The 102,509-nt window shown below is 41.7% G+C and overlaps 3 protein-coding genes and 1 long non-coding RNA gene across 5 annotated transcripts; 1 reads left to right on the forward strand and 3 right to left on the reverse strand.

Annotated features, from left to right (window-relative positions):
• Positions 1 to 2,271: 2,271 nt before the first annotated feature.
• Positions 2,272 to 15,483, reverse strand: LOC307012874. Its single transcript, XR_013800749.1, has 4 exons — positions 13,719 to 15,483; positions 12,858 to 12,980; positions 12,365 to 12,427; positions 2,272 to 2,462 (listed from the first exon to the last, which is right to left on the reverse strand). It is a non-coding gene; the product is annotated as an uncharacterized lncRNA (long non-coding RNA).
• A 4,715-nt stretch (positions 15,484 to 20,198) lies between these two features.
• Positions 20,199 to 48,034, reverse strand: LOC307012820 (uncharacterized protein). Of its 2 annotated transcripts, XM_079640009.1 has the most exons (8): positions 47,891 to 48,034; positions 47,276 to 47,431; positions 46,757 to 46,861; positions 25,939 to 26,043; positions 25,422 to 25,526; positions 24,905 to 25,009; positions 22,545 to 22,649; positions 20,199 to 21,417 (listed from the first exon to the last, which is right to left on the reverse strand). In XM_079640009.1, the coding sequence occupies exons 2-8, from the start codon at positions 47,398 to 47,400 to the stop codon at positions 21,096 to 21,098; spliced, it is 972 nt and encodes a 323-aa protein (XP_079496135.1). In that variant the 5' UTR covers positions 47,401 to 47,431; positions 47,891 to 48,034; the 3' UTR covers positions 20,199 to 21,095. The 2 variants fall into 2 exon arrangements, with proteins under 2 accessions (XP_079496135.1, XP_079496136.1); XM_079640010.1 differs by lacking the exons at positions 46,757 to 46,861; positions 47,276 to 47,431; positions 47,891 to 48,034 and adding exons at positions 26,441 to 26,566; positions 28,433 to 28,952.
• Positions 48,035 to 49,869: 1,835 nt separating this feature from the next.
• On the forward strand, positions 49,870 to 67,859 carry LOC307012811 (cathepsin S-like). Its single transcript, XM_079639997.1, has 8 exons — positions 49,870 to 50,026; positions 52,784 to 52,908; positions 53,014 to 53,136; positions 56,163 to 56,315; positions 58,461 to 58,685; positions 64,669 to 64,834; positions 65,782 to 65,884; positions 67,518 to 67,859. The coding sequence occupies exons 1-8, from the start codon at positions 50,008 to 50,010 to the stop codon at positions 67,615 to 67,617; spliced, it is 1,014 nt and encodes a 337-aa protein (XP_079496123.1). The 5' UTR covers positions 49,870 to 50,007; the 3' UTR covers positions 67,618 to 67,859.
• A 2,936-nt stretch (positions 67,860 to 70,795) lies between these two features.
• Positions 70,796 to 83,019, reverse strand: onecutl (one cut domain, family member, like). Its single transcript, XM_079639975.1, has 3 exons — positions 82,661 to 83,019; positions 80,862 to 82,245; positions 70,796 to 74,082 (listed from the first exon to the last, which is right to left on the reverse strand). Exons 2-3 carry the CDS (start codon positions 81,907 to 81,909, stop codon positions 73,772 to 73,774), a joined length of 1,359 nt encoding a protein of 452 aa, XP_079496101.1. The 5' UTR covers positions 81,910 to 82,245; positions 82,661 to 83,019; the 3' UTR covers positions 70,796 to 73,771.
• Positions 83,020 to 102,509: the final 19,490 nt, after the last annotated feature.

Consider the following 102,509-nt stretch of genomic DNA (forward strand, 5'->3'; position numbering starts at 1 on the left):
GAACACACTATGAGTAATTTGAACTGTTGTGCCATTACATCCCCAAGATAGTATTTCACTTGTACATAGGTTTGGCCCTTCCTGCTGATTGTGTAATAAGAGGTCAAATCGACCAGCTTTTCGCCATCAACTAACTCAGTGGCCTGTGCAAGGTGTGGGACCTCAACCTGATAAGCCATAACATTTCTATCAAAGCATATGGACTGAAAAGGCTGATATTCCAAACAATAAAGCTTAGAATCAACAAGAAATATGCTTTTAACAAGTCCAAATTCTGGTGTATTACCATTTAGTACATTGGCAAGGATCAAGGACTTCTCAGTAATGTATTTATTACCATTTATCACAAGCAATTTCACTGATACAGCATGATTTCACTGAAACCTAGGAAGTCCCTCAATGTTCCATGTAAATATTGTAGATCTCTAACCTCAGATACAGGACCCATCTCCTTTTCATTTAAAAAAATTGGGTACTTGGAAGGGTCAACATTTTGGGAGCTTTCATATATTTGGTACTGATTAATCAAAGACTTGCATAGATTTTTTAAATGGAGCTTGGAGGCCCATTGCTTAAAGAAACAATGCTTAGACTCGAACCCTATACACATGATGTTTTTTTGTAGCCTTTATTTGACCAGGTGAAAGTCCCTTGAGATCAAAAGATCTCTTTTTCAAGGGTGAACTGCAGATATGTCTGACCATGGGACCCAATTATTCTATCTGTGATGGCAAATGTATCATGTAATGCTGCTTAGGTGTAACATTGTGGTCTGGAAAAAGCTCCTTTCAATGCTTCGAGGGCGGTGGTGGCGAAGTCCATAGGGACTTGGCTTGGCAACTGGAAGGTCACCAGTTCAAGTCCCGGAAAGACCAAGTGCTACCGAGGTGTCTCTGAGCAAGGCACCGTTCCCTACACTGCTCCCCGGGGCCGTACATAATGGCAGCCCACTGCTCCTAACACTAGGATGGATCAAATGCAGAGAAACAGTTTTGTTACATAGTACCTGTACTACGTAATAACAATAAGTTGAATCTTCTTCTTCTTCAAATGACTTTCAATCAGTAACTTTAAACTTGACACAGTTGCAATGGTAAGAACAGGTGCAAACACTATTTGAACAATCTCTATTAATTCCATTATCAACTGCACATATGCATCGACTTTCAAATGTTCCAAAACAAATGGCAATATCCTCAACAGGACAAGCATTTGCCCTGATGACTGCCTTAGTTTACCATCAGTTGACGTAAGTGTACTCAGAGAAATTGGGGAAGGTCGATCTCTAACATCTAGAGGCGAATAAGGGAAACCAAGAATAGCTGAATTCAGAGTACAGATTGAACTCTCCTGACTGAACAAGATGATTCAAAACACATTTAATTTCCAAAGAAGCTATACCCTCTAAAATGACATGCATAATGTCATGCAGCGTTTGCCGTCCCCGTTAGTCAACTAACTTGCTCCTTCGATTGATCCCATATCTTGTTCTAAGGCTGTTGCGAAGCAAGTCTGTGCTAGCCTTTTCTATTTCATCACACTGTCTGACATGATTCTCCAATGTTCTTTTAATATATGCATCCTCGTTGAATTGTGACTGCATGTCCTCAAAAGAACACTCACAGTGTATGCACTTACTGTAAGCAAAGCCCACTCCCTCTTTGAACCTTGCGAGTTCATGCTGAGCCAGGGTGTCGCCACAGAGAGAAACCATAGCACCATGTATAGTTTTCTCCCCGTTAATAGTTTGCATTTTAACACCACTGTACAATGCATCTATGTCTTCCTTTATTCTATTCAATATTACATCTACACCAGATAGTCGGATGTTTGCTGATTTAGCCATCGCAAGTAGCCCAATAGCAGCCAGCTTAGACCCGTACTCTGGACTTATATTTCAGAGGGTGTAGTACACCATTAACAACTTGCTCTTTGATGCAAAGGATCCTAGTGGATTACAGATCTCTATTTCGTCTGTATACAGAATAATCTACAGTGCATTTGGTTTCTCTGAAAATAAGGGATGAGATTTTAAAAGAGAACCATCAACAAGGTCATGAAAACCTTCACTGCACCTCTGGGGTCCCTCTTCAAATCATAGTCAAAATCCTCGGATGTAATAGGAACTGCTCTACACTTTTGACAAATGGTACATAATAAAATAATTTGTCTTTGATGAAAAAATCTGTTGATCCTCTACGTTTCTTCCTGCATATGGTTTGAGCAATTGGAATTTCCTCTGCATCCACACAACAAAACTGCTTCCTGTTCGGGCGAAATGTTGTTGAAACGTTAGCAAAGGGGTCAATGAAACTGTCAAATATATGCATTGCATCTTTTTCAAGTTGATTCGTTGTACGTCCTGAATTCTTCTTTAGAACTTCCTTCATCTGCGTCTTGAAGTTGTCCAACAGTGATGATTGATACTGCTGCACCCCAGCAACATTGTCATTCATGCCTTTCTGAAAATGAGAGATAGAAAGTGATGTGATCAATCTTTGATGTTGGAAAACATTACCATGATCACTGTAGCTTCATGTGATCTACAGTTTTGCTTATAACATAGACACAACAGTAAAGTGGATAACATAGCACTAAGACTGAACTCGACCATCAGTGAACCACTAATAAATGCTAACTGTGTACAGTAAGAAGCCAAATAATGTGCTTTGTTCTCAAAGAAAAACTAGGTCTAACTTAAAGTGGACCTATCATGCTATATTTGAATAATATAGTGTAGGACCATACCTATATAAGGCATATTTATACTTTTTCTTTTTCAAAATACCAAACGGATCATGCATTTTAGCCATTCCTCATTTCGCTCAATTGAACACTGTCTTTGCATCATGGGCTGATTCTGTGAGAACAGCACCATCTACAGGCCTGGCATATGAACTACAGCGTCTCCAGCACTTTCCAACGGCAATGTCCGTGGCTGTCTCCTCCTGATTGGTGGAGTTGGCCCAATAGCCGTAGCGCCACTTCTGTGACGTCACAGAAGTGTTCAAATCTGGATCAGTCTGTATCAGATCCGTTGCAGCCCCTTTTTTAGAGATTTGGGTATGGAGGAAAATAGAGAGGGTTGTGTTTTCGGACACTTGGTGAGTTCCCTGGAACACCGGGGACACATATTCATGTAGAAAAGACGTACAAAAGTGCATTTTGCATGATAGGTCACCTTTAATATATGGCTACACTGTGTCTGGTTATAACCCCATACGAAGCGTGGTCTTCCTCAGTGTCTCCTTCACTATCTATCTTTCTATTTACACTTCTTGCATGCTAGATGATGAAGATGCACCTCCCTGTCTCTTTTTAAGCCTCCAATTTGCTTTCTCCAAAACGTGTTGCCAAAACTGTGAAGTCATTGCATTTCCTGAGGCCAAGTTGAAGGATCAAATACTAAGAAATGATTATCTGTTCATCTTGAATCATATTAATGTACTGTATTTAAGTACAATTTTGAGATATTTGTACTTTACTTGACTTTGATGCTACTTTGTACTTCTACTCCACTACAATTCAGAGGTAAATTGTTTACTCTTACTCAACTACATGTATTTAATACCTTTAGTTAAGCTACTTCACAGATCTGGATGAATTATGTGAAATATAATCAAGTGTTAAATCAGACTTTAGTTCCACCTGGAGTAAATCCACAAGCTACCCTGCAGTATACAAAGTCATTCAAACTAGCTGCACCTTCACCAGCTTTGAGAACACTTTCATGATCAATCATTATAAAACATATCATATATATTATTCTGAAATGGACCAATCTGCACAATGACTACTTTTACTTTTGGTAATTATATTTTGATAATACTTTTCTAATTTTACTTGAGTAATATTTTGAATGCAGGACTTTTACTGTAACAGAGTATTATTCCTACACAAGATCTGAGTACTTCTTCCATCTCTGTCTGATTTCAAACTCTTCCATTAACACCCTGAGTCAGTTTGCAACTGTGTGTTTTACTCAATTTTGTTGTAATTATAACTGCAGCAGCTTGACCACAGAGCATGAACGTTGTGATCAGCTGATTCTGCGCAGTTCTCCAGTGAGTGTTCAGGGCACAGAATGTGCACAGAGGAGTCTCCCACTGCAGCCAGTTGGCAGAGTTTTGGCACAATTCTGTTGTTCATACCGACGTGAACCCTGTCTGTACACATGGTGAACAATTCTGTCTTCCAGTGATCTAAGCCTCTGCCTCCTGTAAAGCTTCACAGGTCCGTCGGTTATGTCCTGCGCGGCATGCCCAGCTCCAGTTCAATCAGTCATAGAAAGTCCGCTAGATTTTTTTGCAGGGAGCGAAACGGCAACGTCCATCCATCCATCTTCTCCCGCTTATCCGTGGTCGGGTCGCGGAGGTATCAGTTCCAGCAGAGAGCCCCAAACTTTCTTTTCCCTGGCCACATCAACCAGCTCTGACTGGGGGATCCCAAGGCGCTCCCAGGCCAGCGAAGAGATATAATCCCTCCATCTGGTTCTAGGTCTACCCCTTGGTCTCTTCCCAGCTGGACGTGCCTGGAACACCTCCCTAGGGAGGCGCCCAGGTGGCATCCTAACTAGGTGCCCGAACCACCTCAACTGGCTCCTTTCGACGCGAAGGAGGAGCGGTTCAACTCCGAGTCCCTCTCGGATGACCGAACTTCTCACCTTATCCCTAAGGGAGACGCCAGCCACCCTGCGGAGAAAACCCATCTCGGCCGCTTGTACCCGCGATCTCGTTCTTTCGGTCATGACCCATCCTTGATGACCATAGGTGAGGGTAGGAACGAAAATGGCGCGGTAGACAGAGAGCTTTGCCTTCTGGCTCAGCTCTCTTTAACGGTGCGGTAAAGCGACTGCAGTACCGCTCCCGCTGCTCCGATTCTCCGACCCATCTCACGCTCCATTGTTCCCTCACTCAAGAACAAGACCCCGAGATACTTGAACTCCTTCACTTGGGGTAAGGACTCATTCCCTACTTGGAGTGGACAGTCCATCGGTTTCCTGCTGAGAACCATGGCTTAAGATTTGGAGGTGCTGATCCTCATCCCAGCCGCTTCACACTCGGTTGCGAACCGATGCAGTGAGTGCTGAAGGTCGCAGACCGATGAAGCCATCAGAACCACATCATCTGCAAAAAGCAGTGGTGCAATCCTTAGTCCACCGAACTGCAGACCCCCTCCCCAACGACTACGCCTCGAAATCTGATCCATGTATATTACAAACAGGATTGGTGACAAAGACCTTGGCGGAGGCCAACCCTCACCTGAAATGGGTCCGACTTACTGCCGAGGACCCGGACACAGCTCTCGCTTTGGGAGTACAGAGATTGGATGGCCCTGAGTAGAGACTCCCTCACCCCATACTCCCGCAGCACCTCCCACAGTGACTCCCTGGGAACCCGGTCATACGCCTTCTCCAAGTCTACAAAACACATGTAGACTGGATAAGCGTACTCCCAGCCCCCCCCCCCCCCAGGATCCTTGCGAGAGTAAAAAGCTGATCCGTCGTTCCACGACCAGGACGGAATCCGCATTGTTCCTCCTCAATCTGAGGTTCGACAATCGGCCTTACCCTCCTTTCGAGTACCTTTGAGTAAACTTTCCCGGGGAGGCTGAGTAGTGTGATGCCTCTGTAATTGACACACACCCTCTGATCCCCCTTTTTGAAAAGGGGAACCACCACCCCGGTCTGCCACTCCTTCGGTACTGTTTCCGACTTCCACGAAACGTTGATGAGACGTGTCAACCATGACAGTCCCTCAACACCCAGAGCCTTCAGCATTTCTGGGCGGATCTCATCCACCCCCGGGGCTTTGCCACTGTGAAGTTGTTTGACGACCTCAGTGACCCCCCCCCCCGGGAGATTGGTGTCGATCCCCCGTCATACTCCAGCTCTGCCTCTAACATAGAGGGCGGAGTTGTCGGGTTCAGGAGTTCCTCAAAGTGCTCCTTCCAACGCCCTAACACTCCATCAGTTGTGGTCAACAACGTCCCATCCTTACTGTACACAGCTTGGATGGTTCCCTGCTTCCCCCTCCTGAGGTGTCGGACAGTTTTCCAGAACAACTTTGGTGCCGCCCAAAAGTCTTTTTCTATGTCTTCTCCGAACTTCTCCCACACCCGCTGCTTTGCCTCGGCCACGGCTGAGGCTGCTGCCCTTCGGGCCTGTCGGTACCTTGCAACTGCCTCGGGAGTCCCCCGGGATAACAAATCCCTGAAGGCCTCCTTCTTCCGTCGGACGGCTTCCCTGACCACCGGTGTCCACCAGGAGGTTCGAGGGTTACCGCCCCTTGAGGCACCTAGGACCTTGAGACCACAGCTCCCCGCCGCGGCTTCGGCAATAGAGGCTTTGAACACCGACCACTCTGGTTCAATGTCCCCAACCTCCACACGAATGCCCGAAAAGCTCCGCCGGCGGTGTGAGTCGAAGGCCTCCTGAACTTGGGCCTCCTCCAGACGTTCCCAGTTCACCCGAACTACACGTTTGGGCTTACCAGGTCTATCCAGAGGCATCCCCCGCCACTCGACCCAACTCACCACCAGACGGTGATCAGTTGACAACTCCGTCCCTCTCTTTACCCGAGTGTCCAAAACATACGGCCCTCAGGTCCGATGATACGATAACGAAATCGATCATGGACCTTCTGCCTAGGGTGCTCTGGTACTACGTACACTTATGAGCATCCTTATGTTCGAACATGGTGTTTGTTATGGCCAATCCATGACTAGCACAGAAGTCCAGTAACAAACCACCACTCCGATTCAGATCAGGGGGGCCGTTCCTCCCAATCACTCCCCTCCAAGTGTCTCCATCATTGCCCACATGTGCGTTGAAGTCTCCCAGCAAGATTAAAGAGTCCCCTTCAGGAGCCCCATACAGGACTCTTTCCATGGTCTCCAAGAAGGCTGTATACTCTGAATTGCTGTTGGGTGCATAAGCACACACAACAGTCATAGTTTTCCCCCCCATAACCCGCAGGCGTAGGGAGGCAACCCTCTCGTCCACTGGGATAAACTCCAACAACAAAGCACCCAACCGGGGACTTGAGTATCCCCACACCCGCCCGGCGCCTCACACGTTGAGCAACTCCGGAGAAAAATAGAGTCCAACCCCTATCCAGAAGTAAGGTTCCAGAGCCAACGCTGTGTGAAGAGGTGAGCCCAACCAGATCCAACTGGTAACGCTCCACCTCCCGCACAAGCTCCGACTCCTTCCCCCCCAGAGAGGTGACGTTCCACGTCCCCAAAGCCAGCTTCTGTCGCCCGGGTCTGGTCCGTCGAGACCCTCTGCCTTCACTGCCACCCTTCTGGCAGCGCACCCGACCCCATCGGTGTTTCCCGTAGGTGGTGGGCCCGCGGGACGGAGAAGCGGAGGTGTTGCCCACGTTGCCTTTTCGGGCTGTGCCCGGCCGGGCTCTGTGGCAAGCCCGACCACCAGACGCTCGCCGACGAGTCGTCCTTCTGGGCCTGGCTCCAGAAGGGGACCCCGGGCTTCCTCCGGGCCGGGTATCCTCACTTCGTGTGTGGTCTTTCATGAGGTCTTGTGAACCAATCTTAGTCTGGCCCCTTGCCTGAGACCAATTTGCCATGGGAGACCCTACCAGGAACACAAGGTTCCAGACAACACAGCCCCCAGGTTCATCAGGGCACACAAACCTCTCTACCACGGTAAGGTGCTGGTTCTTCAGAAAGAAGATCTAGAAAGATCTCATGAACTTCCCCACTCAATCTATCAAGACCCGAGCAGTTCTATTATAAGTCCAAGGTAAAGGCACAGGCCGGCGCATACCGCCAATGGAATTCCCCCACCATATGAACTCTTACCCCTGGAGTGTAAAAGTGAAGAGGCACAACGTGACTACGTAAATGCACTCTCCTGAAAAAGTTGGAAACAAGGCGAAAAGTAAAACGTGAGAGACAGGAATATGCACTCCAAAGTGCTTTCCCTGTAGACTCGGGTGACCATTAAGACCAAGCGTAAAGAACATCGGTCAGCAGGCCCCACGTTTGAGGAATTTATTTATTTAATTTTAATCCTAATCTTAATTTTTCATTACATTTTAAATATTTATTTCATAGATCTTGATTCATTTTTTTGACACATCATCAGTTGTGGACTTCGGGATCGTCGAGTGTTTCGGCCATTATCACAAGACACTCTCCCCCCAGGAGGGCCCTGTCGGGGTGATCAAATCCCGCAGTGTGTATCTTTGACAATTGGAGTTGACCATGTTTGTCAAAATTAGGAATTAAGCAACGTAGCTGCTTAATGTCTTTTTATTTTTTTTACATGTGTAGACGAAATATGTGTTTTATTTTGATGTTTTGAGGTACGCAAAGGCGCGTAGTGACACAAGGGATGTTACGCGATTTAGATTTATGCCACGCATGCGTACCAGTTATGTGCACCCCTGGGTATAATGCTTTTAGTCCAAAAAGGTTACATTGCAGCCATGTCATAGTGAGAGTAAAAATACGTTATATCTCTCACAGGCTCCACCCTCTACTGGACTCTATGGGTACTCCCCTTGATCATATCATGCAAGCATTCATTCAATGAGACTTTATAGAAGAAAGACCGGGACGATCTCCTTGGGACCCTGTTGCCACGGAAGGGCTCTTCGGATCGATATCACCCAGCGCTTCAGTCGCCTGTAGGGAAAGAGGGCGTAGCTCAGCCGCATGCTGCCGCTGGCTCGCCCTCAGGCCTCTCCGCAAGGGAGAGAGCGCCCGGCGGTGGTAAGGCGGAGAGAGAGGCGCCGGTAGAGAGCCCCCATGGGTTCCCGAAGAACCGGCCCAGTACCGGCACTCACGGGGACAGGCTGACCGAACCCGGCGGGCTCCCGCTCCCGCTCCGCCTCAGCGAAGGGGTGCTTCGTCATCCAGGAGTTGACTGGTGACGGGAGGAAACGTCCCGGCGAAGAGAGGTGATTTCTCCGGCCAGGACGCAAGGGCGAATCCCACCTCCTCCCTATTTGATCCCACAGTGACAAGATCATCTTTTGTGAACAATAAAAGAGATTGCTTGTATTCCAGTCTGAGTGTCTTTTCTTTCCACACACCCACACAGCCACGTAATGTTGACCGTACAGATTCCCCACTCGCTGCACAGGTTGTAACTCCAGTAAGGGAGGCAGCTAGTGCGCATGCACGGGTGAGAGTAATAAACCACACTATGCGGGTACAGGGACATTATGGCCGGTGTAGCAGGGTTAGGAAACACATAACGCCGAGTGTGTAGGAGCCAATTAACACTGTGGGTATAAAGGTAGTAACCTATGTTTGTGGTTAGAGGTTCTGCCGGAAGGCCATACAGTTACGGAGCACACACGGAGCAGAGGTTCAGGCCCTGGTAGAAAAACAGGCAGTGTCTGCTGTGCGCACTCAAGACAGAGAGGGGGGGCATTATTCCATGTACTTCCTGGTTCCCAAAAAGACAGGCGAATTCAGGCCCATTCTGGATCTTCGCAGCCTGAATCTCCACATTGCACGCAGAAAATTCCAGATGTTAACAGTTACTGGGATTGGTGAAGCCAGGCGATTGGTTCACAACCATCGACCTGAAGGACGCTTACTTTCATGTCGAGATTGCTCCGAAACACAGAAAGTATTTGCGTTTTGCCTTCCAGGTACTGGCTACTCCCTGTCCCCACGCACGTTCAGCAAATGTGTGGCCACAGCGCTCCAACCGATGCTCGCCCGCGGCTTGAGAGTTTTCTTTTATCTGGACGACCTCATAGTCATGGCCAGGTCCAGGTCCAGGGAAGGGGCAATGTGTTACAAAGCCCAATTGATCCTACACCTAACCAAGTTGGGTTTTGCAATCAATTGGAAGAAGAGCACACCCATACCTCACCAACAGGCGTTGTATCTGGAAGTGGTGCTCAATGCAGGCAGTCTACGCGCCACCCTGTCAGACAGGCATCCTTGCTTAGGGCAGTTTGCAGACTGCGACAGGGGGCAACAGTGACAGCTTTGACTATCATGCAGACTCTGGGTCTCATGGCGGCTGCTCACGTTGTGGTCCCACTCGGGTTACTGCATATGCGCCGCCTGCAGAGGTGGTTCTCCAGCCTGCGTTTAGATCCCAAGAGGCACAAACGGCGTCTGGTGACCATCCCCCCCTCAGTGGAGGGCATCACAGTGTTTACGGACGCATCCGGAACAGGATGGGGAGGGACCTGCCTGGGGAGAGCTATAGCTTCCAGCATTTCAAACCCTTAATTCGGGAGAGACATGCAATGGTCAGGAGCAGCCACAGGGGCATATATCAACAGGCAGGGCGGAGTCCGCTCCGCCGCTTTGTTGACCACACCGGAGAAACTGTGGTTATGGGCTTCAGAGGTGGTGTTATCTCTGAGAGCCCTCCACATTCCGGGTCTGGAGAACAGAGGGGCCTTCCCCAGTTCTGGGGGGCGATGTCTCAAGTGGCAGATGCAATCGGGGTATTACCCACTCTGGGCCAACCTCTCCAGGCTTGGCTCCTGAGAGGGACAGGCTAAGGCAGGGTGGATTGTCTGATAGTGTTATTCAGTCTATCCAGGCAGCTAGAGCGGGATCCACCGCAGCCTGTTACAGGCCGAAGTGGCTTGGATTCCAGCGATGGTTTGAGGAGCGGAAAATAGACCCCCTATCTTGTGATCTATTTTGTCGTACTTACAGTTATTGGTGGACAGAGGGTTTGCTCATTCCACAGTGAAAGTGTAGGCAGCAGCCATCTCGTCCTGCCATGAGGGATTTGTCGGCAGGTCAGCCTTTTCTCAGCCACTGATGTTGCGGTTTTTACGGGGGGTCAGGAGGCTGCGCCCAGTAGTGCACGCCTCCGCCCCGCAATGGGACCTGCCGCTGGTGCTCGAGGCTCTGGTCTCAGAACCATTTGAGCCTCTGGAGTTCTCCTCCCTGAAAGCACTGTCGTGGAAGACAGCATTGCTACTTGCCTTAACGTCAGCCAAGAGAGTGTCCGAGTTAACCGCTCTATCAGTGTACCCGAGTTGTTTGGTGATCCGGGGTGACCAGAGCGGGGCGACAATCAGACTGAACCCCTCCTTCGTGCCCAAGAGCCTAAAGAGTGCGTTCAGGTCGAGGGTTATTCAGTTGGGGGGCTTTAATCTTCCACCCCATAGTGGGACGACGGAGGCTAAATTGCACCTCCTCTGCCCGGTGCGTGCACTAGCATGTTATGTGGAGCGCACGGCTGCCCTTAGACACAATGAACAGCTGTTTGTGTGCTTCGGGGGCGGGGTGACCGGGAAAGCCCTGTCCAAGAAACACCTGGCAGGCTGGCTCTTCGAGTGCACTGCACATGCCTGCGGACAGGCGGGGAGAGCCTTCCCCACGGGGGTCCTTGCACACTCTACACGAGCTATGGCTGTGTCAACAGCCTTATTTAACGGCGTGAGTGTGGAGGACATTATGCACGGCTGCGTCTTGGTCAACGCCAGGCCCCTTCATAAAGTTTTATCTCTTGGACATGTCTGGCTCCTTTTCATCGTCTGTGCTTGTTGGGGCAACGCAGGACTGGTGAGGAGGGAGGGGGGATGTGGGTCAGTGGGCATCTGACCCCCTCCCCGGGCGTAATGCGCTTGATTTGACGCGCACTGGGCCCATAGGGGCTGGAGGACTCTTTTCCCCCTGTCCTCCACGTCATAGCACAACTCCGCAGGGTAAGCGCGTCAGGGTGTGCTCTGTCAGCCGCAGCCCCGATTTTCTCCACGGTTACGAGGGAGAGGTGAGTGAGGCGCAGCGGCTGCTAACCAGAAAGCCGGTCAGAGACAGTGAGATGGAACAGTGTTGTTGTGGGACGATAGCGCGTGTATACATGTCTGTGAGAGATATAACGAGGGGTTACGTATGGTACCCTTGTTATATAAACACAGGCGGAGCCCTCTACTCAGGGGCCCCGTCTGCCCTATGCTGCTTGCTGAAGAGAAGTGTAGGATGACAGTCAGGAGGCGAGGCTTCCTTTTATGCGGTGAGATGCGCATTCAGGTAGGCCTGCCCCGGGGCCGGCTACATCTATAAAGTCTCAGTGGATGAATGCTTGCATGATATGATCAAGGGGAGTACCCATAGAGTCCAGTTAATTTATGCTTTTCTCCATTTTCTTTGAATAGTCCTATTTATAGAGCATATTCATACTAAACATCATCAACATCAATTCACAATTCATGTGAATGTGCATTTTCGGTGTTCCTGGACAAGCAGTACGCTTTTTCTTTTTAATTTGAAAGGACCGTATACTTCTCATGATCTGCAGTGAGGGGATAGAAAGGTCACATACTAACCCAAATAGCCATCTGAGCCAAACCTGAAAGCTGGTTGCTCGCTTACTCACTCATACAAACGCATGTGTAAGGAAGCATCTTACCTGCGACAGACGATGCTTGGATCGGGCATTGGTAACAAAGGCAGTGGCATGTGTTGTCAGATCCTACAATACAAAATGTAGTAACTTGACATTTGCAGGTATAACATTACTCACTGTGACAGAAATATATAACCATTAAATGTATGCACATCTGATGATAAAAAAACTGCTGAGATGTGGTGAGCAAAGATAGATAATTTAATATTTTGTAACTCTGACCAAATCATATCAAACATTAGTATTCTAACAAGACAATACGCCGTTCTAACCTCTTTATGTGTTCATTTAGTTTTGCTAGTACAGCACATAGAAATACATCTTCACATATACCTCTAAGTTTTATTAATCATATGGTGAATTTAATGAAATATTTATACATAAAATTGATATTTAAATGATATGCTAGGCCAATATTTGCCACTACTATATCGGCTTGACCTTTATTTAGCAGCCCTTAATTTTCAGTAGATAGTCAACAACAAAGAAAACATACTTGGTGCACTGTGACAGCTCCATCTTGGTCGATGCCCATTTGCTCTTCAACTGAGACAGGTGTGTGAAGGTTCTGATCCTTGCCGCTGGAGTCTGCTGGAAGCTGATCGGGTTGAATGTTGTCCTGTGTACAACATATCAAAGAAACAAGATTGTTTGAAATTGTATTTAGCTTCACTAAAAAAGAGCAATTTAAATATTGAATTCCTATCTGTCTAAGATTATTTTTCACATTAAACAAACTTTGGGGGTAAGAGTTATTTCAGCAACAATTACTAACTGTAAGTATTAGCACTTAGTCCATTGTCTGGGTAACACTCTTTATTAAAAAAATTCAGTCCAGAAAACAAAACCATGAAACTTTTTTTCTAATCAAATCTGAAAATGTATTTATTTTTGTTTTAAGTTTAATAGTGGGTAAATAATTTGGGATTTATTTCTGATTTGCTAAAACTGTGAATTCAACAAATCATGTGCAGATCCTGACAGTGATGCATGCATCTTGCAGGATCTTGCAGAGTGAAAAAGTGGAAAACCATAATTTTAGTGATATACTGTTTTAGTACCTGTGGCCAAACATTACCAACGTAATCCATATTTGTTTCCGTTTTTTTCATCCCCACAAAAACACTACATAGCTAACTGCTGAATAAAAAATATATGGTTGACAGATGCCGCCTACTTGTAGCCTAGCAGATTGATTAGTTAATGCCAATGGGTTTATAATAACTAAATGTGGCTGATCGGCTAACGCTATCTGTAACATCACAACACGTACGAAACTAACCCTGTATCCGAGTTTTAACACGTGGCCCAACCACTGTAGCTAACAATCTTAGCTGACTTAGCAGCCGTTACTTACTTTTTGCTGCTGTGCTTGGGTTTCATCCTGTCGGTTTTCATCTGCACGTGTGGTGTCGCTTGGTCTGGTGTCTTCCAGAAGATGTTGAAAGTGTCTTCTCTTTACATGATGGTAGAATGAGTTGTACACTCTATATTCTTCAGTGCATCCATCAATGCAACCTGAAGTCAGGGCTGCGACTGTGCAGTCGATTAATATGGCTCAATAATAATTTCAGTGAAAAATGTATAAAAACGCAGCAGATAATGCACCGCCAAAGCATCTTGAAATCTTCAAAAAGTAAACGTTATTAAAATGTTTCTGCAGCAGGCAATGTAAATATTGGAGAAAAGAACAAATGAAGTGGGTTTATCACATTCTCTAGCTGTATGGGGTAGGCCGGTGAGTCATGTTCATATATATATATATATATATATACATACACACACACACGTCATAATAATGCCTGGGAATAACTTGTGGAATGATGTGCATCTAGAAACAGATGTTTGAAATGTTACCTATGACCGCATCAGTTATTAATATTCCTAATATTTGCAACATATATAATATCTCTGTCACCCCTCTTTAAGAAATGGTACTTTCCAATGGGAACCGCGAAGACGGTCCGTTAAGGGCGTGTGTTAGGTCAGGTGCAGCTTCAGGACGTTGCTGGCTAGCTTTCCTTCTGGCAGAAGACTGAGCCTCCACAAGTGATTTAACATTTAACTACGCCATGGATGAAAATGGAAGAGATATCACATATCCGGGCATGAATGCTATAGCAACTGCAGCATTAAAAAGTTAATGTAATTGTGTATTTTATACTACACCTCTCCGTAGCAAGCTTTACATTATTTGAATCGGTTGGACAACAAGTTAGCATGCAAAGTAAGCTAGCTAGCTGGCTACATATCTAGTGTTAACTTAGCTAACATCTCAACCCAGTCTCATGGCATTTTGTGTTATAGTCACGAAAACGTTCAGTAGAGACGTCCATAGATCATTTTGTTAAACACAATAGCCAGCATGTGTAGTTCTGGGGGGGCGTTCGATTCCAGTTTTGGATAGTCTGGCGTGGTTTCGTTCCATTTCAAAGAGCTGTTTGACGCTCGGCGTAACCTTGGCGCACTGCCACTCCAACATCCAATCCCAGAGTTTGAAGATTAATCACGGGGACTGTAGTCGTAAACGATAGCTGGGGATTATGGGTAGTGTAGTGTCTTCGGCCATCCTAAACTCCTAGGCCTACATCTGTTTCCGGTTATTTTTATTTCGAAATTCAGTTCCTGACGGACGCCAAAAAAGCCTGAGATTATGGAATTAAACCAATAAATAAAAGCAAGGATAATTGTGTGTTATTGGTGAGTAAATAACAGTGTTATTTAGAAAAGAATAACAAATTAGAAGGAAAAACAGATTTTAAAAATACAGATTTCAGTGTTCTGAGACTCTGAGCCCCATTTATTTCCCTCACAGACGGCAACAAAAGTCCGAAATTATACGATTTAAAATAAAAGCAATAATTGTGGCTTGATATTGAGTAAGAACATGTTTTTATGAACCACACAGCTTCCTGTCTTCCACGACCCGACCGGAGAAAAAGACGTGCTGCAGGCACGAAAACACATTACCAGTATACAGTATAAAATACATTGCTTTTAAAATCGTTCTGTGTGACACGAAAAAAAGGGGATAATCGTGTTGGTGAAAACGAATCAATAAATTAAATTTCGTGACTATAACACGAAATGCCATGAGACTGGGTTGAACATATACATATATATACATATATATACATATATACACATACATACATACATATGGAACACTCTGCCCCTCCATGTGAGGTCGGCCCAGACCCTAGGGGTTTTTAAATCAACACTTAAAACTCACTTCTTCTCTCTGGCCTTCTAGCCTTTTCTTATCAAGCTCCACTTTTGTGGAATCAGCTTCAAGTTTATGTTTAGGCGGCAGACAGCGTATCCGTTTTGGGAGTGCACTTGGGGCCTTCCTTTTTAATAGAGCTTATGGTTGAGAGTGGTCTGGTGGGAGTGCATTGGCGTGGACACGCTTTGCCTCTTCACCTACATTTTGGTTCTTGCTCTTTCACTTAAATCCTAAAAGCTTGGATCTTATATTTAAAACTAAGGTTATTACTACTTCTCATTTTTCTAAATCTATTCTCTCTCTACTTCTCATACTCCTGTAATCTATTCATTCTATTTTCTCTTTATCCAAAACCGTTCCCCTCTCTGACCTCTCGAGGTTCTATCAGAGCAGTGGTTCCCAACCTGGGGGGCGCCAAAGATCGCAGGGGGGGGCGCATATTTGAGGCCAAATATCATATTTAGAATTTTTTTTTTTACATATAATTGTAACGCAATACACGATTGTCGCTGGTTGTGCCTCTCCACCTCCGTTCCTTACTTGCTAAACTCTAAAAATGAATTCAGGTGACCTTTCACGTCCACATAATTAAATGCATGGTTGCAAGATAAAAATGTTCGTTAATTGATTTAGATAAACATTTTAAGTTGCACACATTAATTTATAAGTTGTGTTAGCGTAATAATGTTGGTAATTACATTAACTTAATATTGTGTGTAATTTGAACTCTGATTTCTGCGTTAATTGACTTCAAACAAAATTCAAGTTGTAGTAAGTAATGCAATCGGCTTGATAACTTAATTGTTCTACACCGTGAGTTAAGGATTTCCAGTCCACTCCCACTTAACATGCCTGGACAAGTTCAGACAGCTAAGACAAATAGATATATACAAAGGACATTTTAAGGTGAGTGTCATCTTTAGTCATTCAAATACAGTAGATAGCCTTGAAGTTGCACTATATAGGCAAATTACTGTTTGACCTAAATTAGCAGCCTTTGAACTGTGAATAGTGCTGTGAGAGGATACAAAGTAGTAGAGGCTACTGTGAGAGTAAAAATACTTTGGTTACTATTGTGATATCGCTTTTTATTAAAAATGAATCTCGTGAAACAGATCAAGGACATGCTTCTTAGGTAGGATCGTTATTTAGAGTTGTCCTTGAAATGCAAGTTGTTGGCAGTCACCCATTCAGAATATATTCATTTAGGTAATTTCTCTTTTTTTCCTTTTTCAAAAATAGCACAATGCAATTGAAGTATGCAGAAAACTATAGCCATCCGCTGCCTTGTCGTGTGCCTTGGAGAAAAGGAAGAGGACCTTTTCAAGGAGTTTAGCGACGTAATTAAAAATCTTGAAATAAAATAAAATCCATGGGCAGTGTAAAAACACAGGACAAAAGCACTGCTCTCTGTCAGTTACATTTTGAAGCATATTGCACTTTTGGCCACACCCCAATCAATAATGTCTTCGCAACGTTCAGCATGGATAGGTGTTGACAGCAATGGCACGGGAAATGATTGTGTACAATTTGAAAAGTGGCTTCTGCTGTTCTTAACCAGTTCAAATATTGTATGGAGCTTGCAAAAAAGATGAGAAGGTACACTAAAACTGACCTATTATTCAATGTGCTTCAAAAGGACATGAATATCGCCTTCATCAGTGACCAGTCCACCCCAGGATCTGACCATACGATGGCAACCATCGTGGTCGAGGGAAACAAATGAATGAGCAAGCATTCTGCGTTAAATGTGTTCATACTGTTTGAAATAATGACTGTCGGCAGTGTAAACATCTTTGTTACATCTTTTGTCAAATTGATGTGTGTGATCTGCAGATTGGTGGCCATTGAGAGTTTGTTTCTGTAGTTGTGTGTGTGTGTGTGTGTGTGTGTGTGTGTGTGTGTGTGTGTGTGTGTGTTTCACATGTGTGTGTGTGTGTGAGAGTGCATTTCACGTGTGTGTGTGTGTGTGTGTGTGTGTGTGTGTGTGTGTGTGTGTGTGTGTGTGTGTGTGTGTGTGTGTGTGTGTGTGTGTTTCGTGTGTGTGTGAGAGCATTTCAGGTGTATATGAGTGTGTTTCACATGTGAACGGTATTTCTGAATAATGTCCCTAGCGGCCCCTCATATTTTCAGTCCTATTGAAAATTGTTTGCCGAGTCAAAAGTGTCATGAGAATTTCACTTGCGTTGCATTTTACTGTGAAATAATTATAAGTTTATATCTTGATAGGATTAAAGATTTTTGAAGATTTTGTCCCCAAGGTTTTTTCCACAGGACCTGAAAACTGCAGTCATTAAACCACTCTTAAAGAAGAAGAATCTAGATGCTTCAGTAATGAACAATTACAGGCCCATATCAAACCTGCCATTTCTAGGTAAAATCATTGAAAAAGTTGTTTTTCAACAGTTGCATTTAAATAACTGTTTCGATGTGTTCCACTCAGGCTTTCGTCCAAACCACAGCACTGAGACTGCTCTTGTAAAGGTATTCAATGACATCCACTTAAACACCGACAGTGGCAGAAATTCAGTGTTAGTATTATTAGATCTCAGTGCTGCATTTGACACTGACCACAACATATTACTCGACCGACTAGAAAACTGGGTGGGACTTTCGGAAACAGTTCTAAATTGGTTTGAATCCTACTTAAACGACAGGAACAACTTTGTTTCTATAGGTAAATACAAATCTGAGTTGACAAATATGACATGTGGTGTTCCTCAAGGCTCCATATTGGGGCCTCTTCTCTTTAACGTCTACATGCTACCACTGGCTCAGAAAATGAAAAACAACAAAATAAGTTACCATAGCTATGCGGATGACACAAATTTACGAAACAATTTCACCAGGAGACTATGCTCCAATTCAAACACTGAGTAAGTGCATTGAACAAATCAATGACTGGATGTGTCCGAACTTTCTCCAATTAAACAAAGACAAAACTGAGGTAATGGTTTTTGGAGCAAAGGCAGAACGTATAAAAGTTAGCGCTGAGCTTCAGTCTGCAATGTTCAAAGCAACAGATAAAGCCAGAAATCTAGGTGTAGTCATGGACTCTGACCTGAGTTTCAACAGTCACATTAAAACAGTTACTAAATCAGCTTACTATCACCTAAAGAACATATCTAGGATTAAAAGACTAATGTCACAGCAGGATTTGGAAAAACTTGTCCATGCTTTTATCTTCAGTAGACTGGACTACTGTAATGGTGTCTTCAAAGGTCTCACTAAAACATCTATCAGAAAGCTGCAACTGATTCAGAACGCTGCTGCTCAAGTCCTCACTAACACAAAGAAAGTGGATCACATCACTCCTGTTCTGAAGTCTTTACACTGGCTTCCTGTGTGTCAAAGAATAGATTTCAAAATACTGCTGCTGGTTTATAAAGCTTTGAATGGTTTAGGCCCAAAATACATTTCTGACCTCCTGCTAAATTATGAACCATCCAGATCTTTCAGGTCTTCAGGGACTGGTCAGCTTTCTGTCCCCAGAGTCAGAACTAAACATGGAGAAGCAGCGTTTAGTTATTATGCTCCAAATCAAGAACTCCCAGAAACCTGCAGGTCCGCTGCAACTCTGACTAATTTTAAATCCAGACTAAGGAATTTTCTTTTTGTCGCTGCTTTTAATTGAACTATTCACATCTTAAACTGTACTGTAACTTTTATCCATGTATTTTTTCTTTTATTATCTTTTCTTTTTAATGACTGATTTTAAATACCATTTTCTTAATTTCTTTCATTTTTTGTAAAGCACTTTGAATTGCCTTGTGTTTAAAGGTGCTATATAAATAAACTTGCCTTGCCTTACGTGTCTTGGTATTTAGCCTTATTTTAAGAATACTTTAATAGCACCGAATGCTGAATTTAAGTAGATTTTTCTACATATTAAGAAAAACATAATTCTTAAATCTTATCTTTGTATCTAGACAAATGTACCTTTTTAAAGTGAAGCTGCACTGGATTTAACGGAGCCCTGAGCCTGTTGTCCAGGTTTCACGCTCGAAAATGACATTCCCAGAACAAATGACCATAACTTCACTTCTAAAAAGGGTTAAATTAATAATATTTTTTCTCAAAGCAATGATAAACCTGTGAGTTGGCTGTAGAAGAGTCAGAATCAATATAGATTTTTTTTATTTTAAAGTAAATTCAGATTGAACATAGTAAAAAGAAATGTAAATTATTGTGTCCGTCCAAAGAAAAAACATTACTTATAGTGAAAACCACCCTTGAATGATGGGATAGTAGACTAAAAGCTTTAGGAAATCCAAACTATAACATATAATAAGTACCCTGTATCAAGATTTTAGAGAGATTTAGCATAAAAAAAAACACTTCTGGGGTCTCTGGCCCCCCTTGGTCGATTTTGATGATTGACAGCTCTTTTTAACCGCTAGAGCCAATGGAATCAAGGGGAAGTTCCACATACACACACAGGTTACCAAATAAGGAGTGAGAGTGACGCGTAGCCAAAACCGGAAGCTGCGATACACTCTGGTGACTATCATTAGCAGCTAATATTAATTCTCTGATTTTTACATAAAAATTGAATTATGGAATATCAATAATTTTTTAAAGTGACAGACACATTGGATTAACCTATGGATTAACCTTCAGCCGCCTTTTTCTTGTTTTAATGCCATTGAAAACAACTTTTGATCAGAATAACAGCTAAGGTGAGCATATCTCCGTGTTTTGCTACCTAAAGCTACGTCGTGTGTTGTCTGTATTTGCTTCCCCTGTCGCTAGTTCTGATCGCTCAGTGATGATACTTATTTCTATAATCTGTGGAATCTCAGCATGTTAGCTAAGCTTGTTTGTGCAGATCCGATAAGTATATCGATCGATTTATACCTAGAGTTTTGTGCTAAGTGCGTTAGCATGTTTTCGATCAGGGCCCATTTAGACCTTTCTTGTGAAACTTGTGTTTTGTTTCGGTAAAAATGGTTCGTATCATCAGTTAGCTGAGTTTCTTCCCGTTAGGAGGGTATGACACATTCATAGTTTTTTAAATATTAAGAAGCCCTGAGACACAGTGTCATGAAAAAAAAAAAAAGCCCCGCCGGCGGGGTCTTTGGGGCTTAACAGGACCTTCTTAAAACAAAGAAATATATATAGCCTAAAAAGATTTACAGATATCTTAAAATGAGTGTTTTTAACCCAAAAATAAGTACATTTGAATTGATGCAACGACATTTAAGAATTATAATCTTATAAGGAAAATGTGCATGAATTCAGCATATTCTACTGCTATTGTCCCAAAATTATATTTTATGTTAGACAACATAATGAATTTTTCTTTTTCTGTTGGCAGATCATTTTTCTTATTTTAAGTAATATATTACTAATTTTATTACTTATTTTACTTGTTTTTTTAGGCTTAGTTTTTGCAGTGTAGTTAAATTACTGTTTCCATCCTCAGTGTTTTGCTTTGTGGGTTCAATCCAGTTGCTCCACGTGCACATAACATTTACTAAGGAAAACACTGCTGTCTTAATACACAATTCAAAAACATTGACTGCAGAAGATGTAGTGCTGCAATGAAAGTTGATACAAGAGAAGAGAACCACCGCTAATGGCGCTGCATCTGTTCGCCCTCTTACTTCGTACAGTGCTGATCTGACTTTGACCTCTGGTTCTGGATCTTTCTCCACACTGGGGACACGAGGAGTCTCCTGATGGAGGTCGCTGCTCCCAGTATGAGGTGATGCACTGTCTGCAGAACCTGTGTCCACAGCTGGTAGAGACTGGATCCTTCAGGACGTCCTGACACAGAGCACAGCCTGACAGCTGCTCCTCCACAGGAACAGGACCTTTTCTCTTCTCTCTGTGGAGATGAACACATCCTTTATAGCACACGGCAATACTGGTGGATCATGGACAATATAGTGTTCACCAATGGTACAATCCAAGGTGGCAAATGATGTCGATATCTCTGTATAATCAGGTAGATATTTCACACTTCTCATTATTATAAAACAGCATCCTGTCTGGATTCATGACATCACCCGGAGGAGCACACAGCATGTTCCCTGTATCTACTAAGACAGGGGTTCACAAAGTGGAATGATTTCAGAATCCTCTTTTTGTGAACCCTGAGGTGTTTCTTTTTTTTTAAATTATTATTATTTATTTATAATTATTAATAATAACGTCTGCATAGATTTTTTTTATTATGTAAGTCTGTTTAATAGGTAAGGGGGACAAATAAAGGAATTTGGATTCTGACAGATTTACAACAGTATAATTTGCAGATGAACTGGGATCGGAGCATCAGGGCCTTCTATTGCACACAGAAGTCAGATGGCTTTCGCAGGGAAACGTTTTCAGCCGTCTGTATGAACTAAGGGACGAGCTGTGCTTATTTCTGATGGAGCATGGGTCCCAGCTCGCTGACCACCTGACTGACCCTGACTGGTTAACAAGGCTGGCATATTTGTCTTGCATATTTGACAGACTGAACGGACATTGTCATTGCAAGGTGAAAACACAAGCATCATGTCCCTGAATGATAAAATCTGCGCACTCAAGAGGAAAGTGACCACAAGTCATCTGTCATCCGACATGGAGGACGCACTGGCAACTGTCAAGTGACCGCACATTAAAGACAGCTTTTTAATTCGAAGACGCTTGCTGAGTTCTGGATTTCAGTCGAGAGGGAATACCCACAGTTTTCCAAGGCCGCAATGGATGTCCTGACGCCGTTTGGCTCCACATACCTGTGCGAAAAGACATTCTCTGCACTGACATATACACAAAGAAAATACAGATCTCGTCTAAACGTGGAGGATGATCTCCGAGTGGCTGTCTCCAAAATAAAGCCCAGGATGGACTTGCTGTGCTCCATGAATATTGCCCACCCGTCTCATTAGGTGACATTAACGCTGAAACATAGCACTCAATGTTCACTCCTAAATTACATGGAGATTACTTTGACAGTAAACAGACTCTTACTTTGTGTCTGAGGGTCCAGGTTCATTACTGAAGTATATAGGTTCCCCTTTAGACATGTCACTCTTCATAGACAGACAGCTGGGGAATGGAGACTCTGCTTTCCATCTGTAGAAACAACAAATTGTTTTACACAAATCATTAGTTAATTCACAGAGCAGCTTTTGACTTCTGTCTGTTCACCGATTAAACATTTTTAGACTTGGCGGATCTTTCGGTTGTTGAGTCTTGCTTGATGGTGCTTGGGCTCAATTCATTTGAGAGTGAAATGCTTTACATGTGTAACTCATATGAAATATAGGGCCACTAGACCACTTTATGTCATTTAGGAATACATGTTGATCTGCACAGAGCGCTCTAGAGAATGTGAACGCAGGGTGATGAGTGGCGCATATAACTCAGCCTTTGTGTCTCTCTTTTTCCCTGTGAACACCCTGAAGACGCAGAGACAACAGTCGAGCAGTAATATAGTGTACATAATAGCATTTTAAAAAAGTGGTTATTTGTACTCAAACTATGTTGATTAACAAACTATAAGTTGACCAGAACCCCTGTGTGAATCCGAACTAGCAGTCGACAGCCAGTGTTGATATATAAGTGTGGAAACTCCGGTGAGTTGAGGCTTTAGCTCCTTGTTTGCACCTTTAAGGGCTAGCCTGCAAATATGACAATGACAGTTCCCAGGGCTGCCAAACTTTGAGTTCAGCTTGGAGTGAGATATTTTTTGTGTGGGTGGGGGGGGGGGCGGGGGGTATCCAGTTTTACAAATATATTGAACATGTACAAACTATTACATTCAAAATTGACAAACATAACTTGACAGGGATTAACTCTAATAAATGAGAGGTCGCTTCCATAAACCAGTGGCGGCACCAGATATTTTCTTTTGGGGGTGCTGTGGGGTAGCTTGACGTTTCAGAGGGTGCTCTCTGTTGTTTTTATGTTACATGTGTAACTAATGTCCTGCAGGTCACCGTTGAAAAAGAGAACTTTTGATCTCAAGGGGCTTTCACCTGGTTAAATAAAGGCTACAAACAAACAAAAACATTTAGGGTTTCCCATTAATGTACCGGGCGCAACAGTGGAATACGCACATACACAGTGTACCCGCGACTCTTACAATGAAGGCTTGATAATCAGCTCATAGGTGTAAGCATGGGTAAAGTGCTATTTTTTATAAGTGGGGGATGGACCTAACCTCCTCTGGGATTTTTTTTTTAAATATTGAAGTAAATGCATCAATCTGGTGCACTTAAAGAGCAAAATAAAGAGATCTATGGATACATCTCTCAACACCCGAATAAAACAGATCTACTTTTTCTTTATAGATATTTTACAAATCACTCCCCTTTCACACTGTATTCTTGTTTTACTCTTCATAATTCTTTCATTTATTCTCTTATTGTTTGATAACTATAATGATCATATGAAGGAGTGCCTCGGAAATAATTGTTTACATAAATGGTGACCAAACCGTTTGAGACCCACTGAGATAACAACAACGTCAGGTAGCGCTGCGCTCTCTCTCTCGGAGCGGTGTTCCGGTGCTCTCCGCCAGCAGCACTACATCCCTGAGTGCAGGCATATTGTCATTCAAGAGAGAATAGGATGCGTATTTCTTTTGAAAACATGTTTTTCTATTAGCCGATTTAACTCGTTGACGTAAATAACTTTCATGGGAGCTCAGGCCCCACATGGCTCCCACATAACTCCCACACCTGTCACCTGTAAAACATGAACAACAGTCTCTCACTTGCATCTTTTCCTTGCGTCTTAGTCCCTTCCACCAGGGAAGCATTAAGAGACGCAAGGAAACCACGAGAAGGGAGAAGAAGCAGGGAAATGAGTTAAGAGCAATGGGATGTCCTTTCCTCCGGAGCATCACGTGAAGCGACGTCCGTTTATGATTTGAAGGAATACAGCTGAAATCATCAGTAGGGATCTTAATTATATTATTCAGAGGGAAAGGACTCTTTTATTTGAATGTTAAAGAGCTCTATTTTTTTCTTCTTCATATTGTTGGCATAATCTAATGTAAATTGTGTTGAATGTTGCCGGCAATAAAATTGTAAAATGTTCAACTATAATCTAACTCTACCACGAGTTATTCATGGCATACCACTATTCGGACCTAGGTAGATGTAAGTGCGTCTGATCTTGGTGGGAGATAGGACTAGAGGTACAGGTTTATATTTTATTTGGTGAACCCAACACAAAGTCCAACACGTGGTGCACAAGTGTTAAATAAAACGTTGTTACTGTACTAATAAGTTTCTTAACTGCGCTCATTTAAGGTTTAGATTTCAGATTACATAAAAACGGAATTCTCTTCAAATCAGATTACAGTAGAAACAGACTCTTACTTCTTGTCTGAGGGTCCAGGTTCATTACTGAAGCCTGGAGGTTTATGCATAGACCAGTCACTCTTCAGAGAAAGACAGCTGGGGACTGGAGAATTTGCTCTCCGTCTGTGGAAACAACCAATGTTTTACAAATATCATTAGTTAATTCAAAGAGAAGCTTTTGACTTCTGTCTGTTCGCCTGATTAAACATTTGTAGACTGGTTCTCAACTTTCTGTTTTTGAGTCATGCTTGTCAGTTTCTGCTACTACAAATCATTTGAGAGTGAGATGTTTTACATGTTTGTATTTTAGTTGGTAAACCCAAACACAAAGTCCACCATGTCGAGTGTGAGAATGATTTCACTGTAGTACATTATTCATTGTCGCTGATGATGCCAAGGTGCAAAAGTGTTAAATAAAACGTTGTTACTGTACTCTACGAAGTTTCTAAACTGTGATCATTTAAGGTTTAGATTTTCAGATTACATAAAAACGGAATTCTCTTCAGGTCAGTTTACAGTAGAAACAGACTCTTACTTCCTGTCTGAGGGTCCAGGTTCATTACTGAAGCCTGGAGGTTTATGCATAGACCAGTCACTCTTCAGAGACAGACAGCTGGGGACTGGAGAATTTGCTCTCCGTCTGTGGAAACAACCAATGTTTTACACATATCATTAGTTCCTTCAAAGAGCAGTTTTGGACTTCTGTCTGTTCGCCTGATTAAACATTTGTAGACTGGTTCTCAACTTTCTGTTTTTGAGTCATGCTTGTCAGTTTCTGCTACTACAAATCATTTGAGAGTGAGATGTTTTACATGTTTGTATTTTAGTTGGTAAACCCAAACACAAAGTCCACCATGTCGAGTGTGAGAATGATTTCACTGTAGTACATTATTCATTGTCGCTGATGATGCCAAGGTGCAAAAGTGTTAAATAAAACGTTGTTACTGTACTCTACGAAGTTTCTTAACTGTGATCATTTAAGGTTTAGATTTTCAGATTACATAAAAACGGAATTCTCTTCAGGTCAGTTTACAGTAGAAACAGACTCTTACTTCCTGTCTGAGGGTCCAGGTTCATTACTGAAGCCTGGAGGTTTATCCATAGACCAGTCACTCTTCAGAGACAGACAGCTGGGGACTGGAGAATTTGCTCTCCGTCTGTGGAAACAACCAATGTTTTACAAATATCATTAGTTCCTTCAAAGAGCAGCTTTTGACTTCTGTATGTTCACCTGATTAAAACAAAACATTATTAGACTTGATCTAAATATTCTGTTTTTTAGTCATGCTTGTGGGTTTCTGCTACTACAATTCATTTGAGTGAAATGTTTTCATTTGGTGAACAAACTCCTGGATGTCCAGTATGAGAATGATTTCACTGTAGTAGATTATTTACTATTGCTGATGATGCCAAGGAGCACAGGAAGAGTTCAATTAAACGTTGTCACTGTACTCTATTACATTTCTTAAATGCGATCATTTAAGGTTTAGATGATCAGATAACATAAAAACGGAATCCTCTTCAGGTCAGATTACAGTAGAAACAGAATCTTACTTTGTGTCTGAGGGTCCAGGTTCATTACTGAAGTCTGGAGGTTCCTCTTTAGACTGGTCACTCTTCAGAGACAGACAGCTGGAGACTGACGATTTGTCCTCTTCCAAATCACTCATCTTCTCCAGTCTGAACACACACACACACACACACACAGTTGTATTACACACAATGCACTGTTTTTTGAGAACAAAAATTCGTAGCTAATGCACCATAATACATTCTGACGAAAAATAAAAATGATTATGAATACAAATAAAATAAAAGAAGCCTCCCGTGAGTTACTACAAGCTATAAAGTACATTTAAAAAAGGTTTTATAGAATAAAAGCTCACTGCGGGACGTTGTAGAAATGCGTGTGTGCACCACGACAAAGGAGCCTCATTCACTTTACATTAGGCGCTTTCACACCGCAGTACTTCATCAGAACTCTTTAGTTCATGAGAACTCTTTAGTTCTGATGAACTAAGTACAGATCGCGTTCACACCGGAATAAATCCCTGGGGGTGGATTAGGCAAATGAAGCCGCTGACGTCACTTCTTCTTCTTCTGCTTTGGGTTTACTGGCAGGCCGCAAACAACTTCACGGAGTATACTGCCACCTGAAATCCCCGGCCGGAAGTCCCCGGAGTTAGGGACTGGCTTCAGTAGAAGCTGCTGGGACTCCCAGCAGCTTCTACTGAAGCCTTCCGAGTAAATCGCCAGAACGCCGACACCTCCTCATCTCCACCGCTCCCATGTTTTTTTTTGTGTTGCCATAAATTAGTATCTCTGCGTTTCTGCGCTGGGCTAATGCTAATAATGTTAATGCGAGGATAATAAAATGGTGGCTTCACAACACTTTTTTTGAGTTTTACGGGGCGTGGTTTGCAATCAGAAATATAGCTATTTTCTCACAAGAGAGCCGCATGAGAGTCCCTGCTCTCTAGCAGGGACGGAAAAGGGGGTAAAAAGGTTCTCATTAACAAATTTTAGTTCCTGCTCTTTTTGGTGTGAACGCGACATTTCGGAACTATATCGGAACTAAAATGGGAAAAGCACTCTGGTGTGAACGCGGCTATTGGCGTTGTTTGCGTAGTGCATGCACGTGCACGGTGTCGCATGACCACCGAAACAGAAAGATATGGACACAAGATGTGTGCAAATGTATTTCGTTTCATGTGGACATGATTTAAGTGGAGGGGGGACCTACCCTCCTCTAGGGGGGTCCGGCACATGCTCCCCCGGGAAGATTTTTTTTATTTTTTATGTTGAAGTTAAAAGCATCAATCTGGTGCACTTTGAGAGCAACATTAAGAGCTCTATGGATACATCTCTCAACACCCAGATGAAACAGAACTGTAAGCAGATTTATTTTTCTTTATGGATATTTTACAAATCACTCCTCTTTCAAACTGTATTCTTGTTTATTAATAAGAACCTTTTTTTACTGTCATATAGTATTTTATACCCATTTACTTTATTCTCTTATTTTTTTATAACTATAATGATCATATAAAGATGTGCCTTTACCTCACTGGTTGTAGAAAAACCTTCGTATATTCGTTAGCATTATTATTATTATTTTGTTGTTTTGTTTCCCATCGTAAAGCATCCTTGGGTCTCTTGAAAGGCGCTATAAAAATTAAAATGATTATTATTAGCATAGCTAGCTAACCAGATGCTAATAACAACAAAGTTATTGACTGTATGATCAGTATTACAGAAGAGCAGATCGCTACTGGGCTTACAACTAAAGTAACAGCCACGCAGAAACTGCGGCATGTGTACGGCTCCTTATGGGTACTGCAATTTCTGAAGTGCCGGAGCAACGGTGCTCTCCGTCAGAACTACACCCCTGTCAGACGAGACATATACCACGTGATGACACGTTAGGCTTGTGTTGTGTTCAAGCACCCTGACCTTGGCCAGGAAAAACAGGCACACCCTTGTTTAATTTTGTTGCGGTCTAGATTTCTTTAATTTTTTTATTTTTTGCGTGTGTTTATAAATTACCTCGAGGGCCGTACCAAATGGTCTCGCGGGCCGTATACGGGGCCCGGAGGTTCCACAGCCCTGCATTACTGGATCAGCGAGCTGCATGAGAGGATACTGACGGGCTGTCAGGAGAGAGGGGGAGAGAGAGAGAGAGAGAAAGAGAGAGAGAAAGAGAGAGATTCCGCTCATTTCTCCCGTTATTATCCAAAGTTAATGTAGGCCTACATTTGAATAATGTACTTCCTTTGAATGTAATAATGATGTTGTTTGTTGTTCCAGGCCGGGCTCCAGGATGAAATGACTGAGGGGGCTGTTAAAAAATCCGAGGGGGCGATTTTTTTTTTCACAACAACGAAAAATACTGGCAATGTAATGAATTTACACACCAAGCTTTTTTCCTTCTCGCTGCTCTACAATCTCTTTGCTTCTTTATTTGTTATTCTGGATTTACCTCTGTCGTTCTGTTCTTTTCCTCTGATCTTTAATATTAGATAGTACATTATTAGATGGCTGAACTTTGTTTAACAGACTAACATTGATTTCCTCAATTTATAAATGGACAGGCTCTGTAATTATACCATAACCTTTTCTCCTCTATCCCTTAACTCGTCTTCCTATACAGATTTACTTACCTCTAGTCAAATCAGGATTAAAGAAACATTAATCAGGTTGATTTTTTATTTTCAGGATTGAATGTTCAAATCAAGGCCTAAAACCTGGCATTTCATAAGAAAGTGACTAATATATAAACCAAATGTAATGTTGGATCAAATACTACACCAAATGGACAGACAGATTAAAAATAAAAATAAAGTCCCCTGGTTTGTCTCTAGAGTCTAACTGCCATGAGAAAAATCAAATCAATGTTCCAAAATCCGTCACGAGATTTCGCTCATTGTACCAATATGGTTGATATAATACATAACATATTATTATTCTAGTAAAAGGGCTAGCTTTGGCAAAAACCTGATCCATACAGCCCTAAATAATAACAAGTAACCATCACGTGTGGTGCTATCTGTAGTTGTTTGTCTTATTTTTTGTTGATGTCAAACAACATGGATTTCAAGTCAATATACGAAAGTAAATCAAGAAATTAAGCAAACAAGCTGATCTTCAAGTTCCTCAAAAACACTGGTATGAGGACAAGGATTTAATATGAACATTTAATAAATCAACAGTAGGTGGCGATATATGCTCCAAGTGGAAGCGATTCGCCAATAAAGACAGAAGAAGAAGAAGTAGTAGTAGAAGAAGAAATACGCTAACGCTACAAACAGCTAAATACACACGCTAACATTAAGACTAGCTGTTAGAAATTAAAATCAATGTTTTGATGCTATAATGTAGCTTAAACATACCGTCAGTTTAAACGCTCTTTTATACTGAAAAACCAGAAATTCTTGTGCACAAAGCAGTTAAGCTTTTATTCTGAAAGTCCTTCATCTACGGTTAGCATTTAGCATGTGGCTAATATACGATTTCCTAAAGAGGTGAATTGAGAAGCGAAATGACTTGGAGTGGTGAAAACCGAAGCCTACTGATTTAACACTACAACGATAGATGTCGAGATACTACCATGTCGAATATTAAATGAAAGTACAGTTTATTTGAATACATTATTGTTTACAGACGAGAGTAGCATGTGACAACATCCGGAATGACCGGAAACCAAACGAGCCGAGAAGTATTGTTTAGAGTATTGATTACAGCGTTTAGAATGTGTTAAATGAAAAGTGATGAAAGAGAATATGAGGAGAAACGGCGTGTTAAGCATATATTGAATGTGAAAAGAACCTATCCTCTGTTTAAATGCAATAACGGACATTGGAGACGAGGTGAGCCGGCTGGCGGGGAGGAGCCAGCAGAGGATATATATAGCAGCGCCGGAGGAGAGATCCGCTGTCTTCTTCTTGCTCAGGAGAACCAGATCACAGCTGTTTTCTGCCGGAACAATATTCTGTCTGTAACACTACCGCGCCTTTTTTAATTAAAGTATCCCATTTGAATCTTTTCAGAGACTCCATTTAGTCTCATTTTAAAGCTTCTCTCCTGGACGCGAGAATAAAGAACATATTTAACAATTGGCGAGCTAGCCAGGATCTCGCAAAACCGGGAGAGACTACAGCAGGCTGCTTGCTGGACCCGCTGGCATCCGTTCAGCACACAGAGAGCTCAAATCAACTAGGTATGGAGAAACCTGTTATATCGAATTCTTCAATAGTTAATGTAGGACAATGTTAGTTCTGTGTGTTTGACGGCGGCCAGCGGATCCTGAAAATAGCTGTGCAATTTAAGTTAAAACAAGCCTAAATTGATAAATATTGGTAGCATACCACGTGGCGTTGCTTTGTTGCAGGCAGGGTGAGTTCAATTTCTTTTTTTCTATTTAACCCTGCATGCTATTCGTTTGTCTGTTAGTACATGTCGGCTAGAGGCCAATCACTATATGTGTCTTTTGTGGCGTTTTACGTTTTACGTGAATGGTTTTAGGCCATTAAGCAGTCGGGACTGCTTGAGGCAAAGACACAGCCAAAGTTTGAAGCTAAGGTTATTGGAGTGAGTGTTTTGTGTAACAACAGCGTGAGGCTGTTTTAAAAAAGTCCTATTTCAAGGAAAAGGCCTGAGTAGTTTGAAGCTCTCAGTGGTTACACCATTCTGTTTTTCAAGACATTGCGTTGTGGATTACGGCAGGAAGTGCGACATTCGTGCGTTAGATAGACGATATTCTTCTAATTGTGTTTGCTTAGCGTCCTATTTGTCCCATAAATAGCGTGTTTAAACAGAAGAGATGACCATACTGGCTCTTAAAGTCAAAACATTTACGTACATGGGTAGAGGGCTATGACGTAAGGGTATGAGGCCCATTTATCATTGTAAACTAAATGGAAATGTTATTTTAAACTACAGTGTTGTGTGTAGAATTTACTAGACAAAATATCACATCACCAATTTCAACTCCAGGTGTTTTCTCAAATCCCTTTGTTCTTCAGGTCAAAGGTTGGAAAACCAGTTGCCATTTTGTCTTGACCTCATGTTCACGGTGAGCCACACGGCAGTCACCATTTCATGAAATGCTAATTGAAGTACTCTGTTTGCTTTAACACACTGAGGCTAGGCATTCCATCTTCTAAAGAACATCATACTTCTTGTTAGAGTTAGAACTATTGGAAGTACTTCTGCTGGTAAATGTGTATTGGCGGTTTTGTGAATATTCTTCTTTGCAAATGTGTTTTGGCGGTTATGTGTTGTGTTGTTTAACCATAGTGTAAATTCCTATTTTAAAGATATTTTTGAGGAAACTAAGTTTCTCCTTTGTTAAAAACGAGTCAGTTTTGAAACAGCTATTCCCTAGTGGATTAAGCTGGAATTTAAAATAGCGCACTCTGGTGGTAGTACAGAATTATTACCCAAATAGCGGAAACACCATAACATTGTGAATTTGAACCAAATTCATATTTCAAAGTCAAAACCATACACGGTACAACTTTATTTTAACATTTCATATTTTAATTTTGCATATTTTTTATATATTAATTAACTTTATTAATATTTTACCTTAAACTTAAAAAAAAAAAAAAAAAAAAAAAATCGATAAAAATAATAAAACTTTGAGCAAAAAAAAAAAAGAAAAAAAAAAAATTAAAGTTCGGACGAACAGCAACGAAGGTGCTAGTCAGAAGATTAGTGCTTCATCTTTGATAAGTTCATAAATAATTAGAGAACATGGCACCAAAACAAACTAAGTTGAGACTAGACGCAGGGCCAGGCTCAACTGCAGATATCAAGGAAAGGGTAAAAATCAGATCCGATGCTTTAACAGTTTCAAGTAAAAGACAGAGGACATGGAACCAAATGGAGAAACTGTTAGAACAGTGGCAAACGAGAGGATTGATTCCAGCAGATGATCAACCTGGACCAACGGAAAAAGCTGTAGTTGAACATGAGAATGCTGAATATCTACAACAGGAAAACGCATGGATCAAAGCCGGACAACCCTCTTGGTATGGACCTGTAAACATTGCTATGAACAGAGCTGAAAAAAGAAAAGCTATGGTTGCAAGTCTGGTATTCCATCTGGAAGATGCCAGCCAAGGATTGACAAACAGCTTACATGTGGAAGAACTCGGCAGAATAATGAAAAAGGAACTCAACAGAGGAATGGAAGAGAGACGAAAGGCAGTTGAAGCCCATAATGACATTGTTGCAGATAGACAACAGAGAGAACAAGAAGAACGAAGAACCGGTGCATATACCTCCATGCCATTGATAGCGGCTGGAAGAGGAGGATTTCGATACAAATCATGGACTCACAGGGACATGGAAGCATTAGTGTCAAAGCTACCTCCACTCACGAAAGGAGGTCAGAAGTGGGTGAATGATCTGAAGAGATACACAGCCCAGGACCACCTGTGCTTGGGAGACATGAGGGCCCTGCTCGGACGGATTGAAAGACGACTTGAAGTGAGAGCAATAGATTCCGAGGCCAATTGCACAAATGACCCAGATGACACTCCATTCAACTACATCAGGTCGAATTATTGGGCTGCTATTCGTCACATCTACCCAACAACACGGAGTTTACATGCCCTCAACAGCCTGAGAAAAGAACCGGGGGAAGACATGTATGCCTTCCTGAAGAGATGTGAAGGAGTGTGGGAGGACTCCACTGGAGAACGAGTATAATCCAGCTACATAGAGCCACATATGTCACCACAGGAGGGAGAGGTTGAATGTTATTTAAAAGATAGTGAGTAGAATATTGCATTTACACAGAGCATCCACAGATTAGAAGTAGCAGAGTAGAACATTTAGTAGACTATTTTTGTAATTATGAGAAGGAAAATACATTACGAGTGATGTTGTTCCCCCACACAGAAAACTATTGTGTCCACACAACTAGTGAGGCCAAGAAGACGGGCTTCCACCCAAAATATGCAAGGGGCGGCGATACACCTGACGTGAAGCTGTCCAGACCTGAAAACAGAAACTCGATTCTGCTGTGGTGAAGTCTGGCTACAAAGGGAGGTGTCCGATAGGGTCGCTTGTCTCAAACCAGTGAAGAAGTCAACAAGAACCCAGCTGAACTAGAGAGTGACTGTTAACGGGAGAACAGTGACGGAGCGACGGAGACTGGCCCAACATTTTCCAGCCAGTACATAGATGGACCCCGTCAGAAGACCGGGGCTGTGTTTAAAGGGGAACTTCATTTATTGTTAGCCAGAAGTGCAGTTTTTAATCAAACAATTATTTGATTTATGGAGTCAGATTACATTTTTCTCATAAACACAATTTTATAATCGGTCTGAAGTATCTGTTTTAAGGCATGAGCCGCAGATTAAATAACATAACACTGATTGAGAGCTTGGATGAAGAAGTTGTAGGGTTTTTACAACAGTTTCAAGAATCAGTCTTTATTTATTTATTCTTGAGTAACTTTACTGATTTGTGGTGTTGTGCGTAAGGCAATATCTCATTTGAGTGAGGGGCACCGGCCCTTCATGCAGGTCACTCTGAGAGAATAGTTCATATTTTCCCTCCAGTTTGGAGAAATATTATTTTATCATATGTTAGTTCAGCAGTGTCAACCAATCCTCTAATCCTAGAGTTATCGAGACGCATTAGCGACACCAGAGGTATTGTTTTTCGCAGCAACGATGACGCATAATACCATTACAAAAGCCATTATTGAAACAAGTAAACTATTAGAAGTGCTAATTGCTGATTTTTTTTTTATAGTGAATATGCATTTATACCATCAGAAAACCATAAATCATACGATATTTTTGTACCCCTTGTGGGTACACGGAGAAGTTATATTTATTTAGTGCAACGTTATGAGTTTTACATGTCCTGTACAGAATAGGGTAATCATTGCAATATTAATTGAGCATTTTATGCTCAAAGGAGGGAGTGTCATGATTATACAGATATGTTGATTTCAGTGACGTTGTAGTTAATAAATAATAACATGTAGTCAACAAGAGGTATGCCGAAGCTCGGGCCTTCTCCAAGGAGGGAGTGGTCCAGTTTTAGATATTAGACAAATAGAAGTGGATGAATATGTCAGAACTCTGAGTAATATTATGCAAGTTTTGTCTACACAGCAGGCTAGGAAAACTACAGAGATACCAGACGAGACACCAGAAGAGACTCCTGTTCGGCCAGGTGATTGGGTGAGGGTGAAGGTTCACAAAAGACAGTGGGCTCATCCCCGGTGGACGGAAGCGTGAAAGGTTGTAACAAACTTCACACGCGCTCCGGTTTAAAGGTAAAGAAAAAGGAGCAAATTGACACCACCTCACACATTGTCACCCTTCACTGGCAACTTCCAGAACATTATTGGGAGTTAGGACTGATTTTGGCAGAGCTGGAACAAAACAATAAATAGAAATAAGATAAAGATAGAAACAGCTCAAAAGACAAATTGTCTATAGATTTTTATAGATTGTACATTAATGTGAATACCTATTTTTTGTTTTACATCTGTAAAAAGAGTCCAATTTGTTATGTTATTTTTGTACTCATTATTTAAATTCTGTAACGGACACAACCAGGTTTAAAATAGAGATGATGAGAACAAAGCCAAACCAATTGTGGGGTCCCCTAGGGATAAGAGTCAGAATAGCATTGTTGATTGTGCTCATTACACTTGGCACCTTTCTGGTTGGAAGGGGAGTACAATATTATGTAAGACATGGATCCATTAGTTCACTCATAGAATGCCCACATCACTAACAAGACTCCAGCTGGGTTTCAGAGACTTTCACTTATCCCCAGAGCCAAAAGATCAGCTGAGCAACAAGAGGAGGAGTTAGAAATACTCGGTCCCAAACAAGAGGCGGTTATAATCAAGATGATTCACCCCCCCTTATATGCAGTTCTTGTATCAAATGATGAGATGGGTTTAAGTGATTGGGATATGTAAGTGATGGGGATTTACAGATTAGGGGAATCTCTAAATACACTGGATCCATGTTTTAGTCTGTACCAGAAACACCCCCTGTTAAGCTATGAACAACCGATCGGTGACCTGAGCACAATTATTGAAAATGATTGTTAGACACAGGCTACTAACCCACAAGTACAGCTTTGTACGTACAAACTCTATGAACAAGATTCCCCAGCAGACAGTGGCGACATTGCAGATATGTCCAGTCACCAAAGTTACTACGGTTCTAAATAACAGTGAGATTTAAAGTGATGGAGAAAATATGGAGACGTTCTTTTATAGTGTGTGAAATATGTGGTGCTTGAAACATCTAGGTATTTAAATGTATAGAAGAAAATGGTTTCCTGAAAGAGTTAATTGGAATAAACATGTTACAGTGGGTGAAGGCAATGTTTAGGGATATGGTAAAATTATTAGTAGACATGAATTGTGTTTAGATGACATTTAACAACTAAGATGGATAGTAAGATTAGGAAAATAGAGTGGAAAAGGTTGGATTTATTTTACCTCAGTGTGTTAGAATTAACTATACGTAATGCCTCCCGAGATCTCTCTCTCTCTCTCTCCGCCTGTCAGAACGCTACGACCCCATCGTCCAAGCAGACAAAAGACCTCACCACGGAAGACTCCTCCTCCTCCATAGAACAGACAGAGAACCAGAGCTGAACCAACAACTCCAACGCTGCATCCAGAACTATATCCACCTGAGGCATCCAGAACCAAAACCAGGTGACATAAAAAGGCACACTCTCATCGGTCCCCCACAGGACATGAAGTTCCAAGCTGAGCCACAAGATTTGGGCACAAGAGCAGAGTGTGGGACATGAGAGCGGAATACGCCCTCCATGCAACAAAGTAGAGACTGTAAAGGAGGAGATGAAAAGCAAAGCAGATGGGACACTGAGAAGAGTTACAGCGGAAGGATCCAAGAGCGGATGGACTGAGGAGAAGGTGGACGGAGGAGAGGAAAGAACGGAGGAGTTGGCATGGTCCGGCAGAATGTGAGGGGGTCGTGGCTTGACAACCAGAGGGGGAGAGAAGGAAAACGGGAGTGAGTGAGTTTACACATAAACACACTTATTCACCAACGAGAAATACGTAAAGAAAAAGATTTATTAGCCATGAATTAATAAATTGGTGAATTTATAAAGAAAAAAGAGGAAACTATTAAATAACCCTAAAAACACACTGAGGGTAGAACATATTATTCAATCTTTTCATCATATGAACAAATTATTCTTTAAGAGATTTTTATTCATGTGTGAATTTGGGGAAGATTTAATTTGTTACAGTATAGACCTACAGTTTAAAGGGATGGTTTTAGTAACCACTCTATAAAAGCAGACAAATCTTTATTTGTATGGAAAATGTTAAAGGTAGAGCTAGTACCAAGCCAAAGATAGTATTCCAATCTAGAGTATTGATTTCTCCATTGTAGCATGGTTATTACCTCAGGAGGGAAGATTAAGGTGGAAATAACATTTGTTTTTTGTCCAAGATGTAGAGTTTTAAAATGACACTGGGCAAAGAGCGAAAGCAAAGTTTAATTTTAAAAAAAAACTAATGTAGTTGGGAGCAATACATGCGGGGCCTTGGATCACTCATTGTGATGGTACATATTTGTTACAACAAACATCGTTTAGGGAGAAGGGGTCGCTCAACCCACCCTGCAGATGTTTTAAATCTTACTTGCAGCTTCAGAAGGAGCGCACGGCACCAGAGTATGAGTTTTAAAAGACAAGCGCCACCAGCTCCTAAAGGTCATCCATTCAATCAGTGATGACCTGACTTTTAGAGATGTTATTTAAAGGAGAAACATATCTGCCATAGGTGTAAATTCCTGAATTAAACTACAAACCATTAATGAAATGACTTCTGTTTTTAAAATCCTTGTTAAAGGAGGGAGTAATTATCACATGCTCGGGCACCCAAGGTTCCACACACTGTAAAAGGGGTTAGCTTAGTTATTTAAGTAGACCATAATTGAAAATAAATTAGTATAATGAGTTATTGATATTCCACTGGTTCTCACACCATTTCAGGGACTCTATCACTGCATTAGAACAGACCACCCAAAGGTACTGAGTAGGAACTTTTAAGTGATGAAACTCTACAACTGTTGTAACTGACCAAAATCTTCTCCCAGAAATGACTGTCTAGAAAGCCGTACCCCAGAGTAGAACGTACCGATTGATCACGACGGCCCCTTCTAGAGAACATATTACTTTCATACCTTAAATGGTAAGGAGGGAGGGTAAATTTCTCAGGAGGAGACGGTTACAAATGCTAGCAGAACAAGACGACCCACCCCGTATACAGATGTGGATGACAATGATGAGTTAGTTTAAATGATACGGATGTTCGGAGATGAGATTGATCAATGAATGTCCAGCCGATGTGATTCTTTAAATGATGAAATCATGTGAAGAAGTGAGCAAAATTAAAATGGAGTGAATCCATTTCAATTTACTTCATACTATTCCAAGATAGTATATTTTTAATATTTTTATTATTCCAATTAATTTTACACTATTCTAAGATAGTCCATTTTATTTGACTTTATTATTTTATACTATTCTAATATGGTAGATTTCATGTTGTATAAATCATTGCTATTCTAAAATGGTTTGTTTCTTTTCACTTTGTAAAAACAAGTGCCTTAACACTGAGTGTGGTATGAGAACGGTTTCTGTGAAAGGAGGGAGGAAGAAATGTTCTGATACCAAGCCATTGCTGCTATTTTGAAGAATGATATTGAATGCAAACACTAGAAGTTATACACAAGGGACAACTTTTAGGTTTGAACCAGGCAAATAATTTATTTTGTATTTTTGTAAAGTTAAGCCTATTGAACCATTCCATTTAGATTGTATGTTTGTAATATGAGATATGTACTATGCGAAGTTCAGATGAAGAACTCATTGATTTCAGTATTATACACACCTTTTAGGTGTGTAAGGAGGGACTGTTAGAAATTAAAATCAATGTTTTGATGGTATAATGTAGCTTAAACATACCGTCAGTTTAAACGCTCTTTTATACTGAAAAACCAGAAATTCTTGTGCACAAGCAGTTAAGCTTTTATTCTGAAAATCCTTCATCTACGGTTAGCATGTAGCATGTGGCTAATATACGATTTCCTAAAGAGGTGAATTGAGAAGCGAAATGACTTGGTGTGGTGAAAACCGAAACCTACTGATTTAACACTACAACGATAGATGTCGAGATACTACCATGTTGAATATTAAATGAAAGTACAGTTTATTTGAATACATTATTGTTTACAGACGAGAGTAGCATGTGGCAACATCCGGAATGACCGGAAACCAAACGAGCCGAGAAGTATTGTTTAGAGTATAGATTACAGCGTTTAGAATGTGTTAAATGAAAAGTGATGAAAGAGAATATGAGGAGAAACGGCGTGTTAAGCATATATTGAATGTGAAAAGAACCTATCCTCTGTTTAAATGCAATAACGGACATTGGAGACGAGGTGAGCCGGCTGGCGGGGAGGAGCCAGCAGAGGATATATATAGCAGCGCCGGAGGAGAGATCCGCTGTCTTCTTCTTGCTCAGGAGAACCAGATCACAGCTGTTTTTTCTGCCGGAACAATATTCTGTCTGTAACACTACCGCGCCTTTTTTAATTAAAGTATCCCATTTGAATATTTTCAGAGACTCCATTTAGTCTCATTTTAAAGCTTCTCTCCTGGACGCGAGAATAAAGAACATATTTAACAAAACTAACGCACACAACTACCTTTTGCGGTAACTAATAACGTTACTAGTTAACTATTCCCATTCAGTAACGCCGTTATAGTTACTGTGATTTAAATGGGTGCGTTACTGCGTTACATTATGTGATCCAACTGAACCGAATCTCCCTGCGGATGTAATTTACAGGCGAATACAGCGATATCCTCTCACAGTACCATGGAAAAGTGAAAGTGACCAGAGAGGAGTGATGATTGGTTAACGAGGAGTAACATTTCAGGGTAAGCCAATCAGAGACAGAGTTGGGCGGGTCTTGCCTTATGGGGAAAATACACAGACACAGACACACTTGCTAATGCTAACACACACACATACACGGCAACGCCCACCAGCAGCACACACACACTATGGCAGATGCAAGTATCAGCGAGAGCAGCAGCGCATTTACAACTTGGAGATATAACCACTATTTTCAATATGTGGGGATAAAGGACGCACAAAATATCACGGTCAAATGTAAACTGTGTGCAGGACAGAAAGCATTGTCCACATCGAATAACAGCAATGCCGATCTCCTGAAGTCGCCAAAGACCCCACCGTCTCAACCACCGGCAGTGACCCAGATGGAGCAACACCATTTAAACAGCCAAAAAACGATTTTTTTGAAATCGCCACATGTCACCCAGAGTCAGGGGCGGACCTAGACAAATATTCATGGGGTGGCAAGAGGGTGGCAGGAGAATTTCAGGGGTGGCATCCCCTGGCAGAAGTATATGCTGATTTAATTGCAGTCATATCAATCAATGTTAACTTGGAAAGCCACAATATTGATATTTTAACTTAATAACATTAGGTGACATTATTGTGGCACATCAGTAAAGCCTTAAATATAAATATATAAGGTGGCACACGTAATTTAATGAATTTTAACTGAATGAGTTGGTTTAACTCTTAGACCAGCAGGGGGTACCAAATATGCAGACTGTTGCAATAAATACATTAATTAACTGTCTCATCGATGTGTGTCTGTATGAATATGATAATATTAACAATCATATTATTCCTATCAGCTGTCAATCACTGTTATGATTCACATATTCAGTGTTATTATAAAATAAACTATATTTTTTGGAGGAGTTAATGATGAATGTTCCTCAAGATGTTTGCTCACCCTCCTTCAAATTAGAAAGACCAGTAATTATTATCATAATTCAAAAGAATCAAAGGAACAGTTCAGCGCCCCACGACTTCATTGCAAACAGTTAAAACCTGGACTTTACATCAGAAAGAACAAACATTAAAGAAATGACTAACTGCATCAGTTAGGGTTAAAAAAAACGTGTATTCAGCTAAAACATATACATCGCTGAAGTTATTATCCAGTGGAAAGCCCTTACCTACTGGCCTAGTTAAATCAAAGTGCTTACTTTTTTTTGGCTGGGCAGTGAAGTTTTACACACCGTCTTATTTGACTTTCTCAGGACTTGAAACGTTTTTTTGGGGGCGGACCCCCACAAAGAAAAAACATATATTTACACATGTAAGGTCATCTTCTTAAACAGTTTATTATTCTCATCGACTCATCCGTGAGCAGAGCATCAAGTTGGCATGTCTATAACAGCTGAATGTGGCGATTACCATCTTGATCAGCAAAACGCCACACAAACTTATTAAGATTTAAAGCTATGGTGCGTTTTGATTCAATGCTGAGTACAGCCAAACTTGACAGGCTCTTCTTTGTCATAGTAGACCGCAAACAGTTGCGGCGCCAGAATATTTGTGTTTGGTAATCTATGGTAGGGCTAACCCATACAGTGGTGGGGCTCAAGTCAGTATTTGCAATGTAATTACATACACGCTCCCCTTGATAGTGAAACGCCACGCGTGAGGTTTAGATTACTTCCCTGTCTCAATCCAAATGTAACTGTATGAAATAAAAAGGCACATTTGTCTTGTAGTAATTAAAAAGGGCGACCTGGAGCCAATCCTGTAATTTCCACACAGGTGAAATAGTTGAAAACCCAACCCCTGCAGGGGGGTCTGGGGGGATTCTCCCCCAGGAGATTTTTTGAAATACTAACATCAAATACACATTCTGGTGCTCTCTTGAGAAGAAAAATAAATAAATATATATTACTACACGACGTATTTAAAAAAATGAATGCCATTTTAGTTTTTTGTTACTTTGTTCTGAAAGCTGAACCTGCTGCTCCTCACAGAGAGAAGAGGGAAGAGGCTGTGTGAATTACTTTACATTGTGGATAAGGGTGGATAGCCCCCATTGTTCTGTGTGTCAAAATGAAAGACAGCCCACACACCTATCAATCATCAAACCGTGGGGTCTTATAGTTGTACCGATGTATATAGAGATGTACTACAGCAAAAGTATTCTCCGTCGGGACTTCCTGCAACAACACCACGCCGTTATCGTGATTCTGATTGGCCAGAAGACATTATCAAAGATGTTCTATTGAGAAGACGATCACTACGTGACAAAAGTGTTAAAAAACGTTTCTAGTCTTCGGTATTTCCAGACAAGTGGCTACTGAAATCAATCTTTCTAACTGCTGTCTGTGCAATTTACTCCGCGAGTTGGCAGACTTTATTTTGCTTACTTTAACATCATTGTTCATGGTGGGGGTAAGCCATTTATTGGTATGGCTGTAGCCTACCCCAGCCATACCCTGACCGCAAATACCTCATTCCTTCTGTCTCTACTTGTATCCGAAATGCTTCTCGTTTTGCGCTGTCCTCCCGTTCAAATGAAATCGCCGCCAATCAGATTTCCAAGCTCGCGCCAAGGGGGGGGGGGAGGGGTTACAAGGCTCGCGTCTTGTGCTGCATTCACTTGCACTCGGACATTAGAGATTTTCTCTCCTAAATGTCCGATGAGCCACAACTTTTCTTTCAAAACAAAGCTGCCAAATGGGGTGGCAGCTGGGGTGGCAAGGCATTTTTCTGAGGTGGCAGCTGCCACCCCGTGCCACCCCGTAGAACCGCCACTGCCCAGAGTCAACTAAACAGATTGATTGCTGAAAATAGTTTGTTTGTCTTCAGTGTCAGTCTGACCGTTTATTATTTATCTAATTGTTACTGCCAAAAGAGTGTAGTTCTTGTTTAATTGTTACACTGCCAAAATAGTGTAGTTGTTGTTAATGTGTGCACTGTGGTGATTGACATTATTCACCCACGGATCTATGGGTTGGGGTATTGTTCTGCACGGACATTTTTAGTGAACCGGACTTCCTGTTTCCGCCGGTCTTCGCTTCCCGGACATGAAGTTGTTTACAATGGTTTTCAGATGCTAAATAAAAGTCTAGCTTGTACCTTTGATACCCCGCCTCCGACTCCCATCTCTCGGCACCATAACACTGCCAAAAGAGCGTAGTTGTTTTTATTTCATATTGCACTACTTAGAACTTGATTGTTGAGGCCACAATAAAGATGCCTGCTTTATTGTTATTGCACAGATTACAGGTACTGAGACAACGAAATGCAGTTTAGCTTCTAACGGTCTAACAAGCAGTAAAATGAAAAGTAATGTACACAATCTACAGAATAAAATATAGAATTAATTGAATGATGAATAAACAGTGAGGGGTATGAATACACTAGATATACACAGCAGCCTGTGAGCAGTATTAACAGTGTGTATGAATATGCTAAGATATATAAAGTATGAAAACGGTAAGCAGTGCAAGTATAGCATACATGCCAAACTTTCCAAATCCAAAAGAGGTAGGTTTGCACGTGGCAAATGTGCACGCCCACATTAGGTAATCAGAAGAAATGGAACCCCAGTAATCACATGTATAAACCATGTATTTAAAATATATTGCATAATTTTATGCATTTTTCAGAAAAAGTGGTAGTCTTTGTGTTGCGCCATAAATCAGAAAATACTGCATTAAAAAAGTAATTTCCTGCATTTGTATACTGATAAAGTGTGATATAAATAATGTACAGGCTTTCAGATTGCTGTAGTTCACTAAACACATTAAGGACATGTTTGGTGTTTAAGATGTCAGAAAAAGTGAAAGAATGGGAGATAAATATCCCCAAATCTCAAAATTGCATTATATTTTGTGTGTGTGTGTGGTCCTCTTTCAGTTGAGACACTGTAGGATGCTTGCGGAAAAGACCAAACACTGGATGTCTTTCAGTCGCCAACATGTGTTTTCGAGACACTGATATTAACGGGGAAATCCTGCAGGACTCAAATGCCTCGTCGGGGGTAACGCTGCCTTTCCCGCAGCGTTACTCCCGGTCTGCACGTTGTTTCTCTTTTAGAAAAACAGAGGACTACTGTTTGTATGATGCGATCACGCTGCAAACGATGTCCACCAAAAGTTGAGTCCAGTGTCTATGGAGTGTCATTTTTATTTGTTCTAGTTTGGGAAGATTGAAAATCGGTAGAGAAGCCAGCTAAGTCGGTAGGGTTGGCATGTAGTATAGTATAAAATATATGGATATTAATTTCATGATAAACATTGTGGAACAATGATGAAAAATGTGAATGGAAGTGGTGACGTAAAACTGACACAAAACAACAACAAACTTTTGCCGAGCCAATGGAGGGTTTCATCAGCAGCGGGTACAAACCACCAATGAGCGCTCAGCTCGAGATACCAGCGAGTCGAGAGAGTGAATTATATCTGCATTTTCTCTTTTGAGAAGCCCCCACCCCCCATGTTGCAAACTCTTTGTTTAAAGCTAATTGGCCATTGGAATGTGTGGAGTAAGTCTCCCAAGGGGGATGCTCACATTCCACAGCTCCCCCCCTCCTCTCCTGTGATCTCCCAACCCCCAGTCTGTAGGTTTGTGTTCGCTGCAGCATGTCTGTTAGGCCCCACCCCCCGCACACAGAGAGACACAGGGAGATCGCTCTTCTGGAGTGAAGAGAGCGGAAATAATGATATTGCAAGTTAGAAACGTAAGATGCATTTTGACAGACAAGATGGCCAGTCCGCCACTACACCCAGCCCAGCCCACGTAAACTGTCAACGGGGGGAGCCTCGCTGCTGGGGGAACGGTGGACCTAGTGTCCCGACCGGAGTGGGAATAATAATAATAATAATAATAATAATAATAATAATAATCTATGCATTTTATCCATTAATTTCCCCAACATTGTGGTAAAAAAAACACACGTTTAATCCATGTTGGTGTACTTCAAATACAAAAAGCATCGGTTTGTTTTCTGATCAGAAAATGCAGACCGGCTCAAACAAACGATGTTCGCCGAATTGACATGAAAGCACTAATAAATGTAGTTTCATCCACTTGAGTTTACAACTACAAAAATAATCGATTTGTTTTTATATCACATCCTACGGGAGGAAATTCACCAGCTCTCACTATCGATCCTAATTTAATCATCATCTTCACCACGATCATTTATGTTTATGTTCCCCGAATTGACATGAAAGCACTGACAAATATGAATATACTGTAGTCAACTTCATTAAAACGTTATTAACGTGCCTAAACTCAGTAATTCACCATTTCTACGCATGACAACAAACTTTGTCCGTGTTTGGTTCTCTCGCCGCACAGTGAAGCGTTCCCGCATTGACGTCACTTCCGGCTTCCCCCAAAACTTCAAAATGAGTCGAAGGAATTTCCCCGCAATGTTCGAAATTATTGATATTTATCGGAACGGTATCGCACCTTCTTTTTTAAACTGACGGTTCGAGATGACTAGTAGCCCAATATTTCATTGCACAACAGTTGTTGGGATGCTGTCACAGGCTCTTTAAACTGTCGCACTTTCTGTTGTTTCTATCGCGCATTGCCGGTATGAAAGGGTCTGTGCCGGAAATATCAAACATTTAATAAAAGTGAAAAACAATGAACAAGACTTAACGTATTAATAATAATTAATTATATTTATTCCGTTTGGATGTAGGATTTTTGAGTTTATTTAGAGCAGCAGTGATCTTCAGCAGAGAGCTAAGCGCTGTCAGACCGGACCTAACCCTGAAAAGTATTATCATCTAAAATGAATCATTATGTTATTCATATTAAATAGATATTGTATTTTTACAACTTGTATTTAGAAATACTCTGTTGTAATTATTGATGCATAAATGTGTTCATCCATTCAATGTGGCATCTGCTATAATGGGGTTAATGTATGATATTACTTAATAATAAAATACATTATAATATATGATATGATAATTATATTTTAGTTTTATTCATTTCTTATTTCATAGTTTCTCATTATTATAATTTTTATCGCTCATCTTATTTTTGATTTTATTAATCTGTGTGAATCTGTGCTATCCTGTGTTTCACTCTTACCCTGTTGCTGTTTGAACTACTGAATTTTTTTGGGGATTAATAAAGGTCCATCTTATCTTATCTTAATGTATACATTGATTTACTTCAATCTACTGTACTTTGTAAAAACACCCCAACAATATTACAAAAAATATACTGCATAAAGCAAACTATATACTTTATTTGATCTAAAATATTGATGTTTTTTCATTATAGTAGCCTGTGAAAACCATAACAAATAAGTGATTAAATGCTACAGTATTCAGCAAACACAACTGCAGAGCTGCACACATTGCAAACAGACTAAGTTCTACAACACCCAGTTGTCTTTGTGTATTTGTGAATGAAGCGCCATCTTATGGTTAAATCCTGTAATTGAACAAATGGGGAAATTTGGCAACGCCCTCTAGCAATTTGGCAACACCCCCAGCCACTGGGATCCGCTGGGCTTTTGACTGGGACACACCCATGTGAGTCATATCTGGAGTGCTACATCTGTTAGCGCAGTTAGCTAATCAGATGCTAACAACAACAATCCCCGGTACCTGTGCGTTCTCTCTCGCTCGCTCGCTCACACAAAATGCGCTTGACACACACACACACACACACACACACACACACACACACACACACACACACACACACACACACACACTGAGGGCCGAGCTTGAATGACACACAAAGACCCAGAAGAACTGTTACTGTATCCTATTCTTTTTGATGGCTTTAATGTATGATCATATAACAGCTGAACAGACCGCCACTGGGCTTGCAACTAAAGACACAGATACCCAAAAACGCAGCATGTGTACAGCTCATGGTACAGCTCCTTATGTGTACAGCAATTTTTGAAGTGCCGGAGCAGCGGTCCGGTGTGTTCCAGCAGCACTATACCCCTGCTCGCGAAACAAAACGCCACTTGATGTGGGGTTTTAATGTGTTGTAACTATAGACCTTAGGTTGTAACGTGCGTTACTGAGCATTGTAACAGGTATTATATTAATCACATTTCATTAGTAATGTGTTACATTTCTGCGTTACAGCAAAAAGTAATACATTACTGTAACTTAGTTACTTTTGTAGCGCGTTACACCCAACACTGTTAACAAACATTTTAAAAATACATATTGTCCAAGTAGTCGAATAATTTTTGGAGTTATAGTTGGTATTTATCCATTTTTTTGCAATTTAAAACCATTTTATGCCACTGATACAATGATAATATAATTGCCTATTGAAATATCCTAAAATAATGTTAGCTTACTGTACTCCACAGCGTTTTTTCTGGACTATACTCTGCAAATTATATTATTAAAGAATTGTTTAGATTATAAGCCAACATAAAAACGGAATCCTCTTCAGGTCAGTTCACAGTAGAAACGGACTCTTACTTTGTGTCTGAGGGTCCAGGTTCATTACTGAAGTCTGGAGGGTTCCCTTTGGACCGGTCACTCTTCAGAGACAGACAGCTGGAGACTGGAGACTCTGTTCTCTGTCTGTGGAAACAACAAATGTTTAACACATATCGTCAGTTCCTTCAAAGAGCAGCTTTTGAATTCTGTCTGTTCACCTGATTAAACATGTTTAGACTTGTTCTGAACTTTCTGTTTTTGAGTCATGCTTGTCAGTTTCTACTACTACAATTCATTGGAGAGTGAAATGTTTTACATGTTTCTGTTTCATTTGGTAAACCCAACAGAAAGTCCACCATGTCGAGTGTGAGAATGATTTCACTGTAGAACATTATTGACTATTGCTGATAATGCCAAGGAGCACAGAAAGAGTTCAAATAAACTTTGTTTCTGTACTCTACTAAATTTCTTAACTGCGATCATTTAAGGTTTAGATTATCAGATAACATAAAAACGTAATCTTCTTCAGGTCAGTTTACAGTAGAAACAGACTCTTACTTTGTGTCTGAGGGTCCAGGTTCATTACTGAAGTCTGGAGGGTTCCCTTTGGACCGGTCACTCTTCAGAGACAGACAGCTGGAGACTGACGATTTGTCCTCTTCCTCCTCATTCAAATCACTCATCTTCTCCAGTCTGAGAGATCAACCATCAGCACTGGGACACACACACACACACACACACACACACACACACACACACACACACACACACACACACACACACACACACACACACACACACACACACACACACACACACACACACACACACACACACACACACACACACACACACACACACACACACACACACACACACACACACACACACACACACACACAAATAAAATAACACATTTGTTTCAATCAAAACCATCATCATAATAAACTTTGTTAAAATACAACAAATCAGTCAGACTACAGACAGGCAGTTCTCCATTTTGTCTGTGCTGAGCTGTTGCATGTTTTTGTAACTATGATGAATCAGAAACCAGGAAATAAAAAACGTTTACAACATTTTGCAGAGGTTTCATTGGAATCTAGACGCTGATTTTTAAACAAGAAATAATGTTCTGACGTCCAATATAACAGAGTAAATAATGAATACAATCACCTTGTTTCCTTCCTCCCGCTCTGTGAGGTGTAAAATGGAGTCTGGCAGTCTGACTTCCTACTTTGCCTTTAACGTCCTCACCTGTCTGCAGCTCCTGCCCTTTGTATCATAACCAGCCTTACCAGTTGAACAGAAACACATACTGTACAGGGATTATAAGCAGTAAAACAGAAATAATAAAAACAAACTCTCGACAAAGTTATTGAGATAAAATAATAATACCACAGTGTGAAACTAACCCAGTAACAGGAAACACAATGCATTCAAAACATGAAGTTAAAGTTTGTGATACACAAACTGGTTAGGAGGGGGGAGAATTTATGGAGAGGGAAAGGATTCTTTTAAATCAGGTAGAGAGCAAAACTGGGTAATCAAGGAGCCAACTCATCAAGTTTAAGTTTTTAACAAAATAATGTATTCAGGAGAACATAAAAACTTTACTAAGAAACTAAAATCAGAGGTGTCTAAAATATAATTTCAGTAAAAAGAGTATATAGTCTGAAACTATTAAAAATATATAATTAAACCCACTTAAAACAATACAACATTTCAAATGGCTCCAGGAGTGGCAACTCATTGTCATTCAGCATGGCAGAAGGGGTTACAATCAATCCGTTCCAAACATTTCAAAATAAAAGCATGATGCAGCAGGAAGTAAAACCAGTTGAAAAGCAAACACATTTCAGAGTAAAAGCACACAATAAAAAGGGTATAAAAGACACTTGAAAAACATGCAATAATGAACAATTAAAAATACATTGCCATGTGACATAAGTGCTAGTGTTAACTGTGCATTGCATTTTTCTGAACATTATATTTCAGTTTCTGATTAAGTTTCAAGGCGTTCAGGTGATTACCAAACACTAATTCCTACATTTTCCCTTCACTTGCACTTTGATTTCACAGCATTAGTTTATTTCTCTTACCTTTTATGTTAAGTATATTTCATGTTACACTGTTGGAGGAGCCTAAGACTTAACATTTTAATTTCATATAACTACACTGTAGCTATCTATTGTTCAAATTACAATATAACCTAAGATTTTTTTTATCATGTTTCATCCAACAAGTTTGTATTGAGATGTGTAATTCACATCACAGCCACCAGAGGCTGCTAATGAGACTTTTTATAAAATGTACTTTTTTACAGATGTTTAATGTATTTAGACTCTGAATAAAACAACATACCATCTCCTCGCCTCTGGTTGAGAGCTCCAAGTTTTAAAACGACATGACTAAATCACCTTTTCATTGTTATTCCTCGATACACTTAGTTTCTTTTCAATTCTGTGTGGCCTTAGCTTAGTCCCTTCAGGTGATTACCAAACACTCATTCCTCTATTTTCCCTGCACCATTGTGTCACTTGCACTATTTTATGTATTTTTCTAGTAATGTTAACTATGTGGCTTGTTGCATTGTTATAGGAGTCTGGACTTAACCCACTGTAGCTTTTGTTTATCTTACAGTAAAACCTTTGGATATTTTTAATCATTTTTGATCGAACAAGGTGTAATTCACATCATTGCCGCTAGAAGCTTTTTTTTGTATACATTCTTTTTAACAAATGTTTAATGTATTTGGACACAACATGAAATAACCATCTCTTCTAGTCTCTCCTCTCTGGTTGTGGATTCAAAGCTTTAAAAATAGACCATTAAATCACCTTTTCTTCATTATTTAGTTTACCTTCTATTCACTGCTTTCTCAGTTCTTTGGATTTGTGAATCATTTTTTATCCAACAAGTTTGTATTGAGATGTGTAATTCACATCACAGCCACCAGATGCTGCTAATGAGACTTTATATAAAAACAACGTACTTGTTTACACATGTTTAATGTATTTAGACACTGAATAAAAACAAACCATCTCTTCTCGTCTCTTGTTGAGGCTTTCAGGTCAAACTAGATAAATAAATCACATGTTCCTTGTTGTTTCTTCGTACTTTTAGTTTCTCTTGTATTATTCTATCTCTTCTCAGTCTCAGGTGATTTCCTCACACATCGTCGCGTTGCAGCTTTCTGTTTCTAAAGAGGAAGAAGAGCGACTCATCATGTGACTCTTTCTTCATAACTAACAAACCAGGAAAAGCTGTCAGTGTTCAGCAGAGAAGCAGCGATGAGACACACTGATCAAGGCGAGTTTTACACTTCTCATCATTTAATTTAAGCTTTTATCAAAACAGAATGCGTTTTATATGAATGAAAATGATATCAAAACCCGCAGTTGGCTTTTCTTCTACTTTCGTTTCTATGTTTGTGAGGAGTTTCTTTGTGTTCGTGCTGCAGGTGAGGTTATCAAAGTGACGATAAATAACAAACCATTAGTTAAATATCTGTAGCCTACGGTTATTAAACTGCGGTTTAGTGAGCCGGTGGAGATTTAAAAGGACTTTGTAGCTCAGGTTGTTCTCTATGGTATTTGAAAACTATAAATGGATGTACTTTTTGCTGCAGTTTCCCCTTTAAAACACGAATTATGTATTTTTGTAAAGAGTGATTTTGGAAGTAATATAAGATAAACAAAAGAGACCATTCAAGGAAACCTTCTTTGGATGACTTGGATACACTTAAAACTCACAACAGTATAACAATTACTTCACTGAGAGCTTTTATATTAATGACTTGATCTGCACAAAATATACGACGTATTTTACTTTTTGTTTTTAAGTTTTACGAAGAGTTTATTTTATGTTCAGGTGTTTATAAGATAAGGTAAGATAGTACTTTCTTATTGATCCCGATTTCGGAAACAAAAGTAGGCTACCAGTCCATAAAAAACAAATAGCAGTAAAGTAGCACTACCAAAACTATTAAACTACTAGTAACTTTAAAGTGTACTTTGTTTAAGCTTAAGAGAAAGCTAGAAGTAAACAATTACCACACATTATACCAAGAAGTTCACTCATAATATAGTCACAGTTAAGTAATACAATGTGTGTACTTTACTCCTACACTCAAACTATACTTGGAAGTATATTTTTGTACAAAAGATTGGGCCAATTTAGTCCCAACAAGTATTACATTATATGAGTTGATGAGAAAAGGAGTGTCCTTGGTAAATACACTTGAACTTTACTTAATTATAAAATGTTCTGGAATAATTCTCTTTTGAGTTTAATGTTAGCGGCTTAAACGTCTACAGTTCAGATTAAAGTGAACGATCACAAATATTTAAGGGGTAGATTAAAAGTTATATCACATTTTGCTTTTATAACTATTAGTTGCTAAGTGCGTCAGTCAGGTATCAGGTGACACTTGTTGTCTACCTTAAGAATAGATGAATCTAGATTTGTATCCTCTACCTATTTTAAAGTGTTCATCATTCTCCAGTAAATCAGATTTAAAGAACCGATACTGACCAATGTTTCTGATTAAAACAAATCATTTTTTTTACTTATGTTTACTGCTTTTTAGTTCCTTTTTAAATTGCCGAATCATCGCTCTCGCTGCACACACTTCCCATCATCTGAAGCTGCTGAACAACATTCTCTCCATAGTTTTGATTAAACAACAGCTGATATCGATGCGTTTGAAAACATATCGTGCTTGTTTATTAGTTCCAGTTCTGCTAGTTCAATAGCTTTAAATTAAGAGAAGTAATACATAGGCTTCTGCTGACCTGCAGAAACATCTTCACCACAAACACGTCAGATACATTTAAGCAGAAGTTACATATGCGTTAAGAGTCTGTGTGCATTATCAGATTGTCTTAAACTTCCTGATACAACATCAGCATTATCAAAGCCACAAATATATTGGTGAAGAAGCTGAACATCATGAGCTTCACACTTTGATGTTTTGTTAGATTGTATAAGTGTATAAACTTAAGCATGAGGTAGAACAATAAGCTAGTTACCAACTTAATCTAACAGACAGATTTATCATTTATAGTGTTTAAGTTAACACACAAAACATACATTTAAAATAAGTAATATTTATTGGTTGACTTGCTTTTTAATTGCTGAAAAGTGCCAGATTCAAAAAGCCAAAATGCTATATACAGTTCCTGGATATGTGTTACAGAGTCACACATGAATAGCATGAAATAGAAACAATTAACACTTAAAGTAGTTGAATTCAAAGCGTTGGACAGGTAAGAATTTAAGTCCGACCTTAAAATGAAATACAATTATTTGTGAAAGGTACACAGGTGATGTGTCAAGGCCTTGAATAAAAAAATAACATTTTAAAAATTACGTAATTTGAAATTTCACAAAGTTTGTTGTTAGCTTTTGACTTTTGAATTAATATTAAGGCATAATACATGACATTTAAAAGCAGAAATAAACCAATAAAACACAAATAAAACGTGTTTTAATAGAATATGAAAGGTTTAAAATTCAAAAATAAAATGTAGGGCAGTGTACATTTTGAATAGTTGTTTAAATAAAAAAGGGAATGTACTGTTATTATGCTTTGACTTACTTCTACCATGGTTGGTTATTTATTTAATTGTATTAAAAGTGTGTTGGCCTATTTTGTTCAATATTTTAACTGTTGTCTTTCATTTGCACTGTCTGTCACTGCTATTTCTATTGTTGTGTTTCCCCGCTGTGAGAAGAATAACTGAAAAACACGTTGATCCTCTGCGTGTGGTTGTTTTGAAGCGAACAGCGCTCGCCTGTTTGTGACTCAAAGGGTTATTTTCTCTGCAAGAAAAGGTCACGACATCCTGACTGTGTGTGTGTGTGTGTGTGTGTGTGTGTGTGTGTGTGTGTGTGTGTGTGTGTGTGTGTGTGTGTGTGTGTGTGTGTGTGTGTGTGTGTGTGTGTGTGTGTGTGTGTGTGTGTGTGTGTGTGTGTGTGTGTGTGTGTGTGTGTGTGTGTGTGTGTGTGTGTGTGTGTGTGTGTGTGTGTGTGTGTGTGTGTGTGTGTGTGTGTGTGTGTCTGCAGGTATGATGTTGGGGAGCCTTCTGCTCGTCTTCCTGTGTGTCGGCGCGGCGGCCATGTTTGAAAGCCAGCTGGACGGCCACTGGGAGCTGTGGAAGAAGACGCACGAGAAGAAGTACAGAAATGAGGTAATCTAAAAATAAAAAATGGATGTAAATGTGTTTGTAGGCGCACAATCCATAATGTAGCAGTCTTCGACCTCACGCTCTCTTACTGTATGTCTTTGTTTTGAGGTGGAGGATATGCACCGCCGGGAATTGTGGGAGAAAAACTTGATGCTCATTAGCATGCACAACCTGGAGGCCTCCATGGGGCTGCATACCTACGATCTGAGCATGAACCACATGGGAGACTTGGTGAGAAACTACAGCATGTATAATGAAGGGAAAGGTTTATGGAACTGTTTTTATGATAAGCACATTTATTCATTAATCTAACAACAGTTTTTATAATGGTTACAGGTCAGAAAGATGCCGCTTATGATTGGTTTTGAACTTTGATTCTCAACAGTTATTCATTATAATAATATTGCATATATTACTTTTTGAAATATCTTGGATGAATATGCAGGCAACTGGATCTCAAAAGAAGGCCCGTATGTATGTTGCAATCATTATATCAATGGAAATGGAAACAAAAGCACCAAATAAGGGCGTAAGGAGTTGGAAAAACTATAACTGCTACCTCCGCAAACCCGACTCGGATAAGCGGGAGGTTACGTTGGGCGACAGGTGCAAACACACAACAACGTCTCAAAACACTTGTATTAGGAGTTGGTGAAGATATGTCTTCATTTGCAGGTCTTTTGGCACATTATACCCAATCAATCAATCAATCAATCAATCAATCAATCAATGTTTATTTATATAGCCCAATATCACAAATGTTACATTTGTCTCAGTGGTCTTCACAGTTTGTACAGAATATCAGTATGGCAATATGACACCCTCTGTCCTTAGACCCTCTGTCCTTAGACCCTCTGTCCTTAGACCCTCACATCGTACAAGGAAACACTTCCAGAGAAACCCCCCAGTTTAAAGGGGAACATGGGAGAAACCTCAGGGAGAGCAACAGAGGAGGGATCCCTCTCCCAGGACGGACAGACGTGCAATAGATGCCGTGTGTAAATCAAATAGATAATACATTTACAACATAGGTAGACCAAATGTTTGGAAATGCATGTGTCTATAGTAAGAAGATGAATCCACGAAGGTGTCAACAATCCTGTGGGAGCCATCAGGGAAGTAGTATGATGAGAGTCAGGCAGGACCGCAGAGACAGGTTCAGCCACGACTCAGGATCCCGGCGTAGATAGACACCAAGAAGACATTTGGGGGAAGCTGGGTTAATGGGAACATGAGAGTACACAGGTACAGACAGAGAGAAGGAAGAAGTAAGATGTCCCCCGACAAACTAAGCCTATATCAGCAAAACTAGGGGCTGAATCTAATCAGCCCTAACTATAAGCTTTATCAAAAAGGAAGGTCTTAAGCGCACTCTTAAAAACGGACACAAACTGGAAGCTGATTCCACAAATGTGGAGCTTTATAAGAAAAGGCTCTGGCTCCCATTGTACTTTTAAAAACTCATTGAGCCTGTTGACAAAAGTTTCTCACTTATTTGACACTTTGTTACTCTAACAATATCGATCATAGCTGCTTTAACTAATCATTTCAGCTGAAGTCCCGTGAAAGTTCCTGTAATCAGGAAACAAATACCCACAGGCAGAATATACATTTATATATTTGGACGCTGAGCATTAGACTTCGTCTTTTCACCCTTTGGCCCGTCCTCTTGTCCAACTCTGTGTGAAACTGCTTTTCTCGGTTCAAGCCTTTGAGACTGGAGTAATGAGATGGTTTCTGCTCTCAGCTCGACCACTGATCCACGGCTCCTGCAGGATGCATTCAGCACTTACTGCATGTGGAGAATAGCCTGCAGTATGTTCTGGGTGTATAACGAGTGTCTAAAGAAACCACGCTGCATACTGGAATATTAACGACGTGGTGTTTGGTTTGCGTCCTTTAACCTGCCTCGCCTCAATCTGTGTCCGAGGGTCTTTGGAGATATTCAAGCTGAATTGGAGTAATTGTACCATAGCTGATTCCTGAGCACTGAACTCTCACACACACTCACAGTGAAAACGTTACTCTATGTTTTAGTTTACATTGTAGAAGCTTTTGGGTTTGTATTCTAAACCCCACATTAATCTTTTAACTTTCCAAACCTTTGTTGAAATGTTTTCCAAAGAACACAGGAAACCTGGAGAGCAAAAGGGAAAAACTAATCAAGATTATTAACTTTTACATTACAGTTTCATAGATTGTAACTCTAAACAAGGGGGGTCAAACTCAAATACTCAGTGGGCCAAAATATAAAAAATGGTCTAGTCGAGGGCCGGACTGGTTCGATGTTTATTGCAGAACTTATTGAAATGAACTTATTGCACATATTAAACCTGGAACTAAGAAAAGCTTAAATTATTGCCTTTAAAAACAACATTAAACATTAAATAATCAGTTCATTCATTTCTTATGGCTCTATCTGTAGAGTCATTTCTTATGATTACATTTTCCCACAGGCCAACAGCAGCTTCAAAAAAACTATTTCCCTCAAAGAACAAACCAAATTTGCCCTGTTGTCGTGAGAGAGAAAGTGCAGAAGGAAACATCCATTAAACTCAGCGTGCTGCTCTGTGATGCTAGCTCAGATACTTGGCATCTCATCTTGGGTGCAAGGTCATCAATGTTTGGGCTCAGGCTCTGAGTTTAGGAGACCCTCAGGATGGAGTGAAGGTGTGCGTGCAATATACCGGCGGGCCAGATCTAATAGGATTTAGAAATTATCCTGCGGGCCTGATTTGGCCCCCGGGCCTTGAGTTTGACACTCTAAACTAAATCATGGTTTAGCAGCTTAAGTGTCGTGAAGTATAGCTGTAGTAAAACAAACTTGAACATAAACTTTGATCCTGAGACCTTACCTTACTGTCGAAGGTCCTTTTGAAATCAGTCGCAAACAGTCGTGTGATTTACTCATAACCGAATGTTTGTTTTGTTTTTGTATTCATGGATGTAAATGTGTCAAACGTATCCAAGAGGATATTTTTCATCTGTAGTCCCTGAAACAACACCCTCACAACTAATTACATTTAAAACAACAAGTCAATAAAATAATGCCACATACTAGAGGTTCACAAAACAGGAAATGCTAATAAAAACATTTTTATTTAAATAATTGGGCAGTGATGATTATTGACTATTTCTACTTGCATCACAACACAGAGACAGCCCAGGCGAAGGTCGAACGTGACCCCTGAGACACATGTGTAGTTTGTGATACTGGGCTATATTAATATAATTGTATTTGTTGTTCTTCCTGAAAGACAGCGGAGGAGGTCCTGCAGTCGTACGCCACGCTCACCCCTCCCAACGACATCCAGAGGGCACCGTTAGCCTTCAGAGGGGCTTCAGGCGCTAATGCCCCCGACACCATGGACTGGAGAGACAAGGGCTGTGTGACCAGCGTCAAGATGCAGGTGAGGGGGACCTCCAGTGGACTCAAGGCTTTTATTCTCATTTGTACATAGCTCTATATACAACCAGGGTTCCCCCACAGTGATGTACTCTAGTCAGTGGTGTAAAGTAACTAAGTAGATTTACCGTAATTTTCGGACTATAAGGCGCACCTGAATATAAGCCGCAGCAGCTAAATTGAATGATGTGTACATATATAAACCGCACTGGACGATAAGCCGCAGGTGTTTTAATGTTTAATTACCATATGTAAGGGTTCGTGCACAGAGGGGATTGTCGGGAAAGAGATGGCTGTTTGAGGAAGCTCCCATTTATTAACATTTCAACAAACCAGTTGCATATTTGCATAACGTATTCAAGTGTTACCATTTAGTGCAATAGTAGCTACAGAACATGTGCTGTGTAAACTGTACTGTATCACATAGCGTTTCAGACACACAAACTTTTCAACTTTCAAACTTAAACGGTGCGCTCCCAGCGCACGTACCGGCAGTGATCTACAGCAGTGGTTTTCAACCAGTGGTACGGGGACAAACTGTCTCCTTCTCGTAATGTCTGTCTGTCTTGCTCTCGTTCTGTCTCTCGTATCACTCTCGGTTCCACTTTTACTTTTGCGCGCTACCTGTCTCACTCTTTTCCGGCCTCCAGCTTTTCCTGCTGGAGCCCGCCGCTTAAAGGTGGGGGGCGCGGACCGGCCATAGAGCCCATAGAGTTAAAGGTGGTGGACTGTAACCTGTAAAATCCATAGATTTAGGAGGTCCCCTAGTGGCCGTTAGCTGTAAAAATCCATAGATTAGCCGCACCGTTATATAAGCCGCAGCGTCGAAAAATGGGAAAAAAGGCGCGGCTTATAGTCCGAAAATTGCGGTACTCAAGTAGTGTGCTTAAATTCGATTTTGAAGGACTTTCACTTTAGTTTTTCAATTTAATGCTGTTGCACACAACCCAACAGTAGTTTCCTGTACATCATGAGCGTCCATCTTGGATGTATTTCTATCAAGATTCAAGGCTTACATAGCTACAGTGTAGATATATCAATGAACATCTTAGGTCTCAGGGCCCTCCAACACAATAGAAATAGTGTAAGAAGAAGATATTTGCGGGGTTTAAGAGGTTTAAGAACTCACTTCCCTTGTTTGTCTATTAACATGTTGCAAAGAACTGAAGTCTTTCCAAACTCAATACTTGTGAGTTTGGTTGAATGATATTAATCTGCATCCCATCTTCCTCTTCACTTGACACACATATTATTGACATACTTTAGTTGTATGATACAGTAAAGAATCAAATGAAGATCAAAGTTATAATTATTTTATCGGCGGCCAATTAAAGGCTGTATGTACATTTCACATTTTTGTAACTAAGAGTTATTTTTTCCAATCAAGGAACAGTAATTAGGTCAAACACAAAAAACAGAAACTATATATTTTGCACATTTTGTACTTATTATACAATTGCACAGACTTCCCTTTTAAATTCTGATATGATGCACATCAGTTATTCTTCATATATATTTTCCTAATATAATATCATATACTGTATGTACTTACTCTTTTTGTATATTTACATTTGTTGTGAATTATTTTTACACATTTAAAATAGTTTTTTAGTTCTAAATTTGATACGTTTTCTGCTTATGTATGCTCCATTATACACCAAAGCTAATGTCTTTGATGTTGCTTAATTGGCCATACACCGTAATTTGCTAATGCATGTGACACATCTTCCACACTAACAACCCAGTGGCATAAAACGTACACAACTGGCGGTTGTGGTGACGACAGCTGCTTACAGGAATTAAAGGAGGACGGTGTGGGAGGATGACAGTTTATTGCCTCAGTGTTAAGACACAGTTCTCTGTTCCTATTCTGGGTTGATTGAGTCACTGAACTTTTGAAAGAACATCCATAACATTCATCTGTTTGCTACTTACACATTATTTATCTAATATATCATATTCCAATTACTTGTATATAGACTCTTATGGCACTATGTCTATTCCATTTTTTTATTTACTTGCACTCTTTGATCTGTTTTATTGTGTTGCTCTGTTGAAGGAGCCTATGACCTAAGATTTTCATTGATATATCTACACTATGTACACATGACAATAAAAGCCTTGAATCTTGATCTTGTTTAACACCCAGGGTTCCTGTGGCTCCTGCTGGGCCTTCAGTGCTGCAGGGGCCTTGGAGGGCCAGTTAGCCAAGACCACAGGGAAGCTGGTGGACCTGAGTCCCCAAAACCTGGTGGACTGTTCTAGAAAATACGGAAACCACGGCTGCAACGGGGGCTTCATGGGCAAGGCCTTCCAGTACGTCATCGACAACCAGGGCATCGACTCTGAGGCGTCGTACCCGTACAGAGGACAGGTGAGCATCCTGCTGATGTTCAGGTGTATATCAGTATGTAGTGTCTCTACTTTAAAGAGTCCTCTCCTGCTGATGTTCAGGTGTATATCAGTATGTAGTGTCTCTACTTTAAAGAGTCCTCTCCTGCTGATGTTCAGGTGTATATCAGTACGTAGTATCTCTACTTTAAAGAGTCCTCTCCTGCTGATGTTCAGGTGTATATCAGTATGTAGTGTCTCTACTTTAAAGAGTCCTCTCCTGCTGATGTTCAGGTGTATATCAGTATGTAGTGTCTCTACTTTAAAGAGTCCTCTCCTGCTGATGTTCAGGGTCATATCAGTATGTAGTGTCTCTACTTTAAAGAGTCCTCTCCTGCTGATGTTCAGGTGTATATCAGTATGTAGTGTCTCTACTTTAAAGAGTCCTCTCCTGCTGATGTTCAGGTGTATATCAGTATGTAGTGTCTCTACTTTAAAGAGTCCTCTCCTGCTGATGTTCAGGGTCATATCAGTATGTAGTGTCTCTACTTTAAAGAGTCCTCTCCTGCTGATGTTCAGGTGTATATCAGTATGTAGTGTCTCTACTTTAAAGAGTCCTCTCCTGCTGATGTTCAGGTGTGTATCAGTATGTAGTGTCTCTACTTTAAAGAGTCCTCTCCTGCTGATGTTCAGGTGTATATCAGTATGTAGTGTCTCTACTTTAAAGAGTCCTCTCCTGCTGATGTTCAGGTGTATATCAGTATGTAGTGTCTCTACTTTAAAGAGTCCTCTCCTGCTGATGTTCAGGTGTATATCAGTATGTAGTGTCTCTACTTTAAAGAGTCCTCTCCTGCTGATGTTCAGGGTCATATCAGTATGTAGTGTCTCTACTTTAAAGAGTCCTCTCCTGCTGATGTTCAGGTGTATATCAGTATGTAGTGTCTCTACTTTAAAGAGTCCTCTCCTGCTGATGTTCAGGTGTATATCAGTATGTAGTGTCTCTACTTTAAAGAGTCCTCTCCTGCTGATGTTCAGGGTCATATCAGTATGTAGTGTCTCTACTTTAAAGAGTCCTCTCCTGCTGATGTTCAGGTGTATATCAGTATGTAGTGTCTCTACTTTAAAGAGTCCTCTCCTGCTGATGTTCAGGTGTATATCAGTATGTAGTGTCTCTACTTTAAAGAGTCCTCTCCTGCTGATGTTCAGGTGTATATCAGTATGTAGTGTCTCTACTTTAAAGAGTCCTCTCCTGCTGATGTTCAGGGTCATATCAGTATGTAGTGTCTCTACTTTAAAGAGTCCTCTCCTGCTGATGTTCAGGTGTATATCAGTATGTAGTGTCTCTACTTTAAAGAGTCCTCTCCTGCTGATGTTCAGGTGTATATCAGTATGTAGTGTCTCTACTTTAAAGAGTCCTCTCCTGCTGATGTTCAGGTGTATATCAGTATGTAGTGTCTCTACTTTAAAGAGTCCTCTCCTGCTGATGTTCAGGGTCATATCAGTATGTAGTGTCTCTACTTTAAAGAGTCTTCTCCTGCTGATGTTCAGGTGTATATCAGTATGTAGTGTCTCTACTTTAAAGAGTCCTCTCCTGCTGATGTTCAGGTGTATATCAGTATGTAGTGTCTCTACTTTAAAGAGTCCTCTCCTGCTGATGTTCAGGTGTGTTATGGACCGAGACACAGGACGTAGGACCCAAAAGCAGGACTCGAAGACAGTTGTCCAAAAATAGAATGTTCTTTAATAACAAAACTTAAATCATACTTTCAAAAAATAGAAAGTAGTTAAATAGCCAAAGCTAAGTTGTACAGCAACACAAAAACTCACTAGGCAAAAGGTCTAAATCTCAAGGTAGGTATCAGGAGTCAAAAGGCCCAGGTTCTCACGACATGAAACATAACGAACTGACAAAGGAACAAAGAAACACCAGGGCTATATATAGGTGAGGGGGATGGGCACAGGTGGAAACTATCAGGGCAAGGCCAAGCAATCTCAAGGGCGGGAAACACACAAAGGCAGGAAATGTGGGATCTGGAATGAGAGGGAAGGATTACTTTCAAAATAAAAACAGGAAGTGACAAGATCAAAACACAGAACTAGAGTAAAAACATAACTAAAACTAACATATCTGTTGAGTCACAACAAGGTGTGTATCAGTATGTAGTGTCTCTACTTTAAAGAGTCCTCTCCTGCTGATGTTCAGGTGTATATCAGTATGTAGTGTCTCTACTTTAAAGAGCTGAATTTCATGTGTATATCAGTATGTAGTGTCTCTACTTTAAAGAGTCCTCTCCTGCTGATGTTCAGGTGTATATCAGTATGTAGCGTCTCTACTTTAAAGAGTCCTCTCCTGCTGATGTTCAGGTGTATATCAGTATGTAGTGTCTCTACTTTAAAGAGTCCTCTCCTGCTGATGTTCAGGTGTATATCAGTATGTAGTGTCTCTACTTTAAAGAGTCCTCTCCTGCTGATGTTCAGGTGTATATCAGTATGTAGTGTCTCTACTTTAAAGAGTCCTCTCCTGCTGATGTTCAGGTGTATATCAGTATGTAGTGTCTCTACTTTAAAGAGTCCTCTCCTGCTGATGTTCAGATGTATATCAGTATGTAGTGTCTCTACTTTAAAGAGTCCTCTCCTGCTGATATTCAGGTGTATATCAGTATGTAGTGTCTCTACTTTAAAGAGTCCTCTCCTGCTGATGTTCAGGTGTATATCAGTATGTAGTGTCTCTACTTTAAAGAGTTCTCTCCTGCTGATATTCAGGTTCATATCAGTATGTAGTGTCTCTACTTTAAAGAGTCCTCTCCTGCTGATGTTCAGGTGTATATCAGTATGTAGTGTCTCTACTTTAAATAGTCCTCTCCTGCTGATGTTCAGGTGTATATCAGTATGTAGTGTCTGTACTTTAAAGAGTCCTCTCCTGCTGATGTTCAGGTGTATATCAGTATGTAGTGTCTCTACTTTAAAGAGTTCTCTCCTGCTGATGTTCAGGTGCATATCAGTATGTAGTGTCTCTACTTTAAAGAGTCCTCTCCTGCTGATGTTCAGATGTATATCAGTATGTAGTGTCTCTACTTTAAAGAGTCCTCTCCTGCTGATATTCAGGTGTATATCAGTATGTAGTGTCTCTACTTTAAAGAGCTGAATTTCATGTGCATATCAGTATGTAGTGTCTCTACTTTAAAGAGTCCTCTCCTGCTGATGTTCAGGTGTATATCAGTATGTAGTGTCTCTACTTTAAAGAGTCCTCTCCTGCTGATGTTCAGATGTATATCAGTATGTAGTGTCTCTACTTTAAAGAGTCCTCTCCTGCTGATATTCAGGTGTATATCAGTATGTAGTGTCTCTACTTTAAAGAGTCCTCTCCTGCTGATGTTCAGGTGTATATCAGTATGTAGTGTCTCTACTTTAAAGAGTCCTCTCCTGCTGATGTTCAGATGTATATCAGTATGTAGTGTCTCTACTTTAAAGAGTCCTCTCCTGCTGATATTCAGGTGTATATCAGTATGTAGTGTCTCTACTTTAAAGAGTCCTCTCCTGCTGATGTTCAGGTGTATATCAGTATGTAGTGTCTCTACTTTAAAGAGTCCTCTCCTGCTGATGTTCAGATGTATATCAGTATGTAGTGTCTCTACTTTAAAGAGTCCTCTCCTGCTGATATTCAGGTGTATATCAGTATGTAGTGTCTCTTCTTTAAAGAGTCCTCTCCTGCTGATGTTCAGGTGCATATCAGTATGTAGTGTCTCTACTTTAAAGAGTTCTCTTCTGCTGATATTCAGGTTCATATCAGTATGTAGTGTCTCTACTTTAAAGAGTCCTCTCCTGCTGATGTTCATGTGTATATCAGTATGTAGTGTCTCTACTTTAAAGAGTCCTCTCCTGCTGATGTTCAGGTGTATATCAGTATGTAGTGTCTGTACTTTAAAGAGTCCTCTCCTGCTGATGTTCAGGTGTATATCAGTATGTAGTGTCTCTACTTTAAAGAGCTGAATTTCATGTGCATATCAGTATGTAGTGTCTCTACTTTAAAGAGTCCTCTCCTGCTGATGTTCAGGTGTATATCAGTATGTAGCGTCTCTACTTTAAAGAGTCCTCTCCTGCTGATGTTCAGGTGTATATCAGTATGTAGTGTCTCTACTTTAAAGAGTCCTCTCCTGCTGATGTTCAGGTGTATATCAGTATGTAGTGTCTCTACTTTAAAGAGTCCTCTCCTGCTGATGTTCAGGTGTATATCAGTATGTAGTGTCTCTACTTTAAAGAGTCCTCTCCTGCTGATGTTCAGGTGTATATCAGTATGTAGTGTCTCTACTTTAAAGAGTCCTCTCCTGCTGATGTTCAGATGTATATCAGTATGTAGTGTCTCTACTTTAAAGAGTCCTCTCCTGCTGATATTCAGGTGTATATCAGTATGTAGTGTCTCTACTTTAAAGAGTCCTCTCCTGCTAATGTTCAGGTGCATATCAGTATGTAGTGTCTCTACTTTAAAGAGTCTTCTCCTGCTGATTTTCAGGTGTATATCAGTATGTAGTGTCTCTACTTTAAAGAGTCCTCTCCTGCTGATGTTCAGGTGTATATCAGTATGTAGTGTCTCTACTTTAAAGAGTCTTCTCCTGCTGATTTTCAGGTGTATATCAGTATGTAGTGTCTCTACTTTAAAGAGTCCTCTCCTGCTGATGTTCAGGTGTATATCAGTATGTAGTGTCTCTACTTTAAAGAGTCTTCTCCTGCTGATTTTCAGGTGTATATCAGTATGTAGTGTCTCTACTTTAAAGAGTCTTCTCCTGCTGATGTTCAGGTGTATATCAGTATGTAGTGTCTCTACTTTAAAGAGTCTTCTCCTGCTGATTTTCAGGTGTATATCAGTATGTAGTGTCTCTACTTTAAAGAGTCTTCTCCTGCTGATTTTCAGGTGTATATCAGTATGTAGTGTCTCTACTTTAAAGAGTCCTCTCCTGCTGATGTTCAGGTGTATATCAGTATGTAGTGTCTCTACTTTAAAGAGTCTTCTCCTGCTGATTTTCAGGTGTATATCAGTATGTAGTGTCTCTACTTTAAAGAGTCCTCTCCTGCTGATGTTCAGGTGTATATCAGTATGTAGTGTCTCTACTTTAAAGAGTCCTCTCCTGCTGATATTCAGGTGTATATCAGTATGTAGTGTCTCTACTTTAAAGAGTCCTCTCCTGCTGATGTTCAGGTGTATATCAGTATGTAGTGTCAGATATCAGATACACTGAATCTGTTTGAGTTCAATTAAAACACAAATTGTTTTAATTAATAGTTTATTTTAGCAAAAATGTTAAAAGTTCACATTTTCCAACTTTTAAATGTGAAAATGTGTGTTCCTACACATCTGTTACAATTAAATGCATATTGGTTTATGGGTCCAAAAACTAGACATGACTTCAGACTTAGGGAACTTGTGATCTGCATTAAAGGTGTCAGAACTTCCTCGATACCGGAGGGGTCTATAGCCTACTCGATGAAACTCTCAGCCCGAAATGAACTTTAAAAGACAATTAGAACGTGGTGCTTTAGGTGGAAGCATTTAGGAGTGCAAAATCAGCTTTACGGTCAACACATTCCTGTATGAGAAAAGAATGTGGGTGGAGAAGAAGTTGAGCTCGCCCCTGCAGGCTGTAGACGGCAACACTCGCTTCTCTCGTCTGCGGTCCGCTGTTAATGTCTCTTTGGAGCAACAATAAATGAATGTGAGCGGACAGCGTGTTTGTCCTCCAGGCTGCATCTGTTTGTGTGGAAGAGGAGGAGGAAGGAGACTGTTGCAGCCTCACTGAGGTGTTGTGGTCGTGATTTACCCACAAAATAAAGAAAATGATTTCTGGCTCTGGATAGAAAACGCATATATTTAGTGCTTACGAAAATAAAGAGGTTGTCTTTTTACCTACATGGACGACACCAGAGTTAAGCCAACTTCAAGTTATACGTTGAGTTGCTTTTCGAGTCCCATCAGGTATGTTCCATCCAGTATAAATCAGCACTTGTAACCCCAGTTTGTCCTCTGACTTCAGGACCAGCAGTGTCAGTACAACCCTTCGTCCCGCGCTGCTAACTGCTCCAGCTACAGCTTCCTGCCTGAAGGGAACGAGGCCTCTCTGAAGGAGGCGCTCGCCAACATTGGACCCATTTCAGTGGCGATTGACGCCGAGCGGCCCACATTCCGCTTTTACAGGAGCGGTACGTTTCACGTCATGAGCTCCACAGGCTCTTTTTCTTTACTCACATGACTGAAAATAGATGCAGAAAGATCCAGGTATGTTTAGTGAAGGGTGGCGGTGGACTCTTAAAAGGTTGCTGAACAAAGGTCACAGAGGGAGAGTGATTTTTAACACTTATACTTGCAAAGAAGTCAAATACATTTTATTTCGAACAAGTAAAATAAATAATTACTAAACAAAACAAATGTTGCAGTGCATAGTCATGTAAGAGAAATAAAAAAAAATGACATTTACAACAACAAGAACAACAACAACAGCATTATCAACACAAACAGTCCCACATCTAGTGTTCGAAAAGGAGTGAGAAGAAGTATAACTTATTTAATCTCACCCCTTGTCCCTAAATGATTTATTTATAATCTATAATCTGCAATAATTATTATTAATTATTGTTGTTATTATTATTATTATCAATCTGCTTTACCTGTTGATTGACATATATACATATACACACCTACATACTGACACACATACACATACACACATATCAAAATACAACATAGAAGTTAAGTTCCCTAAATGATTTGTGAAATTCGATCTACAAACAATGACGTTCCCCAGGTATCGATCAGTACTTATCCGCAGTTAGAAAAGTATACATTTACATTTTGATATCCCCTCTAGGAGAAATGGCAGAACAACTAAAGTAACCGTGGAAAACAAAGTGTAGTGTCTCCTGTGAAATGTTAGACTCTGAGGACAATGTAAAGCAATTCGTTTTTTTTATTGAGAAAACTGCAACAGTAATATCAGAAAAATGAACAAATGTCAGATTTAAATTACACTACTGATTGATTCACCAGCTATGCATACATTTATATATATATATATATATAATATTGAGAATAATAGAATGTATTCAAACGCAATATTTCACAATAAATTCCCTGACCCCTGCTGTTTCAGGGGTGTACGATGACCCAAGCTGCACCCAGAAAGTTAACCATGGTGTGTTAGCTGTGGGCTACGGCTCTCTGAACGGACAAGACTACTGGCTGGTGAAGAACAGGTGAGACCTTTTCTCTGCCCCTCTCCCCTAAATCCCCATTTAGTTCATATAAACACACTGATTTATGACTTACTTACGTACAGTAGTTCCTGAATGTTCCTCCCCCATCTGAGTCCCTGTGTGGTGGAGGGGAAGTGAAATGGGGAAGTCAATACTGTGCCGGAAAGTACTCGCTTTCAATAAGCAGAAAGGGTTTGGGTGTTTTGCTGACACGAGTTTAGCGGTTGACTTAAAAGTCCACAAGCAGCTGCCTCTCAGGCAAGCATTAAGTCAAACTGCAGTTACGGTCTTAATCAGACGACGTCAGGAGATCCTTTGTGTGTACAGTTTATGAGACAATCCATGAAACACCTTTTTAACGCCTACGTTTTCCCAGTAGATGATTGTGTATATTACATTTTGAAAAGCCTTTTGTGTAGTGTCTTGACTCAGGTGTTGTTAAAGTTGAAACACATGGATCTTTGATGTACAATCACGGATGTTGGGGTTGTGTTGAGGCAACAAAGCCACTTGCTTTGACTCTGAATAACAATTATGCTTTGTTAGAATAAGCGGCAGATAACGTGTTACTCAGTGACGGAACATTAAATGACATGTCTCACCATTTGGTTTAACATGAGATACGAATGCGTCTCCTGGCTAAACGTCGTGTGTTGTTTGGACCCAGTAGATTTCGGTCTTTTAAAACCATGTCCATTCCTCCAAGGTGGATGTGTTACTCCTGGAGTTAATTAAAACCGTGTCTTTACTTCAGTATCAAGACCCCAACAACAAACAATGTCTGTATTTGGAGCTACATCACTGAGTTTGTATTCTGCACTTCTGATGCGTTTCAATTAATGAACGTAACTGTTATTCTAGCTTGTTCTCAATGTTCTCAATTTCAAGCTCATTATAAGTCCAAGAATGAAAATCGTGCATGCATGGGGCCGCTATTGGTCGACTTAATAATAATAATAATAATAATAATAATAATAGATTTAATTTGTTAGCGCTTCTACAGGTGCTCAAAGACGCTTTACAGATAATGGTGAAGAGAAAAGAACAGAGAAGAAAGGAAGAACAAATAAATATATAGTTAAAGTCAAATAATACAAAAACAATCAGACATTAAAAGCCAGATTGAAGAGGTGAGTTTTTGTGAGTGTTTTGAAGGTGGTGAGGTCGGTGCGGTCTCTGATGGGTTGTGGGAGTGAGTTCCAGAGGGAGGGGGCAGCGACGGAGAAGGCTCTGTCCCCCCAGGTCCGGTGATTGGTGCGGGTGGGGATGGATAGGAGGTTGGCTTCTGATGAGCGGAGGCAGCGGGAAGGGGTGTGGTGGTGCAGCAGGTCTGTGAGGTAGGGGGGGGGGGGGGGGGGCTGGTTGTTGAGGGCTTTGTAAGTGAATTCTTTGACGGACGGGGAGCCAGTGGAGGTTCTGGAGGATGGGAGTGATGTGGTCTCGGGAGCGGGTGTGGGTGAGGAGGCGGGCAGCAGAGTTCTGGATATGTTGGAGTTTATTGAGGAGGTTGGATGGTATGCCATAGAGCATGTGGATGACTCTTCTGGTCTAGCTCTAATCACTCAATAAGGATTTCAATGATATAAACATGATTATATTTTCATTAACTTGTTCCTCTGCTCTTTCTGTCCAGCTGGGGAACGTCCTACGGAGAACAGGGCTACGTCCGGATGACACGCAACAAGCAGAACCAGTGTGGCATCGCTCTGTACGCCTGCTACCCCGTTATGTAGCTGCAGAGGAAACGGGCTGGATAATTAACGTCCCCTTCAGTTTCATACATCCACTATTTTTAAAGTTACATTTTATAATGAGCATAACAGTTTTGTTCAGGTTTGGTTTTGGGAAATTCCATGTAATGCACCTTTTGAGGGGAAAAGCCAAGAACAGGAAATCTTTAAATACTACAGTTTTATCATGTATCATGTCTTTACTGCGTGCTTGAATCTTTAATAAAGAGACATGTACTGTGTAATCTTGCCCTTTCAGATCTGTCTTCTGTGCCGTAGACGTGATGACAGCGTATATCTGATTTTACACCGGCTGCTTCAGGTTTTTCACTCTGTTAAATCTGCCATGAAAACTGCCTGAAAGGATTCCATTGACTCTTTGGAAAATTGGCTTGTTGGTCAATTTAGCTTTCCCGTGTTACGACAGAAGGAACGCCAAAATCAATACCCGTGTGTCTGGTAAAAATCTCTGTCCTGTGCACATGCTGATGGTATAGCATGACATAATGCAGCCTGCAGGCAACTTACATTGTCTTGAAGTAGAACAGCTTTCTGATTAGCCAAGTCCAAGGAGTCGGTTGAAACTGTTTGTTATTTTAAAGCTTATATGCTTTTTAGAATTTAAAAAAGGAGATACTCACCACTCTCATAATGTCGTTTAAACTTGAAGCTAAATCCAGGATAACAAAATGTATCTATTATTAGAAAAGCAAATGCTTACTGATGACGTGGCATGTCTCTTTTCATTAACGGTATTAAGCAACACAAAAAACTCCACTGTGAGTGCAGTTTTACGAAGCAGAGGGTCGGGTTGCAATCATTATGCTAAACTAACTTGCTTCTGGGTGCAGCTTCACATTTAGCATACAGACTTCTCGGCAATAAACTGAATATCTCCGGGTACAATAGTGATCTTAGAAACATATATTTTGTATATACAGTCTATTTTACAAACCTACAGTATTGACAAGCATTTTTTAAACCCCAAAAACATCTAAAACCTTCAAAAAACACCAATACGTAAGGTTGAATTTGGGTACATTTGATCATTTTAAACCACAAAGCCAAAAGAAATTGCATTTTGATGCTGAGGAAAAAAAACAAGTATTGGATTGATTGATTTTATGGAGAACCATAGAAGGCTAAAAGAAGCAGGTGTTAAATATATACTGCTTCCTTTCAGTTTGATTGGATGGCTAACATTTCATTCACGAATACAGTATATATATATATAATATCATTGTCAGTATTGCCCTTTAAAAGCCGAGAAGATTCCCCGCCAACACGTCCAGCAAGGTCAGAATAAAGCCAACAGAAAACAGGGTTGGGTTACAAATGAGTCATTTTTATTTTTTTAGTGCAACATCACAACAAACAATTTTCACATGAGGTATTCAAAGGGATTTTCTTTAGTTGTTGATACAAAATGTCCCACCATGATTGACGTTTAAAGTGTTGTGTATCTTTTTTTTTTAAAGCCTTTGGTTGGTTAGCCACATTCATCAGTAAGTCTAACACATGGACAAGAATGGCACGATAAAGCATGGTGGGTCGAGTCCAAGCTGAGGAAACTCAGACTCAGTCAAATATAATATTTCCCTCAGCTCTTCCCCGTTTAAAGCTTTTGTATGGATTTCATTAATTCCTACTTACAACAGTGGGATCGAACAGTATTTCAACTACACTAAACATTTTGGAAAAAACAGGGGTGGGAGGGGTGGCTTACAAATGTGGAAAAATAGCTTCTGTCTCCTCCGACCTTTTTTATTTTTGGATGAGCGCTTGATTCTTGGGCTTTTTCTGTTACAGCGAGTCACATGACACTAGTTTTTTGGGAAAAAAAGGAATAGGCAACGTTGATTACAGCAAGATCCTCCTTGCTTGGATTGTCACCTCCTTCTTTTTTGGTCTTGAGAATGATTTTATTTATATACAGAACATGGATCGATGGGACACTAGCATACTGTACTTAAAGCTTTGGCTGGACGGGGGCCGCGTTCGGCTCCTGTTACGGATTGATTCCAGCACATTTGGTTTGGAGTAAAAGGCATGAAGAAGAGACGGATGGACAGACAAGATAGATAGATAGATCGATAGATAGATAGACAGACACCCTGACAGGATGGATTCTTTGGTTAAGGAATATCTTTGCCACACAACATCTCACACAGTTGAGGTAGATGGGTAAAGTCTTCATGTACACACATGGGGAGGGGGGGAGGACAGACAGGGGGACACTGGGGTTTACAGAGTCAAAAGACTTCCATCTGAAGACACTGCCTCATGTCAGTTTCTCAGTTCCAGCTCAACATAATACTGTTTTATGCAACATAAATATTCAGCACGCGGAACCCCACTGGTGCTTTTTGAATCCTCTGAGTGCTACGGTAGCTCTGATAGGGAACTGCTAAAACTACCCATGATACATAATGATTCAGCAGTTACCCATCAATCTTTGGTTGTTTTTTTGGTTTAAACATTATCAAAAAGATTACCTTTTTTTTGTCTTTTTTGTCTTTTTTTCTCTTGAAAGTATACATTTGCTTTCAGTCCTTCTATTTCATTATTTACGCTCTCCTCAGACTTGCTCTGCAATGGCCTCGGCTGCCAGACTTGCTTCAGGGTCAAGTTTCCAGAAAAGCCACTAGGGGGTGCCGCAGGCTAAAATGGCAAAGCTGATCACCTGCAGCAGCAAACTGGTTCACTTCCCCCTCCCTCCTCCCTCCTCCCTCCTGTATCTGTACAGAAAGGGAAGAGCTTGGCTGCTTGACACGAAGCAGAAGGTGGCTCAATACAAACAGCTCTGTCTCCATTTTAGGCTCCCAGTCACACGGACAAAGGGAAACCTGAAAGGTGTCACCTCAGCTTTGATACAATGACAGTAGTGAGCAGGGGTCGGCAGAGGAGCCTCAAAGCTCTTTTATTTTGTATCCCCCCCCCCCCCCCTGTACAGACACCCCTGCCACCGCCCCCCTTCGCTCTCAGCATGCTTACAATTGTTGCTCATTAAAGTTTAATTCAGCTCCATGCCCCACTACTCCAACACCTCCTACCCCTCGTACATCCTCCCTCCCACCTTTCCTACACAAACACCAGTACCACCATCCTCATTCTGGATGGTTCAGCCTCCTCTCTGATCTCCCCCCGCCCCCTTTGAATGCCCCCTAAGGCCCACAGGTCTGGCCAAGAGCGGACCCCAGACCAGATACCCAGAGAGGAGACGGGATGAAAAAAGCCTCCCCTTTGAAGTCAGCTAAAAAGTCGATGGCCTCTTTCATGACCGCCCGTCTTTCAAGTGCACGCTGTGAAGGGGGCCCGGCAATCCGCCCCCTTCTACCGTTAGAGACAGAAAGAGGGAGGGGGAGAAAAGGTGGAAAAAGCCAAGCTAATCTTTGGCACGGCAGCATTTACACAGGTGTCAGATCTTTGGTGTTTTTCTTGATTTAATCATTCACAACATAAAAGACTGGAAAGTCAAATCACTTGTGCCTGTGCAAGTTGCTGGGGGGACCCTAACAACCCTAGAAAACCTGGAACAAACTACAAAATACCCCAGATGATGGTTCTAAGAAGCCTTGCAAGACAATCTAAAATCACTGATTAGGCCGGCTTCTTAGGCCAATAAGGGTCCAGGGACACATCTTACAAGCACTAAGAGGGCTTCACATCCAAAGGTGAATGCCAAGAAAATAAGGAACAAACCAAAACAACCCTAGAAGACCAGGAACACACTCCAAGACCTTTAGAAAACCAAGGGAACCAGCATCCAAGATCCCCAGAAGAAGAGGAATACGCCCGAAGGACTCAAATGTCCACGAACGAGCCCTAAGATCTTAAGATCCCCGGTAATCAGACTCCCTAGATCCCCAGAAGAAAAGGACCACACCTGAGGATCCCAAAAGGTCAAGTAACGAACCCTAAGACCTTTGGAACCCAGGGAATATAAACCCAAGATCCCTAGAAGACAAGAAACACTCCTGAAAGACCCAAAAGGTCCAGGAAGGACCCCTAAGTACCGTCTGGGAACTGAGACAACTGGCAGAAGGGCTTGGCATGTGGAGGACGGTGAGATCACACTGAGTTGGACATGGACAGGAGAGTCTGCACTGCACCGGGGAGGGAAGCAAGTGGGGGAGATGTCGGGGAGGTGGGGGGTCACAACCATGCATTTCCCCAGGCAGACACACAGTATGCATGTTTGCATGTGACCCTGAAGGACTTGCACTCAATGAGGCTTTCAGACGGCGCTTTAAGTGGATCCCCAGACACTTTACACACTCCGCCAGATGGCATTGGTCTGAACACAACTTTACAAGCAACCTGTGAACCAATGGGATGCCACATCATTGTTATTATTATCATTATTGTTATTATTCATAGTATTAATAATTATAAATATTATCACAACATTCAAACAAGCTTTGGCCTTGGCGTTAAGAGCTGACCGCAGAGACATTTGCAAGAGTAAAGAAATCCCCCGTTATTCTACAAAACAAAACAAAAACAAAGGCCTGGCCTTAAAGATAGAGAGAGATACGCAACATCACTGGGTGGGTCGGGCTGAATCGGGTTGGGGTCAGGACGGGATGGGGTACAGGGTTTAGGGGTTCAGGCCGTACATTCAGGGAGGCAATGTTAATCTTTGGTATTACGATGGGATTCTACAGCTAAAAGTGCCCATCAGAAAAAGTCTTCAGTTTCACACAGACATACAGAGCATTGTTAAATAAATACTTACAGTATATAGATAGCATAAATAAATAACCAAATAAATAGAGAGGAAATAAAAAGGGAACAAAATAAATACACAAATGCAGTAATAAATACATTGATCAGATCAGCAAATTGCATTTGAAACGTTCTTGGTTTGATTTATCTATTGGCTATAAGGAGGCATGTTAAAGCCTTTCCTTTGTGGACCAAAAAAATGACCTTGTACGTCAGCAGGGCTGAAACAAACCGCCCCGCTCCTCCATCGTGTTTCTATAAATAGAGCGATGTGCTTGAAATCTGTACAAAAAGGGCTGAAAGAATCACATTCCTCCATTTTCTAGACATCTGTAAAAAAAAGATTTCGTAATGGAGTAGAGGTGTGTACAGTTGTTTGGTAATGAGTGGAACAAAATACTACAATGTCACTATACATTGTGTCAGGTGCAGCTCTTCCCGTGGAGCCTTTGTGTTCAAAGGTTGTTTTCCATTTTTTCTTTTTTTTTGGCTTGATTTCGAGTGAAAAAATGGCTGTTGAGCTTTCATCTGGAAGCTCAGTGAGAGTCTTAAAGCTAGACAGTTGCACCAACGAGTCTCTTTCTGCGTCCTACTTGTGTTTATTGATTCCGTCCCGGCGTACGGCGAGAAGCACCGCTCGTCCCCCCCTCGAAAACTCTGATTCGTTCGAGGCGGGACCATCTTCACAATGTACAGGAAAGAAGCCTCCTGTGGATGGTTAATGATTGACAGCTGGGAGTCGCGGACGCTACAGAAACCTCCGGATAAATCCAGGCTCCGAACTTGGAACAGTCCTGGGAACCATCACCATGGAAACACATGCTAAGAAAGGAGAATTAGGTGCTTCAGAAAAAAAAATGGGAAGTAACACACAAAAAAAAAAAAGGCTTCTTCTTCTTCCTCGTTCACCTTGATTCTTGAGGAAAAACAGGACCATAAGAACATTGGGGGAGGGTCTTTGGATGGTGGTGAACACTTTTGATTAAGAAAATTACACAATGGAGCAAAACGGCACCTCTTGATTCTTCACGTTTGGAGAGATGACTATAGATTAGAAGGTACACCAAAATATGCATCCTCCTGATTTGTAATACCCTCATTATCTCTAATCTAGATAATCAAAATAATGCAATGAGATGGTGTCTATGTAAGGGCGCGACTCTTCTTTGCACCCTCGACTGTACAAGCAGGACCTCACATCCTGCGGTCATATCACTCTGGGTTACGCCCCCTTTTCACTATTTCAAGGCGGCGGTCAACTTTGGTTTTGGGAAAATGCTTCATCGTCATAAAATCATCTATAATAGCTGGCTCCGTCGCTCCTTCTGATAACGAGGAGGACATTTATGACGGCTGATCTCTGCCTAGACCAGTCTATGTGCCCCCTTGCTCCCTCGGCGCCTTCCCCCCCAAAATCGGCGGTCCGTCATCATGCCGTGCTGCAGGAAACCGCGGAGGAGGAAACGCTGGAGCCCGAGGAACCCGTGGAGGAGGGGCGGCCCTCTTCGGCCCACTTGTTGACGTTGCGTCGCCGGGCGTTCATGAAGAAGTTGCTGACGGTGGTCAGCTCCAGGCCCAGCTGCTGGGAGATGGTGATCTGCAGCTCTTTGGTGGGCCGGTGGTTCTCCCTGAAGATGGCCAACAGGGTGCGCCGCTGCAGGTCCGTGAAAACCAGTCTGGTGCGTTTGGGGCCCTGGTTTCGCTCCAGCTTGCTCTGTTCCTGCTCCTTCCTCTTGCAGGCTGCAGGCACAAGAAAAGACACATTCAATAAAGGGGAAAGGGGGGAACAGAGGGTGGCCAACAGATTGGATGGCTAACTAGGACAAATGGATTAAGCCGAGGGAAAGTGGATTTGTTGAAAGAAAACAGATTAGCGAAGCAACTTTGATTAGTTAAAAGAGATGAATCAGCAACTTGTTTCGTTGTGCAGGAGAGGAAGATGTTCAGCGTCTCACGTCGGGTTGCCAGTGAGCTGCTGAAGGCTGCTGGGATAAAGCACATCCAGGCCAAAGCTCTCCATGCTTTTCATTATGCTCTTTTTTCGCTTTTGGAAGTCTGCATCTGGCCTGAAGACAACGAGCTAAATCTGGTGTTTCCATCCAATAAGAAGGTCTTCCAAAAACACTTAGAGTGCATTTTAACACATCAATATATGCACAGTTAAGCTCTTACTTTGCAAAAGGACACGTGAACCCATTATAGGTTTTCTTTTGCTACAATCAAATGTGTGCTAAAAACGATTACAGTTTGAACGGATGCTGGGGTTTAAATATTAAACAAGCACAATCAAAAATGCTACTCAGACTAAAACAATTAAAAAAACAGAAACATTAAAAATATGCATTAGATTTTTCCACATTTTGTGCACTGAAAACTTCCTAGATGTATTTGCCACATTTTACCCGGACGCTGCCTTTCTTTATATGCTGCATTTCTGTTTTTCTTTTGTACCACAGAGGACTAATTAAGCTCAATGTCAACACTTTCCATATGATAGCTTTTTAAGCGGTGATCGGGGCGATTAAGTCTTCTGGTCGTTTGTTTTGCTTACACCAACCTCCAAATAAAAACGCAGGGTCTGGGTTAAACACCGCTGTAGCCGCGGCAACCCGTCCAATTATATAATCAATATTTCCTCGTGAAAAGTCTGAAATGTATTTATTTATTTCTAAAGAAGAGGGTTTTGTTCAGCGAGGACGAGCAACAGCCTGATGTGTGTGGGTTGAGCTCAGATCCATTTTGAGAGTCAGACGAGGCATTTTGAATTCCATGTTCTGCATATCCATCGCTGAACCCTCCACCTCGAACATGCTGTAATTCTGTATTTACAGGAAACACAACACCAACCTCTGTCTTTGTGTACCGAGCCAACTCCCCCTCCTCTTCCTCCCCCCTTTCTCTCTTTTCTGTGTCCATCTCCCTCCACTCCCTCTCCTCCCTTTCCCTTAGTGGACACTTCAACATCATTAGTTTCTCATAAAAGTCATTTGCATGTGGCGGCAGTGAGTGAGTAATAATCACTTTAGGGGGGAACTAATTTATTTTCTATTAAAGGCGGGTTACGTCAGGGGTGAGTGAAACAAGCAGCGTCGGCATTGCCCTCTGTGTTTAGAAGCCTTAAGTGGACTAAAACATATTTGGGGGGAGTCGTGCAATTACCTAAATGCACACTTTTAAGAGGTTTCAATCAGCACTGTGCGGCTGAGCGACTGTTTTGCTGATGGTATCAAATGCTTTTCTAAGTGTAAGCATTGGTGTGTGTGCAGACAACACAAACACACACACACACACACAAACACACACACACACACACACGCACACACACACACACACACACACACACTCAGGGAGAAATAGGTGCAGACGCTGGCCTTTCAGCCTGTACACAGAAATGCACTTTCTTTCGTTTTTGCTAACTAATGTGATTGCACTTTTATTTCTTCAGTATTAAAATTAGTCTTTTATTTAGTGTATATTTAAATTGGGACGTTACATTGAAATTGGGTATATTTGACCTGCTGTATTAGAAAGTTTAACACCATTAGAAGAATCAAAATGTGGGTTTAACACTGGGTCCGGAGACTTCTCATAAAAAAAGAAAAGGATAATGAAAGAAATGTATAAAATAAATATAATAATAATAATCCATTAAGTCATTTTAGTTTTGAAAAAGTCTAGAATGACTAATATGTACACATCTGCAAGAACAATCAAATTATGTCAACCTGTTTTCCATTCAAATTAGATTTGTAATTATTTAGAAATAAAGCAGAATTCAGCAAAGAATAACTCTTGAAACAATCTGTCTTTTGTTGGAAACTTGAAATAAATAGTAATCCTGCTGCACTGGCACATTTCTTCACTTGTAAACAAGTACCGAAATGGCTTGATTAAATAAAAAATATCAGCTAGCAACAACCTTGAATCCCCACATAGGAAACCCCTAACACACACACACACACACACACACACACACACACACACACACACACACATACACACACACACACACAAACACACACACACACACACACACACGCTACAAACATACATTATATAAACCGAAGAAGCTGCCTTTTGCTCTCAAAACAGCGCTGACACGTTCGATTGATTGGCTTAAATCTTCCCATTGAGAAACATCTCACACAGCGGGGGGGCGATGTTTACTGTATGACCCGCTCCTCACTCCTCAAACTCACAGCTGCAAATTCCTCTCATTAGCACAGCGCTTGAGAAATAAGTGTGACCTTACTGCCGTTCTGTTTCCACACGAGTGCCATCACAACAGCAGTGTGTGTGTGTGTGTGTGTGTGTGTGTGTGTGTGTGTGTGTGTGTGTGTGTGTGTGTGTGTGTGTGTGTGTGTGTGTGTGTGTGTGTGTGTGTGTGTGTGTGTGTGTGTGTGTGTGTGTGTGTGTGTGTGTGTGTGTGTGTGTGTCCTGCACCTTTGATTGCTCTGACATCCAGCTGAGTTTCTGAAACTTAAGCACTCGAGTGGACATGAATAAATCTCGCTGTGATTTCTCCTCTGAAATCATTATCCGAAGGAAATGTTCTGACTCGGGGATGCACCCTTGTCAACTCGAGATTACAGGTGCCTGTTAGCTTTTAGGCATCCGTAGCTCGTTTGCATTTCTGAGAGTTATCGAACCCTGTCTCATTAAAATCTGAACAGGCCCAGATGTCAGCGGCATGTCAATATCACCACAAGTGAAATTATTATTCTTTTTCAATCCAAATGCTACATTTTTCACGGGCGTTACACCATCCCCAACATCAATATTTCTGGGCTGGGGGTTGGGAGGTATCTCTGGGAGAGGTGTATACAGTGGAGCACTCTCAGCTCGTGTAGTAATGAAAGGAATGACATGATAGTGCTGGATAGCTTGCTTGTAGCGTGGATTTATGGCTCGTTGGAGTCGCGGTGTCCTCCTCCTACTCGTCCTCCTCCTCCTCGCCTCCATCCCATCCCCGGCTCTCTCCCTTCCTGACGATCATAACGCCGGCCATTAAGTAAATGCTTCCTTATGCTGTAATCATGTGTAAAAGGCTCACAATTACCATGCTATAAATCCTTTGCGCCGGGGCTACTCCTGCAGACATAAATATTCCCCTATAGGCTTCTTATGATCGTGGGAACAGCCCCTAATCATGATGTATGCCCCTGTCTCGTGTTGCTGAAACGTGATCGAAAGCCCTTTCCCTACCCCCCGGCGTCTAAAACCTACACCCCCCCTCCCAGCCAGAACAACCACCCCCCCCCCCCCCCACCCTACAACGCCCCCACCCCGCAGCCCCCAGCCCACCCCCTGCTGATTTCTTGGGCCAGGGGCTGATAGAAATTATTGATTAAATCTGTGCAGCTCAGACTCCTCGACCCACAGAGGCTGGTTAACCCCTTCAGCGCCGGAGTGGGGGGAGCTGCAAGAGCAAGATAAAATAAACAAAAACACAACCCAAAAAAAACAACCGTGTTTGTGTTAGGGGCTGCGCGGCTGAGGCCTGTTTGCAGTTCCCGATATGCAAATGGAATCGCCGTTGACCTTTGAGCCTCGCTGGGAGAATGTGGACTGTACGCAGCGCTGTGGCTTTCATTACTGTGGGGGTGGTGCAGGCACTGAGGCCGACACGTAAACCGCATTGACCTTTCTTATTCATTTAGACCTTTAGTCAAGGGCTTCGGCCATCATCTTTAAAGTTATAGTCCGTGATCCCCCCCCCCCCCCTTGACTTTAAGTGTCAGCGCATGGCGGTGTGGTCTTCACCCTGCCTTCTTCTCCGACTAAATCCTGATTGCCTCCTCCACAGCCCGAGGTTGGGCTGCAGATGCATCTCATATACAGTGCAGTAATCCATAAAGCACACACACACACACTCACTCACACACACACACACACACACACACACACACACACACACACACACACACACACACACACACACACACACACACACACACACGCACACGCACACGCACACACACACACACACACACACACACACACACACACACACACACATACACACACACACACACACACACACACACACACACACAAGATACTGCGGATAAGTACCACCTCCTCCGTGTTTAGCCAAATGTCTCTGCAGAAAGACAATCATTGGAAATTTGAAAAGACAAAATGGCAGCGGCTTGGTTGGAGCGACGGCTGTGTTCTGCAGCCCTGTGTGTTTCAGAGTTATTGAAATAGCTCGGTGTCGCGCTGGCTGACACTGAAGGGCCTTCTGTATTTAAGCGAGTGCGGCATCAAGCAGGATCATCTTAAAACTTGAGGCGTGAAGCAGAGAGCACTTGAGCTATCTTCAGACCGGGAGCACAGGGCACCACGCATTCTAATTCCAGTCTCGATTCGCCGATGCGGCCGAGGTGTGTGTGGGCAAGGCGTGCTGCTCTTTCCCATGGAAATCAATAGCGGCTTGTAATTAAACAAAAGGGGGTTGGCCAGTGAAGGCAGGGGGGGGGGGACAACAACCCCCTTCGGAAAGTAGGTTATGTAGAAAAGTGCCGAGCTGTCCAAATTGTGGCTTTGCCAAGAACTAAATATGCAATTTCAGAGTGTGTGGGAGAGAGAGGGAGAGAGAGGGAGGGAGAGAGAGGGAGAGAGAGAGGGAGAGAGCAGCATTGTCAAACATTAGCACACTTCTCTGTGTAGGGACTTTAATTTTTGATGAGCCTGATTGATCGGCTCTCTCAGACTCGGAGTCGTTAAAATAATGTTTGTGTTGGTAAAATAAAAAGACGAGGAAACAAAGATACCGCTAAGTAAAAGAAAGGATGATTGATGATGAAGAAGAAATCTGCTCCAAAAGAACAAAGAGACGTTTGATCACGAAGGAAGATTAGCTGATTTTGGTGTGACAGGAAGAGGCGCTTTGCATACAGAGCGCTCACACCTCGCAGGATTAGATGTATTTATGTCAGATTGCAGAACAAACAGATAACTCATCTTTGGATAAGAGCTCTGGCTGTGATTGCTGTAACGTTTTGCTGAATGGAGGATGTACACATGTGCTCTTAGAGCCGAACAATCAAAGATCAATAATTGTGAAGGGATTGCAAGAGTGCACAATCATTACCTATGAACTCCATTGTGTTGTTGGGCTTAATCAGTCGAGCTGCTGACAGAGAGCGAAAAGCACTGATCAACTGGGCAGGCTCACACACACGTCCTCGTCACAGACCCCTGCAGTGAGCAGACCACTCGCAGATACACACACACACTCACACACACACACACAAACACTCGATGTCTCTGCCCGTCTCATATTACTGTGTTCACTTGGATCTCTTTCTGTGCTGCGTGTATCAGATGGGCCTGGGTCCCTGTGGAGGGGCAACACTGTAACACGGCACTGTACAGCGTGCTGTCGTGTCTTCCATCCACATCCCCAAAGAATATTAAATGTCAAGCAGCAGATTACAATGTGCCTTTCAAAAAAAATAAAAAATCTTTACCTTGTTAAATCTGTATAAATAATACCAGGCCTGCAACTAATGATTTTTCCTGACCATCGATTCTTGATTTTTTTTTTTTTCCACAAGTTAAGTTTAAAAAATGTCAGAAAATTGTGAAACATTTTTAAGTTCTCGAAAGCCTAAACTAACACCTTTGAAATGTATTATTTAGAAAACCTCAAAATGTTGAATTTGCGAATTATATAAAAAAGGTAGCAAATCCTTGAGAAGCTGCAAACTAATGTTTAGCATATTTGTTGGATAAGTGGCTTTTATGAATTGATTATGAAAATAAATGTCAATTAATTTCCCTGTTGTGCACTGATCGATGCTGCACTAAGGATTACACGCTGCCCCAGTTAAGCAGTAAGCTCGTGTTTCCCAGGTATGAGGAGTCTCACACACACACGGAGCAGCACAACATTTGTATTTAGCCTCGCAGTAATTGCCTCGGTGACGACGTTGATAAAAGACATCTGGCAAAATCTCAAGTCTAATTTGCATCACCTTGCCAACTCAACTTCAGCCGCACGCTGAGCAGATATAGATCACCGCTAGGATTAATCAATCGCTCCAGAGTGGCATATCTGCACAAATTATTTTGTGGGCTCAAAAGCGATTAAATTGCCAACCGCTGCTCACGCTGATCTTCACGGTTCATTTAAGAGGAGGGCAAATGTCTGTGGCTTTTCTTATTGTTGCTACTGTACAAATCAATAGAAGCTGTTTGGGAGCAAAGTAAACAAAGGAATGGCACATATGGCCCTTTCTGGCTCAAACTGTCATCAATGTGCTGCTAAGTTCTCAGTGTCCAAGACAATAGACGGACCAGTGCTACATGCAGGGTGGTGTGAGGAAGGGAAATATCAGTGTGATGCTTTCCCTCAACCCTGAGCTGCATACTGATTGCTGGGGAAGAGGATTTGTGTTTTGGAGGACATGGAGAAGGAAGGTGTTTGGGGAAAACAAGCTGTTTGTTGTTGTGGTTTCTCTATGAGTTTGTGTGCATGTGTGTGAGGCAGACAGAGCAAAGCCAGATCTTACCCTCCAGCCGAAGTGAAGCCATCCTTTGAAACTCGGGCTCCTGCAGCCAGCGGGACATCCTCTTAAAGGTCTCGCGGCCGGACTTCAGCTTGCCCCAGGGCTTGGGGTTCCTCAGGAGGTCGGACAGCGTGCCCTGTGACCGACACAGGACCCTCTCGGCGAAGATGGCCTGGGGGATGCTGTACCTCTTCAGCTCGGTGATGATCCTCTGAGCCACGTCCCGGGTGTTGATCTCCTCTCCGCCTCCTCCACCCTGCGAACCCCCCATCATGCTCTCGTTGGGCGAGGACAGGGCGGAGGACGTGGAGAGAAGGTGTTCGCCCATCTTGGAGGCCTGCTGCTGGCTCGGGTGGTGGTGGGGCTGGTAGTGCTGGCTGTAGATGTGCGGGTGGTGGCTCTGGGCGTGCTGGTGAGCCTCCATCTTGTTCAGTTGATGCCCCACCGACACGTCGCCTCCGCCAAGACCCGGCGGCGACATCTCACGCCCGAAATCTGACGTCCGGCAGAAGAGGCTTCCCCCGTGGACGTCGTACCCGGCGTGGAGCATCTGCCCGCCGTTTCCATTGGGGCTGTTGCCTAAACTTCCGTACCCGTGCATGGAGGAGCCCAAACCTGATCCCGTGGTGGGGGGGGACAGGGTCTGGGACAGGGTCTGGGACATGGCCAGATCTTTGCCATAGGGGTTGTAGAAGTTGGTGCCGAGGCCCCGATCCTCACGCATGAGGGTGAAGCTCCCGATGACGTTGCTCACCGGCAGGCAGGGGTGGTGGTGGTGGTGATGGTGGTGGAACTTGTCGTCGAAGGGCTGCAGGGGGGTCAGCGTGGTGTAGGTGCTGCCGGAGCTGGACGGGGAGTCGCCGCTGTATCCCAGAGCTGACATGGAGTGATCGAAGCCTGGGGGACGGGGCTCGGGCTCCAGAGACATGGAGGGGCCCCCTAGGGAGGGCCGGGGGAAAGCAGCCGAGAGGTCCCGCGAGTGGAGCATGGCCCTGCCGTCCTGACCCAGATCCGAGTGGAGGGACATCTCCCCTAGACCCCCATCCATCATCAATCCGTTACAAATAAATGTGTGGCCCCTGCGTGTTGTTGCCCTTCTTGTTATTGTTGCTTAACAGCCGGGCTAAAAGTCTGGAAGCTCTCTTGTTACACCAGACTATGGATTTATTGATTTGTGAATTAATTGATTTCCGGGCTTATGGGGTGTCTAATTAATTATCTGATAACGTTAAGTACTGTCTTCAAACTCCCTCAAACTCCCAGAAAACCGGTTTGCAACAGCATCCGGAGCTTTTACTGAGATTTTATTCGCACTTGTGCATCAGCACTCCGCTCTCTTGTCTCTTCGGTGCTCAGCTGCTCCTCGGCAGATGCCTCGCTTTTGTGCCTGCGTGAGACAAGACAGGCTGTTACATTTAAACTTTCATCGCTACAGGAGAGGAAAACAGCCAAATAACGTGTGTCTCATCAGTAATAAACACCAATTGTCGCTCGTGCATCCCAAATACCAACAACGATAGAAACATTTTAGCACATTTTGCCTCACGCATCCAGCGAAACACGCGAGAAAACACCCATATCAGTGTTTTAATCACTTTCGAACATGGGATTTCTCCTTCTTATGCAAAGTTATGAATGCAGAAGTAGTGCGCATGCATTAGGTGTGCTCATTAGGTGCGTTTGCACATTTTTACGCCACATGTAATGAAGCCAAACGACGCGTTAAGTAACTGACAAACACGACGGCGATACAGACACGGAAACCTCGACATGTGTAGCTTTACGCAGCTTGAAAATCCTACCTTTTTTTATCCACTTATGAGAGCGCGTCCGCGGCTGTTGTCCGTCCTGTGCATGTCTCCGATTGTGTCGCCGAGCAGCCCTGCAGATTCACACAATTGGTCCTACATTCACCGAAACCAGAGTGCCACAAAAAAAAAAAACATCTGCGGTTTAACAGACGAATCTCTCGCGCTCTCTTCGTCCTCACTCTTTGTTTTCACACTCCAAAAAATCTAGCCTCGTTTTTTTTGTTGCTCTACACTAGCAGCTCTCCTCTTTTTCCTCTTTCATTATCTCGTGAGATTTTCCTCCTCCTCCTCCCTCTGCCTGCCACTTCATCGATCTCAGCACCAACTCTTTCTCCTTCCCTCCTCCTTCCCCCCTTTGCTCACATTGACTCCCTGCTTTCAGTGCGTCACGGCCTTAAAAATCTGACAGATGTGCGATGAAATTCCTACTCCAATTAACCCTTTCTCTCCGGGGGGGAGGGGGTGTGGAGATGCTCCCTTGCTCATAACCCCACTGCAGGTTAAGGCAGATGATTGCATGCACAACTTCTGAATTATGTGCACACATCCTGGTCACTGTGTATCTGATTAATGGTTTCACAAGCTGCACATAATGTCGTTTTGTTCCTTTTTGTATCTAACACGTGCTGCTATTGTGACTGTGAGGAATGGTCTGTAACGTGGAGATAGATATAGATAGATAATATACAGGAATTTCGTTATTTTGAAGATTCTTTTAATTATTTTTTTAATTACAGTAACATGTAATTTGATTTATTATTATAATATCAATGCAGGAATATATTGTGAGGGCTGCTATTGTGACTGTGAAGAATGATCTGTAACATGGAGATAAGACGTAATAAACAGGAATTTCATGTTTTTCTTGTATTTTTACAATGTTTTATCATTTTTTAGAAATAAATCAACTTGTACTTTAATTTCTCATTTCTAATACCAGTGCAGGAATAGATTGTAAGGCCCCGAGGGGATTTTAAAAAACGAATTAAGGGTGAATATGCAATTATGTAAATCGCCTCACTGACTTATTGACTCCAGAGAAAAAAATCTATGCGTTTCCACTCTGCTGTGCATCATCTCCACACCAGGCCACATCCTGCATTTCGTTGTTTTTAGCACCAAACAGCCTAGATATATATATTTGTTGTAATGTCCTGACTTCTCTTGTCCCAACTTTCAGGGGTAAAAGCTGTCAAGTGACGCTCGTGTTTATCCCAGCTCTTAATCAGCACTCACAGCTCCAACACTTCAGTCTGAAAAGTCCCTCAACAGGATCAATGCGACCCCTTTTTCCAGAGGACCCTCGACCTGCTGGCTGCTGCTGCACGAGCACATACTGCAGGCCTGCTGGCAGCGCGTGCCCATTTGCACGTGCTAGAGTGTCCAATGAATGTAATTTTGTGTCAATTAAGCGTGCCATATGTACGCTTGGATGTGTGTCTAATTTAGGCGTGTGTGTTACGCGTGTGCAAGGCTCTGTGTGGTCACTTAGGCCTGTGAGGGCGTCCATGTGTGCGTGCATGTAGCCTGGCCTGTATTGTATTGTGTGCACACATGTGCGTTTGGTGCACATTTGTGAAAGAAGCAGTGGTGGAAGAAATACTCAGATATTCTACTTCAGTAAAAGTAGTAATACTACATTGTGAAAATACTGTGTTACAATAAAAGTCCTGCATTCAAATACTTACTTATACTTATAAGTATCAACATTAAAGTACTAGTTATGTGTGAAAGCCCATTTCAGAATCATATATTAAATGACTAATGATTGATGAATTAATATGTCTACTGATGGTAAAGGTGGAGCTAATTGTATATATATATATATATATATATATATATATATATATATATATATATATATATATATATATATATATGCTGTTGGATAACTTAATTGTGTGTTGATGTATGTTTTGGTATTGTTGATTTGTATTAGATATATGGATCTATTAAGTAACTTAAACTGTCAAATAAATGTAATGGAGTCAAACATACAATATTGGTTTCCAGATAGTGGAAAGTACAAGGATAAAGATGCATTACATGGGAAATACTCCAAGTAACTCGACATTTTACTCGAGTAAATGTACTTGATTACGTTTCAGCAGGAACATAAAGGGTGGATATACATATAGTCTGCATGTGTCTCCGAGAGCACAGACTGGAGTAGGAGCGCATACTAATCATATGTGTCTGTCAGTTTAATTTTCAGAGATGAGCAGTTTGGAGACAGTGGAGCTGCGCGGTGTGGGACCGCCGGCTTCCCGGAGCAGATGCTGCCCTATCGATCCGCCTCGCGCTGCCGCAGCACGGAGGGATGCGCGTGTGTGTGGATGGCGAGGAGTAGCTGGAGGTAAAATGGTCAACGGCTACAGAGCGAGAATAAAAAGGTTCTTTTGGAGGTCGGGGTGAAAGTTCACCTTCTGTGGCGGAACGATCCGAGCCGACACTGGAGCTGCTGCAAGGCCCAGCTCTGAACACTGCACATTCATATTATTATTTATTGAGTATTTTCATGTTATGCTAATTACTACTCCAGTACTATTTTGGATAAAATATTGAACTTTTTACTCATTTATTTGACAGGTTTCTTATTCATACACAAATATTATTGACATAGTGACATAGTGACATACTGAATGATAATTCATTAGCTCCACATAGCAGAAACATTTATCTTCACACCAAATCCAGTGATATAAATGATTCTGCTATAGTCCAGATTCACATTAATGTATTGTCCTTTAAACTTACATAACATGGAAATGTGTCTTAGGCACTGGACAAATAAAACAACCCTCACCAGAACATTCATGCACCATGTAAGGAAATTGCATCCTGAAGTGACTGAGTGTTTGTTCTGGCCTGGGTCCAAGAACATATCACTTGTATTCAACATAAAAAATGTAATATACATTCAAAGTATGTGATGGTGATGGAGTTTGAGTACGTTCTGTATTCCTACTTACATTGATGTGTATTGTACTTTTACTTAAGTATAATTTGAATGCCAGACTTGTACTTGTAACAGAGTATTGTATACCATTCTTTTACTCAAGTAAATTACTTCTTCCACCTCTGCTTATATCCTCTATTACTGTACACATCCTGTATTCCTGCAATGAGGAGTTATGGCAACAAATATATTCACTTCCCACCTGTGTAACTGATGATTTGAACTGCACAAAAAGCCCATTTTATATAAGATTAGATCATATAAAAAAGACTTTATTAATCCAGAATTTGTTTTCGTTGCAGCAGCACGTAAAAAATACATTGCAAATGAAATAGAAATAAAAACACAATATACAGAATAAGTTATAAACACTACACTTTTAAGTAAACTATAATAATGTACATTGTAACGTGTGCAAAGTGTCTGCAGCTTTAACTGAAAGCACTGAGGCCATTTCCATTTTAAGCATTTAGCTCATGCTCCCATCAGGAGTCACTTTCCTCCGAGCTGCAGCAGCATCAGCAACATTACAGCCAAAACATTTACATTTCAGCCATTTAGCTGCTGCTGCTGCTCTCAGAGGGACTTACAGTGAAGAACCTACAAACCCTGCATCACCAACACAGCTATAAATATAACGAGCAATACTCACAATTCTTGCTGTATCTCTCCCGCAAAGTGACTTTCAATATGGCGGGTGCAGAATAAGCTTTTAATCTAAAGCCAATATTGAACGTGTTTAGATTTTAACCATTTAGCTGATGCTCTCATCCTGAGGGACATGTATGGCTGCCTCGAAAGCCTCCATCTCCAATATTACAAGCAGCCAATAGCGAAGAGGTCAGGGGTCAGGTGACATTGCGGTGACCTTTAAATGACCATGCATGTGCTGGAGAATAAACAGAACCAGCCAAAAAAAGAAATGCAAAATATATTTTCTGCAGGGAAAGGGGTGAAAGGAAGGAGGGAGAGCTAGCAGATGAGTTTGCAGGCAGCGAGTGACATGTCAAGATTCATAAATTCATATTTTATTGGGAGAAAATGAAGCAGTTGTGTTTTCTGCGGCCAGGGACGTGCAGTGCATGCTGGTCCACAGAAGGCCTGCAGCAGCACCAGGAAGCAGGAGGAGGAACGTGCAGAGCCGCATTATTCATCCTGTACTTTACACACAACCCCCAAATCTGCTGTTTAATCACCGAGTAAACGTGATCACTTATTGGTAAATCATAATGGATGGGGCGCACGCGCGGGGATGAACGAGATATTGACTCCTTGTTTGCAGCAGCGAAAAAGGTGGAAAATAATCCACGTGACGTTTTTTTTACGCAGCGTCCATCAGGGAGAGAAATAAAACCTGAAGGATGAAACACAGCAGCTTCTTTCTGTTTCTGATTACCTGTGTGTTTCCCAAATCCAGCTGTTGTATAATTATACTTATTATATAATGATTACATGTGTTTAACTTCCCAAAAAATATAGCAATAATCGTCGTGTTTTGATGAAAGACTGATATGGCTGTTCTGACGCTAAATGGGTCGTTTTGTTTCCATCTAATCTGGATATCCCATGCATTATTTAATCAGCAAAACACACACACACACACACACACACAGGCACACACACACACACACACACACACACACACACACACACACACACACACACACACACACACACACACACACACACACACACACAAATTGTAATGACTGGTAAACATGACATCTGAAACGGAAGTCCTGCATGTTCTCTCGCCTGTGTGTGTGTGTGTGTGTGTGTGTGTGTGTGTGTGTGTGTGTGTGTGTGTGTGTGTGTGTGTGTGTGTGTGTGTGTGTGTGTGTGTGTGTGTGTGTGTGTGTGTGTGTGTGTGTGTGTGTGTGTGTGTGTGTGTGTGTGTGTGTGTGTGTGTGTGTGTGTGTGTGTGATTTATTATACATACAGTAAAATACCCAACACATACAAACGAGATAGACACAACTTGATTTACACCGGTATTTATTATAATCATAATAATACAGTAGGCCTACGAATCGGACAGTCAGCATCTTGAGCTCTTTTTTTGAAAATAAAACCTGGTAAAAACATTATAAGGCTATTTAAAAAAGCGTATTAAACACCTATGTCGACAAAAATCTATTGAACGACACAACACACACACTTGGAACGAACTTCAGCAGGAAGAACAAAATACACATCGTTCTGGAAAAAAAGTGTGAACCCTGCATTACGTCTCTAAAGTGCAGTAATGGCGTTAATGTGGTTGCTTTTCATCAGTATTCACGGTCACACATTGTATATTTGATTTACTGCTGTAGTTTAACGTTTTATTAATTTCGCTGCTGTCACTGTCACCGTGAACGTTTCCTGTTTTAGCGTAACACCACTTTATGAAAAGTCTGTTCTGAATAACCACTGTTTAAAAAAAAAAAAAAACGACCGTGATAATGTTGGAAATACGTCAGTTTAGTTCCTCATGATGGAAAACATGAAAGTAACACTAAGGGAAACAGACACAGCTAACACACTCTCGATGTTCCTCTTTCATTTCCTCCACCTGTTAGTGTAGTGTCTCCTAAAATTGTAAATGTGAGTTTGACTTGCTAGATGTCATACAATAGCATTTTTCTCAATATTATACTTAATTTTCTATTATATAACTTTTATTACAAGGAAAAGTCAGACGGAAAACCAGTCGTCTCTAAAGTTGAATTTACTCATTAATTATATTAGTATTTAATAAAGTTCACAGTGGTGTTAAGTGTCATGTATTTAGTTTTCAGTTTTTATAATAGATAATTTTAAAGCAGAACACTTTATGGTGAAGTTAAACTCTACAAATCACCTCTGAACATTTTCATTATATATTATATTTTAATAAACACCTTTACAATAATAACTGTATGAAATAAAAACATTATGAAGACACACATAACGCTGGTTATTATATTACTTGTATATCTGTGTTAAGAATACAATTGCAAGTAATTCAAAACGCATATTCTGTATGCATGAGTTTCATTTTTAAAGAGGACCAGTAGAGTACTATTTCTTTATTTAGACTGTTATTTATCATTCATGTTGTAATGGAGGCTAAGGTGACTATCTAAATTAGTTATTTGAAAACAACCAACCATATATTTCGATTTAAAAACCAAAAGGAAAATGTAAACAATGTTTTTTAATATAACTATCAATATTTAAACGGAAATCTCATTATTTTAACCATATAATGTGACAGTGTGAATGTGACATCGTTCGGTTTTCCTCTTCCGGTTTCTTTTCCCTTTTTATTTCCCTCCCATCTCTAACCAATCGATACAATCAATTATTACCACGAGACCCGGCGTTACACACATCGCCATGTGAATAATCGATAACCGAATTAATCTGCCCGGATTACATCTGAAAGAAAAAAAGAGACCATATTAATAACAATGAGGATAATAATAATAATGGATAAATTATTAATGTATTGACTCGTGCTCATTTAACAATGCACGCTGCAGCACTGATTGTGTTAAAAAATATAACATTATGAGCTAAAAGGTTTTTTTTTTATACAGTGATATGCATCATACAAAATAACAATTATTAATATGATTATTTTGCAAGAATTGTATTTTTTTTTTAGAGACGTGATGTAAACACACAGGCCTTCAGTGTGTCTGCATCAGCGTGTGGCCTGCTGCACACACACACACACACACACACACACACACACACACACACACACACACACACACACACACACACACACACACACACACACACACACACACACACACACAAACACACACACTGTTAAGAGCTCCTTAAGGTCCTTTACTTAATACTATGGATATTATTTATATGTTTACATCCAAATAAAGCATTATTTGTCATTATAGTATCTGACAAATCCACAAATGGCTGATTTTTACATTATTTTCACCAAAGCCACTACTAGATTATGCTTGAAAAACAGATGCTTTAAAAATAAATAGATGAAATTAAAAAACCTCCCCGTGGTAAACCCCCGCAGCTCCGAGCCAGCAGTGAATGGATGATAATCAGATTATTTTTCCTCTATTATTTGCAGGTTTAGCTGCAGTAATGATCGTGTACGCCATGATGTGGAACTTGTCTTCGCAGCGTGAATAATGTTATTATCGATCATATGTGGATTAATGCAAATGCTCTCCTTTAATTCACTGGTTTGGCCTCGTGCAGATGAACCAATAAAGGGCGAAAAACAACTCTTATCACCTGCAAGAATCACACATCATGAGGGGAAATCATGTGGAATATGTTCCTACATTATTTTTGAATATATTGATTTCGTCTAAAATATTGCTGCAGGGATGTTTTGTTTTTAATAAAAATAAAAGCTATTATTTCATTATTTATTACTCATTTTTGAAATGTTGTGTGTGTGTGTGTGTGTGTGTGTGTGTGTGTGTGTGTGTGTGTGTGTGTGTGTGTGTGTGTGTGTGTGTGTGTGTGTGAGAGAGAGAGAGCGCGCTTCCGGCGTCAGTTGAGTATCGATCCGTGCATTTTAAACAGCCGTTCCCTTTGCCCTACAACTATTTTTCATATAAAATGTAAATACGTGTCTTTATAATTGCCTCCGCATTCTTTATGCAAATGAAATTATCTGGTGGCTCGGGACGCGCAGGAGAGGAACAGTGTTTTTTAATTTATGCAAAATGAAGCTCAAGGGGGTGCAAAGGTCGATGAGTTTCAACTTATCTGAGTTTATTTCTTTTTCCTTTTCCTCTTCTGTCTCTCTTTTGGCTCGCAGTCATGGCTAATTAGAAGTTTTACAAAGTTCTTTAGTTGGAAAATCAGTTGTCTCATTAGTCACAGGAGTAAATGAAGCTGGGAGGGGGGAATTAAAGTGAAAAATAAATGTCACTTTCTCACAGTGACACGTGTCCTGCAGGAATACTTGTATCCATTTAATTGATTGAGGATGCATTTCTGTTTTATTTTGCATTTCATTTGATATAAGATTACTTTTTAACACTCAAATAATTCATTTACTCAAAGTATTTCTTTTTTCAGGGCTGCTAACCCCAGACTGTTGCATAACAAATCAAATCAGACCCTTTTTTACCCTCATAATTATCAATATGTATTAAATGCTGCTCACAATCAGTCCTGTCACTCAGGTTAGCTGATATTAAATGTGTTAGTAGCCGATATGGCTAATTTAAACATGTATAATTATTATCATTATTAATAATACGGTCTCAAAAGATGTCTCCTGTTTCACCGTTTAAATTAGCAAACATCTAATAATGTTTCTACTTCAAATTGTGAATGCTTCATTTATATATGCTCCTTTTTTCAGCAAATGAATCTGGGGGAAATCACGTTTTTTAGGGTCATTTTCAAAGACTGTTCAATTCAAATAAAGTAAGTAAAGCAGTCAATAAACACGAGAAATCAGCGTTCGTCTATACAAACCATTTTCTAATTCAAAACGTTAAAAGTGGAGCAGAGTGAGACCTCCTTTGAGCCAATGTCAAGAAAGAGAGTTTGCATTAAAAGCACACACATCATACTTAGAGGAAATGTGCTCAACAGAAGGCCTTCACAACACACACACACACACACACACACACACACACACACACACACACACACACACACACACACACACACACACACACACACACACACACACACACACACACACACACACACACACACACACACACACACACACACACACACACACACACACACACACACACACACACACTCTGAGGCCTTGTTATCACTGCAGGATGCACACTCTCCACATTAAACACAGCATGATCACAACTCTCACCAAATGACACAACTGTAACTACAATGAAACTAAAACGTTGACCTTAGTTAAATGTATGATATCAACACCTTTCACATTACTGTATTATGTTGCTTGAAACCAATAATATTAAGTTGAACCTATTTGTTAACTTAATATTGTTGCTTCAACTAACCTAATACAGTTATGGGATATTTTATGACGTGATACATTTAATTCAATTCAACGTTTTGAGTTTTTTCAGTGCACTCTCCCTCCAAGTCAAACATTCCAACATCCCTCCTTCTCAACCACAAACACACACACTGACAAACATTCAGACACTCCCACTCAAACGCTTCAACACAAACATACAAATAAACAAGTCTGCATCTCCCTCCTCCCCCCTCCCCCCTCCCCCCTCTCCCTCTCTGCATCTTGCCCTCCACACCTTCCGGTCCCTCTCGGAATAAAAAGATGCCTTTCTCGGAAAACCTTGGCGTGCATTTCAAGAAATCCCTCACCGCGCGTCTGCTTAACACGGTCGCTGTCTGATGGAAGTGCAGCTTGAAAAGCACCTACATATTGATCACACACACACACACACACACACACACACACACACACACACACACACACACACACACACACACACACACACACACACACACACACACAGAGCTATTTTCTCTCACGATAATGCATGCTTTTGCCTTGGCCTGCCAGCCTCACAGCGTGTGTGTGTGTAAGTGAGGATGCAGATGTTTGTGTGTGTGTGTTTGTGTGTGTGTGTGTGTGTGTGTGTGTGTGTGTGTGTGTGTGTGTGTGTGTGTGTGTGTGTGTGTGTGTGTGTGTGTGTGTGTGAGCTTGTGTGTGTGTGTGTGTGTGTGTGTGTGTGTGTGTGTGTGTGTGTGTGTGTGTGTGAGCTTGTGTGTGTGTGTGTCTCACAGCCGAAAAAGTGTGTGTCAGTCTCTCCGGCCGGTGTAACTCGGTGGGGGATCAAAGGCAGCAGGGCTTCTCTCTTTTTGCTTCCTTGGTTTTCCAGTCAGGTCGCCCCCCCACCCTCTTTGAAACGCCCCCCCTCCTCCTCCTCCTCATCATCATCATCATCATCATCCTCCTCTTCCTCCTCCTCCTCCTCGTCTCTTGTATCTGGCTTCCCTCTCTCCTCCTCATCCCAATCATTCCCTGATTTTCCTTCCTCGCTCGGCTGTTAAATCCACTCTGCATCCTTGTGTCCTCCTTCTCATCCGCGGCTGCTTTCTTCCTCTCCGTGGCGTCCATCCGAGGCGAGGCGAGGAGTGTGTGTGTGTGTACAGCCTCGTCCGACTCCCTTTCACTCCCTCTGCCTCCCTCTCCCTCTCTCTCCCTTCTCTCTTTAATCAGCATGTTAATAAGAAAGGTAACTAATCAATACATTCAATGGCCTGGCTTGGCGATTGATACCATCTCCATCCACCTCCCCCTCGCTCTCCGCTGCTAAACACACACACACACACACACACAAACACACAGCTGGAGCACTGCCATGGGTGCAGGGGCCCTCAGTGGTCATCTAGTTGAGTCACTTTATTTAGAAAGCACATTTGAAAACAGCAGCGAACAACACAGATGCAGAACACACACTGTGCTGTGCGGACGCAGGGCCAGACACAGAGGATTACAAAGGACATAGGATGCAGGACTTGAGGATTTGAAGTGTGGACGCTCTGCTCTGAGAGAGGCTGTTCCAGAGGAGACAGCAACGGTTTGATTTCCTTAGCTTTTCTCTTTGCTGCAAGACCGTCGTCAACAGAAAAACAGCAGCATTGGTCGTTTGTGCGAACGCCTTAAAAACACCTTGTGTACCAGACAAGGACATCTGGTGGCCATGCAAATAATGGCAGAAGCAAAGATGGAAGGACTGTGTGATGTGGCTTCCTCACAGGAGTCTTGGTTTCGATGGATGTGTCAGAAATGCGAAAGGCTTTGGTGTTATGTTCAGTCAATGCTGGTTTCCCCTGACCTTTGACCTTTAGATGGTTGTGAAATCACAGCAACAATGCACCACATGTATTTAATACTTTTCCAACGGTTCAATAGGTCATTCCCTTTACCTCAAGTATTGTTGTGGCAGCAGATCGTATACATCATTTTTGTGACGACCTTTTCGTACCGTTTCAGAAGGAGGTGACAAACGAAACATGTTGTCTCTTTGGTTTCTGTCTCAGACATATCAGTCTTAATAGAAGTAGCTTGTGGTTCGTCGAAGACCTTCTGTTCTTCAGGGGAGTTTCCATGGGTCAAAAAACAGTACAAGGCTTTGATTGTTGCCTTTCAGTTTACGCTGGTTTCTTTTGACTATAACCCCTGTCTTTCCCTAACGTTAGACCAGAAGAAAGATACTCGGAGCCACGATGCAAACAATTATTTATGACGTTTTTCCTTCCTTAACATCAACCGAATAGTTGTTGTGGCAGTAGATCATATTCATCTGTTGTGTAACGGTCATTCGTTCGAGAAGGCATTGACAATCGAGATTTTGTCTTTGAGGAGTTTTTGGTTTCAGTCTGACACAGAGAATGTTTGGTGACCCAAACCGTGGTTCAAAAACAGTACGATGCGTTGACAATGTTTTCTTACGAAGTCAGACGCGGTTTCTTTTGATGACGACTGTCCAACCTTTAGGTTAGGCCCAGTGGCGGCTGGTGGAAAATATTTTTGGTGTGGCTATGGAAACGGTGACAAAACCATACTAGGGCATTTCAAATCAGGAGACTAAATACGACCATTGTGTGTGTGTGTGTGTGTGTGTGTGTGTGTGTGTGTGTGTGTGTGTGTGTGTGTGTGTGTGTGTGTGTGTGTGTGTGTGTGTGTGTGTGTGTGTGTGTGTGTCATACTTGCCAACCCTCCCGATTTTCGCGGGAAACTCCTGCATTTCTCCCGATTTCTAACAAAATCAGATTTACTCACGACTGTTTCCACTCGGACTTTAATACAGGTACACCATTGTTTGGTTTCCATGGTAGCGCGTCTCTTTAGCAGCGCGCGCAACTCATAGTCTGAGAGGGTGAGGAATATGAAAACTGAACAAGAATCGACAACTCGACCCTCTGATCACTCCTTTCCTGTAAAATACAGGTCCAGCCCACACATATGTTCCATGGTGCCACAGGCCTTGCCCTTACAACTACAATAAGCATGCAAATGTTAATCTACAGCTTCGGCGATCCACTAGCACCAGAGTCTACACCTGCAGACGCAGCCATCCCCTACTGTAGCGTCACCTTGGATACGAGTCTAAACAGATACACAGACCAGGGCGCTGAAAGGGCGCCCTTTGAGCATCAGATCTGACGACGCTGATTGGCTGAAATTATGTTTCGGCGGCATAGTTTACAGATAGCAACAGTCAGCTTGTTGGCTGCAGCTGCTCTGGCTGAGGGCTCCTTTCTACCGCCCTGACGAGAGAGGGTAATGATACACGCTGCGTCAGGCAGGAATCATGTGACTTATCAGTAACTTTAGACATCGTAAAACAATTTTAAACGAGATTTTATTGTAGATTATACATTTTACTGATACCAACTATATAATATTTACCTTGTTCTTTAAAAATAAAAATAAAAATAAAAAATATATATTTTTGGGAAATATTTTTTTATTAATTTTTTATTTTTAATGACAATCAAACATGTGGGAAGAGGGGGGGGCGGCGCCCCTAGCGCCCCTATGGGCCGGCCGCCACTGGTTAGGCCTGAAGAAATGTACTCCTGTCCTCGATGCATGACAATAATTTAATTACATGTTAGACGATTTTATCCAAAGCAACTTACATACTCAGTACTGCGGACAATCCCCACAGGAGCAGTTTGGGGTGAAGTGTCTCAGGGACACAACTACCTGAAGAAATATACTCCGGTCCTCAATGCAGAACGATAATTGAACACTTTACCAACGTTTCAACATAACAGTCTTCTTTCCTTAAGCTCAACCCAATAGTTGTTGTGACAGCCGATCATATAAATCACGTTTCTAAGTCTTACTGCTTTAGAAGGAAATTAGAGGTTTTAAGTATGTGGAACAAACTAGGATTTCTTTGTTCCTACAGATTGTGGACGGAAGGAAAATACTTTGAGAAGATTTTAAGGGTTTAAAATGTCAGAAAATGTAAGAAGGTTCCTTTGAAAATCTAAAACGCAAACAGTACAATTTATAAAAGAATCCTATTCCACACAAATGGAAGTCAGGGGGAATGTGATCTTTCACTTTGGTGCAAATAAGAAGTCAAGCAGGTACAAGAAAGACTTCCAATACCAATATTCTGTAATGCTACATATAGAAATCTTGGGGCCACAGGATGGACTTGATTTTGGAAACTGTCCACAGCTGAAGGGAACTGGATCGAACTGTCAAACAGATTTGCCTCTCAAAGCTAAGATCCGTATCAAAAATGACACGAGATTTTTGGCAGAAGAGGTAAAAAACTCAGCCAACTCGTCAAGGATTTCAGTTGCTGCCATGTTTGAGTCCTTGAGGCCAAACATGAGAATATTTCCTATCAAATCAAATGTTTAGGACACATTTCCTTTTATCTCCTCTTTCACTCTTTCTCCAGCCGCGCAGTCCTTAAATCTTTCCATTTGAAAACCTCGGTTGCCAGTTGCTGTTAAAGGTATGTTGATATTTGGCCAGGGAGGTCCATGCAGCCCTGGAGGGCGAGAGATAGTTTGAAATCACAAGGGACGGGAATATTTAAGAGCTGAATACTCGCACAGCTTAGGGCTGCAAACACAGAAACATCTCGCCTTGTACCAAAGCAAACATCCACTTCTATCTCCCTCTCTCTCTCTCTCTCTCTCTCTCTCTCGCCCCAATATTATTAATAGATAGGAGGGAGGAAAACACACAAGTGCTCACAGAGACACATAAGTCCTCCGTCCTCGGGATATGGAACTCCAGCAGACATGAAACCGCTCCTTGTGAGGAGGACATGAGAGGCATGGCACGGGATGAAGGGAAATCCTTCATACAGGAAGAACACAAGCGAACGCCAGAAAGCAAGGTGGCCTTTCAGATGGGTTTCTCCCCGTGACCCTCGACCCCGACACACACACACACACACACACACACACACACACACACACACACACACACACACACACACACACACACACACACACACACACACACACACACACACACACACACACACATCCTTCTGTGCTGCTTTGCCTTCTGGTAACTTCTCTCTCTCTTCTTACGGTGTGAGATCTTTTTACATTTGTCTCCCAGTTTTTATCCACCCCCCCTCCTCGTACTCCCTTCTTCTTCTTCTTCTTCTTCTTCTTCTTCTTCTTCTTCTTCTCCTCCTCCTCCTCCCGCTGCTTCTTCTTCTCCTCTTTTGCCCTCCGTATCATTTTTCACTCGCACAGTGGAACAATCGATATGTAGAAAAGCGCGACGGCATCATGTATCATTGTGGAATATGTGATATAGATTATGGCCAGTTCATGTTTACAGTATTTTTCTTTTGTACGTTGCCAGGTCACCGACGGTTTGCGAGAAGCCTGCATTCAGGGAGAATTTATTCTGCTCTCGGATTGAAGAAGTGTTTGATCATTTAACAGAGAATATTGTAGCACTGAAAATATATATTCTTTTACGAGGAGAGGTCTTGTCATGAGTCATACTTTAATAAAAAAGCTGTAAAAATGTACTTCTTGCTGTAATCAGTTCGTCACCCCGGTGTCATTTTTATGAATGTGTGGATATGTCATCCAGAAGAATAAAGCACTTTATTTCATTCATATGAAATGGCATAAATGAACAATGTCTCTCTTTTTACGAGCCCTTAAAAGTCATTACAGAATATTTTATCTTGACAGAATACATTTCTGGAATGTACTCAATTGTTCATTTGAGTAAATTGCTTTGGTCGTGTGATGAGAACCGCGGTGTGTTTTTACTGTGATTGTAAAAAAACTCGACAGCCCTCATCTTCAAATTTAGGCAATATGTTTTGGGGCAATGACTATTTGAATAGCCCCTTTGTTTGTCAAATCAATATGTTCATATATGGTGTAACGGCCCCTCTGAAATCACATCGGTGTCATAAATATTTCTCAAGGAATCTAATTTTTGCGGAAAACTCCACGGCCTGAAACCCCTCACATGATCTCGATAGAAAACCAATCAATTTGGCTGTTTCCCAATTCCACCTCGCCGCCATAAACATACATAACGCCGTGATCACAGGCGAGGAGGAGGAGGAGGAACAAAGATGGCGGACGGCTCTCTCCTCTCCCATATTATCTTTCTCTGCCTCCCTCTCCTCTCGCTGGTCTCTCCCTACGATCGGAGGTCCAGTTTCATCGCATTATCTGCATGTCCGGAGCGTCCCAGAGGGGCTGCAGATGACCAGCTGACCCTCAGAGCTGCTGTCACCCTTCATCACCCAACTCTCCATCTTGGATGATGTGGTCACCTAGCAACCGGGGCCAGGGTTCGCCGCTCATGGACCAGAGGCTATTGGGAAATCAATCGATACGCCTCGGCCCAACCTAGCTGCCTTCCTGGCTGCCTGGCTGGCTGGCTGGCTGGCTGACTCCCCCCTCCTCCCCTCTCACACTACACCCCCCCCCCCCCCCCCCCCCCCCCCCCCCCCTTCTCCCTTGTTATGTCCAAATGAAGACGATGCAGTTCTCACTTTTCCACACCTCGCTGTATGTGGATATCCTGTTACAGGGTAAGAAATGCCTCTGCTTGCCAGGGGGCTCGCGGCTCTCGGCGGCTGATGTATCTGTCCTGTCAGCCGGCCTCCATTTCCACCAATGTTTGGATTGAGAGGCGGAGAGACAGCAATTAATCAAATTTCAGAAGAGAATTTCTTTCCTCTATCGCCGTATCGGCCATGAAGAAGTGCTGACCAAAGATTACACTGGTGCGCAATTGCAGCCCATTCCACATTTATGAATTTCTTTCAGCACATTGTGGAGCACTCTGGTGGTTTCAGAGCAATAACTCCACCACTCCAATCCTCCCTTGGCTCGTCCTTTGGATCATATCCACATGGCGGGTCTATGTGAATCTAATTAGAAACCTATCAGACATGAACGCAAAGATCACTTTCATTAGCAGAACAATGATAAATGTTAAAGGGATTACAAAATCAACCCCAAAAATTAAAGACTGAGATTTTTTTTTTAAGCTCGTAGAAAACATCCAGAAGGTCAGATCTGTTTATTATGGAGGTTCCCCCCACAACCTTTACAATCAGGCTGGGGTCAGCAACCCTTGATCCCCCCTCAGACCACATTGGGAGGAGGGGAGAAAGAAAAAAAAAATTCGATCACCTTAAACAGTTTAAGACAGAAGGCACGGGGACAAGGAGTGGATGATGAAAGGATGGGGGAGGAAAGTGGGAGGAGGAGGAAGAAAGGAGGGGCGGAGAAGGAGGAGGGGGTGAGGTTAGCACTGACAACAAACCAGTGCTAATCTGTTCCCCGATCAGAGCCATCAAACTGAACGGCTCAGCAAAAAGAGAATCTGGTGGTCCATCTGGACTGCTGAGTGACCCCCACTGCTCACCTTTGACCCTTAAGGGAGTCCACTTACAGTACAACAGATATTCAGAGTACAGTCATTTTCCGTATGAGATTGAGAGACGGCATCAGACGACGGCCATTTGAAGACTCGATGAGTGGAGTGACTGTGAGAGGACAGAGAAACAACACTTTTAGTTATCAATGTATCGAGGAAGGCTTTTTTTCTATTACGCCTCTTGTAGCACTTAGCAACGAAAGGTGTTTTACAAATAACATGTATCATTGTTATTATTATTAGTAGTAGTAATGCCAAACAAATTAAGGTTGAAGCTTCTCAAATGTGAGATCTGCTTTTCTGTCCCTTAATGGAAACATGCTTATCGGACGGCTAGTTGGAAAAGTTAAGTTGTCATGTTGACCCCTGGAAATTCATTTTTTTTTACTTTTCCGGACATTTTCTGAACAGAATATCAAACTAAAATAAAGATAGGCTAGAGGTAGCAATCATCAGCACAACCTACAGTGAAAGATGCATATCTGCAGTCCATCGATGAAACCAGAGCATGTGTATAGTATCACTGTTCACGTCCTATTGTTTCAACATATTTTAATTAAGTTCCTCATTTGTCATTTTGATTTCATACTCTGTAAAGGGCTGCGTCAAGCATGAAAGGTGCTATATAAATAAAGTGTATTATTATTATTATTATTATATAACAGCAGATGCCCGATGCACTTGATGCCAAACAACAGGCAGCTGCATTACCCCAAATCCCCCCCCCCCCCCCCCCCTCCCCTCCTTCCCCAACTCTCTGCAGATCAGCCTGACAGATTTCTTGACTTTTTGTTGTTGTCCATCCCTGTAACTAAAGAAGAGGATGCTCAGATCCCCAGATGGTCGTCCAGCACGTGGCTGGAGGTGGGCCGTGAAATGACCCCCCAGCTGGACACTGTGGCCAGGTCACTGATCTCTGAGCCTCCCCTGACCCCCCCCCCTTCTCCTCCTATTTTAGAGCCAGCTGCCATCGCTGCACTCCTATCCTAATGGTGTTGAATCACCCCCCAAACAACTCCCCTCCTTTACGACCCCCACATCAGCGGCTAGTGTCCAGCTGCCCTCCTTAGATCTTACACGGCACTCTAACTTTTATTTGAATGTTTCTTTGCTTTGTAATGCCATTTTCTTAAAGGTCTCCTATTATACTGTTTTCCATCAATATATCACAGGTCTCAGATATATCCAGAGCCTGTCTTTGATTGGCTGAAACACCAAACAGATCATTTACCCATAATCCCCTCTGTTTCAGCCCTGTTTCCAAAGTGATGATTCTCTGTCTGTTACTTTAGATTAAAATAAGGAGCCCCTCCCCACGCCCCTTACCTTGGGGTTACCTTGGTTGCTGATTGGCTAATGGTTACAAAACATCGTTATGACATCATAAAGTGGCCAAAATCTGATCAGCTCATTTTCAGACAGGTTTTTATAGAAATGGATCAAAAAGAGAGAGAATCTTTGTTCCTGAAACTTTCAGAGTCTCTTTCCACAGAGGGGACACATGTTGATGTAGAAGAGACATGGAGAAGAGGGGACACATGTTGATGTAGAGGAGACATGAAGGAGAGGGGACACATGTTGATGTAGAAGAGACATGGAGAAGAGGGGACACATGTTGATGTAGAAGAGACATGGAGAAGAGGGGACACATGTTGATGGAGAAGAGACATGAAGAAGAGGGGACACATGTTGATGTAGAAGAGACATGGAGAAGAGGGGACACATGTTGATGTAGAAGAGACATGGAGAAGAGGGACACATGTTGATGTAGAAGAGACATGAAGAAGAGGGGACACATGTTGATGAAGAAGAGACATGGAGAAGAGGGGACACATGTTGATGTAGAGGAGACATGAAGAAGAGGGGACACATGTTGATGTAGAAGAGACATGGAGAAGAGGGGACACATGTTGATGTAGAAGAGACATGGAGAAGAGGGGACACATGTTGATGGAGAAGAGACATGAAGGAGAGGGGACACATGTTGATGTAGAAGAGACATGAAGAAGAGGGGACACATGTTGATGTAGAGGAGACATGAAGAAGAGGGGACACATGTTGATGTAGAGGAGACATGAAGAAGAGGGGACACATGTTGATGTAGAAGAGACATGGAGAAGAGGGGATACATGTTGATGTAGAAGAGACATGAAGAAGAGGGGACACATGTTGATGTAGAAGAGACATGAAGAAGAGGGGACACATGTTGATGTAGAAGAGACATGAAGGAGAGGGGACACATGTTGATGGAGAAGAGACATGAAGGAGAGGGGACACATGTTGATGTGTATAAATATATGTATATATGTATATAAATAAACTTGCCTTGCCTCCACCCCTCCTCTCCCTGAATCCACTGGCCTTTCACTGGACACAGGAAAGCCCGGGGGGGGGGGGGGAGGGGGGGGGCCAGAGTGTAAAAGGATGGGCTTTTCTAATCCCCCCCCCCATTCCTGTAACAGTTGTGATTTATCATGTCTGCATGGACTGGAATTAGAGGTGGAAGAAGTACTCAGATCTTGTATTTGAGTAAAATTAGAAGTACTCAGATCTTGTACTTGAGTAAAAGTAGAAGTACTCAGATCTTGTACTTGAGTAAAAGTAGAAGTACTCAGATCTTGTTCTTGAGTAAAAGTAGAAGTACTCAGATCTTGTTCTTGAGTAAAAGTAGAGATACTCAGATCTTGTACTTGAGTAAAAGTAGAAGTACTCAGATCTTGTTCTTGAGTAAAAGTAGAAGTACTCAGATCTTGTACTTGAGTAAAAGTAGAAGTACTCAGATCTTGTTCTTGAGTAAAAGTAGAAGTACTCAGATCTTGTACTTGAGTAAAAGTAGAGATACTCAGATCTTGTACTTGAGTAAAAGTAGAAGTACTCAGATCTTGTTCTTGAGTAAAAGTAGAAGTACTCAGATCTTGTTCTTGAGTAAAAGTAGAGATACTCAGATCTTGTACTTGAGTAAAAGTAGAAGTACTCAGATCTTGTTCTTGAGTAAAAGTAGAAGTACTCAGATCTTGTACTTGAGTAAAAGTAGAAGTACTCAGATCTTGTTCTTGAGTAAAAGTAGAAGTACTCAGATCTTGTACTTGAGTAAAAGTAGAGATACTCAGATCTTGTACTTGAGTAAAAGTAGAACTACTCAGATCTTGTTCTTGAGTAAAAGTAGAAGTACTCAGATCTTGTACTTAAGTAAAAGTAGAAGTACTCAGATTTTGTATTTGAGTAAAATTAGAAGTACTCAGATATTGTACTTGAGTAAAAGTAGAAGTACCAGAGTGTAGGAATACTCTGTAACAGTAAAAGTCCTGCATTCAAAATGTTCCTCAAGTAAAAGTAGAAAAGTATTCTCATCAAAATATAGTCAAAGTAGCGACAGTAAAAGTAGTCATTGTGCAGATTGGTCCATTTCAGAATAATAGATATGATATGTTTTATAATGATTGATCATGAAAGTGTTCTCAAAGCTGGTAAAGGAGCAGCTAGTTTGAATGACTTTGTATACTGCAGGGTAGCTTGTGGATTTACTC

The sequence above is a fragment of the Notothenia rossii genome (genome assembly GCF_949606895.1).
Source record: "Notothenia rossii genome assembly, chromosome: 7".
Classification (NCBI taxonomy): Eukaryota; Metazoa; Chordata; class Actinopteri; order Perciformes; family Nototheniidae; genus Notothenia; species Notothenia rossii.

What these genes read in the sequence shown, in the direction of transcription:
- LOC307012820 (XM_079640009.1), bottom strand. Translation starts at nt 47,400, where the DNA reads ATGAGTGATTTGAATGAGGAGGAAGAGGACAAATCGTCAGTCTCCAGC. An exon ending in CCTGGACCCTCAGACACAAA is followed by an intron (nt 46,862 to 47,275) that starts GTAAGAGTCTGT and finishes TTGTTTCCACAG; the next exon opens with ACAGAGAACAGAGTCTCCAG. An exon ending in CCTGGACCCTCAGACAAGAA is followed by an intron (nt 22,650 to 24,904) that starts GTAAGAGTCTGT and finishes TTGTTTCTACAG; the next exon opens with ATGGAAAGCAGAGTCTCCAT.
- LOC307012811 (XM_079639997.1), top strand. An exon ending in TGACCAGCGTCAAGATGCAG is followed by an intron (nt 56,316 to 58,460) that starts GTGAGGGGGACC and finishes TTTAACACCCAG; the next exon opens with GGTTCCTGTGGCTCCTGCTG. An exon ending in CGTACCCGTACAGAGGACAG is followed by an intron (nt 58,686 to 64,668) that starts GTGAGCATCCTG and finishes CTCTGACTTCAG; the next exon opens with GACCAGCAGTGTCAGTACAA.
- onecutl (XM_079639975.1), bottom strand. Translation starts at nt 81,909, where the DNA reads ATGATGGATGGGGGTCTAGGGGAGATGTCCCTCCACTCGGATCTGGGT. An exon ending in GGCTTCACTTCGGCTGGAGG is followed by an intron (nt 74,083 to 80,861) that starts GTAAGATCTGGC and finishes TTGTGCCTGCAG; the next exon opens with CCTGCAAGAGGAAGGAGCAG.